The following is a 140535-nucleotide window of genomic DNA, read 5'->3' on the forward strand; positions in this document are numbered from 1 at the left end:
AACCACACCTCGGAAGTGTGGTATTGTGCCTGATCAGCACAGCGTGATTGGGTCCAAAGTTCTTTTGAACTTTTACGCGACTTGTGGGTAAAGTGTACAATCTCTGCAAAGTGTTTAAAACTGATATATCAGCCGTGCTCACGGTCATGAGCGACCTGGACCCTCACATGATAATTGAACTTGAAGAATAATTAACTTGTGATTCTTTGGTATGTGTTGGATCCTTTATGATCTTTATGCTTAAGTGGGTTGGTATAAACTTATACCTAGTTAATAGGTGCTTGCTAATAAAATATGACCAATTAAAAATGATAACTGCTATAAATCCTAGCCTCTCTTGATGGCCATGCATTCTTCCCCCACTTGCTGATTACCAACCATAAGAGTACTCACTCTTGCCTACTTGCAGCTCAGAAGAGAACACAGAAGTGGAGAACTACAACAACTTCAAGGAGTTCTAGGCGTGCGTTCACCAGTCGACTGCCTGTGGAAGAAGACGCTGCTGCAGTACTTGTTTAGGTTATCGGTGGAACGCTTATAATTTATCAGAGTGTAATAAAGTTATTTACTCTCTCTTATCTACGTTTTGGACACTGTTTTTTATATATTCACTTATGACGTCTATCATATGTGTGTAAACTTGATCCTGTAGCATATATGAGATGCATTCGGTTTTGTTCTTGAAACTGGGTGTGACAGCGTGTCTAGGTTGCTGTCGAAAGAAGCTAAGCCTTGCGTGCGAGGAACAGATTGTCTAGGTTGCTGCGGTTAACGAGCGGAGTGCAAAGAGCATTGCCCTGAGCTTGTGCAAAATGTTGAAGCTTTTTCATTCTCCAGTCGATCTAAACATGGCTGATCGGCAACAGATTGCATACTCTTGCATTGTCCAAGCTTATGTACTTGTATCTGTTTTCATAATATATCAGAAAGGCAGTGGGTTTGACGCATGAGTCAGAGAAAAGGGTACGCACAGTGCTGAAGCAAAGGACGCGGTAGTTTGATGGAGGAGAGAAGCAAAATGCTACACCGAGTTGCAAGTTTTTTTTTATCGAATACGCCGAAGATTTGTGCATCTTTGTGATTAAGGTAGAAAGTTTTGTTACAAACAACGTGCTCCTGCTCCTGGCGAGCGATCTAGGAGGTTTACAGGATTACAGCCGTGGGCTGGACTTGCAAGTTGTTTGCTGAGTCTGCTGGGCAGTTAAGAAGCGCTGCAGCTAGCGCTAGCTGCTGCCACAAGCTCATGGCCGGGTACACCATCACCTACTTCTCTTATCTAGTTCCTTCATTCACACATCTGCTTCAGATCATATATATAGAAACTTACAAAACGTCGTTTGCAGCACAGGAAACAAACCAGATAACGCACGATTGGGGAAAAGCTCTAGCTGACTAAAAAGAGAGCACACGCATGTTTACAGGTACGGCTTGCCTGCGGCCTTCCAGTTCTAGCCGTCGTCGTTTCTCGAGTTCAGCTGTGCAGTAAGGATAGGAATAGGAGGCATTGGGAAAATAGTTCCCAGCGTATTCGGCAAATTTGGTCAGAAATCGACGAATGTATGTTCTGGGTCTATAGCCTACTTGGAGAGCTCAAGTAGGGAACGTCCGAGGATCTGTAGTAGCGTCTAGGTCTTGTGTTGCAGCTACGGCCTCATGTAGTATGATCTCGCCGGTGATTGAGCCGCTTCGTTCGCCAACCACACCGGAGCCGCTTCATCTACTTGGGCACTTGGCCATTTCGTTGACAATGACATGAGTTGATAGACTTCCTTGACGCTCATCCTCTTGAACTTCTGCCTGATTCTAACAAAAAACACCATTTTGTGGCCAAATACCGATCGAGATCACATTCTAGCGCAGGCATGCAGATCATTTTGCCTTTTTCTTGTTAATTTGGATTTCAAACACCATGATTTTTATTAGGCTTAGGTGTTACGGTGATGTAAACAAAATGTGGACCAGCTCCTTGATAATACTCTTTAGCTTCCTTCATGTGCATTAGGTATTTGAATTATTGGCGTGATCCGCATGCTTGTTTGCACGTGCCATGCAATAAGGTTAGCGTTACATCTGATTTTTTTTTGTGTAACTTGTGTGACACATGATATCTATGTTTTATACGCTGAGCAAACTAACATTCTGATTTGAAAACGACGATGAAACTGAATTGAACGCCTTACAAACAAAACAGAGAGCATGCCAAGGCATCCCTATCCATGTAGCCGTTTTCAGAACATTTGAAGACAAGGTGGATTGGACGCGTGATGAGTCGGACAAAATAAAAGGAATAATCCACAGATTGATTGGAGACGAAGCTAGCAAGGGTGGGTGCACTGTAGCAACTAGCAAGGACGCAATGTTTTGGTGACCAAAACCATGTTGCACGGGAACAAAACAACATGGGGATTCTCTGTTATGTTTATGCGTGCAACTTGATGACATCAGCATGGGCATCTCATTTCGGCACAGGTGGCCAAAGTTTTTTTTTGTCCAGGCATATGGGTGACGGTCTTGAGATTGATAGTCATTAGTGTGGAAGAATTTATGTCAAACTCTTTTAGGTTGTGTGTCGTTTAGGCAGATGTCGAAAAAATTTTGAGACGATGTATCACCTTGATGTAATATGCTTGAAATCAATAAAATTTCTCTTTTCAAAATAAAAATATCAGCATGATGTCGCTGGCACAACCAGGAAAAAAAATCCTTCCGTCACGTGGGCTCCCGGCCGGGGTCTCAAAAAGCCCAACCCAGTTGACACCGTGGAGACTAGCGTGGTGGTGGCCCGCGCCTCGCAATTTTCTAAATTATTAATTCCCATTTCACAGCCAATCCCGCGCTAATTAGGGGGTGTTTGGATCCTCCGACTAAACAAATTTAGTCTACATCTTTAGATTCCAATTAGGAAGACTGAATATAAATTAATTATAAAACTAACTCTATAAGACAGAGCTAATTCGCGAGACGAATCTAGTAAGCCTAGTAAACCATCATTAGCATATATATTTACTATAGCACAACATGACGAAATCATAGACTAATTAAGCTTAATGAATTCGTCTGCGGATTAACCTCCATTTATGTAATTAATTTTGTAATTGGCCTATATTTAATACTCTTAATTGGTATCCAAACATTTGATGTGCACAAAACTAAAACTTTAGTTCTAGGGATCCAAACGGCCCCGCTCTCCTACTCTCACATACAAACTCCCGAAATTCTTTTAATTTTTAAACCACTAGTCCCCTTCCCCGTTCACCTCCGCGTCTTCGCGTTTTAGATCGGAAAGGGCACTGCTCGTGCCAGAGAGGAGAGCCCAACGAATCGTCGCTCCCACCCTCTCTCCCTTCCCTCCATTTTGCCGGCCTCCCCCGCTCGCCTCCCCTTCGCCATTCAAGTCCTCCTCCACTACATTACATAACATAACTGCCTCACTCTATTCCTCATCCCACCCCCTCTGAACCCAAAGCCGCCAAACCCTTGGATCCCAAGCCGCCGCCGCCGCCCGCCGACGAGTAGGATGGCGAGAATGCGTCGGCGGTGGCCGCGGGACCCGCTTCACCCTATCCTCCGCCAAGCCCGTGGCCGAGGCCGCCGGCGGTGGCCGCGGTGAGGCGACCGACAAATCCAAGAGGGTGGCGCTGAGGGAGCTCCCAGCTCTTGCCGCCAATGCCCCGCCTGATCAAACCGGCAAGGGACGGCGCCAAGGCCACCAGGGCTGGCAAGCCGGTCCCAGACCCAAAGCGCCCCCCCCCCCCTCATTTTTTCTTTGTTTATTCCTTATTTTAGTTTTGTTAAGTTTACATACTTCTCTTGCTATATTAATTTTTCAACGCATATACTAACTTGCAAATATTCATTAATTGAGTTCATTCACATTTAGGAGCGAGTCATGCTTAATGTATACTAATTTATTTGCAATATATAGAGATTCACAAATTGGTGTGTGAAATGATTTGTTTCCTTTATATACTAACTTGTTTAACATGTGTATATGTGTTTATAATAATAATAATTTTTTTAATGTAGCTGCTTGTATCATTCATGTAATATTGTGTATAACTAATTTATTCACAATACTAAATTATTTATTCATTATGTAGATTAAATTGTTTGGTGATATTGACTCATATGTTCATGATATTTATTTTTCATGATTTATCCTATATAATCAAATGTTCACGATTTTTTTCATCATATTTAATTTTTTTTGTTCGGAAAAAGTAATTATTTGTTTGTTTAAATATTTATTCCTAGTGGCTGAAATTAATTATTTAGTATAAAAATATTTTAAAAATATCATAAAAATATAGATAAGTTTGGTCTTATTTTGTAGATTTTATGATAGGAAAGATAATGATGCAATTCAAATTTAATTTGGATGGCCTGTTTAATAGTTATAGTTGTTTTAGCTTTGGATTTACATGCATATGGCTGACATAATTATTATTTTTTTTTGAAAAGATGCTGACATAATTATTGTTGTCTTTTTTTACATGCAATAGAATCTCTCCTCTTCAGGTGGTGCTACACACCGAAACAGTCCTGCAGTTGGGCTGACAATAGCCCATGTAATATTTCCTTCGTGATGGATGTCGCAATTATCACCTTAAGCGATATATAGATGCACCCAGCAGTTACTTACTTGCCATTAGTATTTATTAAATGCAATTAAGCTAAAAAAATCCTATAGCAAGAACACCGTACGTACCACTCAGTTTATTCTACACTGAACAGTGTAAGCGTGTAAACAAGGACCCGAGTTCGAGCCCAGGTGAACAGAGTCTTTAAATCAGGGACAAACGCCTACCGCCGAATTACCCAGCCCAGGACAAAGTACTCCTAATATATAATGACCATGGATTGCTCGCAGCGTGCACATGTTGTAAATAAAACAGTTTATTTTCTTTTTTTCACTTTAATTTATTTTATGTCCTGCCCTCGACGATGTAAACTCGACTCCATTGCTGGGCAGGTAAGAAGCACTGCAGCTGCTGCCACAAGCATCTGAATCCTCATAGGTACACCATCACCTTCTCTCTTTTTTCTTCACGGTCGTGTCTGAGCACGTTTTTCATTAAGAGGAAAAGAGAAAAAGTTTACATGAAAGTTGGTTTCGGAGACTTGAAACCAACCATAAGCCACCGAACTGGACTATTACATATATAGATTCATTTTGCGCGACATGATAGTCTACCTAAAGCTATAACTAGTGGCCCAAGGTGTTTCAGACCCGCTTGGAACCAAGCTACTAATTCATCAGCTACTTGGCAGAGTAAGGCCTCAATCCCAGAAGCATGTCGATCAAAAGTTCGTGCCAGTTCCTTATTCACATCTTCTTCCTATATATATAGAAACGCACCAAACGTCGCAGAGCACACGAAGCAGCAAACCAGACAACTAACGTACTATAACAGGGGAGCAAAGAGTAGTTCAGCTTCTTGGAACAGCAACTTATAAAGAGAGCATATGAGCGTTCACAGATAGATCACTGGCCTTCTACAGATGGAATGTCTAGTTCAGCTGTGCATTAAGGATAGGAGGCATCATCAGGGAAAATGGTTCCCAGCCCATTCAGTACAGACAATTGTCGAACCTTAGAAGGGGTGGTAGTGGAGCTCTTCTCCGAGTTGGGATGGAATTTCAGAAACAAGATTGACCTGTAGCCTTTCTGCGCTTGTGACTGGTTTAGACCAGAGTGAAGACAAGAGTTTTGCGCGCGCTCCCGCTTGCCTCCCGAACTCGCCGTCGATCTCCGCTACGCCGCCGCCGCGCACGAGCCCGTCCAGCTCGTCCTGGCCGCCGCGACCGAACTCGTCGTCGAGCTCCGCTCCGCCATCCGCGATGGAGAAGTTTGCCATCGCTGGTGGTCTGCGGCCATAAGCAAATCAATTCGTATATGTACTATCTCCTGCTCTGCATGCCGATTGAATTGACTGCGGGATCGAGGCGTCCGCACAATTGCACCGATTGATTTCTCTGCGGAATCGAGGAGGTAGACATATATACGACATGTATTCCTGTTGTAAATTTAGAGAAATAATAAGCGACATGCTTCTACTATAAAAAAAATTAAATAAAACGATTCCATATACAACAAGCATATCCTACTCAGATTACAGCCATGTTTAAAAAACATATACTAAGAACATAGCAAGTAGATGAAGTAGGCAGATTAAAGACAAAAATATGATTGTTTTTTCTATATTTGCTCTCAAATTAGCGGGTTACCCACTAGGCAGCCTTCCAGCGCCCAAAAATAATCACAGATCCTTGACTAACGTGACAGACCTACTTAAACAGGGTTCAGAACAATTCTTTCTTTTCAACTCAGAAATAAGCTATATTACCAACGACAAGATGATTCAGCTCTGAACAGTAAAAGACCAGAAGTAGTATAGGAAATATGCTCACATAAATAACACTGGAGTTCTAGGCAAAAGAATCAGCAAAGCTGCAACAGATGAAATAAAGAGTACTAAATCCTGAGATTGTCACGTTCTTGTTTCATTACACCGCTTATCATCACAGAGCAATTTAATCCGCCAAAAACGTGCAATCACACCCAAGTAACAAACTAGCATATTGCATAAACGTATACCGTAAATTGAAAAGGGGCAATGGGTAACTCACAGCATGTAGATTGTCTACGTGGGAAGACAAGCTCAGCGAACACAAGGTTCTATCCCAGAAAACCAATTTCGCCGCTCACATCCGAGCCTGAATCAGCAGAAGGTTGACGGAGATAGTGGAGCCTGAACACGGAGATACTGGATTGTGCCCATCACCAGCCTAATTGAGCTCTTAATTATTTTTAACTGAAAGTTTATGAGTTTTGTCTTTTTAATCCTTGTCTCATAAAATCTGTAGAATAAGTTTCAAGATCCTTTTATATATTTATATCACCCCTCTAGGTGGTACCAGCACCAGCAATTATGTATACCTGTCATTATTTCTAAAATGCAACTAGGCTCGAATCCTGTAGCAAGACACTTGTGTAATTTAATTTATTTACTTTAAATCCTGTAGCAAGAAGCGTTTGTCTATACTTAAATTTACTTTCTGTCATGTCTCCTGTATGAACTAATTTCATTGCTGGGCAGTTAAGACGCACTGCAGGTAGGACGCGGGTTCAGTGACATACGGTACGTGACTTAAAGTTACTGACGTGTGGGCCCAAAATTGGTGGGGCCCACATGTCAGTGATTTGTATGTCCCGTACCGTACGTCATTGAATCTCAATCCTTGCAGGTAGGTGCTGCCACAAGTAAATAAGCTCATGGCCGGGTACACCATCATCTCCTCCTCTTGTTCCTTCCTTTCTTCACATCTTCTTCATATATATACAGGAACGCACCAAACATCGTTGCAGCACAGGAAACAAACCAGACAATGAACTAACGTACCATACGATAGGGAAGCAAACAGAAAGAGTTGAGCTTGGAATAGCAAATAATCACAAAGAAGAGCATTCACGTTTAGAGACCGACTTTGCTTTCTACACGTCATATGTCGAGTTCAACTTTGCATGTTGAGTCCAACAGTGAGGATAGGAGGCATCGGAAAAATGTTCCCAGCTCACCGTGGTTAGAAATCGGCAATGCTCCGGGGGAATTGGAGTAGTGTCAACGTCCAGGCGGGCCTGTCTGCTGACGCTTGCAGGCCAACCGGCGTCACCTGCGCGGATAAAGATTATCAAATCTCCCTCTCTCTAGCTCATGTTCCGTCACGAGTCCAGGTGAAGAGTCTTTCAATTATATTGGGAACGAACTCGTACGTACGGTTGCTGAATTACCCTGTCCAGGGCAAAGTGTGACCTACCATGGATTGTTCGCAGTGGTGTGCACAAGACGTATATTCAGAAGACTTTAGCTCCTTTTGTTTTCACTTTAGTTTACCTTGTGTGTCCTGTCTCCGGTGTACACTCGCCTTCATTGCTGGGCAGCTAATAAGAAGCACTGGAGCTAGCTAGCTGCTGCTGCCACGTGCACAAGCTCATGGCCGGGTACACCATCGCACCTACTTCGTTCTCTTGTCCAGTTCCTTCATCATTCACATCTTCTTCAGACCATCTATAGAAACGCACCAAACGTCGTTGCAGCATACGAAACAAACAAACCAGAGACCACGTACGCTTGGGAAGCAAACAGTTGAGCTTGGAAAGCCGCTCGCTGACTAAAAAGAGAGCACGCGTTGCTTGTAGCCCGTCGTTGAGCTTGGAAAACCGCTCGCTGACTAAAAAGAGAGCACGCGTTGAGCTGTGAGTAAGGATAGGAGACGTTGGGAAAATAGTTCCGGTCATGTTTAGTAGGATGTGGTCAGAAACCGACGCATGTTCTGCGTCTATAGCCTAGTTGGAGGGCTGAAGCAGGGATTACCGTCCGAGAAATCGGGTAGCTTCTGGGTCTTGTGTTCGGGTTCGTTCGGCGACCACACTAGGAACCCATTTGTTTCCGATTATAATCGGTTTATCAGTAGAAATAAGCGATAATCCCACCAAACGTCTCGCTTATTTTCGCTTCTATGGTAATTCGCTTCAAAATTTTAAACTACAAGAAACGAGAATTGAGAAGCAAGAAAATCTTCACTTCCGAATTGAAAACAAACAAGACCTAGAGTTATTGAGCGGAGGTCCAAGGTTGCGGTTCAGTCTCCTTCAACTAGTATTTGGACTGCCGACGAACAGGTCGACCCACCAGAAAAGAAGAGCCATACAGAACGACGGCACTGATAATCCGAGCACGTTGCCTTTTGTTGTTAGTTTGGATTTCAAGCACCATCTTTTATATTTAGAAGTAGCTACTTTTTGAGATATTATTGATCAAAGATGAAAATGTTTAACTTTAAAAAGTCAAAAAGTTATTATATTTTGAGACGGAGGTAGTAGTAAACCGGAGAAAATGTGGATTAGGTCCTTGCCAGTAGTGTTTATCAGTCTTCCGATCTTTTCATGCATGTGCATTAGGTATTTCAGTGTCACTACTATATAGTAGTATTTGCCTATTGGCGTGATCCATGGGCTTGCACGTGCCACATGCAACAAGGCTAATAATGTACACCTGAGTTTGTTGCGTGACTCATAATTATATCTACGTTTTATATATATACATGCTGAGTACACTAATAATATTCTGATTTGAATCCTCGCAAAAAAAAAATTCTGATTTGAAAGCGACGACGAAACTGAAGTGAACGCCAACACGAAAAAAAGCAGAGAGCATGCAAAAGGCATCTACTACATGTATGTAGCTGTTTTCAGAACATTTAATTTGAAGACACGGTGGATTGGACTGGACGCATGGTGTCGGACAAAACAATGCAAAAGGAATCCAGAATAATTCGAGAGCTAACAAGGGCGGCTGAACTGTAGCAACTAGCAAGTGATTCCCTGTTCCTGCTCTGCAGATCTTGCAAATGGTTAACAATGCAGCTACAGGTATGCTGGCCCAAATGCAGCTTTCATCTTGGGATCAGGCGATCTTAATTAACAAAGTCAAGGCATTCATTTTCTCTGGCTGTTCTTCAGTGAAAGAAAGGTTAAACACCGTGCAGACCTGGCCTGCTTCCTGCCGGCAAGACGATCCTTGGCAACATCCATGGCGCGGGGATGCCTCGCCGGACCCCTTCTCCTCTCCTCTCCTCTCCTCTCCTCGTCGTCGGTGCGGCCAAGCCAGCAGGAGATGCGAGTGTCCAAGGCAACGTGGTGAGCCACCACGCAGGGTGGGCCAGGTCGCCACGGTGGAGCAAGGCTGCCGGGCAGGCTGCTGCTGATGCGCGAGTGATCGGGCCAGAGGCGGGCTCTTGCTGGGTTGCATGGGCTGGCCCAGGGTCTCCGGAAGCCCTACTCGAATAACACCGTGGGCTGTGCATTGTGGTGGTCCGCGCCTCGCAATTTTTGTAATTATTAATTAACTCCCAGCAATCCCATCTCATCACTCTCACTAGTACAATAACTAGGAACGAGGCGGGCAAAAACGATTAATCTAAAAAAATTTCGCAACCGCCTTGGATCCAAAGTCGCAGTAAATGACCTATTTACCGAGGCATTTTGATGTCGGCCTCGGTTAATTAAATAAAAAAATAAAAAATAGAAACCCGTGGATAAGCTATTGGAGCTATTGAGGCGGAGGTCGAGGTTCGCAGTTGGGGCTCCTTTATTTTGTCCAGTGTGTGGACTGCCGGCGAGCTGCTTGGAAACAGGCCAGTTCATCGAGGATAGAATTGTGGTATGATGACAATCCGAGCACGTATGGAGTAGCTTGTCATTAATTCGTTGACAGTGACGACATGAGTTGCAAAGCATCGGCGCATTTGTGGTCAGATGCCGATCGATCACATTCGACCGCAGGCAAGCAGCGACCTTAGCTTGCTTGTTGCCTTTTTGTTGTTAATTTGGATTTCAAGCGCATCATTTTTTTTTAGGCTCAGGCACGGTAGTGACTTGCGACACCGGCTTTAGTGGTGTGCATGAAGTGATGTAGTAAACATTTAAACAAGAACTCGGATGTGGATTAGCTCCTTGCTAGTACTAGTGTTTATCAGTTTCCTACTTTTCCTTCATTATACGCTGAGTACCCTCACAAATAATATTCTGATTTTTAAAACGACGACGGAACTGAATCGAACGCCACGCACACGCAAAAAAAACAAAAACCGAGAGCATGCCAAGGCATCTACATGTGTGCATGGAGCCGTTTTCAGAACATCTGAAGACACGGTGGATTGGGATGGACGCTCGGACAAAACAAAAGGAATCCAAACTAATTGGAGAGCTAACGTGGGTGGGTGCCGGTGCACTGCAGAAACTACCAAGTGACCAAATAATAAATCCTCTGTCAAAGATGTCTCCAGGTAGGTCAAGCTTTCGTCAAGGCATTCGCTTTCTTTGGCTGTTCTTCAGTGAAAGGTTAGTTGAACACCCCTGCAGACCTGGCCCTGCTTCCTGCCGGCAAGACGACCCTTCTTCCTCGGCCATACCCATAGCTGTGGCCGGCGACTGGGCCAGAGGCGGGCTCCTGCTGGGCCGCGTGGGCTCCCAGCCCGGATGACACCGTGGAGAGACTCTGGCGTGGTGGTGGCCCACGCCTCGCAATTTCCGGAATTATTAATTAACTCTCAGCGCCAATCCCGCCTAATCACTCTCACGCACAAGCTCCCCGAATTCTTTTTAATTTTTAGACCCCCGCCGCGGGAGAGGAAGGAGAAAAAAAAAAAGGCAAGCAAGCGCAAAACCCCTGGTCCCCCCCCTTCTCCGGCCACCACCGCGTTTCAGATCGGGAAGGGCGCCGCTCCCGCCGGAGAGGAGGAACCGCCGCTCCCTCCCCTCCATTTCGAAATCCCGTTTTGGCGGCCTCCGCCATTCCAGCCAGCCCTCCTCCTCCGCTACATAACTGCCTCGATCTGTTCCCCATTTCTCTCCCCTACCCCCGGACCCCACCCGCCGAGCCAAACCCTAGGGGCCCGCGCCGCCGACGAGGAGGATGGCGGACAAGGAGAACGCGCCGGCGCCGGCGCCGGCCGCGGGGCCCCGGCTCACCCGATCCGCCGCCAAGCGCGCGGCCGAGGCCGCCGCCGGCGCCGGCAGCGGCGGCCCCCCCGCCAAGCGGAAGCGGGTGGCGCTCGGGGAGCTCCCGGCGCTCGCCGCGAACGCCGCCGCCGTCAAGCGCGCCCCGCCGCCCCGCCCGGTCAAGCCCGCGAGGGGCGCCGCCAAGGCCGCCCGGCCCGGCAAGCCGGTCCCCAGACCCGCACACGCCCCCGCGGCTGCGGCCGACGCCGGAGCCGAGCGCTGCGGATCCTCCTCCCCGCCGCGCGCCGCCGCGGGGGCCGCCGATCCCGACCGCGACTCCTCCGCGTCCACCTCCCCTCCGCGCGCCACGGCCGCCGCGGACCCCGACCGCGACTCCGCCTCCTCCTCCCCCCCGCCGCGCGCCGCCGGGGCGGGGGCCGTGGCGCCCCCCGACGCGCAGCTCTGCGGGTCCTACGCCTCCGACATCTACACCTACCTCCGCGCCCTGGAGGTACGCTCCGCTCCGCTCCCCCTCCCCTCCTCGCATCTCCGCCGGCATTTGGGTTCCCGCGATGTGACGGCTTTCTCCTCCGGATCTGTGGGGGTTGCTGCAGGTGGAGCCGCGGCGGCGGCCGAGATCCGACTACATCGAGGCCGTGCAGTCGGACGTCACGGCCAACATGCGGACCATCCTCGTCGACTGGCTCGTCGAGGTCGCCGAGGAGTACAAGCTCGTCGCCGACACGCTCTACCTCGCCATCTCCTACGTCGACCGTTTCCTCTCCGCCAACTTGCTCAGCCGCGACAAGCTGCAGCTCCTTGGCGTCGCCGCCATGCTCATCGCCGCGTAAGCGCCCCGCCCCCACATTGCGTCCTTTTGCTGCTCTGCTGTTTGGAGATTGGGGATTTCAGGATTGAGTTTGGTCGGGGTGCTTGCAGGAAGTACGAAGAGATCAGCCCGCCGCATGCGGAGGACTTCTGCTACATCACTGACAACACCTACACCAAACAGGAGCTTCTTAAGATGGAGAGTGACATACTCAAGCTGCTCCAGTTCGAGTTGGGCAATCCAACAATCAAGACCTTCTTGAGGTTGTACGCTGACTGGATCAAAAGTTCATATTTTCTGTTGTACCTCGCTATCCATCTGAACATATCAGCTAGTGGAATGCCTGACACTCTGCCTCTCATTTGTCTCGCTGATTCCAGGCGGTTCACGAGATCAGCCCATGAAGACAAAAAGGTTTATGACCTTTCTAATTTATTGTATTCCAACTGTTTTCCCATTTCAATGTGCATTGATGTCTGATGTTACTCTTCTTGGCATACTTGTTGCAGCGCTCCATCTTATTAATGGAGTTCTTGGGGAGTTACCTTGCTGAGCTGAGTCTGCTGGACTATGGTTGTCTCCGGTTCCTGCCATCAATAGTTGCTGCTTCAGTGATGTTTGTTGCTAGGCTGACCATTAATCCTGATGTCAATCCTTGGGTAAGCAACAAGATAGATCTTCTTGATGTCTGAAATATTACACAATGGATCTTTCTGTTTCTCAAGGCTCATTACCCAGCATTTTTTTTGTGTATTCTAGAACAAGAAGTTACAGAAGGTGACGGGCTACAAGGTTTCTGAACTCAAGGATTGCATCGTATCCATACATGACTTGCAGCTCAACAGGAAGTGTTCATCATTGATGGCAATTCGTGACAAGTACAAGCAACACAAGGTATGCACATCTTTTAAAGTCGTAATCTTCCTCTTCTCAATGTGTGTGTCATAATGGAAGTCCAAGTCTAATTCTGCAACTGTCTGGAACAGTTCAAATTTGTGTCGACCCTGCTTCCTCCTGTCGTGATCCCTACTTCTTACTTTGAAGACTTAGCGGAGTAGCTTGGTCATGGACCCACACCACTGTAAGGCTAACAATCTGAGCTTTCCTTGAGCTCTTAGGGATAGGGGAGAACTACTGTTGGTGAGCTGCTTGTCAGTGAAGTAGGTGCTGAAAGCTATTTATGTGCTCCTGGTTCTTTAGGAGTTGCTAGTTAGTGAGACCAGGCATTCTTCTGTTTTGTGAATTGTATTTTTTGTATCATATCTTAGGACATGTTGCCTTGGTCTGTTGGCCACAAATTTGTAATGTTTGATATGTTGGCTCGTTTCATCTGAATCTGATTGATTTCAGTAACAAATTCTGTTATGTCACGTGTGAAATTCCTGCTTTTATATGCTGGAAGCAGAAAATTAACTTGGCCTAAGTAGTAGTAAGCAATAAGGTTATTCTGTACAATGCGGCAATACTATTGCTGTTGAATAAAGACCCTAGAGGTCTGGTCATTTATATTTGGTCAGTCATTTATATTTGGTCAATCATCAGCACATGTACATAACTATTTGGTCAGAGATTCTGCTGGACCATGGTTAGAAATTTAATGGCAGTCTGCATCTCATTGTATGGAGTTATGGAAAATGAATACTGGCAAATTGTAGATTAGCAGTGCTTGATATGTAGACAGGATGCTGTTGTGGTCTCAGATTGATCATGGATATTTGTTTGCTGGCCTGCTGCACGACTATATGCATATTCAATGTCCATATGCACTGTTGTGATAATATTGTGTATACTGGTTTGCCCAAATGAACAAATGGCCAATTTGGACAAACATCTCTAACAGCGTGTTGGCTGGACTGGATGACTGAAATGTGAAATGTGTTCCCTGGGAACATAACAAGGTTGGCTCGGCTCAGCTGGCTCCAGAACTGTAGCAGGAAAGGTGCTGCCATAGTGCCATGAGATTTCAGTGATCTGTGATCTTGTACTGTTCACTTATTCTGTGTGTATGAAGCTCCGGAACACGCTTTCCATTTACCCACAATAACCAGTGTGCAGCTCTTGCAAGATGCTTTGATTGGTCTTTTCTGGCAATGAATTCTGCTTAGTTGCTTCCTTCTTTTGTCCTTGGGCTGTAAATGGCGACATGGATTCAGAAGCCATATTTGTTCTGATGCTCTTTGACCTTGTACTGTCACGTGTTCTGTTGTAATGTTTTCCTGCTTATTTTGCAGTTTTTGCCCCAAGAGCTGTCCTATATGTGTGTTATTCTGTTCTTGAATTTTTTTTCATGATACAATTTACAGGTTCTGCACAATTATTATACTCAGCCTTTTTTCTTTTTCTTTTTTTGAGAGGATTGTAACTAAAATTGACAGAACATGGAAGTAAAACGACGAGCATGCGAAATGATAGATATATGCTGTCAGCATGAAGTGCAGAATCCATGAGTTCTCACTGGTGTCAATAGAACTAAATACAGTTTCCAGCTACAGAAATGCTTCATAGCAGCACCACATCAAATAATTCTAACAATTGAAACACCAATAGTATCTCCAAAACTCAGCATCACCATATGGTTTCTCCTCTGATCAGATCTCCAAACTAGTTTATTCAGAAGATGAACTCGGATCGGATGAACTGGGTGCGCTGGTCAGAGTAGTTACACCAATCAGTCTATCAGAGCCTGAGATTCAAGTCTATCTTACTCTGTTCTGACGCTTGCTCATGCTCTGAGTGTTGTGTTCTCAGTCTGAAGCTCCCCGGCCACGCCGAGCTCGGCGCATCCTCGCAGGCGATCGTCCCCCAGGCCACGCCGCCCTCGAGGAACCTCGCCGCCGTCCTGATCGGCGCCGCCTTCTGGATCGCTGCCGAGGCCGGGTTGACCCTGAGGGAGTGCATGAGCGCGGCGTGCGCCTGCAGCGGCAGCCCCACGATCATCCGCTGCGCGTGGTAGGAGCGCTTGGCGGCGCTGCGCTCCCGCTTGTGCGCGTTCTGGTGGCCGCCCAGCGCCTGCGAGCTGAAGAACTTGCGCAGGCAGAAGTTGCAGGAGAACACCTTGTGCGGCGGGGTCGCCGACGGCTTGGCGGCGGCGGCGGGCTCGGACCCGGGTGAGCTCGCCGGCGGCGTTGCCGGTTCCGGCGACTCGCTCGCGCCCAGCGTGAGGTTCAGCCACGTCGCGCCGTCGTCGTCCTGCTCGCTGGTAAGCTGCTGCTCTGGGCTCTCCTTGTTCACTGACGAAGCCTCGTCTCCTTGCTCCATCTGCTGCTGTCTTGCAAGCGTTCTCTTGGGCTTGGGCTGCTGCTCTAGGTCTGCAAGACTGCAACTTTGTTCTTGCTTTAGGTTGCAGCTCATGGATGGTGCATCAGTGGCAGTTCGCAGTTTGCTTTATAAAGGAGGACGAGGTAGGAGGAGCATGGAATTTTTTGGGAGGGTAATAATTGAGGCTTGTGGAAGGCCTTTGTGAGGAATCTGGGGGTAAAGAACTTTGTCTGGAGTTAGTGGACATCTATCAAGTTGCTTATCTCCTCTTTCTTCCCTGTCTGGCCCATGCATATATACACCATTTTCTCCACTTGCCATGGCGATTTTATTTCCTGATTCACACCATCTCACTTGTTGGTGTGTGAAACCCTACTCCTTTTCCAAAAGAAAACGGGATGACAGTACAATTCATGGCAAAGTTTCTCCCATTGGCAAGTATGCCTCACACAGGTGCCATTTGGCTCCTCTGCAGGGGGTCTATGAAAGCGATTTGCCATTAAGAAAGTCATTGAATCTTGCCATGGGGTTTTGGGGTAGGGTCTTATCAGGAATGACGACAGTTTCAGACTCTAGAATGGCTATTAGGTTAGGCCAGAACAGGCAATCCTGCAACTGCAACCTTTGTCTTATGCGTACTGTTGAGCATCGCGTGATGTACACTGTTGGAACAGTTTTACATAATCTCTTTCCTACCTTTTGAATTCCGATGACATAAAGCTCAGCTTTTCTGGAAACTAATTGCTTGCACTAAAAGCATGATGGTTAGGTCAGAACTCACAATAGTCACAGTTCAAAAAAGAACTCACAATAGTCCAGATCAACAGGCAGTGACAGCAGCAAGACTACTGATCATTATTCTGAGATTGTGTTCTAAAAACAGGCATGCTTTCTGGATCTCCCCTATCAATATTATAACCTTGTGATTAGAATAAAGTGAGGGAACTTAACAAATAAAGCTGGAGCGGTGAGGGCAATGGTGTTGTTTTATGCCTGGTGTTATCCCTTTGGGATCCAATAATTGAGTTGTATACTGTAGATGCATTGTGGCCACATGCTGTTCTCTTTCTCCTAACTCTCATCAGGCATCAATTTCCCTTTTGCTTTAGTGGGAGACTGTTGCTGTCACAAGTGCATTGGAAGCTGACCACCTGTACTTTTTAGGTACTCTTTCATGGAGAGAGGAGATGGAAGCCGAGTTCTTGCCATCTTGCTCTCCTTTGTTCGCCGCAAGTGCGACGACGATGACGTCAGCTCCCGGATGCTTTGTTGGGACGGGATAGGGCTTGCATTTGATACTGAGTCAACTTGATCAAGATAGAAAAGGAGAGGCACCTAGGGTAGGGTTCCTCTTCCTCCCACATACTTAACCATATCTGCAGGGGGCAGTACCAACATGTGTCGTTTTCGGACAGATATGCAGATCTAGGTGCATATTTTCAAGCACAATTTCTCGGGAGATTTGCAAAAATGGGACTACAAACATTGGCCTTTGCAGTTTTGCCATTGACCCCACATTTCATAGGCACAGATGGTCCCACCGTGTCATTCACTGGGAGTGGCAAATTCACGAGTGGTCAGTGTTTGCAGTCCTAATATTACAATTTTTTCCAATTTCTCAGGGACCCAGTGGTATCTTGTTCTTTTGTTTGTCCACTCTCCTTAGCTTCTTTATTTATTTCATCATTACTTGGCTGAGGTGAGGTCCTTGTCTTTGCTCCCGATCATTGCTTTTTTTCTCTGGCCTGAACAGGAAACACATCGTTTGTTTTGTTTACCCTGTTGCAAGTGCTGCCCTGATGTCAGTTCAGGTACCAAGTTGCCCTCAATCACGTAACTTGCAGCATGATCTTAACTCCAGATGTTGTGTTCATTACTTCATTTGGCTTATCGTCTAGGACACTGTGACCTGAAAGTGATAATGACTGCTAATTGTGAAAAACCCCGATCTCTTCTGATATTCCTGTCTTCAAAGAAAGGGCAACTGCCAAAAATTTCCAAACTGATTGGACACATGCTGGAAGCCAGTTCATGTGATAAATGAGCGCAACTATTCCTAAAGGGAGCAAACGAGGAGGATTAGTCAAATCTCCTGTGCCGAAAGGCAGATAAAGAAACTTCTTTTCTCTGGGAGTTTCTTCGAATACTGTTTGTCTGCCATTCCATGTGCTGGATTGCTGACTCATCAGACACTGCACCGGTGATTGCAGATGCATGTGGTCATATAAAAGTCTCCTCTTTCTCTGGATCATGTTTGGCCACAACAGCCCCCCCTACGATGGATGGATCCTGAAGGAGGCCTCGTACATGTCTAGAAACAGAACAAAGGTGAGAAAGAGATGTCCTTCTGGCGACGTGGTGCATGAGTAGTTCCGCCGGGAGAGTGGTTGTGACATCGGTGGAAGAAAATCTGGGCTTGATCATGCCTACCTCCATGGCTGTGACACGATCTCGTGTCAGTATTAGCCACCTTTCTGGTACGGCATTGACCTGAAGGTGAAACTTGCTGAGAAGTGAGAAGAGATACAGAAGCTTCTGAAGACGTTGGGCAGTAACTTTCAGCAGCAGTTACACTTACACCTGTTAAAAGGGAACTAAGACAGAGTCCTGGGTCATGATTTAGCTTTTCCGTTTGTTTATGCTCATGCTCTTCATATGCGTATCTCTTTGGCTGTTCTCAACACGGGAGACTAATTGTCGTATGCGGCTTGCCAGGTTGCTTGCCGAATCTGAAACTTGGAGATTGCTTTCGTATGCAGATCGCATGACCTGGCCTGACTACTTCAGACAAAGTGTTATTGCAGGCGTATTTTTCTTTTTGACCACTTTGGAGCTAGAGTTGTAGTTTTTTTTTCTTTCTATGTGTCCGTGTCCAGTTTTCCCTGTCCGGCTGCTGAGTACAGTAATTTGTTTACTCTTGTATTTTCTCTGAGACAGTATTTCATAACTGAGTGTAGTTAGTATGTTTTCTGGTGACATTAGCATACATTCCAAAGTTCTGCAACCTAATACCGAAAAAGTTCAGTTCAGTTCATCACATGCTCTCCCTTCAGGCTTTGACAGGAGTACAGCTATTGACAAGCTAGTTGATAATGGATCCTTGAATCTCAGTGCAGATGTGGGGACAGATCCTTCTGGTTGTTTGCTTCATTGCGTTCCAGTAATGAAAAGAAAAGAGGTAAAAGTGTGGAACTGATGGCAGGTACACAGGTACGACCGTACGAATGGTTCCCCGGTAAATTATTTGTGGTATATGCTGTACCAAGCTCAACTTACTGCTGCTTGCCTGCTTCCAGCAATGTCATTTGGAACTGGCAGACTGAGGTTTTAACTTTGCTTATATGGAGAAATAGGAAACTACCGAAACATTTGCTGAATCAGAAATCAACAGGATAATATGAATCTCCCGAATCGCTCAGGTAATGATCTTCTATGCTAGCTATCCGATTGTCCCTGAAATCTTTAGAATTTCAGAAGTCACAAGGGTAAATGGGTAATGTTAACCATCAGGTCGGTCGCTGAATCAGAAAGCCTATTTGAACCATAAGAAATTCAGAAGCATTCCTCAATAGCTAGCTCAATCTCTGAATCAGAGGGCACTTCTGGTTTTAGATCTGAAATCAGAGGCCCCCTGAAGTTTTAGATCTGGAATACTCTAGCACTCATTCACACCCTAGAGTATTTCTTACATTTTTGCGAACAGGCATTTACATGAAATTAGATGACTTAGTTGTCTGTGGTAGCTGTGAGGAATTCGAAAAATAGGCTGTAAAATCTGATTGCTAATGGCAACTGGCATTTTTTGGACTGTCAACTCTGTGATTCGTTGGTGTTTTCTCTATTTTAACTTCATGACACAAATGCAGAGTGCAGAGCTGGAATAAGCGACAACATTGATCACGCATTGTAGCATCTACAGGAACCTATATGGAAGTACTTTTCCTGTTCGCTTGGCTGCTTCTCCAGCCAGCCAACAGTATTTTTCTCTCACACCAGTCCAACACCAGCATCCAGCCACCAGCTAGCCAACAGTATTTTCCTCTCACACCACTCCAACACCAGCCACCAGCACCAGCGCAGCGAACAAGGTGATAGGCAGTAGCAGTACTATTGAACAGCTTGAAGTTCAGGATTACCCAATTCTGTTTATTCTTCAGAAGACTATTCAGTTCCTCATGCCGATGCAGAGAGCATGCGCTTGACGAACTCCCGGGGCCGGCAGATTGCAGCCAACGGCTTCGCCATCGGCATGGACAGCCCGCCACCTTCAGACATGTCAATGACACCGCCTTCACCGACATCCCACTCGAAGCACTGAAGAAATACTGCCACCGTCAAGCTAACAAGACGCATCGCCAGCCCTTCTCCAGGACAGCGCCTCCGTCCAAGCCCGAACGGCAGCATGGGCGTGGTGACCGCGGTCACCATGCCAGCGTCCATGAACCGCTCCGGCCTGAACTCTTCAGGCGCCTCCCATAATCTAGGGTCCCGGTGGATCAACCAAGCGTTGACAAGGATCATCGTGCCACGCCGGACATGATACCCACCGACGGTGCAGTCCTCCATTGCTTCGTGTGCCGGGATGACCGGACCAATAGGGCAGAGCCTGAGGTGTTAATAACAGTTAGTGTTCTAGGATCGACTAGACACGGATCAAGAGGGGTATCTTCAACCTTTTCTTTTCACAAGTGCAAAAGAGATCCTAGATCTAGAACACAGAGAACATATTAGAGTACAGAGAGAGACCATCACCACCGGAGGAGCTTGAGGCAGCCATCACGGGTTCGCTGATGAAGATCTGCTCTAGGGCAGCGGCGAGCGATGCAGCAGCTGCACGGTCGTAGTGGCGTTGTCGTGGACGGCGCCGACGACGACGAACCAGGGTTGATGGTGGCGGCGGTGGGACTTCCCACTGCTCCAGCGCCTCTCTCTAGATCGGCTAGGGTTAGGGAATGTGAGTGAGGGTGCTGGCGGCGCGACGAACCTCGTGTCGTGTGCCCCGGCCCCTCACCCCCTTTTATTTTGGCGCTGTGCAGCGGGGGCCCACCAACCATTAAGGGTTGGGCGCCCCCGATCAGGGCGCGGATTAAGGCCCCTAATAGACCGTTGGGTCTATTAGGAAGGAGATCAATCCAACATGAGGGTCTCCTTGACCACGCATTGCAAATATGGGAGGTTTGCGATGTCCGACTCCTCCACCATCCGTGCGGTGCCGACATTGGCATCTATCTCAGCTCTCACCTTCAGCATCGCTTCCGGGTGTGTCAGCAGCTGCGCCATTGCCCATTCGGTGGTTAGCGCCGACGTGTCGGTCCCGGCAGTGAGCAGTATCTGCAGGTGCATCACCATGGACATTGCAACTATGTTCCAATGGACCAAACACCATGTTGGTGTGCCACAACTTAGACTGATTGACAGGAGAGAGACTGCTCACCATGACGATGCCTTTGACGACAGTGTCGGTGTAGTACTCGGGATCAATTTCTTGCAGCGACAGGAGCTCGTCAATGATGCTTTTCTTCTCCGTGGCTCGGCCACTACCGGCGTCGCGCCTTCGCCGTTGGTCGTCGACGAGGCCGCCGACGAACGCGTCGCGTCTCGCCTGCAGACGGATTAGAGCCGCATCGACGCCGCGCAGGCGGTCGACCCACCGCAGCGCCGGGTAGAAGTCCCCGACGCTGGGCGCGCCGATCACCGCGAAGCTCTCCTCGACGATCTCCTGGAACCTGCGCACGTCGCCGCCGTGCGCGGGTGCGCCGGTGAGCGCGCGCATCATCACGTTGAGCACGAGCTCGAAGAGCCTGGGCCGGAGCGTCGCCGCGGCGCCGGGGGCGGTGTCGGCGTGGCGGAGCAGCCTCCCGACGAGCGCGCCGGTCGGCGGCGCGCGCGGCGAGGCGGGACGCCGAGAAGAGCTCATAGTCCGCTTGAACACCCGCCAGCCATTCAGCCCGAGTACAATCGTGGCCCACTAGCCCGCTTGAACGCCACCCCACAGCCCATAGTCCTTTTAACGGCCCGCGCGGCCCATCACTCTGCGCGCCGCTCATATAAAAGGCGCCCCCGTCGCTGGTAGGGTTTTCTTCTCGCGCCGCCGGAACGGAAGCCGAATCGCCCCCGCGCGGAGCAGAGCGGAGGAGAGGAGATGGCGGAGAAGAAGGGAGCGGCGGCGAGGAAGGAGGAGGTGGTCACCAGGGAGTACACCATCAACCTCCACAAGCGCCTCCACGGCTGGTACCCCTCTCGCCACCTTGCTGGTGTTTGCTGCGCGCTGCGCTCTGTTCTCACTAGGAGATCCGGCTCGATCGCGCGGTTCGCGTCGTAGTATTTAGGCATCATGAGATGCTTGGTAGCAGGTGATGTTGTGTGTTGGGTTTTGCTTGACAAGGATCTCCCTATTCTGTTCTCGTTGCGATCTGGAGGCCCTGAATTGCTGAACATTTAGTATGTTCTACTTGATTAGTTATTCTCTTCGTAGTTTGCATGAGCACGAGGAGAAGAAACAATTCGATGACCCTGCTATCGTATGCTTTGTAAATTTTCGGCGGCATTTGTTTGATATCTTCTTAATTTCATTTAATAGTCATGGAAGGTAAAAGCAACAGGCCCCTGGTATCGCCCTTTATTTCCATTTAGAATTGCAAAATATGCTATCAGAGAACTTATGGGTAGCAATGAAGGGTCCGTTTTACCTGTCTTAGAAAGATGTAGCAGTATATGCTCAACACGCTTCTAATGAGGTATGTTTTTACCAAACATATAAACCATGCAAGGCATAGAATCCTCATTTGACATCGTAATTCATTGTTTTTGACACTAGAATGATGAGTATGAACTCAAAAACAAGCAGGAGAGGAAAAGCTGGTTGTTTTGATTGCTCACTTGAGCTCACTTGTTTTAATGTTTCATCCCGATCCAACGGTCTCATAGATTGTTCCATTTCAGTTACTGAATGCTTATCCAAGTGTCTTCAGTTCTCTGCATGACGTGTTTGCACTTAATCTTGTACTGTTATTGGAATTGAAGGTTACTGAATGTGACCATTCTCCCTTTCTTTTTACTCAACATTTTCTGATGCTTGGCAGCACATTCAAGAAGAAGGCACCCAATGCCATCAAGGAGATCAGGAAGTTCGCACAGAAGGCTATGGGCACCACCGATGTCCGGGTTGATGTGAAGCTCAACAAGCACATCTGGAGCAGCGGGATCAGAAGTGTTCCGCGGAGGGTGCGTGTGAGAATTGCCCGTAGGAGGAACGATGAGGAGGATGCCAAGGAGGAACTCTACTCCCTCGTCACCGTCGCTGAGATCCCAGCTGAGGGTTTGAAAGGGCTGGGAACCAAGGTCATCGACGAAGCGGATTAAGCTCTCACATCCTTTACATCTTTAGAACGAGTGTAGCTTGTATTGGCAACAGCAAACCTTTTGTGCCCCAAAGAAGTTTTGAACTCTTGTACTGTGATGCGACATCACAAAGTTCTCTATTTCCTTAAATCGAATTCAATGGTTAGTTATGTGTTCATTTCTTTATTAGTGCCCTTATGATTTACTGTCAAGCTGCTCCTAACTGGGTTCTTAGGAAATGCTATTTGTGGTATTTACAGCCTCAGTAGTGTTCCGTGGGTAATTGTTTTTTGCGAGTGTGATTTTGCCTGAACTTGTGTCGTGTGATGGTGTGGAATCTTTGCATTGAAATACAGGGTGAATTGTTTATAAAAAAATTACAGGGTGAAATGGTTTTATTAGCTGAACTTGTGTCGCACTTGCTCAAATGAATTGTTATATGCTTTGCCTGTTCATTTTTGTCTGTCAGACCATGCTTCCTGGCAACTGACAAATATAATGCCCGGTCCTGGGTATCAAGCTGTCAGCCATTGCTAACCCTGTGTGGTGGTTGTGGAATGCTGTAACACCCCGGCCGCCCCCAAACACCGTACAGCCCAGCCCTTTCGAGGGGCGAGCCCGCTTACACATAGCACCTCACTTATGTTTTTGTTTTCGCTTCGCGTAAAAGTATTAACCCGAAGGTGTTATGGCTGGAGGATAAAGACTTATAAGTTGGCTCCACCCTTGTTCAACTAGCAAGTTGGTACTAAATATGTGCACGCAGCACTCATGGGCCACAACCGGGCCACATCCAAATTGAGCCGGATGTCACAAATGCCAATCGATCAGCCACTCTCTCGGTGGCGGCTGCAAAGGATTGTTGGAGGCTTAGTGAGCTTGATGAGGACCCTATGCTTTTTGTGTATACGTTATAATCAAACGCCAAGCCCCACCACATCAGGTTGCAATGAACTTGGTGATCGGCGCAATCCAGAGAAGCATCTGCAGATGAAGGGCCGCCATCGTCGGCGGCCGTCCGACGATGATTTGTTTCCGTTGGGCCGTCACCATTCTCTGACTTGTTAAGAATAGTGGAGACAGCTCAAATGTAAGCGTCTCATGTCCCTGTCAAATTGTTCCATGAGGAGAATTGCCATATCAATATAGAAATGCAGTTGAAATACTGCATCAGCATCCATGCCGACACCCTACACAACGGTAGCTAGCTCGGCAAACGAGCTTTCATAGCTGCATTCCACAAACTTGCACCATAGATAGTGTTATTCAACTTCAAGGTGCAATAGTCTTACTATCCGTATCTAGATTCTAGAGTTGTGCTATACTACAAAAGGGCTACATATGTAGGATTGCGGTAATGTGATTTACAACAAGTGTTTCACATTTTGTTACTGTGAAAAGACTGTTGAAGGGCATACGCAACGATGCCTTCTTGTGATCTTATACGGCAGCTGTCGAAGAGATTTTAGGTTTTACAGATGCGTTGATCACCGCCGCTCCGACCATACTTCTCTTAGGAGCGTGTATCTTACGTCCTCCATGGAAGCTCCTCTCTGAGCACTGAAATGCGCAATACCATTTGATGGTGAAGGTGGAGCACTCCTGTCAATTAGGGATGCAAGGGGGGAGTCCAGGTCATCCAGGTCGTCGTCGCTGGTGTACCCTCTCCTCTGCACCATTGAGGCTTTCCTATCAAGCTTTGTGCCGCCTCCTATGTCTGCCACTCTCTCTGCCGCATCTGATGTCGAAGGTGCCCGGTACACAACAGGAGCAGCAATGCATGGAAATGTGCTGAGCACATCTTTGTTGGTGCATCGCTCCAGCAAGCTCTGCACAGCACCAAGTATTTCTTAACCACTACATTTCTGTGTATAAATGTGTGTGAGGCTAGAAGCCTACAGCATTTCGTGAGAATGAAACAAACCTCTGAATTCAGCTCCTCTAAGACTGTGCTTGGAACAGGATCAGGACAGAACTCATCAGGTGTGAAGTTGCACAGGATTCTTGTCACTAACTGAAGGCCAATTGAGGGGCAGACCTGAGGAAGACATCAAAGGCATAACCACTGGTCACTTGATTGTCACATAAAAGAGGAAACAGTATAATAATTTGCCAGTTGCTATGCGTGAACACTGACCTCTTTCCTGATAGATTTTTCAAGAAGCATGTCCTTTGGTAGCATCAGGAGATCACTCAATTCATTAAGCAGTTGAAATGATTTTGATTTTGCTGCACCTCTTCTTTCATCATCGTCATCGTTTCCTATGTAAAAATGATACATATTTGCATACAATAGAGACATGACCATAATTATATTTGAAAATAGATGTGTTTAAAGAATATATTTACAAATTATTGGGTTGCATCAAGACTACTAAAAATTCGAGGTCTCTGTTGAGACTGGATCATGATTCGAGGATCATAAAGAGATGATCAAGGTAGAAAGAAGGAAGCCGACAGCATGAGACTGGAACAATGTCGTCAAGAGGGGAGGGCGACGAGCAGACTTAACACCGTTCTCAATCAAAACTTCACAGGAGGGAGCAGGGCGGTCGATGGCACCATGACAGAAGCCGGCCATGCAAAAATGACGGTGAGAAGGCCAGGGCAAATCGCACAAGCACCAACACAGAAGGAAAGAACATGGACAAACTTTTGGAAGTCTAATCAACGCATGGCACTGGAAAACTAATGTAGGCCAACATCTTGGAAAGTTAATCAACACATGGCACAAGAAAAATAATGTTGATAAAAAAATCATGGAAGCAATTTGTTGTCTACAAACAATGGATTTATTTATCAATAATTAAAAGGATTTCACAAACAAATGTCACGTATCTGAATGTACATAGCCCCTGTTGTAGTCCATGTTATAAGGATTTCACCGATCATCTCCATTGAAAAAGAATAAGAAATATATGTTAAATACATGCGTGGAGGATTTACAAGTTGATTCTATACTTGATCAGAGCAATCAAGTCCAATCAGCAACCATAGGAAAGCAACATTGTTGGAACGAAAACCATAGTGTTGACGCAAATCTCGGTCAACACACGAACGCACTAGATCGTGCGGCGCGAAAAAGAGCTCGATGCAGCTCTTCCTGCGTGGAGCGGTCAGACCGGTTTAAGGGACCGGTCGCCGGTAAGAATCGGCAACGGCCAATGAACGCAAACCCGGGAGGGACCCGTCAGGGTAGACGCACGTAGGGTTGTTCTAGGATCGGCAGGCCACCTAGAACGCCTTCAAACGTCGCGGAGACGAAGGAAGAACAGCAGAGGGGGTTGGAAAAGCTAGGGTTTGGAGAAGAGGATAAAAAATAGAGTTTGTATTGATTTTGTTTGATTGGATTCCCTAATCGGGCGTATCGGGCGTGACCCTTTATATTTATAGGGTGGGGTGGACTTATCCCGCAAGAAATCCTGTTTACAGATCTAAATCTATGAAAAACCCTAGTTGTACTCGGACTCTGCCTGAACTGGTCAGACCGGTCGGTCCCTGCCGGACAGGCCACAGTGCCTCGACCGGTCAGACCTGTCAACACATAGGAAGGCCCATAAAACTAAAAAAACAAAACGAAATTTATCTCGCTGTTTGAAAATCCTTGCTAGCAAGGTAATGTCAGCCTCCTGCTGCACGATGTCGGAAAATAACATGTATGTATGCTTCCAAACAGATTTGATATACTGGTAGTCACTAACAATCAATTTATTAATTTCCATCGGATATCACAAGAAATAATTGTTATCGCCATAACTTCTCAAATTAAGAAAGAGCAAAGTCAATAAATGGCTTCCTTAAAGCAACACATATACAGGACAAATCATCATATCAAATAAAGTGATAATCAGGCATATAGTTACCTAGAATCACGCCTACCGCTACTTAGATTAAGTATTGGGATCACACTACAGCAACAGGATCGCAGAAATCAGCCCCGTACCCTGGACCACTTGTTACATTCCAAATACTTAATTAAACATAACCACCATCATTTGAACGCATCAGGCGCATTAACTTAATTAAGTGTAACTTGACATGCTGTTTCCAACCCACAGGCCGATCGAAACACATCAGAAGTCTCGCACGAAGGCGAGCGCAGAAGGTACCAGCACGATAAAAACTTACAAAAATAGAAAATAATAGCGAGGCTTTTACAAAACCGTTTTAAATTTAAACTTTACGAAAGAAAAGATAGCAGCGGAGAAGAATCTAACTTACAGAGCATTTTTACTAGAGAATAAATAATACAAACTAAATAAGTCGAGAACTACCGAGACGTAAAGACAAGGCGCCATATCGAGCCCACCGATGTGAAACCTAGCTAGCTTCTATACCTGAAATAGAGTAAACAACAAACCCTGAGCAACTAATACTCAGCAAGACTTACCCGACCAGTGAGTATAACTTAGCCCACATACCTAGACATGCAAGGCTTTTGGCTGGTGGTTATTTTGCAGAAAAAGCCTCTAAAGTAAATCCTTATTTTTCGACTTTTAGCCCCAAATTCTATATGCTTAATTCATGAACTAGTATTTGCATCTTCTAAGCAGCCCTAGCAAACATTGAATATTAAATCAAGATAATTATTTTCCAAACATCACTTAAATTCCATAAGCCTTACTACGATGCGGTGCTGCGATCAAGGTGCTCATATCCGAGAGCGACTGATGACTAATCGATCCGATTTAACCTTGCAAGGTGGACTTAACCAACACGACACGCAAAAGCCCCGTCGGACCCCACGCACCAACCCTTCCCCTCCCCGCCTCGAACAACAGAACCGCCCCACCTACATATAGTCAGTCGAGCTCAACGTGAGACTACTAAAAGTAAACATATGCATCTCGTTTCTCCGCGACTACTCAACTCGCCCTAAGGGGTGGTGATGAAGTTCTGTACTTTCGAAGCGAGGCAGTACTAGGCTTACCGGTTTCGACTACCTCCTACTCCCGGCATGCGGTTAGTACAATTCAAACTCGATCAAAGGGCCAGACAACGGACGGTCCTTAACCGGTACAGACGGGGCTAACCTCTCCCCCGCCCGGTCTCCAAATTCTCTTTCTTTCCTGCATAATCCAATATTCCATATATCCAAAATATAGAGGCATCCTATATCTCGCGAGTGACCATAATCACTCGACTTCTACCGAGATCTAGTAAGCATAGTATTTCTATCATCTTATACATACTAGTATACTCAAGGGAACCTAGGGATCATGCAACTAGGGTTCCAATCAATTCCTAAACCTAATGCACAAGTAATAGCAACATATATAGGTGTCATAATTTGAAATAATAGTATGTGCACCGGGGCTTGCCTGAGGGTAACACTAAATTAGTGTTAATTCTAGTAAGGCCTTGGGCCCTTCCGACCATTGGGCCGGGTCTTCACGGGTTCCTTCCCAACCCTGCTTTCGATCCTGGGCTTCACGATCCATTCGTAGATGATGTTCTCACCACGGTTCTATATGAATGCATATGACATGACAATTAAATGCACATGAAATAAGTAATGAAATTATAATTTTACAATCACAAAATAACTATCGACCGAGTATAAATACTATGATTTACATACAACTACGCCTGCCAGCACTACTACTACCGGTCAGACCGGTCTACAAAACCGGTCAGACCGGTCGTGACTAGGTGAGACTCTGAACCCTAAATCTGGGTTATCAGGACGTATTCTCATAGTATCCGGACTCCCAAGCCCGGAGAATCCGAACTTAAACCCGGAGCGTATAGACCACTACAAACCCGAAGTATCCGGACAAATGGCCGGACTGTCCGGACCCCTACCGGTCAGACTAGTCCAAGCACCGGTCAGACCGGCTGGCCGAAAATAAACCCTAGCTAAATCATAAAACACTGGTTTAGCTCTCTAATTTAATTTAACCAGATTCTTTTTAATTGTAAACTATTATTTAATTTCCAAATATACCAACACAGGAAGAATTCACTAACACCTCACTATGTTTTCTAGGACGGAAACTTGTAGAGTGAACTACACATGCCAAAACTAAACCACTACCCGAGACAACCCGACGTCCACAATTCTGCAAAACCCGGAATATCCGGATTTTATATCCGGAATATCCGGATTTTCCAGAGTATCTGGGTTAATACCCGGAGTTTTCGGGTTTCCTACCATTTTCGCCCCCAAGAACTGAAATCTTGATTTTGGCAAAACTAACCCACAAAATTTGAAACCCTTTCAGACCCTAATAGAATGGTTCATAAGGAGATGATTGACCCAAAAGAAATCACTTTAAACACCCTAGATCGATCAATCCCTTTTTGCCCTAACTCTTAGTACCTTGAGCAAGCTCTCCTTGTAAGAAAACTCAAAAACGAAGCCACCTCATGGTGGAATACCTGGAGAAGATGATCCCCCACACTGATTGGAGCTTCCTTGGTCTTGGGAATGGATTTGGAAGGAAGGATTTGAAGTTTAGGGCTAAGGGGGAAAGGGAGAGCTCTTGAGAGAGAGAAAGAGGAAAAGTGAATGGTGTTTTAACGTGTCAAAACACGTGATAAAGCACTCCAGGTCCGGACTATCCGGAAGAATATCCGGAGTATCCGGGTAAATCCGGAATTTCCGGATTCAAACCCGGAGTATCCGGGTTCCTCTGGCTCCAGAATTTGAAATCGAGTTTTGAGTCGATTTGTGACTCGACTTGTAACCGAGAGAATTGGATCACTAGTTAGCTAGTTAAACCCAAATTTAACACTCGGGTGTTACAGGCTTCGACGGGACGAAGATGTTCTTGCAGACGGAGTGCAGCAGATGATGTAGTAGATGACGTGCCGCAACACTTGACTTGGATGAAGGACAACCCATGATGAAGATCGTTGAGCAGTCGCGTCGGGCGCTTCCCAAAAAACCTTATTCACCCTCTCTCAGTGCAGGATCCCAAAGGTGAAAGGTTCCGGAGACATGCTTTTCCATTCGCCGGTGCTCGGGATGGATTAAGCTACGGTGGCAGCACAACAGTGAAAAAGACAAAAACCCTACCTTAAGTTGATATATTCTCTGGTGTAGTGGCGGAGCGTGAAGCTAATTGGGGGGGGGGGGCGATTTCACTTGCTTACAAAGGTACAGAAGGAGCATCAAATAGATCTTGCCCCTCCCCATCAGTCTATTCATCTCATTTTTTTGAAAATGAATGGAGAGTTTTCATACGAACCAATTCAGAAATTACATCTAGTCAACTAACTGCGATTTTGCTACTTTCATGTCGAAGAAATTAGGGCAAAAGATTGGAGAATGGGGATTGGAGAAAACCTGTAGGCTGTAGCAGTGTTTACAAACTAATCCTATATTAATACTTATATATATGCAATGGATTTATAAATAAAGCTAATGTAAATATACCATGGTGATATAATAAATATTATTATATATACACTATTTATAATATATTAACTATAAATATATATTAATATTATATATATATGTATATTTTTCACATAAGTTTACTGGTGCTGTCAAGTAGTCTGACCGGCCTGTGCCCTGTAGCCGGTACAGCAAAGTCCGACCGGTCTGACCGGTAGGCATGAGCGGTCATACCGGTCCATGGAGTCCGAGTGTAATTGAATTATTTCATAAGTTTCTATCTGTAAAAAAAATTCCTTGTGGGCGGCAAGACATCCCCATCTTATAAATATAAATGGCCACGGCCGATTGAGGGTACAAATCGATCAAAAATACAACTTTTATCTTTTTATCTTTTCTGTTTGTCCTAACTTTTCCAATCTACTATTTGTTGTTCCTCCTTCGTTCTATATCGATTGAGGGTGTCCTAGGTGGTCTGTCAACCCTAGAACAACCCTGCGCTTCTGTCCCAATGGGTCCTTCTCAGGCGACGATCGTTCTTTCATCACCGGTCTGCCCGGCGATCAGCGGTCTGACCGGTCTGAGTATCGGCACTGTAACGTGTGCCGTTGCTCGCTGCACGTTGGAGTGCATCTGATGTGTTGGCCCTAGATTTGCGGCAACACCTTAACGGACTCGTTCAAAATAATCCCCTTCAATCTATATTGATTGGGAGGGATTTTTTTAGAGAAAAATTTGTTCGATTATTATTTCTACACACAGACCAACCCCGCAAACCCCACTTAAGAGCACGTTTGGTTGCCTGTATCTCCATTGGACGGGCTCAGTAGAAAGCAGATACATGTTCAAGTTGTTTGGTTTCTTGGATAACCGCTCCGACCATGCTCTGCTCATGCAACCATATGCCTCGGGCCACGCCAGCTTGAAACACAGGAATTGAGCGTTTATGTCACGGTCCTGCTCGGGCAGTCGGAACAGCAAGAGGGGAACAAGGAAGAATAGAAGAGGAACGGGGAAGAAGCAGAGCAAGAAGAACAGGGGAACGAACAGGAATGGGGAACATGTTTCAGTATTGGACTGCGATAATGCGCGACCTGTCGCGCGTACGGACAACGCGCGACCCCTCCTTCCCGGTCTGCATTAGCATGGGTCGCTTTCAAGATGACATCAGCGATGATGCGAGCACATTTATTTAAAACTGCATATTTAGAATGGCTATTGCTCTCTCGTCCGGCATCAATTTTCAAATTCGCTTTCACCATTATATTCGTCATGACGAGCTCTACGAAACAAGATCAATATTGCATATGTTTTGTGGTTGTTTTATCTATACTAACAACTTATGTTGTATACCTAGTAGCAACTTGTGTACAGATGGGTGACAACTTATTTAAGTTAGGTTTCATAGAACTTATGTACACAGATGGCTTGCAACTTATTCAACTATATGTTCCGATCTTTGCATATTATATATTTCAACTGCTTTGAGTAATCATTATTTCTCATCTTGTATCTATTTTTGATTCCTTGTGCATTATTGCTTTCATTGTAACGAGATCCTATAAATAAGTCCTATAGTAAATAAGAGTGCTCTGTGTTGAAACATGTACGTTTAGTAGTAACTTATGTTCTAAAAAACAATATAAGAGTTTTATTCTATATATCCAGCATTAATTTAGGTGGAGACCATGTAGCAATTATATATAGGTAGCTGTTAACTTATGTAGAAACTTTGCACTAATAATCATGTAGAGAAGATTTGTGAACTTGTGTTATATGTCTGGTATCAAATCCAAGACCATGTAGCAACTTATATGTAGACACAATCTATCAACTTATATTATATATCTGGGGATCAAACTTAACTAGAGATTGTACTAACTAATATGTTAAGTACAAGTTGCTACTTCTACGTGTATAACTTGCAGTATGGGATTATGTACAAGATTGTCTACACCAACCGAATCAAGTTATAATATCCACAGTAAAAAGAAGAGATGAGTTGCATAGAATGATTCAATACTTAAAAGAGAAAAAAATCAAATAAGTATAAAACCATGGTCATTGCACAAGTGATTAATGTAGATAAAGTGTTACAACCTGATCTATTTGTTACCACTTATGAAATATAATGTACCAACTTATGTAAAGACAGTGTATCAACTTATGAAGTAAATATTAGCAAGTTATCTAGAGTAACATGTTATGTTTATTACAATTTCATCCTTGTTTCAGCTCTGTCTACTTGGTCTTTCCGTTAATTCTCATGTACAACTTCAGGAGCTCCTTCTCCAGCCTTTGAATTCTAAAATATGCACTAGTACTTCTACTTGGGGTGGATAAGTTCGAGTGACTTTTACAAAAACTGAAGATACTTTACACAAGTTGTTGTTCTTCTACTGGGGGAGGAAGCGGTTCACCAAGTTGTTGAAAATTATCATCCTAAAAAAGGGAAAAGTTGCATAGAAAGTAAGTTAAAAATGAAATAGTTTTTTTTCTGGTGGGAAGAAAAGGACTATGAGTTACCACATAATTTGGTACATATATAAATTGCTAGGTACAAACTATATCATGCTACATAGGTTCTTGCATAAGTTGCCTGTAGAAAAAAGATAATAAAGTTACCACATCTGTTGATTCTGTATTCAAGTCAAACCCCTCTTCAGACAGCATCTTGAGCTGCAATAACGTGTTTGTAAAAGAAACTCTATCATCCACACATGATAACACAGAAGTTGACACAATGATAACACAGAAGTTGACACAATGATAACATAAAAGCTGATGTAGGTGGTGACTGAACACACACAAGATGACATACACATATAATCAAGTTGTCATTTTAATTAATGGATAAAAAATTATAACACATTTTTTCAACATTTTTGGATATCCATACAACTTTTTAATGTTTACAATGATGCAAAAGTTATATCTAAAAGAACTTTTTTTACATCCACACCCAATATGTACAAGTTGCCACACATGATCATACACAGACAACACAACATCAACACAAATAATTTGATGCACGGCAGATCCAAGATGCTAGATTAGCATAAAAAAACACATGTAAAATCATACATTCATTTGCATACGTAGCAATTACGTAGGGGAAGGTTCATCATCTTTTTGAGTTTCCGTTTTGCTTACCATGATGGGAAAATATGCATATATGAAAGTACTGATGATAATTATGCACATAATATGAACAATGAAACAAATAATTTGAAAATAATTAAATAAACATAGAGAAACATAAAAAAAAGAGGTAGCATATAACTTGTCACTTTATATTGCTGAAGTTGACACATCTATTAAAAAGTAAGATGACACAGGGTATACCAAAAGTTGAGATTTTTTTTGTCATCATTCAAATGTCCTTGCAAGTTAGGTGCCAAGCCATGGAGTTCCTTCAAAAACAGTAACCTGAATGTAAGCTATATATTGCCATTTATGCTACATCTCAGCAACCAAATAAAAGAAATTCATGAACCTTTTACCATGTTACTTGTTAGCCAAAGTATGAAGTGTATTTTGGTAGTTATACAAAGTATCAAATGTATTTTGGTAGTTATAAATAAATACTAGGCACATGTATCTCTAAGTGCTGCAAAATATCTCTAATAATAGTATATCCCTAGCCTTATTACTAATAGTATTGATATGAAAAAAACTAGGTGCACAAATCGTAGCAGTATTTCCTTCAAAAAAAAATCATAGCAATATATATCTCTAAAGAGTTGTTTCTGGCTAGCCTTTTGATATAATTCACTCCAACTTCTGTAGTGTCAATAAGATATGATATAATTTTTGCATTTACAGTTACAGAGTTTATCTAGCCCCATGCAAAAGCAATTTCCCCCAAATTAATTCCTATTAATCCCATCCTCCTAAGCCTAACGCTAGCTACAATGACATGCATGGCATTCAATCCCATCGAACAGGAAGCACAGGGGATGTAGAACCACATGGAGCACTGGGGGATTGGGGGCACCTCGATTTGTCTTTTCCAGCGCTGGGTGTCAGAAGTCACATGTCCTGCGGCAAAAATCGCATGTTCCACACCTCTAGTGCTTGTGGGTGCTGCTCGTCTTTGGAAATCACCGCTCCCCCTCCCCTAGTGATCCAGTATTGTGCTACCCCCTCCATCTCCCTCCTTCCCTCTTGGGGATTAGGACACCAAATCATGAGGGGATGATGCTCGAAATCGTCCCAACCCTGGCACCCCACCACTCGAGCTCACCCTGCACCCTCCCTCCCTCCCTTCCTCCCAAGGATTAGCACTCCAAATCGGACCAAATCCCGGGAGGGGAATGCTCCAAATTAAATCCTCCCCAACTCCGGACGACCAACCGCTCGAGCTTAACCCCTACGCAGTTCGCACAGGCACACACACCTCGTCCCTATTGCCACACGCAGCACTGCTGCTCGCCGCACGCCAAATCCGTAAGCACGCAACACCATGGTGGGGGAGAGTAGGTGTGCGGGATTGGGACTCACATTAGGCTGCGAGGGAGACGAAGTTGCCCTGCCGATCGCCGCACACGCTTCTCAGTCCCCGGCTGCCACTCCTCGCCATTCCCCCCGAGTCGCCTCCGTCCACCTCCCAGGAGAAAAAGGAGTCTGCGGTTATGGTTTCGAAAATGGAAAAAGAGGAGTCCCGTTAGCGATCCCTCGCAGGCCAGCGGTTACCTAGGCCCGCGTTGGCCTGCTGGGCCGCGGGGTCGCACGATCAGTTACTAGCGTGGCGTCTTTTTTATTTTTTTATTTTTCAAAAAAAAAATTTACTGAAATATATTTTTGATTTTAGATTTTACAGTTCTATACCCCTACCGCCCGGCAGGGGGGCGGTAAGGACCTATATGTAAATAAAAATGATTTTTTTGTGTAGAGTTCCATGGCGGGTGCGTGCCGCCCCCCTGCCGGGCGGCAGGCCCCCTGCCACCCCACCACTTGGCGGCAGGGGGGCGGCAGGCTCCCGCCCCAAATATAAAATCCGCCCCATCCCTCGCGCCCTCATTTTTTGCCCACGAGATCCAAAGAGGGGAGAGGGAGAGAGGGAGGAGGGGTGAGGGAGGTAATTCCACCGGCGAAGCCCTGCCAGATTTTGGATCCGAACCGCGGGTAACCAATATTTCTCAACTTTGTCATTCCAGAATTTTTGTATGTTTAATTTTATGATTAGTATTTTTATTATTGTAAGCACTTAGGGTTCGGATTAGTGGTTATAATTGAAGCCATAGCATATTTCTAGATATTAGATTAATTAAAATGAAGTCTTTGGATGGCCAGATATGTCGAGCAAAGTGGCGTTTCAAGTTCATTACGGTGACTTCTATAGAATTACTCATGATTCCTATGGAGTAAATCTATCAGCATTGGAAAGAAGACAGTGCAGTCTAGATAAACCCCTAGAGAGGAGTTTTGAGTCCATATGGAAATGTCTTCATAGGATGTTCAATGTGAATCCAAAGACCCATTTGCTTACGGTTCATACCTTGACTTTCTGGGAAACTAATGGGGATTTCTGGGAGTTGACACATATAAGTAGTACGGAAGAATGGCAACATTACATGCAAGCAGCTCTTGAAAGTGGGTGGCCTCTCGCAATGGTAATTCAGATTCACCAGAAGACCGGTGATTTAGGTGAAGGGTCAACTCACACAACATCTGACTGCAATGAAGAGATGGAAGAGGATAAAGAAGAAGAGAACATGCAAGCTCCAGAACTAGAACCAGAACCACAAGGTTTGGCAGATGAAGGCGAGCGGATACCTGGAATTGTGGAGGAAATGGAGAAAGAAGACCAGGATGCGCGAATAATGGAGCAATGTGGGGACTCATCGGATGATGAGGACGATGAGCGCTTCCCAGTGCTAGGTGAATGGCGTGAAGAGGGTTTTGGGAATCCAGTGGTACAAGATATTAAGAGTTCGGAGTTTGAATACAGAGTGAATGAGGTTGTACAAGGGGCAAAGTATCGTACCATTGAGGATGTGAAGGATGCTGTGAAGCTCTGGGCTGTATCTCTGAGGAAGGAATTCAAAGTACTGAAGTCTAGCAGCAAAGAATACGAGGTGAGGTGTGCAGATTGAGACTGTACATGGTGAGTGCATGCATACAAGGGAAAGTTCAAGACACACTGGGAATGTTCAATTGTTACACCACATACTTGTAGATTGACAGGTGTTGTGGGACATCATCGTAATATCACATCAACTTTCGTGGCTAAGAAGATGTGCCTGCTTTGATAATTAGGGACATTGAACAGAATTTCCAGTATGTGATCAGCTATGCAAAGGCTTGGCGGGCTAAACAAAAAGTATTTGAGATGAGGTTTGGCACTTATGAAGCATCATATGACAACCTACCTCGTATGCTTGAAGCAATTGTGCACAAAAATCCTGGAAGTGCTTTTGATACGTACAGTGTACCAAGCTTGTCAGGGGGGCCAAGCATTCTGCTGCGAGCTTTCTTCTACATTGGAGCATGTGTGAGGGCATTCATTTATTGTCTTCCTATTCTATGTATTGATGGCACTTTCCTGACAGAGAAATATAAGGGAACAATATTGACAGCAATCGGAATTGATTGAAACAAGCAGATAGTTCCCATTGCCTTTGCCTTTGTTGAGAATGAGAACACAGAAAGCTGGTACTGGTTTTTTGAACGTCTGAAGATTCACATTGTTGCTGGAAGGTCTAATGTTTGCCTTATCAGTGATAGGCATGCAGGTCTACTTGCAGCTATAAGGCAGCTCCAAGAAGGTAGTCAATTTTCACCTCCTATATGGCCAGATGTTGTCAATAGGTGGTGTGTGAGGCATATGACTGCTAACTTTTATGAGCGGTTCAAGAATAAGGATCTGATGAATTTGTTCAAGCGATTGTGCACTCAGAATCAGCAGAGGAAGTTCGATGCTTTGTGTGGTATAATTGATGACATGAGCGCTGAATTGCTTAAGAGCCAGGCCTCATCATCCAGCAGGAGACGTTCTACAGATTTATTAGTTGGACATGCTAAGCCATTTTCACAGTGGATTGATGGTGCGCCTAAAGAGAAGTGGTCACTTCTGTATGACACAGATGGGAGACGTTATGGGATCGAGACGACCAACCATGCTGAATGTTACAATATGGTAATGCGTCGTGTTCGTGGATTTTCTCTTGTTGGCATTGTTGAGTTCATCATGTACGGATGTATAAGATATTTTAGGGAGCGATACGCATCAGCCACTTCCTTACTTAATGATCCAGGAGTGCATTTTTACAGAAGGGTCAATGAGTACATGGAGAAAAAAATTGAAAAGGCTCGATTTCATTCAGTCATATCGATGGGCACAAAGGAGCAAAGATTTGAGGTATCATGCAGGGACAGGACCGGACAGGGTATCCGCAGACAAAGGGTAATTCAAGAAGTTTTGATAACCATTGACGGGAGGGTGTTCTCCCGATGTCAGAAGCCAAAGGTGCATCACTTATCATGCTCCCATGTCATCGCAGCTTGTTCTGTATCTGGGTTAGATGCCGCGTCATATGTTTCTCAATATTTCACGAACGAAGCCGCAGCACAGACTTGGTGTCATGAGATATACGGCATCGGTATTCTAGGCCCATTCACTCAAAAAATCCACATCCAATGCTCATCCCTGATGCAGCTACGAAGCGGGGCATAGGCCGACGGCAGACATGTCGTATCCGGAACGGAATGGACGAGTCCGAGGCTGGAAAGAAGAAAAAACGTTGCAACTTGTGTGGAGCGGACGGTCACACTTACAAGAAGTGCCCACAGCTTTCAGTACCCACTGCTGCTGCCGAGGCTGGACCTTCCGGGAATCCGACGGATGGATCGGCTCCACCTATAAGAATTCACTGCATCTAGTTGTGCACGTAACAGCTTGCAATGTATTTGTGTGTACGAAACTAAGTATATTATGTATTTGTCTCGAATTTGGTTGTAACGAATGAAACCTTCAATGTAATATGTTATGTGGTATTTTGTTTAACGTTCTATTTATATTTCGTTCATTGTATCTTATATGGTATTGTATCATAAATATAATCATTACAATCAAACATAGCAAACATATAAGTATTGCAATTAAAGGTACAGGCGTCCCGTCACAATTTACATCACAATCTAAAACCGATGTCCATCATATGTTACAGATCATGTCATGAAATCATCTAAGTCGTCATCCCAGTTGACAGATGGTGGTGCAGCATTACTTGACGAACCTCTCGACTTTCCTTTTCTCTCTTTTCTGGTTCTAGGTTCATGTACAGGGGGAGGAACATCAGGTGTTCGAGGCCATGATTTGGGGGGCATGAAGTCATCCATATCGTCATCCCAGTTAACACAACTTGGTGCTCGAGGTGGTGCAGCATGACTTGACAAACCTCCGGTCATCTGTTCTTGCGGAGGCCAAGAACTATCACCTGAAGATCTTTTCCACCTCCTTCGTCTAGTTTGCGGCATAACTCCACCGAAGATACATACCAATTTACGGAAATTTGGTATCAAATTGTTAATCAACTCCGTGTCCTTGGGGTAATCCTAGCATATAATTACACAATAATTTTACTATTTCGTAAATATGGATTACAAATGACGGACGAGATTAGAACTGAATAAGAGTTACCTTAATGTGCATCTCATACATCTCTGGCCGCATCCATATCTTACAAGTAGTTTGTAAGAATCCAATAACATAAGGATGATTCGCTAGTTCACATATCCTCATGTATATCTTCCGACGTTCTATCAGGTGTTCCTTTAAATCTTGCATTGTAATACCTCGAAACAATGTGAAATCTTTAAACTCAACTAATTTGGACAACACCATCTCTATCGTACCATCCGCTAATGGATCCAATTTTTTACTGATTACAAGATGTGTCATGATCTCAAGAAATATACTAGATTTTTCTTCGGTCCATGAAAATCCAACAGAATTGGAGGCAGTTATTGCCTTATGCTGCAATAACAATAAGGTACTGTCATTCTAAGTTTACTATTCTATATTTCACTATCCAAAAACTAAATCTATTCTAATTCATAATTATTTTAGAAACAAGTCTATAATAGTTGAGAAATATTGGTTACCTACGGTTCGTATCCAAAATCCGGCAGGGCTTCGCCGGTGGAATTACCTCCCTCACCCCTCCTCTCTCCCTCTCCCCTCTCTGGATCTCGTGGGCAGAAAATGAGGGCGCGAGGGAAGTGGCGGAGTTTTATATTTGGGGCGGGAGACTGCTGCCCCCCTGCCGGGCGGCAGGCCCCCTGCCGCCAAGTGGTGGGGCGACAGGGGGCCTGCCGCCCGGCAAGGGGGCGGCAAGCACCCGTCAAGGACCTCTGCGCAAAAAAAAATTATTTTTTATTTACATATAGGTCCCTACCGCTCTCCTGTCGGGCGCTAGGCCCCCTGCCGCCCCCTGCCGGGCGGTAGGAGTATAGAACTATAAAATTTAAAATCAAAAATATATTTCTGTAATTTTTTTTTGAAAAATATAAAAATGAAAAAGACGCTACTAGCGCGACCGGTCGTCTAATAGACTTAACCTTCAGTACTCGATTCCCATCCTCAAGGCTGTCAGCCAACAACAGCCTTTATAGTCCAGGCTTCACGGGTTACGCGGGCTCCGGCCCAGATAACAAGCATGGCACAACGGCCCAATGCGCTTTACATCCTGATGAAAGGTCCACAAGGGACATGAGTCCAGCTTGAGGACCTCTAGCTGGAGCAATAGAGTATCGCCGATGGAAATCACAACTAGACAAAGATGCCGGCATACCGAACCATTGCACCAATAGTTGGATACACGACGGTGCTGTGGGCGCCCCAAGGCGACCATTGGCGCGCCCTCCGTAGATTCCTCGCCGTCGATCTAAGGCTGAGGCTGCCGCGCGCGCCGCTGGCCAACACGGCGCGCTTGTTGGCGGCCTCCTTCGTCACGCCGCCGCCTCCCCTGCCGTGGTGACGCTCCGGCGCAGGCTCTTCGAGCTCGTGCTCAACGTGATGCCGCGCGCTCACCGGCGCGCAGGGCCACCGCGCCGACGTGCGCGGGTTCCAAGAGGCCTTCGAGGAGAGCTTCACGGCGAGCGGCGCGCCCGGGATCGGGGACTTCTACCCGGCGCTGCGGTGGGTCGACCGGCTGTTGGAGGGTAGAAAACCCCGATCCAGGGAACGGCACGCGGCCGGCCTGCGGAGAGGACGCACGGGCGGCCTACTGCACGGGCGCGGGCTGCCTACGGCATTGGCGAGGGCACGCGGCGGCCAGGCTTGGGGTATATCATAAATATAATAATATATATATTTATACTCTTTATAGGCATGTGTTTATTATATATATAAATATTAATGGATCATTAATAAATATGTGGTTGTGATTAAATAAATATATTATGTATAATGTTTACAATATTTTATATATTTAATATATATATATATGTAAATGAACTAATAATATTATATATATATATATATTATGCAATCGTATACAATTAATAATATTGTTAGAATTTATTAATAATATATATAAATATATAAATAATAATTATTTAAATATTTAACAATTTATATGTATACATATATATATATATTTAAATAATATACATGTAAATATTTAAATAGTTTGATAGTTTGATCTCACTATGTTTATGTTGAAGCACAGAGCATGCACTCGACGAACTTTCGGGGTTGGCAGACAGCTGACAATGGCGTCTCCACCACCTTCGGACATGTCGATCACACCACCTTCACCGATATCCCACTCAAAGCACTGCACGAGTGCTGCCAGTGTCAAGCTAACGAGACGCATTGCTAGCCCCTCGCCGGGGCACCGCCTCCGTCCAAGCCCAAATGGCATCAAGGGCGTGGTGACCGCGGTCACCGCACCGGCGTCCAAGAATCTCTCGGGCCTGAACTCCTCGGGTGTGTCCCAGAGATTGGGATCCCGCTGGATCGCCCAAGCGTTCGCGAGGACCATCGTGCCGCGGCGAACGTCAAACCCACTGACGGTGCAGTCCTCCATGGCCTCATGTGCTGGGATGATCGGTGCGACGGGGTATAGCCGGAGGGTCTCCTTGACCACGCATTGCAAATATGGGAGGTTGGCAATGTCCGACTCCTCCACCATCCGTGCAGTGCCGACATTGGCATCTACCTCAGACCTCACCTTCCGCATCACTTCCGGGTGTGTTAGCAGCAGCACCATTGCCCATTCGGTAGTTAGCGCCGACGTGTCGGTCCCGGCAGAGAGTAGTACCTGTTGATGTGTCACCATGGAGATTGCAATCATGCATGTAACAATGGGCCAAACACCATGTTGGCGCGGCGCAACGAAGACTGATTGGAGAGAGAGAGAGAGAGAGAGAGAGAGAGAGAGAGAGAGAGAGAGACTGCTCACCAAGACGATGCCTTTGATGACAGTGTCAGTGTAGTACTCGGGATCAGTTTCTTGCAGCGACAGGAGCTCGTCAATGATGCTTTTCTTCTCCGTGTCTCTCCGCCACTACCGGCGTCGCGCCTTCGCCGTTGATCGTCGACGAGACCGCCGACGAACGCGTCGCGTCTCGCCTGAAGATGCACCAGCGCTGCGTCGACGCCGCGCAGGCGGTCCACCCACCGCAGCGCCGGGAAGAAATCCCCGACGCTGGTCGCGCCGCTCGCCGCGAACGTCTCCTCGACGATCTCCTGGAACCTGCGCGAGTCGGCGCGGCTAGCGCGCTCCCCGTGACCGCGCGCAGCATGACGTTGAGCACCAGCTCGAAGAGCCGGGGCCGGAGCGCCGCCGACGCCGCGGAGCAGGCTCCCGACAAGCGCGGCGAGGCGGGACGCCGAAAAGATCTCCACGGCGAGGAACCGGCGGACGGCGCGCCAGTGGCCGCCGTGGGGCGTCTACACCACCGTCGTGTACCCGTACCCGAGCCGCTCGCCCGCCAGCAGCCGCGGCCGGCCTGCCAGCGCGGCGTCGCGCGCGGTGAAGAACTCCTCGGCCGCGCCGTGCGCGGACACCAGCAGCGCCCGCCGCGCGCCCAGGCGCAGCGACAGGACCGGCGCCGCGGCCCCGCCGGCCCCGGAGCCCTGCGCGGCGGCGAGCGCGGCCAGAGAGCGGTGCAGCGGCTTGCCGAGCAGGTGGAGGTGCCCGAGCAGCGGGCGCGACGGCGGCCTCGGCGCGACGTTGCCGCACCGCCGACCTCGCCTGGACAGAACAGCAGAAACGACGATCAGGGAGACGGTGATGGCAAGGAGTAGAAGGAGACTGTCGCCGCTCGCCACCGCGTCCATGGCTGGCGACCGTGAAGGCCTCACAACTGCCACGTGTAGAGCGGACTCACTCCACCGGGGTCGCAGCGGCGTAGCTGGAGAGGAGATAGGAGTGGTGGGGAAGAAATAGAGGGGGAAGAAGAGATCTTATCTAGAAGTCTTCCTCAACATCAAGAAATCCCCCGTCTTCCTCCAACGGCAAATACGTGTCAGCCAAGAAGATGGCCATGGACCATGGGAGAGTTTTTCTCTCGCGGTGAAGTCAGAGTGCGAGAAAGGCCAGCTACCTGAGCTCAGCCAAGCATCGAAGCAGCGCAAGGTTGACGATGATTCCGTGAGGGAGGGAGCGTCTGCACGCGTACGGACCTATAGCTCCAACGGTGCCCCCATCCGATATCGGGGGGGGGGGGGGGGGGAGTTATAGGGGAAATCCGATCCAACGGTTCCCCTATAGCTCCCCTTATATACGGGGGAGTTGAAACTCTCCCCATATGGGGTGAGTTTTAACTCCTCATACATCTCTAATCACATTGTTTCTTCACGATATTAATTTTGTTTGAGCCCCGTAACATGATGATAATATGTATTATGACAGTACAAATACTGTATGATTTTTTTAAAATTCAAAAATGTTAAATAAATAGTTAGTTAATGAGTGATAGTATATAGGGGGAATAGATATGGGGGAATGGTTGGAGAGGAGTTATAGGGGGAGGAATTTTTTGGAGGGAGGTAGTAAAATATAGTAAATAGTACGTTTGGGGGGAGTTGGATGGAGGGAATGGTTGGAGATAGCTAGGTTGCGGCGCAGATACCTCCATTATTTTCTTTTTCATCGTCGTCATCGAGCTCTAGTTTTCTTACACGTGCCGTCGATCTATTCCATTATGACTGACGGCTAATCTTCTCCATTGTGACAAGCTAGCTGTTTTTTCTTTTCCTCGAGAGGATCGCGATGCCATCAGTGATCATTAGTTCAACTAATTTATCAACCCATACTCACGGGCTAGTTAGAGATATATAATAATTATCTATCTCACACTCTCTTTAATCAATTAAATATTCTAATTCAATACTGCAAAGATAAATATTTATCATTATATAATTACAATAAATGTGACAGGTTTAGTTACTAACAATTTTTTCTCACTTTGCATTGCACATCCATATATGTTTGATATGTGTTTAACTGAACACTTTGTTTGAACTATGTGAACAACATGAAAATTATATTCTTATCTCTTCTCTTATACACGAATATATGGTGACAAACACATTATGGTTAGTATGTTTATATAAATAATAACATAAATCTTACTGTTACTATAATAGGAATAGTAATTTAGACTTTTATATTGATGCGCTTTAAGATTTTATTATAATAACATAATTTTGATTAATATTTGGGGTTTATTTTAATTTTTTATTATGTTATCATTGGATAATATATATAAAAATTTAGGTGGTCATTTGATATTATTTTATAATGCCATAAGTGGATAATTTATATGAAGATTATGGGGTTACTTAGATTATTTTTTATAATGGCAGAGGTGAATAATTTAGATACATCTTTAGGGGGTTACTTTAGATTATTTTTTATAATGGCAGGGGAGGGTAATTTAGATACATGTCTAGGGGGTTACTTTAGTCTAGGGGGTTACTTTAATCTATTTTCATAATGGCAAAGGTGGGTAATTTATTAAAAAAGATAATAAATCCAATGTCTATTATGATTAGAGTTGCCGAATTGATTGCCGGATGTTTCTGATTTTTGTGAGAATTTATAGGATTTCTCTATTTTTTAGACTGTCCACCTAGTATCCTAGGCGGCTTCACCTAGAGGCTTCAAAAAAAGCCTCCAATTAGTAATAGTAAGATGATGGGCCGGGCCCCGGGAAAGCGATTATGTAGCCGCTGGCTCTCTGTTTTTTTTTAAAAAAACTTCTAGATTTGTGTTTATTTTTAACTTTTTTTAAGGGATGGACGTTTGGACATCATACCTTATATTTAAACAAATCATATTCTAAATCTTTTATGTGATTATTACTTATATGCATTTACATATCTTTGGAGTTAAATTAGTATAAGATCCTCTAAACTATACTAACATTTAATCGGCACAAATTATGAAACATTTTATTTTTAGGTATATTCTAAAATATTTAGTTAACAAAAAATACAATGACCTTAATCATTCTGTAAATGGTTGAAAACCCAGAAGCACAACTTGTAAAAGGGTGAGTGTGCGTGCGTTGTGACTTGTGAGTGTCTGAGTTGTACTGTATAATTTATAAAAAAAAAGAGGAGAGAAAAAGTCTTAACATTTCATTAGAGAGCGTGGTTACTAAATTATAACAATTTAAATATTTGAGCATGAAAGCAGAAACATGTACAAGAAGTAAAAAAATCTATTAGAGGCTGTGCTTAACTAGTTGTAATAATTCGATTTTTTAATGTTGAAAGCACAACCCATTCCTGATATGCATGGCCTGACCGATCGCTGAGTAGTATTCTTACAGGGCTATTGGGTTCTTACACCTACTTTAATCATGAATTGTGATTTTATCCTGATTTTTTGCAACTTTGTGATTTTACCCCTAGTTTTTAAAAATAAAGGTAGAGTTTACTCCTAACTAGACTTAACAACGTAAAATCGGCTGGTAAAAGACGAGTTTACCTTTGCGCTTTTGCCCCTATTATGAACACTTTATGATTTTACTCCATTTTGACATTAAACCATATGACTCTAAATAATTTTTCACGTGCTTGCTTCTTCCTCGTGGTCTTCTTCTTCCTCGGTCTCACACCCCCTTCGCTCCCCTTGACGCTGCCACCAATTCACATGCCATGGCTCGCCGGGCACCGCACTAGCTCCGGCCAGCTTCGTGAACAGCGTGGCGGCGAGCTCCCCCGACGGCCCCAGCTTGGACAGCTTCCCCACGGGACCCACAAGAGGAGCAATCCATCTGAAACCCCAAATTCAAACAAAATTACGGAAGGGGGCTGACCCAGGGCCTTGGACGGTGAACTCGCTGGACGCAATGCGCGCCGCCAGCTCGGCCGGACACCACCTCTGCTCTGCTCCTCAAGGGCCGGGCACGGGGAAAAGCTAGACCTGCTGCCTGCACGCGCGCTCTTGCTGCAAGCTCGCCGTGCGCCCCCAAGCCTGGCCGCCGCGTGACCTCGCCGATGCCGTAGGCAGCCCGCGCCCTCGCCCGTGCCACAGGCCGCCCGTGCGTCCTCTCCGCAGGCCGGCCGCGTGCCGTTCCCTGGATCGGGGTTTTCTACCCTCCAACAGCCGGTCGACCCACCGCAGCGCCGGGTAGAAGTCCCCGATCCCGGGCGCGCCGCTCGCCGTGAAGCTCTCCTCGAAGGCCTCTTGGAACCCGCGCACGTCGGCGCGGTGGCCCTGCGCGCCGGTGAGCGCGCGGCATCACGTTGAGCACGAGCTCGAAGAGCCTGCGCCGGAGCGTCACCACGGCAGGGGAGGCGGCGGCGTGACGAAGGAGGCCGCCAACAAGCGCGCCGTGTTGGCCAGCGGCGCGCGCGGCAGCCTTAGATCGACGGCGAGGAATCTACGGAGGGCGCGCCAATGGTCGCCTTGGGGCGCCCACAGCACCGTCGTGTATCCAACTATTGGTGCAATGGTTCGGTATGCCGGCATCTTTGTCTAGTTGTGATTTCCATCGGCGATACTCTATTGCTCCAGCTAGAGGTCCTCAAGCTGGACTCATGTCCCTTGTGGACCTTTCATCAGGATGTAAAGCGCATTGGGCCGTTGTGCCATGCTTGTTATCTGGGCCGGAGCCCGCGTAACCCGTGAAGCCTGGATTATAAAGGCTGTTGTTGGCTGACCGCCTTGAGGATGGAATCGAATACTGAAACCTGTTCCCTTCGTTCCCCTGTTCTTCTTGCTCTACTTCTTCCCCGTTCCTCTTCGATTCTTCCTTGTTCCCCTCTTGCTGTTCCGACTGCCCGAGCAGGACCGTGACAGAAACGCTCGATTCCTGTGTTTCAAGCTGGCGTGGCCCGAGGTGTACGGTTGCATGAGCAGAGCATGGTCGGAGCGGTTATCCAAGAAACCAAACAACTTGAACATGTATCTGCTTTCTGCTGAGCCTGTCCAATGGAGATGCAGGCAACCAAACGTGCTCTTAGGTGGGGCTTGCGGGGTTGGTCTGTGTGTATAAATAATCGAACAAATTTTTCTCTAAAAAATCCCTCCCAATCAATATAGATTGAAGGGGATTATTTTGAATGAGTCCGTTAAGGTGTTGGCGCAAATCTAGGGCTAACACACCATGCACTCGAACGTGCAGCGAGCAACGGCACACGTTGTAGTGCCGATACTCAGACCGGTCAGACCGGTGGTCGCGGGACAGACCGGCAATGAAACAACGATCGTCGTCCGAGAAGGACCCATCGGGACAGACGTATGCAGGGTTGTTCTAGGGTTGGCAGACCACCTAGGACGCCCTCAATCGACGCAGAACGAAGGAGGAAGAACAAATAGTAGATTGGAAAAGTTAGGGCAAACAGAAAAGATAAAAAGATAAAAGTTGTATTTTCAATCGATTGGTACCCTCAATCGGCCGTGGCCCTTTATATTTATAAGATGGGGATGTCTTGTCCCCCACAAGAAATCCTTTTTACAGACAGAAACTTATGAAATAATTCAATTATACTAGGACTCCGTGGACCGGTCTGACCGCTCTTGCCTACCGATCAGACCGATCGGACTTTGCTGGACCGGCTACAGGGCACAGACCGGTCAGACCGGCGATGAAAGAACAATCGTCGCCCGAGAAGGACCCATTGGGACAGAAGCGCAGGGTTGTTCTAGGGTTGGCAGACAACCTAGGACACCCTCAATCGATATAGAACGAAGGAGGAACAACAAATAGTAGATTGAAAAAGTTAGGACAAACAGAAAAGACAAAAAGATAAAAGTTGTATTTTTGATCGATTGGTATCTTTAATCGGCCGTGGCCCTTTATATTTATAAGGTGGGGAGGTCTTGCCCTGCAATAAATCTTCTTTACAGATAGAAACCTATGAAACAATTTAATTACACTCGACCGGTCGGACTCTGCCGGACCGGCTACAGGGCACAGGCCGGTCAGACCACTTGACAGCACCGGTCTCTAGCCCAGCCTGATCGGTTTAGTGCCAATTTTAGTTGCCAACATAAGATAAGGCCGAGGAATCTTGGGGAAGCCACAGATCATTGAACGTTAATATTCGCTCCCTTGTCCCTCTATGTGGACTTTTCATTTGCTAGCAGACAATGCAAATAAACTAAATAAAAAGAAGACAAGGATGATGACCTGCTGTTTATGTGGCCGGTCAGTACTGCTGGCATCACATAATGCATGCACATATGGTTGGTGATCGGCTGACGGCTGATCGCCCAACTAACTTGCGACGCATAACATATACTACTACTGCCGATCCGATCATCTTCCCTCCCTCAGACGTCTCCGTTTAGATCGAGCCCCTCCTCCTCCCTGCCAGTCTACCAGGCATGCATGAATTCACTTGGAGAGAGAGCGTCGCCCTAGCTCGGCCCTCTCCCGGCCGGCCTCTTGTTGCAGTTGCAGCTAGCCATGAGCGCACCTTCTCGCCTCCCTCCTTGCGTTGCTGCGCGCTAGCTGCCGCGCCGGCTTGGCTTCGGGGTTGCTGGGGGATATATCCTCCGGTGAGCCACCGGCCGCCGAGGCGGCGGCCTGAGGCCTGAGCGGTGCTGGGGAAGACGACCGGCGGGTCAGAGACCCGGCTAGGGCGTGCGAAGCTGCCGAAGTAGCACGGCGGTGACTCCAGGAGTCGCCGGATACGGAGAAGACGGCGACGGCGTGTGATGCTGCTGCTTGACCCCAGCTCCGGTATTGTGCCACTCAACCACCCAATGCATATAGGTGTTGAACCATACAGAATGCTGTATACATGGGCCGGCAGCCCATAAAAGCAATGCAGGATGGGCCTGCCATCATTTGTTGTTTTGGGCTGTTGCATTGGGTGATACTTTTCTTTTCGTTGGCGCGGGATCTGGTTTGGGTGGGAGAAGTTCGACGACCGGTAGTTTCAAATGTTCGGAGTTACATGTGTGATTGGTAGTCAAGTTATTACACAAGGCTTATCTGCGACGTGACTGCACCCAATCACACGCGCTGCCCCGAGTAGCGCCCCCGGTGGTCACCCTCCGGTCACCTTGCGAGGGAGACGACGTAGGGGAGGGGCGCGCAAATATTAGGAGTCGCCTGGTTGACTGGCAGTCAAACCATCACGCAAGATCCAATAACTATTTTTTGTTTTAGAACAATTTTTTTTTGTTCCCAAACAAATTTTTTGTATTGCTGGATCAAGTAAAAAATTATTCTGAAACAAAAAATTATTTTGGAACAAATTTGACTGGATTACACATGTAGACCGATTTGTTAGACTAGTTTAGGCTCAAATATAAAATCTGGGATAAAAGGGGCTAGTTTGACAAGTTTGCTGGGGTCACACGGTGACCCAGCAGGGCCCGAGGGGCGGGGGAGCATCCAGATTTGCCCGCCTATGCCTAAATGAAAAATCTTATTATTGGTGCACAAATGGAAGGATCACTCCAAAGAGCAGATGGCTCAAAGTCGTCAGGGGCTAGGCTGGATCATCGCATCAAAATCCCCCCATCACCCCCTGAGAAGGATTGAGTGATTGACTGCATACGGAAGATAAAAATTGAACTGACCTTCTTTGATATCTGAATCATACTGGCTCCGGTGTTAAGTAGTCCAGGTTGGATTTCTAGGTCAAGCATTCATAGAAAACAGTTTATCATACTTCCATGGAATCTTTTTAGCGATGATTGAATTTGAAACATAAATTTTACTTGTATGACAATGAGAGAATAGGAAGCTACAATAATGTATAACTTGCATGATAGAGCCGACTCAGTTTTCATATAATATGTACCTGATTATTTTCACTATTGATATCGAGAAATGCATTATAGCATAGATACATATGGAAGAGAAGAACGGAACTGACCTCTGTTGATATTTGATGCAGTAACCATTATTGGATTCATTTTGACTCAGTGTCAAGTCCATGTTGGAATAATGCTTGGTTCACCACAACTGGAAACCGAAATTTCCTTATATGCCAGAAATCGTTAGGGATATAGGGAAAACCGTCAAGAAAATTAATTCTAACGGAAAACTGACAGGAAAATCCCAACAGGGATAAAGTGTCAGAAATTACAATTGCTTGTCGGTTTAACGATGAAATAATTTCCCTAATGGGACTTTTATGTGTGGAGACTCACAAGAAAATCTGGATCTGTCATATTAAAAATTTGTCTAGAATCATTTCACCTTACCGGCAGGGAAATTCTATCGGTTCCTCATTAGTGTTATTAATTTATCCTTGACGGAAGTCTACTGATAGAAAAATTGACAAATCGTCGGACAAAAAATTGAGTTATTTCCTCTCGGGCACAACCGACAAGGTTTTCTAGTTATTCTGTTGACTATAGCATTTCAGGCACTCATATAACATTTTGTAGTATTAGTATTGCAACAAATATTCAGGCTCAAAATAACATTATATGGTTCATAATTTCACATCACTAGCATCTAGATTACAAAGCTAGAGTCCAACCAAATACGATGACAATGCAACTAGATACACAAATGTCTTAACCATCACTACATAGAATTGACAAGTACAAATATCACTACAAATATCATGTATTATTGAACAGCTTGAAGTTCACCATCACCCAATTCTCTGTTTATTCTTCAGAAGTCTATGTTCAGCTCCTCATGTCGATGCCGAGAGCATGCGCTCGACGGACTTTCGGGGCTGGTAGACAGCTGACAATGGTGTCACCATTGGCATGGACAGCCCACCACCTTCGGACATGTCAATCACACCACCTTCACCGACATCCCACTCAAAGCACTGCACGAGTAACGCTAGTGTCAAGTTAATGAGACGCATTGCTAGCCCCTCGCCGGGACACCGCCTCCGTCCAAGCCCGAATGGCAGCAGGGGCGCGGTGATTGCGGTCACTACACCGGCGTCCAAGAACCTCTCGGGCCTGAACTCCTCGGGTGCGTCCCAGAGCTTGGGATCCCGGTGGATCACCCAAGCATTCACGAGGACCATTGTGCCGCAACGAACATCGAACCCACCGACAGTGCAGTCCTCCATGGCCTCATGTGCAGGGATGACCGGTGCGACAGGGTATAGCCGAAAGGTTTCCTTGACCACACATTGCAAATATGGGAGGTTTGTGATGTCTGACTCCTCCATCCGTGCGGTGCCGACATTGGTGTCTATCTCAGCCCTCACCTTCTGCATCACTTCCGGGTGTGTCAGCAACAGTGCCATTGCCCATTCCATGGTTAGCACCGACGGGTCAGTCCCGGCAGTCAGTAGTATCTGCAGATGCATCACCACCAAAGACATTGCAACTATGTTAGCATCTCCAAGAGCCTAGCTATCCTAGGTTGGCCAGTTTAAAAAAAAAAAGAGAAACACCTCAAGAAAACAGGATCCAAAAGGCTTTGCAAAGATCCCCTCGTAATTCCTCTAGCCATCCCCGCTATCTCGCTCGGCAAAGATCCCGAGCCGAGGGGCTTAATATCTTCTCCTCCCGCACGATGGAGGTCGGAGGTGTCCATGGCCGGCAAGCCCGACCCCGATGCAGGAATGCTGTCTTGGGGTTGCGCCAGCATGCGGCCGACATGAGGCGGAGGCACAGCCATGGCGCAATCATTGTAGGGTGGGTTGGGGTGCAGCCGAGGCTCAGATGGAGGGGCCTCCACGTGGGGCAAAGGCGTGGCCGGAGCACAGCTGGATGGGTGCCGGCGCATGGTGTGGCAGGCAGGTCGGCGGCCGGCGGAGCGGAGCAGTGGGTGCAAACTGAGATGGGAGAGAGAGAGAGAGGAGGGGGAAGTGGATGATGTTGTGGGACCCACATGTTAGTGAGTTGGAGAGAGGAGAGTTGGATATGAAGAGTGCGATTTGACTAGTATGTTGTAGCTAAATATAGAGAGAATCTTAGCTTAATGGATTTCTAAATGGGAATATAGTGAGTGAGATTTCGTTAGGCTTTTTGGAGACGCTCTTACAATGGGTCAAACATTGTGTGCCATAACTTAGACTGATTAACAGGAGAGAGACTGCTCACCAAGGCAACACTTTTGACGGTAGTGTCAGTGTAGAACTCGGGATCAATTTCTTGCAGCGACAGGAGCTCGTCAATGGCGCTTTTCTTCTCCGTGTCCCGGCCGCCGGATCTGCGACTTCGGCGTTTGCCATCGACGAGGCCGGCGACGAACGCGTCGCGTCTCGCGTGCAGACGGATTAGAGCCGCATCGACGCCGCGCAGGCGGTCGACCCACCGCAGCGCCGGGTAGAAGTCCCCGACGCTGGGCGCGCCGATCGCCACGAAGCTCTCCTCGACGATGTCCTGGAACCTGCGCACGTCGCCGTCGTGGTCGGGCGCGCCGGTGAGCGCGCGCATCATCACTTTGATCACCAGCTCGAAGAGCCTGGGCCGGAGCGTCACCGCGGCACGGGGGGCTGCGTCGGCGTGGCGGAGCAGGCTCTGGACGAACGCGGCGGCCTCGGCGCGCCGGTCGTCGGCGCGCGCGGCGAGGCGGGACGCCGAGAAGAGCTCAACGGCGAGGAACCGGCGCAGGGCGCGCCAGTAGTCGCCGTGGGGCGCCCAGCTGATCGTTTTGTACTCGTACCCGAGCCGCTTCCCGGCCAGCAGCCGCGGCTTGCCCGCCAGCGCGGCGTCCTGCGCCGTGAAGCATTCCTGGGCCGCGGCGTGGTCCGACACCAGCAGCGCGCGCCGGGTGCCCAGGCGCAGGGACAGGAGCGGCGCCGGGCCACCTGCGCCGCCGTGCGCGGCGGCGAGCGCGGCGAGCGAGCGGTGCACCGGCTTGCCGAGCAGGTGGAGGTGGCCGAGCAGCGGGTGCGACGGCGGGCTGGGCGCGGCATGACCGTGCCCCCGGCCACGCCTGGACCAGACGGCAGCGCCGATGAGCAGGGACACTGCGACGGCAACGAGAAGCAGGGTAGCGTCGCCGCTCGCCACCACGTCCATGGATGGCGACCGCGAGCCCTCCCCGTCGATATGGAGAGGAGGAATTGGAAAGGGGTGGGCGAAAGAAGAGATCTTAACTAAAAGTCGTCTCTGCCAACATCAAGAGATGTCTTCCTCTCATTTGCAGTTGCAGAGTTGTCATTCCTTGTGTGATGAGAGGAGCCTCTAGCCAGCCCGTTTTATGCAGGAGATTTAGTTCGCAATTCAAATATTTCCAACAGCTAGTCGCATATTAGTTGATAATAATCAAATACTTACAAATAATATACTATCGACACATTAGGTTGGCTAACTGTCTAGAGTTTCTATTTGTTTGTAGGTGCTAATTACCTATATATATAGCCACATGTCTAAAAAGTCAGCTGCACACACATTCTAAACTAGGTCAAATAAAACTGCACACACATTCTAGAATCTATACTAGGTCGATTCAAAAAAAAGAATCTATACTAGAGTTTTTACTTTGACTGGAGCAGAATAGACTGAACTTGTGCTGTGCTGAGTTCATGCAAAGAAAATACATATTGGAGTAAGATTGGTACAATCTACGACCTAATCAACTGTATATATATATGTGTGTGTGTGTGTGTGTGGTGTTCTAAAATATGTCTGGTTAAACTTTTCTGACTTTGACATACAGTTGATTTTGAGTAAATTTATCCCATTAGATTTGTTGTGAAACGTAATTTCATATTTCATAATAAAAATAAATAATTTTATTACTATCGTATCTACGTATGAAATTATGATAGGTAAGTACTGGTGTACGCCAAAGTCAGTTTCAAACTTTCCACGGTAAAAAAAGTCCACTTTCAAACATTCCTTGCAAAAAGAAGTCTATGCAATCTTTTCTCGCAAAAAAGAACAGATGTCAGTTTCAAACTTTTCTTTCGAGACAACTGAGTCTTGAAAATGCAAATGACACTGAATTATTGCTACGAATTTATAAGTTGGCCTGTTTAGTTTCCAAAAATTTTCCTACAGTACCTATCACATCGAATCTTCGGACATATGCATGAAACATTAAATATAGTTAAAAAAATAACTCGTTACACAGTTTAACTGTAAATGACGAGACGAATCTTTTAAACCTAATAAGTGTATAATTAAATATTAATTGCTAAATAACAACTAAAGTATTACAGTACCAAAATCCAAAAAAAATCGCGAAATAAACAGGCGGGAATGGGAATGACTAGGCTAATGGCCAGTGCGGCCGGTACACATTGTCCATAGTTTTTTTTTAGATCAGGGATTTCATTCATTGATCAAGAGCATTATTACAATCCAAGTATCTCTGCACGCATGACGGGGTCTGGTGCCACATTGTCCATAGGTTGATAGGCATACTGCATACGGCTTTAATTTGCAGGTTTGTTGGCGTGTGCAACGAGAACAAGACAGTTGACTCTACTCACTAGGCACATGAGCTCATGAATCATGACCACGTCGTCGAGCGCCTCCGGCGACCGGAGAAAGGTCGCCGATCACCGTCCTTGAAGCAGGCGCTGCGGGGGTGACTAGATTAGATTGGCTAACTAGCTAGAGTTTCTCTATTGTTTGTAGATGCTGATTACCTTACCTCTGATCTGAATAATTATTGGAGTGTTGAGATAGCCATGCCTGAAAAGTCAACTGCACACACATTCTAAACTAGGAGTTAGTTTGACTGGAGCAGAATAGACTAAACCGGAGTGATTGTGCTGAGTTATGCAAAGAAAATACACATTGGAGTACCATTGGCACAATCTATCACCTAATCTTTTTTTCCCTGCGCGGGGAGGAAGCAGACTGAGCCCACAAAAATGTTGAAGTGGCCCAAAATTGATTTTTTTTTTTCAGAAAAAAAAACGAGAGCTCTTCCTATTTCGCAAAATAAATTTAAAAATTGAATAAAACTGAATTTAAGATTGAACAAAAAAATTATGTAGCAACTTGGATGCATATGTGAACTAGGTATCTTAGAATAATAGGTGGGTCAATGGAACTATGATGATATTTTATGCCACTATATTAACTATGTGATAATTTTTCTATTCACTCTATGGCGATATCGAGGTCTGTCACAGAATCTAGGCCCAAAGTCAAGACCGGATGGGCCATTAGCATATTCCGTCCTTGTTAGTGATCGATGTGTGGTTTCTAAAGTATGTGGTTAAACTTTTCTAACTTTGACTTACAATGGATTTTGAGTAAATTTATATCATTAGGTTTATTGTGAAATGTAATTTCATATTTCATAATAAAATAATTTTATTACTATCATCTTTACATATCAAATTATGATTAAAGTTGCTTTGTGACCATGACAAATGTCTAAAACATCATGCATTTACAATTGAATGGAGTGCTGTTCTAATTAATTAACAAAGATCTAGTGCAAGCATATGAACTCTCTACGGAAAAGGAAGTTGGTTTCAAACTTCTTTTTTTTTGCAAAAAGAAGTTTTAGTTGCAATCTTTTCTCGCAATAAAGAACAGAAGTCAGTTTCATACCTTTTCTTTTGAGACAAGTGAGTTTTGAAAATGCAAACGAAACTGAATAATTGCAACGAATTAATAAGCTAACGGGAATGGAAATAACTAGGCTAATACAATGTGCGCTACACATTGTCCATAGGCATACCGCATAGGCTTATGCCGACGGTGACGCTTGCAGGTTGTTGGCGTGTGCAACGAGAGCGAGCAAGTTGACTCTACTCACTAGGCACACGGAGCTCATGACCACGTCGTCGAGCGCCTCCGGCAACCGGAGGAGATCACCGATCATTGTCCTTGAAGCAGTTTCCTTGGCGTCGGCGCAGCCGGGATGATGCCACCTGCACTATACCACAACCCTAATTTAGCGTCGGAAAAAATTAGTTATCGCCAATACACTATCGATACGTAAAAATGCACATCGCACCATCAGTCGGTGATGTAAGTTTCTACATCTAACAATCAATCGCTACTTCTATTTACATTAATCATCCGATGATTTGTCGGTAAAAAAGTAATATAGAACCTAACCAGTAGTCAGCAAATGTATCTTTAATTTTAGGCCGCACGAAGTCTACCCGAGCTGCATAAAATTTTGAAGGCCCACCAGCCTAATTTCCTCTCTCCTGTAGAAGGCCCGAGCTAAACCCTAGCTAACCATTTTCTCCCCCAAATCCGGCGGCTACCGCAAGCTGAGCTCGCATGTGCCCCGCTGATGCCTCCCTCGCAGTTCCACCCCGCGCTCTCCCGCGCCGCCGTCCGTCGACGCATCCCGCCAGAGCTCCATCTAGGGATGAAAACGGATCGAATACGGACGGATATCAGTAATATCGTATTTGTTTTCACATTTGTATTCGAATACGGAGTCGGATACGGATAGTGTTAGTTTCTGTCGGATAAAATTGTAATGTATATCGACATCATAAAAATGTAACTTTTGAGCATTCGGATACGGATCGGTTACGGATATTGGATACTCGGAATCGGATACGGACAGATAAAAAACCTTCCAGATCGGATCGAATTCGAATACGGTCGGGAAATATTCGTACCATTTACATCCCTAGCTCCATCAGTGTGCCGCCCATCCCTCCGCAAGGATATGATCAGGTGTCCCTCGTGGATCGATTCTGGATGATGTGTACAATGATTTACAGAAGCGTGCACCTATTGACCCAGTTCAGATGTTGACACAAAATGATCCGATCATACATCGTCTAGCTTCTAATACACAAGCTTCTACAAGTAGAAACTATATGAGGCCTATTGCCATGCTCAGGCCGGAGGCAGACTTGGATCAATCCAACGTCGAATCCATGCGTTGTCGGGTGGTTCCTCCAAGCCGGATGTCAGAGGATGTATTGAATGCCGAGCATTCGACGTGAAGGAGGTCTACACTGGTGAGTTGCTAGATTTCACCCTCTACAATACTTGCTGAATTGTGAAACTGTTGAACTGTGGAATTGATCAATTGTTAAGAAACGTGTGTGGTTTACTTTACTCACAGGTACGGTCGAAGCACTGCACGAGCCCTGCCAGTGTCAAGCTAACCAGACGCATCGTCAGCCCCTCACCGGGGAACCGCCTCCGTCCAAGCTCTTGGAATATATAGGAAAAAGTTCTTTTTACATCCCTGGATAATGGACCGAGTTCATGTTTTCACCTTGGGCTCGAAAACAGAACATTTGGACTTCTCGGACTCGCGATACCGGTCACCTCCCCGGTTGGTTTCGCTTAGTGATTTTCCTCTTTTTTTTTCTTTTATGCTTATTTTGGATGAATCTATTTTGTTGGACTCCACTATGTAGTGAAATATGATATGATATAATTTAGTTCTTGGAGATGAACCTATGAGGTTGATGTGTGTAATTACATGGTAAAAATGGTGGAGGTGAGATAGGATTATTCACCATTCACAAACAATGTGTACCAAAAATAACATAAACATGCCAGATCAAACCAAATGATTTTGGTAAAGCACAAACTATTTTCTACAGAGCCTGGAGCAGCGTCGCCATCTCTGCACGTGGACGGCACATAGCAACAAGAGGCACGGCCATGGGCATGGTGAGGCCCGAGCCCTCGCTCATGTCCACCTCCTTCCCTCCTACCCGCTCCCACTCAAAGCACTGCACCATGACCCCCAACGCAATCCCCACCGTCCTCAAAGCAAGGCCCTCGCCGGGGCACCTCCGCCGCCCCATCCCAAACGGCATCATCCACCTGCTCTCTCCGGCGCCCACCTCGCCGCCGTCCATGAACCTCTCCGGCATGAACCTCTCCGGCTCCTCCCACACATCAGGGTCCCGCTGCATCGAGTAGACGTCGACGAGCACCATCGTCCCGCGCGCGACGGCGTAGCCGGCGACGACGCAGTCCCGTGACGCCTCGTGGGGGATGTGGTTCGGGGCGAGCGGTTTCAGCCGGAGTGTCTCGGTGATGACGCACCGGAGGTAGGGGAGTCCGGCGAGGTCGGACTCCTGGAGCAGACGGGATGCGCCGACGACGGAGCGGATCTCGGATGCTGCTTTCCTGAGCACGTCTGGGTTGTTGAGCAGGAGAGCCATCGCCCACTCGATCGTGCTGGAGGAGGTGTCCGTGCCTGCTTGCAGTAAGCTCTGAAGCACATGCATATACATGATGCAGGAGACTTAAATCACATTTCATATCTCACAGCTAGAAAAAATAGCTTTAATAATAGTCGTATGGCGTGGTTAGTACCGGCTACAGCAGCTGGTACCGCCTGACCAGTACTAAATGGAGAACCATACGGTCGTAAAGATTCGAACACACGACCTCCGGCTTTCTGTGTAGCTTTCTTACTATATCCCACTTATGCATCACATATGACTAGATGGAAGATGCATTCATTTAGAAGTAACCTGTGAAGAATCATTTAGTACCGGGCCAAGATACCGACCGGTACTAAAATGCGATATTTAGTACGACCGTTGTCTTGACCTTGTACTAATATAAATTGGATTTGGGGCTTTCAAATTTGGATCCAACACTAAAATAGCTTCCGGGCAACTTTGTACCGGATCAAAAGTTAACCGGTACTAAAGAGAGGGACAAAAGCTCATTTTCTACCAGTGTATGTTCCAACAGCTAGTTGCATCAGTTGAAATACTTGCAAATAAGATACTGTCGAGTGTCGACACATTGGATTGGCTAACTACTAGAGTTTTTATTGTTTGTAGATGCTGATTACCTTACCTCTAATCTGAATAATTATTGTTGTGCTGAGATAGCCATGTCTAAAAAGCCAACGGCACACACATTCTAAACTAGGAGTTAGTTTGACTGGAGCAGAATAGACTAAACCGGAGTGGTTGTCCTGAGTTCATGCAAATGCAAAGAAAAGGAGTACCATTGGTACCATCTATAGGAGATTGTAGTCCACCTAAGCATACTACCACCATTTGTATGTGTGGCATTTAAAATATATGTGGTTAAACTTTTTCTATCTTTATTTAACAGCTGATTTTGAGTAAATCTATCTCATCTTAACATCATGCCTTTACAATTAAATGGAGTGCTGTTCTAATCAATTAATAAACAGCTAGTGCGAACATATGAACTTTCTACCGAAGAAGAAGTCAGTTTATTTCAAACTTTTATCGCAAAAAGAAGTCTCGGTTGCAGTCTTTTTCCGTAAAAAAAGAACAGAAGTCAGTTTCAAACCTTTTCTTTTGGGACAAGTGACGAGTTTTGAAAATGCAAACCACACTGAATTATTGCAACAAATCAACAAAAAGCTAATGGGAATGAGAGTGACTTGGCTAATGGCCGCCAGTGTGGTACACATATTGTCCATAGACATGCATACCGCATACGTGTGCCGACGGCGACGCTTGCAGGTTGTTGGCGTGTGCAACGAGAGCGAGCGAGTTGACTCTACTCACCAGGCACACGGAGCTCATGACCACGTCGTCGAGCACCTCCGGCGACCGGAGTAGGTCGCCGATCATCGTCCTTGAAGCGGTTTCCTTGGCGTCGGCGCCGCGGGGGTGGCGCCGCCTGTAGTCGTCAAGGATGCTCTGGCCGAACTGCCTGCGCGCCCTGGCGAGGCCGGCGAGCCTCCTCCTCGTCCTCCCGAAGTCCAGCAGCCGGAGGAGCGGCAGGGAGTCGTGCCGGTTCGCCGCCCCGGCCGCCGCCAGCCCCGCCTCCGTCATCGCCTTGAACCGGAGGACCTGCACGCACGCCGAGACGAACGGCCATGGACATCACATAGCATTCTAGCTAGATAGCTATGTGATCTCTGTGGTGGTACCTGTTCCTCCGGCATGCGCTGCCCGGCGACCATGGCCATGATGGCGTTGGCCACGAACTGGTAGGCCGTCGCCTTCACGGCGACCGCGCCGCCGGGCCCGGCGCGCCAGAGCCTGGCCGCCATAGCGCGCGCCTCGGCGTCGCGCGCGGCGGCGGCGGCGGCCAGGCGGTGCGCACAGAGCGCGTGCACGGTGGCGAGGCGGCGGAGCTGGCGCCAGAGCGGGCCGTAGTTGCACATGCCGATGGCGGGGCAGTCGTCGGTGAGGAGCCGCCGCGACGCGAGCCCCGGGCGGCCCGCCAGCGCGACGTCGTGGGCGGTGAAGCACTCGTCGGCGACGGCCGGGGAGGTGACGAGGACAACCGGCTTGGCGCCGAACCGGAGGTGGAGGAGGCCGGCGCCGGCGCCGTAGCGGGCGGCCAGCGCGGCGAGGCTGCGGTGCAGCGGCTTCTTGAGGAGGTAGAGGTGGCCGGAGACGGGGAGCGCCGGCGGGCTCGGGATGCGCCGGCCATGGCCACCACTGCGCTCGCGAGGTGAAACCGAGAGCAGGCGCAAGAGTAGCCATGTGAAGGGCAGAAGAAGAGAGGCTAAGAGCAAGGGGTGTGAGATCTCCATCTCCATGGTTTCGTCAGGTGAATGCTCTGCTAATGCATGGGATTCTTCAACCAGCCACTTTGTCGTCTTTATGTAGGAAACCATTGGGACTTTATGAATTGTGATCTATGTGGAACTGAAATTGTTAAAGTTACATGTTGCGTGTATAATTATACACGATTAGCCCTCCCGAAGTACGTATCTTTTGAATTTCTGGCGTTGAATTTCTTTTTGAGCTACCTTTTGAATTTCAGTGGTTTGGAAAACATGGCTGTTGTTGTTCATGGTATCACTGACAGTCACCGTCAGGTATAGGGAAAAATGAACCTTGGGCGATGGTTAACCCTTAACCATCAGGAGAAGATTTTTAATAATGCATAATATCATGGCGTATTAGTCTAGAAAGAAATTGATTATTGGCTTAATCATCAATGACTTTTAAGAGCATATTAATGATCTTCCAGAAGAACACAACTGCTCTACAGTCTACACTTGAAGTTATTTCTAGAGAGTGAGAGTCTCAAGCAACGACTCCATCTCTGGGTGTGGCCGGCACGAAGCAACAAGAGGCACGGCCATGGGCATGGTGAGACCTGACCCCTCGCTCATGTCCACCTCCCCCTCTCGCCCCCACTCGAAGCACTGCAGCATGACCCCCAGCGCCATCCCCACCGTCCTCACGGCGAGCCCCTCGCCGGGGCACCTCCGTCTTCCCATCCCGAACGGCATCATCCACCCCCGACCTCCATCCGGCCGATCCCCATCGTCCTCCATGAACCTCTCCGGCATGAACTTCTCCGGGTCCCTCCACATGGCCGGGTCCCGCTGCATCGAGTAGACGTCGACGAGCACCATCGTGCCCCGGGCGACGGCATGGCCGCCGGCGATGGCGCAGTCGCGCGAGGCCTCGTGGGGGACGTGGTTGGGGGTGAGAGGGCACAGCCGGAGCGTCTCGGCGATGACGCTCCGGAGGTAGGGGAGGCCGGCGAGGTCGGATTCATGGAGCAGCCGGGATGTGCCGACGACGGAGTGGATTTCGTCGGCTGCTTTCTTGAGCGCGTCGGGGTTGCTGAGCAGGAGCGCCATTGCCCACTCGATGGTGCTGGTGGAGGTGTCGGTCCCTGCTTGTAGCAAGCTCTGCATGGGGGTGGGCATATACATGTTGCAGAAAACAGAAAAGATGATTTACAGATAACTTATGTAACAAAAAAATCAAGATATATACATTTTATTAGATTATTCCCGTTGATCAAACTTCTATTACTTTGAGCATCCATCAATAAATTGAAAAACTATTTAATCGTCATGAAAACAATTGGACAATGCGTGAAATAGCATATATTTCATAGAAAAAACTAGTCAAAGTGTCAACCGGTAAACCGTGTCTATATGCTAAAATATTGGCAACACAGTAGCAGTGGCCGCAAGTTTAGATAGGTACAGTATTCGCCACTCTCGCCAGTAGTGCCTGTGTGCAGACATCTCTAATCTGAATATTGATAAAAGTATTGATAAAAAGTAAAATTCAAACACTCTGAATTTACAAGTTTGATTGGAGCAGAACAAATATTAAACCAGAGTGGTTGTGCTGAACCCTTGTGTTTCAAATCAAGTACTGGAGTACCATTAATTGGCACTATCGCATGACAAGTGCAGTCCAAATCATACTGCTCAACAACTAAACAAAATAGCTAGTGCAAACATCTGCAGTGTCCAATGTCAAAAGCTGATATAATACTAGCAATTAGCAAAGTAGTACCTAATACCACCCAAGTCAGTTTTAAACATAGCAAACTTAACCAAACACTGAATTATTGCCACTAATAAAGAATCAGTTAATGGAAGCAAGGCCAGTGCGGGACACGTCGGCCACATTTCTCGCCGGCGGCGGCGCCGTCCCTGCATGCATGTGCAGGCGATACCGCATCAACGGCCAGAACGATGCTTGCAGGTCGTTGGCGTGTCTACGACTCACCAGGCAGACGGTGCGGATGACCACGTCGTCGAGCGGCTCCGGCGAGCCCTCCTGCTGCTGCCGGAGCAGGTCGCCGATCACCGTCCTCGGCGTCTCCTGCGCTGGGGCGCCGCGAGGGTGGCGCCGCCTGTACTCGTCGATGAGGCTCTGGCCGAAGCGGTGGCGCGCCTTGGCGAGCGCGGCGAGCCTCTTGGCCGTCCTCCCGAAGTCCAGCAGCCGCAGCACCGGCAGGAAGTCGTGCCGGTTGGCCGCCCCCGCCGCCGCGAACCCCGCCTCCGTCATCTCCTTGAACCGGAGCACCTGCTCCCCGGTCATGCGCTCTCCGGCGACCGTGGTCATGATGGCGTTGACCACGAACTCGTAGGCCGTCTCCTTCACGGCGACCGAGGCGCCGGGCCCCGCGCTGCGGAGCCGGAGCCGGAGCCTCGCCGCCATGGCGCGCGCGGCGGCGTCGCGAGCGGCGGCGGTGGCGGCCAGGCGGTGCGCGCAGAGCGCGTGCACGGTGGCGAGGCGCCGGAGCTGGCGCCACAGCGGGCCGTAGCTGGCGGTGGAGATGGAGGGGCAGTCGTCGGTGAGGAGCCGCCGCGACGCGAGCCCCGGGCGGTCCGCGAGCGCGACGTCGTGGACGGTGAAGCACTCGTCGGCGACGGACGGGGAGGTGACGAAGAGGACCGGCTTGGAGCCGAACCGGAGCAGGAGGAGGCCGGCGCCGTCGCCGTAGCGGTCGGCCAGCGAGGCGAGGCACCGGTGCAGCGGCTTCTTGAGGAGGTGGAGGTGGCCGACGACGGGAAGCGCCGGCGGGCTTGGGATCCTCCGGCCCTGGCCGATAGCGTTCTTATTACGATGTGAAGCCGAGAGCAAGCGCGAGAGTAGCCATGTGATGAGGAGCAGAAGAAGAGATGCGAAGAGCAAGGGTTTCGAGATCATCTCCATGGTTTGAATTGAATTGATGCTCGGAGTTCACACTTGACAGCCCTCCTGCAGGCTGCAGGTCTATTTGTAGATGAACATTGACTTTATGAGATGGGATCTTATATGTACCCAAACAACTAATGTTTCGGATTTATTATTATATATATAATTACATAGCAGTCATGGCTTTAAATAGTGGGCTATGACAAATAGCGGCGTATTTTTTCTCGAGCTCAAGAGGCTATAGCGGAGGCTATAACAGGCTATGGCAAATAGCAGTTTACTACTAAACTATGAAAAATACGAGTAATAGGTGCACAAAAATATGGTAATTAGTGAATTTCATAAACATAAATATGTTTCTAGGACTACGGGTACATTACTTAAGTTGACAATAAAACAAAATTCATACAATCAAATATTCAGTTGTCCCCAAAAGACCAAAACAACAGCACCGAGCTAAGGATAAGACTATAGCAGCACTAAAGCTACGCCATTTAGCGTAGTTATAGCTCAGGATGCAGATTAGACTGGGTTGACCCAGTGACCCATTACCCAACTTCGAAATTTCAGTGTAAAAACTCTATAGGGCCAACCCACTAGGGTCATGCTAATTTACGGTCAACCGTACGGGAGGCTCCCGTACAATTGATTTTCCGATAGTTTTTTTTGTTTTTAGAAATTTTTTTGTCGTTTTCTGAGAAAAATAAATTCAGACATTTTTTTATGAGTCAAATAATTTTTCGAGTGAAATTTTGGTGGGTAGAAAAAAATTCAAGATACAAATTGGTGAGATAAAAAAAATTTACAAGAAAAATTTATCAAATGGAAGAAACAAAAAAAAGTACATCCAAAAAAATTTTGTATGCAAAAGAACAAAAAAAAAACTAGATCTGGGGGCTGCTCGAACCCGGGCGCCGCCGCCACCCCGAGCGGCACCCCGTGGTACTTGACGTCGAAGGCCGTGGCGCCGTACCGGATGCCCACCTTGTTGGGGTTCACGGCGGTGAAGAGCAGCGTGATGTTGAGGGAGAGGTAGGCGGCGCCGGGCACGCCGGCCGGGGCCGCCGCGGGGGATGTCGGCGAGGCCACGAGGAGGTACTGCACGGACACCTGGTTGAGGTCGAACTGCGGCTTGCGGGGCTTCACCACGAGCACGACGACGAGCGCGACCGCGAGGGCGAGGAGCGCCAGAGGAGAGTAAGGTTGGGGGGCAGAGAAAAAAGAGATAAGAGAAGAGGAAAATTTCTCTGGAGAAGTAAGGGGGGCAGTGGGCGATGTGGGGGTCGACCGTATGTTTCGAAACTTACGGTCACCCGTAGACTCAGCATTGGGAACCCACTAATACTTGCATTGGTGCCAAATTGGGTATGACACTATGGGCCGTTGGGTTACCCACTGGCGGGTCGCACAAGATCATCTGGAAGAATGCAATGCAAGTCCTGGACGCGACATGAGAGGCTGCAGACGAGGCCAATCATAGCGAGCTTGATGCCTTAACCCTGCTGCTGCGACGGCGGCGGCGTGCGGGGCGGCGGCCGCCGCCGCCGGCAGCAGCATGCTGGGACAGCGACGATGCCGGAGCTCGCAGTCGTTGAGTTCCTCCTCGTCGTCAATGATGATGACCTCGCGGTCCTTGTGTGTGGCCATGGCGTCGCCTTGGAAGATGAGATGACAGCGGCCCTCCTCGGCTCCTTGTGAGTTGTGACGCCGTCGAATGAGCTCCGGCTGGGACCCTGTGGAGGAGCCAAAGCGAGCCGCTCGCGCTGCTGCGGGCTGTGGCGGCCGCCGCCCGCCGCTGGTTATGCAGTAGCTAGGCTGGTCGATGAGGATGAATCCGTGGTGGAGCTGCTCGTCGTCAGCGCCATGGAATCCTTCTCGTCGGCGCGCTCGGCCTGCAGCACCATCCTCCTCTGCTGAGCGGCGGGGTCGCAGCACGCCCTGTTGGAATCCCTGATGTAGAGCACCCAGCCGGATTGGCACCCGCTGCTCTTTGCCTGCAGTTTACTCCTTTTGCTTCCCTATGAGCATCTCGGGCAGACCGGCAGTGAAGCATGACCATCATATATAAATTTGGTGTTTTCTAGTTGACCCATGCGCAAATGTTGTTATGGGTCAGGGTAACCCAAAACACCAAAAAGTTATTAATGGGTAGTTTGTGTCAATCACTGGTTGACCCACTTGCATCCTGAGTTATAGCCCAATTTAGCGTCTATAGCTGTCATAGCGGCACAAATACAAATAGCGTAGCGGGGATCTTCTAAAAAGGTTATAGCGGAGCTATATATAGCGGGGCTATAACCATGATAGCAGCAGGTGGTTACGCTTAGGCATTCTGAGATATGTCGAGATCCAGATAGATTATAATAGAGCTAGCACTTCATCTGTGAATTGTTATGAGTTGAGAATAATTCTAGAACATTTAGGACATTAAATATGCATGTATCGAGCAGGAAAAAATTATGACATCGGTAGAAATTTGCATCGTAAATAAATTAGTTGTATTTTTAAATTCAAGTTCTGTGATGTACTTGAATTCCGAATCCACTCTTTTTGATTGGGAAAGAAGGCTCCATTTCAAGTTTTCAGAAATGTGACATTTCAAGTTTTCAGAAATTTTCAGAACAACGAACACCCGAGGGTGGTGGACCCAGCGAAGACGCACTACCACAGACCACCTCATCTACGCCCAAACTAGACGTATAGCCCGCGCATTTGCGTGGCTAGTATTAAAAATTCAAAAATTTGCATGTCGTTGTATCCTTACTAAAAGGTTATACTATTTTTTTTACCATACATCATCCGGTTCATTATCGTAAATTATATCTTATTATTGATTAAAATAATTCAACTATGATCTACCTATAATAACAATTTGATTTGTTGAGCTTTAATAATATTATGCAGATAATTATTCTTATTTTTATTTTATTTTGATTGGTTGTTGTTATCTTTAGTTTTTATTAATAGTATATATTTGTAACTGATACATAACTAAATGATATTTTATATTTAATTTTTCATAATGGCATTGATGGGTGATTTTTAATTAGGCACAGGGGTATTTTAGGCTAATTTTTATCGTAATGGCAGTGATGTGTAATTTTTATTTTTCTATTTTTCTCCGATTAATGTGGGAATTTCTAAGCCTTGAGAGCGAACGTGGAGGCTCCGTTTGTTGGCCAAATAATAAGATAACTAGGGTGGTGCCCCGCGCAAATAGCGCGGCAGCTAGTTCTCCGATGCTAATATTTATATTGTTTATTTAAAAATAATTTTATTTATATATTCCCTCTGTTCTAGAAAAATAAATCATTATAGTTATAGGGTTCAGAATTTGTCCAAAAAATAAATCATTCTATTCTATTTGGAAAGTGTATGTGCATGTAAAAATCAGTTATTGCTAAATATGGATAATAAATAAGGGCAAATATGCTCATTTTTCATTCTTGTTAATCTGTTCTAAAATTTCTAGGATGACTTTTTTTTGAGATAGAGGGAGTAGGTTGGTCTGTTGATTTATTGCTATTATTTTGTCTAATTTGTCCAGACTGAGGTGTCGTTTTTTCCTAATCATCACATCATGTGATGCGGAATATAAATTCACGTTAAAAGAGAAAACAAATAAACATCTTGTGATTTAATTTTAGTTAGAGAGTTTTAGCCGCGGCGTTAAATTATGCTGTTAAGAAGAAGATTTGGCTGACTTAATTGTTTTTAATTACATGTTCTATTACTGAGAGGGGTTAGAAAATCAAAACGTTTAGTGAAAATGATTAAATTATTTATAAAGGGAAGACACAATAGCTGCAATTTAAATTACAAACTGAAATTTTAGAATGTCATTAGGGAAAGATAGACCTGAAACTTCTGGCTACAAAAATTCGAAGTCTATAAGCTAGTAGCTTCCATTGTAATAACCACCACATGTCTAAAATCTTGCTTCTTTCGGATCCTATACTTGCAACATCTTTAATTTTATCCTACGACCGCAACAGGAAACCATCGCCAATGCACTGTTTCTCTATGGTGCACGGAGGACAACAGTCAACAATTGTGCCCCCAATCTTATACCCCCTATCTTATGCCCCCTATTGCCACGCCTTCCTGCATATTTTCTACACGATATTTCCCCTTAGATGGCTGGTGGCATGAATTAACATGGGGTCTATGCAAACTCCGCTTCCATGCCAACTACCACGGTTCCCAAACCACATAATTTGTTTGTTATCACCGGTCGGCCGATGTCCCAATAAGCGTAGGTTTGTGAATTGTGTCGGTTCATATGAACCCACCAAACCACCTGCCAGGGTTTGATGTGGGATCATAAACATGAGATGAAAACAAATCAAAGTTATAATGAAGGCTTTTTTCTGGTCAAATAATGAGATTTGAGGCAAAACTCACCTCATCACTAATCTATTCTTGCCCTTACTCCTTTGACCAAAAGTTTGCCACGCCAACAACGCCGATTCCTTTGACCAAAAGTTTGCCACGCCAACAATGCCGATTCACCTTACTGTTCTTGACCTCCCAAGTCTACTTTGATCTACCAGGAATGCCAAATGAATCGTTCGTATTGCTTGCTCTCGCTCTGGCCACAAACACGTCAGTAAACTACATGTGGACATTCCTATATTTAGGATGACAAAGGCTATAGTATGACGATAGCCACAAAGATGCCGAATTTTATGTCCTGGCCTCCCAAAGCACCAAGCAAGCAACCATCCAAGTTTACCGTTGCGAGCTTGACGATGGTGAGAACAAAAAGCATATCACCAGTATCTGTGCGTTAGTGTCATCACCACCTATCGAGCACCAAGCCACCAACACGTTGCAGCAGTCATGTGCATCTCTTGTTCTAGCATGTCATTTTGGTATTGGCATTGTATATTTGTCACACAATCGACCGGAGCAGATGACCAACTCGGACGTGTTGAACTCCACCAGGTCAATCTCGCTCCCTCTCCTCATATCTTATCCCGTGTTCTTTCCCCTATCAGGTTTAACCCCTATCTTATCTCGGTTGCCAGAAAGGGATGTTACATACAACTTCATGATGCACAAGCTAGCACGCAAGGTTGACCATCACTTAATATTTTGTCACCTCCTCGTATCGTCACCAAACCATGGTGTGGTGGTGATTGGTTTTGGCTCGATTTGCATCTAAAGTACAGTGGGCAAAGTCTTCACTCGCTCTTTTATGCTTGCACATAATTTTAAATTTATATATATGTATATTAGTCATATTCAATATAAATTATTTGGATAAAAAATTATATACATATTATTAGTCGTATCTGATATGGATTCTTTGGATAAGTTTAGACCGTTAGGACTTTTTGGTCACTATTAATTTTCTTATTTTTATAATTCCGAATTTAACTATTTAGTAATCGTATTCAACACATACTCATTGGTTATATTCTATTTTCCATATTTTTCAATTCTGAAATTAGCTATTTATTAATTATATTTGATATGTACTCTTGATTTTTTTAGACCGTTAGATCTTCATAAAATCCAATGGTGTAAATCCTTCTCTTTTTTAGATTAACGTGGGAATTTCTAGGTACTCTTGACGAACGTGGTGACTTTTTTTTAACACTATTGTATTAAGATAATAATAGATAATAGATTGACCGTGTCTGAATTGTATGGGACTGTGGGTTCAAGGCAATTTCAGTAACGCAGATGGCAAAAGGAAGCCGGTCGGCTAGACCAACGACCAATCCGTCGTACTAGCTTTTATGTGTCATTTCTAAACGTGGATCATGGCGTCTACAAAAGCGTTGGATGCAGAATCGCAGATCTCACGTTTTGTGGTGAGAGAAACGTGTGACAGTCTGACAGAGGATATGGAAAGAGGATCAGAAGACTGAAGACAGGTTGGTCTCTCAGGTACGTCGTCTGGCAGATGATGCAGAATTGCATTCAGAAGAATCGCCGGACAGGGACATGCAGGCTAATAACCAGAGACCTAGGTGGGGTTCGTTCTAGCTTAGTGGGCACATACGACCATGCTGTGGTAACTGCGGCCAAGTAGGCATCATGTGCGTCCATGTATAACCCCCACACAGTGACTCCATGTATAAGACCATGTGGTAGAGATCGGCTTAGTGCAATCTCTATGCGACAAAAGATACTCGGAAGAAGCAGGTGCCATCAAGCAGGATAATCCTAACATCTAAAGTTTTTAAGAAGACAACAGATGTGGAGATTAGTTGCTGCATAAGGCTCAAGGCAAGATTGAAGCAAGAGCATGGAATAAGTTTGAAATTAATTTAGTGTTTCTAGTTTTTTTTCTTTAGTCTCTTTCTTTCTTGTTCTCTTTGTTCCTTGTATTGAGACGTAGAGTCTAAGTGCTTTTGTACCTTCTGGCTATGTGGCCGGATTAGTTTTTTTGTGGTCATAGACATTCGCATGTGAATGCTCTTTTACCTTCTGGCTACGTGGCCGGATTAGTTCCTTTATGGTCGTAGACATTCGCATGTGAATGTTCAAAATCGCAACCGGATTTAATATAAGAATCAAGAAACTTTGTGTGAGAGAGACAAGTGAATTATATATTAATGGTGAAAAGCTAACTGTACGAGTGCGCTGAGAGATGAGGCATAAAGATCCTTGTAGCCAGTAGCAGACCGTTGGAAGAAGACGAACCAAGCATTTGATATACATTCTGTTTAAATATATTGTAAAATCCCTATATCTAGAAAGATAAAACGATCCATAAGTTGGAACGGAGGAAGTATATATCTTATATTTTATTTCGGTACCTAAGATTTTTTCTTAGACACAAACATTGCAAATCTACAATAGTGTATGCATGGATCGTAGTATATATCATTGAAGTCAATCAGTGGCCATCCACAATGAATTGATTATATGCATGATCCACGAAATTGGAGTACCCTGCATATACATAAAGACCAAGAGACACTGAATTCCATGCGTCAACTAAGCCATGGAGATCTCACAAACCTTGCTTTTATCCTTCCTCCTCCTCTTCATCACATGGCTACTCCTGCAATCTTCAACTGGCAAGAACACGTGCGGCGGGAACGGCCATGGCCGGCACGGCATCCCTAGCCCGCCGGCGCGCCCCGTCGTCGGCCACCTCCACCTTCTGAAGAAGCCGCTGCACCGCTCCCTCGCCGCGCTCGCCACCCGCTACGGCGACGGCGCCGGCCTCCTCCTCCTCCGCTTCGGCGCGCGGCCGGTCCTCCTCGTCTCCTCCCCGGCCGTCGCGCGCGAGTGCTTCACCGCCCACGACGTCGCGCTCGCGGGCCGCCCGGCGGGGCTCGCGTCGCGGCGGCTGCTCCCGGACGACTGCCCCACCATCGCCACCGCCAGCTACGGCCCGCTCTGGCGCCAGCTCCGCCGCCTCGCCACCGTGCACGCGCTCTGCGCGCACCGCCTGGACGCCACCGCCGCCGCGCGCGACGCCGGGGCGCGCGCCATGGCGGCGAAGCTCTGGCGCGCTGGGCCAGGTAGTGCGGTCGCCGTAAAGGCGACGGCGTACGAGTTCGTCATCAACCTCATCATGGCCATGGTCGCCGGCAAGCGCATGCGGCCGGAAGAGGTACGGCCGCTGTTCTCGATCGCCTCATGCCAAGGCCGTTCGATTTACTGCTCAGCTTGCGTGCAGGTGCTTCGGTTCAAGGCGATGACGGAGGCGGCGCACGCGGCGACGGGGGCCGCAAACCGGCACGACTTCATTCCGGCGCTGCGGCTGCTGGACTTGGGGCGGACGGCGAGGAAGCTCGCCGCCCTCGCCAAGGAGCGCCACCAGTTCGGCCAGAGCCTCATCGACGACTACAAGCGCCGTCGTCGTCATCCTACTAGCAGCGCCTCCGAGCCCGAGACGCCGAGGACGGTGGTCGGCGACCTGCTCCGGGAGCAGGAGCGGTCGCCGGAGTCGCTCGACGACGTGGTCATCCGCACCGTCTGCCTGGTGGGTCACACTCGCTCGTGGCGCCGCCATACGTTACCTCACGGCGACGACTTGCAAAGCGCGCGTCGTGCTGGCCGTCGATGGAAAATCCAACGGTCGTTGTGAATTGTGGCCGATATGTACTGCACTAGCTAAGGCTCCTAGCTAATTGATGATTAGTGAAAATAATTCATGTAGTTTAATTTAAGCGTTACTTGTTGCAAAGGTTAAGGCTCACTTGGAGTAGTTTACTACTAGCACAAGGGTTTGACATTAGCTCTCTGTGTATATATGTTCGCACTAATAATTTGTTATGCCTGCCTTTAATTTTGAAATTTTAATTACACATTTATGACATATTCAGGGTCGAGATATGACGGCATGTATTGAATTTTCTAAGAGAGGTTTTTTTTTCAATGTCACAATTTTGTTAAGTTTTACAAGGACATTATAATATAGGACAGTGACATTAATGGTTAAAAGTAATCTATTATATTATTAAAGGAGTGTTAAAAGAAGCCACCACGTTCGCCGAGAGGGTCTAGAAATTCCCACATTAATCTAAAAAAGAGAAGAATTTGCACCGTTGGATTTTATGAAGATCTAACGATTCAAACTAACTCAAGAGTTCATATCAAATACGATTAATAAATAGCTAATTTTGAATTTAAAAAATTAAAGAAAATTAAGACATGGCAAAGAGTCCATGCTGAATACTATTAGTAAATAGTTTAATTCGGAATTAAAAAATAAGGAAATTAGGGCTTAATCAAAGAGTCCATGTTGAATACAATTACTAAATAGGAAAATTCTGAATTATCAAATTAAAAAATAGCATTACCACTAGATAAAAATTAATATTAGCTGAATAGCTAAATTTAAAATTAAAAGTATAAATTATATTATATTATTAAGGGAGTGTTAAAACAAACCACCACATTCGTCGAGAGGGTCTAGAAATTCCTACGTTATTCTATGACTGTCCAACTGTTGTCAGTTGACTAATTTTTTAGTATGTCATATTGTTGGTACATGTTAAAAGTTTTGCAAACGGATTATGCGTTCTGGACGATTGAAGAAGAGGGGGGCATGGGTAATATGTGAGCTTGATGGAAAAACATATGTTTTAGAATTAATCTGGACTGTTAATACCTCTTTGCAAAGAGATAATGTTGACTTGAATTCCTAGCAACTACTGGTAGCTAGCAGCACGGTGGTCGCAGGCAACAGGCTGGCAGAGGGAGCCTCCGACGCGATGTGCTCCCGGTGTCGTGGCACTGCCCGACGTGAAGGGATGTCGAAGATGGATGGAGTAAAGAAACGCGATGAGATGTCAAATACGATTAATAAATAGCTAATTTCGAATTTAAAAATTTTAAAAAAAACATGACAAAAAGTCCATACCAAATACGATTAGTAAATATAGCTTAATTTGGAATTAAAAAAATAAGGAAATTAGGACTTAACCAAAGAGTCCATGTTGAATACAATTACTAAATAAGCAAATTCGGAATTATAAAATTAAAAAAATTAGCATTGGCACACGACAAAAAAATTATTATTAGCCAAATAGCTAAATTAAAAATTTAAAGTATAAAAAAATTGGCATCAAATATGATTAATAAATAGATAAATGCAAGAACTAGAATAAAAAAATTATTGTTGATATGTGTAGTGATTATGAATCATATTAAGAAGAAAAATAGCTAAATAAATAGTATCAAATGCAATAATAAAAATCCAAGTTTGAGTTTCATGGCAAATAAAGTTAATAAATACTCCAAATTAACGAAGATCTAAATAATATTTGTGTATAGGATTTACACCATTCGATTTAATGAAGATCTGACGATCTAAATTGGACAAAAGAGTCCATGTCCAATTTAAACTACCAAAAAATATCTGTATCCAATTAAAGTTAAATACAGGGTCCGCATGACATAAAAACTCATGTTACCATCTATGTCTCGCATTAACCTTCCTTAAAGATGCAAAAAAATGGCAGCAGCATAAGGGTGACAACACGACCATAGTTGTATTGTATTGGTACTATTGAAGGAGATAATTCCTTTGAAAAATCTTTGGAACGTCCTGCACTACGACGCGACCAAAGTCTTTGCCTGAGATTCCGAATCACAACTTTTTGAGTCTCAAGAACATCATGCAGTACATGCAGCTGCATGAAGCACACTGAATTCTACTCAAAATCATTGCCGAACTCAATCAATCCATTTCTTCTGGAGCAACCAAACATCAAGATAGGGACGAAAAAATAATGATGATGCGCAGAGTTTCACATATTGCAATCTATTGCAAGACCATTGTCACCTTATGATTGTAAGTGTGGGCCAATGAATACGCAGACGAATTAATGTGAGAGAAATATCCGCTAAAGAACCAATGCTTTCTCCAAACAAGAATTGTCATCATAAATATTGCATATTCTTGAATAACTTTAGTTATACAAACTAATCTGATGGTGGTCAACAAATAATTATGATTCTATGGGCATATAATAGTTCCATACAAGTAATAATCACTGGGATAAAAGGGTAAAGCACCGAAACCTACAAATAAATGTGACTATTATTAGCTCAATCTAAATAGATGCATGGGAAAAATCAGGGAGTTAGTCATGTGAGGAATCAAATAGCATAGATAATTATTAACATTATTATCCCCATCTAATCTTCTATAAGTACACACTAGGCATGGAACACAAATGTGATCGATACCTCTAAAGAAGTATAGAGAAAGAGAAGAGAAATAGATAAAGAAGCACCAAGATTGAATGGGTAAGGAAAGTAGAAAAAGGAGAATAGAAAAAGAAGGCAGTAAAAATGAGAAAATGAGGGCAAAAGAAAAGGACAAAAGTGAATTTATTGGTTTAGTCTATAAATAATATCATTAGAATGAGAAAATATTAAATTATAGCCATGTCCTGTTGGACATTTGACATCTTTCATATATTCATGAAAAAATAGAAGAAGCAGTTCTACCGAACGGTTTTCAAAACAGCTCTATATCCATAAAAAAAGCTGCTCCATCAAAGAAGCCACAACTGAAATTATTTTAGCCACAGATACAGACCTGAAGCCCTGCTAATCTATATCAAAGTCGATTGCCTACAATACAAAATCAAATGATTCAAACAAATGTATGTTGTCGATGCTCCTCTTCGCTCAGAAAAAAAACCCTGAGGCACAATACTAAACAGGAAACTTCTCCATTAGATGCATCGGATGCGATACACACTAATCGATTTCAAATATACCGAGGAACAAAATAGAAGACAAATAAATCAATAAAAATTGCTAGAGAAAATGAAAAATAAAGAAAAGAGTTAGAAACAACAACAAATATATATATGGAACTATCTATCACCGAGATGACAAAACTCTAAAGTAGACCAATATATGCAGTCATATGGGCTAAAAACAAATAAATTGTGCAGTAACCAAAGTGGGAAAAATAATAATAGGTTCGGTTAAATAAAAAATTTAAAACATATATGCATTAACATAGCACGCATATATAGAAGTTTTGTATAACATTTATTTATCAAAGCCAGCAGGAGGCCTCAACTTATTTTTTAACATAACTTTTTTTTGTCTAATCCATGATCATTTTTATTTCGCTCCGATATTGAGTCAGGTCTAGATCTGCTAGATGCTACTTAAGTGCTCTAACAACTACACTAGATATATTTTCGCTAAATATTAATCAAAATATTGCAAGATACAAATCGAACTCCAGCATCTAAGTTACAGATTGTTGGCAAACATAACTATCAAATACATATAAATATATTTCATAATTATAAAAAACTTTATATGAATACAATTATGTACAATTTGCTCCGTATTCAAGGTGATCCAAAATTGAATTCAATCATCAAATTTAGATTTTGCAGGTTTAAGTACTAAAATATGCAACTATAATATAGAATAAAGCAACATAAAAAGTGATGATTGATATGAACTCCTATGCATAGAAAGCTGCAAGTATTATAATATTCAACAAGAGCAAATGAGAGGTAAATAAATTATAAAATACATCTCTTCTGTCAATGTAAATATTTTTAAAGAATTAAATAAAAAACTAGCTACCCGCGCTATTAGCGTGGGCCACCTTGCTAGTTATAGTATAGGTTACAGACATTGTTAAAACCAAGGTACCCATTGTTAAAACTAAGGTACCGGTAATGTCATGAATACAGCCAAAAGGTTCACTTTGCAATTGAAGGAAATAGGGTGCCATAAAGTCTGAATAGTTGTTCAAATCGAGCCATTTTGTAATCTCTACAGGCAATTTTTCTAAATTTCTCCTAAAAAACTTACACGACCTACCAAAAAAACAAGGATTGTAATTAACGTGTTTCTTTTGCCCCATGTATACATATGCACAGAGCTTGTTGCCAGCAGGAACAGATACATCATCCAGCACGATCGAGAGGGCGATGGCTCTCCTGCTCAACAACCCGGCCGCGCTCAAGGCAGCAGCGCCACAGATCATCTCCACTGTGGGCACTACTCGGCTGCTCCAGGAACCCGACCTTGCCAACCTGCCCTACCTCCGGGGCATCGTCGCCGAGACCAGAGGGGGTGAATGAGAGCCGATCAAAATTTCTTCCGAAATCGATCCGTCGGCTTATATCTCAAAATCACCACAAGCCCTCAAGAGTTCTAGGTGAAGTTTGGAATAGCTATGGAAGAGCTAAACCAACACAAACAAACCCTAAAACGAACGAGCGAAAACTCGGAAGCAAACGAGAAAATCAGCAGACATGTCTGCCTGGACCGGTCTGACCGGCGCAACGGACCGGTCTGACCGGTCGTGGCCTGAACACGTCTTGACAGGTCTGACCGGTCTGACCGGTGCCACCCAGAAAAAACCCGTGAACAAGACTTCAAAGGAAGAATCTCGAGCAAACGAAGTCCAAATCCAGCGAAACTTGGAGGATACCTCCGCAACTAACCTGCGAACATATCCCCAAGAGATCTTTCCCAAAAAATTAAATAAACTTGAGAATTTAAGGGAAAATCAAGAAGGATTGGGGTTTTATCAAGAACTCGAAAAACTTCAATTCGTAGGAACTCGTGATTCCAGAGGGTTTGGCACGAGGCTAGGGGTACAAGAATCACTACAAAGAGCTCTACGAACCGTCGCGATCATGTGCACCAAAAACGAACCGAAAATCCATCACAAAAGAGAACAAGAGGGACGGGATTGGATTGATTCAAAAGCCCAGAGGGCACAAGGAGGATAGGGCCCCCTTTCCCAACCAAATCCAATACAAAGTCTCACAAATTCATAAGCAAATCCTATTCTAAAGTGAAGAACGGGGGAGAGAGAACCAGGGGCGGCGGCCTGGAGGAACAAGCAATTCACGGATGAGATACAAAAGCCACCCAGACCTAATACAAGTGCCAGGGACCGGTCAGACCGGTTGGTCTGCAGTATCCCCCTGTACACGATCCCATCTGACGGCTGAGGTTCTTTCTTCGAAACGAAGTCTTCTCCACGATGCCGCCATCTTGATGAAGATCTGGTCCACGGTTTTGGAAGGTCCGTGAAACCCGGGTAGATGGCCGGTTCTGAGAAAACCGCCAAAACTCCTCGCGCGGGAAGATTCCTGCCCCCACGCCGTGGCCCTAGACGCCGTTCCCGCCTCGGCCTTCTGACGGCCCTAGACGCCGCCCGACACCCGTCACCTCCTCGCCCGCAGCGAGGCCCTAGACGCCGTCGACGCCCGTTGCCTCCGCCAGTCCTGAGACCGACGCCCGTGCCTTCACGACTTGGCGTCTTCAACCGCCGTCCGCCTCCTTGGTTTTGTGGCGCAAACCAAGAAACCCGCCTTCCGTCGCCGCATGCACCCTCGATCCAGAAGTGAACGCCACAGCTGCCGCCCGGCCTGAGCTCCTCCACGGCAGCTCTCCGTCGACACTTGACGCCCGTGTACCTGCAATCCAAAGACCAAGCGCACGATCACACCGCACGGTTGACAATTCACTCATCACAAGCAGGATAGAGTACTCAACATTCCTCAATGAAGTAGCTATTATACTCTGTCAACTTCTAAAACTGTGTAATGGTTATGACAATCATTTGGGAGACTCCGAAATGCTATCCATCATAAATAGTTGATGTGATTTGTGCTTGAAATTCTTGGCTCCCTCTACTAGTAATTTTCGTTTAATTTTTTTTATGTTCTATTTTAAAGGGTCAGTTGGATCCATGCCACTACAATTTCACGATTTTTGATTTCATGTTGAAATCGATGCCATTGAGTGGCATGATTTTCAACGTGAAACCCAATTTCACGGAGTTGTGGTGGCATGAATCGAATTTTCCCTATTTTAAAAGTCATTAGTTGGAACTTGGAAGTATTTTGCATTGTAGGTAATAAATATAATAAGAATGATCGATGTTTAATGCTTAGGTTTTTACAGTCGAGAAAAGGCCAGCTAAACAACCAACGTCAGTTTCTGTGATGCAAATTTTTCAATGTAAGCCGTCCCAAAACCTTCGGGTCAAACCGTTGACATCTAGGAAGTTCCAGAGGCTGGGTTACAACTGGTTTTGGATTTCTGGTTTGGACTTACACTAGCATAATTAATGGAGGTGCTTGGATGTGATGCTTATATATAAGAAAAAAAAACATTTCTTGAAAAGCCAAAAAGAGAAATTTCTGGCCGCATCACAAAACAATTAATGTGCTTATAACCAACATACTCCACTCGCAAATTTGTTTTGAAAAGACATGGAGAAACCAAAATGAAAACCGGTGAAGTCAACTGCAGTTTTACTACCACCTTGTACTACTACTGATATTGACAGTCAACGCCGCCACCTCCACGTATACTCAACACGTCACGAGAAGCGGGGCCACGCGTCGCCGCTTCCGGATAGGCCCACGCCGACCAGAACGCCACGCCCGCGCGCCACGTGTTTCGCTGACACGGTGGGCCCACCTCACACCCTCCTCGCGGTGGGCCCACTTCCGATCGCGATCTTTTGTCTTGCCCTCGTAGCGTGCGCGCGCCGCGGCAGATGCAAAGCGGAAGCGACAGCCGAGTGGCCTTTACCCGCTCGCTCCCGCTGCCACTGACCACCCGGCCCCACCTCGCCGGAGGAGTTCGGCCTCCCTGCGGGCCCAGGAACCTTCGGGGCGCCTCCGCCGCCGCCGCCGGAGCCGGGGCGGGATGATCCTCTCGGCGCTCGCGACGTCGGTGGGGCTCAACCTGGCCCTCACCGTGCTCCTCGCCGCGGCCTACACGCTGCTCCGCCGCAGGCCGGCGTACGTCGAGGTCTACGCCCCGCGCCGCCCCTACGCACCGCTCGAGCCCTGGCTCCCCGCGGCGTGGCGCCGCTCCGAGGAGGACGTCCACGCCGCCGCGGGCCTCGACGGCGTCGTCTTCGTCCGCATCTTCGTCTTCAGGTCTGGTCGGCCACGCCCCCCCAAAACCCCCGCCCTCCTCCTCCTCCTTCGATGCTCGCTTAATGGAGTGCGCGCGTGCTGCTGGTATTGGGCTCTGCAGCATCAGGGTCTTCGCGGCGGCGGCGGTGCTCGGGGTCGGGGTGCTGCTGCCGGTCAACTTCCTGGGGGATCAGCTCCGGGAGATCGACATCGCCGACCTGCCCAACAAGTCCATCGAGCTCTTCAGCGTCTCCAATGTCCAGGACGGCTCCAAAAAGTGAGCAATTAGGACTTCCCCTTTGTTTAATTCGTTTTTTTTGGCTCTGGTTGGTGTTAGGAGTCGCGAGTTCCACTTGGTTCTGTGACTTTTTAGCTTCTGGAATGCTTCCCTGTGCTTGTTTTAAGTTCATGTGCTCAATTCTAGTAATAAAAAAAGTTCATGTGCTCAATTCTAGTCAAGAAAAAAAGTTCATGTGCTCAATTTGATTGTAAGTTTACTTTATCCCCACTGCTTGTCTAGTGTCAATAGGAACAGTGCAAAATGGTTTTGAATCGACTCGTCTGATGATAAATTATGCTAAGTTTCTAGTTTAATAAAAACAATCTGGAGTCAATGCCAACATCTGCTAGCTTATCATAGGCAAATGATGTGGATCTAAAGACCAGGGGAAAAGTTTTACGGTTCCATTTAGTCCATAGTGTCTTCTTAGTATTTAGTGCTCCATGCTGATGCATTTGTTTGACCAAGTATATATGTATTACAAATCATCTTTACCCTTCAGCCAATGCCTGCAAGTGTACTCATTACCTGTGGTAATGTGGTTGGCAGATTATGGCTACACTTCTCAGCTGTTTATATCATAACAGGAATTACATGCTACCTACTGTATCATGTGAGTAATTCAACCTTTTTTTTTGTTTTTCTTTGGTTACCAACTTTCTCTATATTTGCTATACATTTTTTGCATGCATCCTTTTCCTTACAAGGATACATACCTTCTACTCTGTTTTTACGAGTATCAGTACAGTTCATCAGATCTCATTGACCTCTGTTCAATTAATGCCTACTTGTTGTTGGGTCTGGCATTTGATCCTGCAACTATTGTTCCGTGAAAATTCTTATTCTTACTAGTTTCATGTGTTTTTATAAACATTTTCTATATTGTTTTCCAGGAGTACAAATATATCTCATGCAAGAGGCTAGAGTATTTTATGACTTCAAAGCCATTACCTCAGCATTTCACAGTTCTTGTCCGTGCCATTCCAGTATCTGATGGTGTTTCAGTGAGTGATGCAGTTGATAAGTTTTTCAGAGAGTATCATTCATCCACCTACTTGTCACACACAGTTGTTCATCAAACTGGCAAACTTCGTCGTCTTCTTGTAAGATTCAATTCATTTTGCTGTTTTTTATTGTTTTATTATGAATATTATTTCACTGTTGTATCTAAATAGTTGTATGGGGTGTCTGTTGATTGATGTCTTTCGTATTTTTCATGGGTTGTTCAGTCATATATTGCATCTAGACTTGCATTTTGTTTTGGTTTTATTCAGTCTCTAACTTTTTTATTTCATTTTACTAGTTCGATTTTTTAATTTTTATTACGATAGCAATGCAGTGTGGTTAAAGTTGCTATTTTGTTTTCATGTTGTTATTTTCTCAGTGCTCAATATATGTTTTATTCAAATTATTGTCATAAATCAGAAGCTTACTGTATAGTATTCCTATGACCAATATCCTGGATAAAATATATGCACTGAGTGGTCCAACGTATACTGACGTCTTCCCCTCCAAATAATATCATTGGGCGTTGTTATAGGTTGGAGAAATGTTCTCTAGAGTGTAGATCTATGTTCTCACTGATATGTAACGTAAATACCACATTTTTCCAGCGGAATCCCAAGATGGTGGATGGAAGATATAGTTCATTCCATGACCTTTTTGTCTATTACTATCATCCTTATTTGGTGCACTCACACGGGTAACGGCGCCCCCGTGTAAGGGTGGGGCAGGGGTTCGGGGGTTTTCTCAGCCTGTGTGAGAGGTCTTCTCTTATATAATGCTCGGGGGTTTCTTCCCCCCGCAGGCCGAGTTTTTTTTTTAGCATTTTCATTTTTCTTGTATGCTTATGTAATTGCTCCTTGTTTGCTTTACTACATGGTAGACACTAAATCATTTCCATTTTCTACTGAGATCATCTTCACAATTTATTTTCTGATGAATAGTATATGGTTTCACGTACTCTACGGCTGGTTGTATTTCTGTCCAGAATGATGCTGAGAATATTTGTACAAAGCTTACAAACTTAAAGTATGTCCATCGGTCTTCTCAAGACGCTCCAAGAAAATTTCTTGGATTATTTGGCAGAAATGATCTTCTTGGAAAATACCAGAAAAGGCTGGAGGACGTAGAAGAGAATGTTAGACTGGAACAGTCAGATGCTACTAGAAGACAGGTGCTGATCTTATATTTATTTTGAATTGTTCAAATTACTAACACCTACTTTTATCCTGAATTTATATTTGTTTCTGAGGCTTATGGTATTCAAGCACACGGATTCTGCTCTTCTCTGATCTGTAGATATTGTTTTATACCTCTTCAGGAAATTCCTGCCGCCTTTGTTTCGTTCAGGTCTCGATATGGTGCTGCAAATGCAATTTACATTAGGCAGTCAGATAATCCAACTGAGTGGCAAACTGAGCATGCTCCCGATCCTCATGATGTTTATTGGCCTTTCTTTTCAACATCCTTCATGGAAAGATGGATTGCCAAGTTTGTAGTTTTTGTAGCTTCAGTTCTCCTGATATTTGTCTTTCTCCTAGTTGTGGCATTTGTTCAAGGACTCACCTATTTGGAACAAGTAGAGAAATGGCTGCCTTTCCTGAGGAAGATACTGGAAATGTTAGTTCCTTCATAAATTCTGTGTCCTCTTGTTGAAAATGCTTTCGTGCATTACAGGTAGCCTCACTAAATGTATATGATTTCATTTTGTTTTGTCCTTGCAGAGCTGTTGTGAGTCAACTGGTTACAGGATACCTTCCCAGTGTCATTCTTCACGTTCTTTCATCTTATGTTCCCTCAATAATGAAGCTATTTTCAACTATGCAAGGATTTATTTCTGTTAGTGGGATCGAGCGAAGTGCTTGCAATAAGATGCTTCGGTTTACAATATGGACTGTGTTCTTTGTCAATGTTCTCACTGGTTCAGTCTTAGCTCAATTTCAGATTTTCCTTAATCCAAAGGAAATACCCTCAAAACTTGCAGTTCTTGTACCTGCACAGGTAGCTCATGCTTTTCTTGTAATGAACGAACCTAATATGGCACTCATTTGATTCATGATTTGGAATGTATTTGAGAAAGTTATAGTTATCATAAATAGTTCCGGAACATGTTCTTCCTTGTATGCTTCATCATTGGCATTTTCTTTCCTATGGATATAAGAGCCTTAATAACCGGCATTGTATCTGTGTAGACATATTTGTACTGTGAGTCCTTCATTGTGAAACACACTTAAATAATTATCAGTTCTTTAGTATGGTAAGCGTCTATATTAATAATTGTGCACTGCTAAACTGTCTTTGGTTTTGTGTTTGCTGTGTAGGCCTCTTTCTTTATTGCATATGTGGTGACATCGTGGACAAGCATAACATCTGAACTCACTCAAACTGCTGCCCTTTTCTGTCATCTATGGGGAAAGTGTGCAAAGTGTTGCAGGAGGGACGCCTCCGAAGCTCCATCAATGCCCTATCATAGTGAAATTCCGCGGATCCTCTTGTTTGGACTTCTTGGGCTCACTTATTTTATTGTAGCCCCCCTTATCCTCCCATTTGTATTGGTCTACTTCTGCCTTGGCTACTTCATATTTCGTAATCAGGTGAGAAAATTGCAGTTTATTTTTCTCAGTTTCTTAATAAGTTTTTTTTTGTAATCCTAAATATATCGTCATGCCACCAGCATGAAGTTTGAAATGTCGTTATATCTAGTTGTGTATTTTGAAAGGCAGACAGTTACCAAAGAAAAAGATATGTGTTCATACTATTGAAAAATGACTTGGAGTCTGCTTGAGTATACATAGGAGTTTACTGAATTTGAGTCTGCTGGATTAATATGATTAGTTAACTAACTCTAGCATGATGAGCTTATGAAATCCTGATGATGTGAATATAAGGCATATGATTACTAGCTTTGCCAACACTCTTGTAGTGTTGTGGTAAGCTCCCCAGTTGAAGGAGACACTAGCCAGGGTTCAAATCCTGTTGGCACCAAAAAAAATTGCCTCCCTAATCACACGCAAACCAACACCCTCGGAACACACTCATGCATCTAGCTTCACTAACTCACAGGATCACCTCTAATACTCGCTGCATACACGCTGTCGCTGACCCCTTTCACATCACTGGCTCCAATCAGCACACAACAACGCTGGCTTTCACCTTTTATTTATATCTCATACAGACCCGTGATATCTTCCTAATTGATGCAGTCAATGCCTCCTATGATTTGCCTATCTCAACAAACTAAAATCTAACAAGCACTAATAGCAATGAAACTAGACACTAGCTGAAACTGGACACAATTTTCTAGTAACATTATTACTGTTGACAGCTTGTAATCCCAAAAAATAGTGGCAGGATGCCGGCCTGTGGCACCTTTGGGCCCTCCTACCAGGGGTTAGTTGCAGTAGTTGCAACCTCAGTAGGTCATGGTCGGCATCAGACCAGGTTACGGTGCAGCTCTGTAGGGTGAAGCTGGGGTTCGGGGGTTTTATCGGCTTGCTTGGTGGAGGTTCCTTCTCAGTTGTAGTACCGTGGGGGCAGTCTTTCCCCTGCCGGCTGTTTTTAATTCTAATGACTAGCTTCTCAGGATGTGTAGGTGTAGGACATAACAGTGTTATTTCCGCTTTCCTGAAAGTAAAAGGGTGACATGGGCCATTTAGTATTTGGACTTATATAACACGTTTCGCATGAGTGACATGTTAAGAAGCTTTTAGGCGTGAAGCTTAAGGTATCTTTTTGGTTGACTTGATGATAGTAAGTTTTGAATGCCAATGCTTGCTTGGATGATAAAAACAGGGGATTTGTGTATCTTTTTAAGTATTTTTTTTTATCTCAGGTTGGTTATTTTAGTTATGAGATTGCAAATGACTATACTTGGTTATTTGAAAATGTTAAATGAAAGACATGCATTCGAGATCATTAGGAATGGAACACTCTTACTGGATAAATTAGTCTTCACTTTATAATTTCAATTGCTCTTTTCATGGTCTGGTTGATCAAGTAATGCTAGCAGAGTGTGTTTTAGAAACACTTCAGCTCTGTGTTGCCGAGCTATTTAGACTAGAAAAAAAAAATCTGCACATATTTTACTTCATATGATTAACTTCAAATGGTACAAGTGCAGCTTTTTAATGTATATGCGCCCAAGTATGATACTGGAGGAAAATTTTGGCCCATCGTGCACAACACAACAATATTTTCTCTGGTGGTTCTGCATATAATTGCCATCGGAGTATTTGGGTTAAAGAAGCTTCCCCTTGCATCAAGTTTGCTGCTACCTCTTCCGGTGCTGACCCTTCTGTTCAATGAATTCTGCCGGAACAGATTTGTCCCCATCTTTGAAGCATACTCTACGGAGGTAACAGTTCCTATATGTTTACAGAGGCTTACATTTTATGCCTTTTCTGGATCTGTTTGCTCTTTACCAGCACTGATGGTTGCTGGATCTGTACATTATTTACCAACAGCTGATGAGTGATGACTATTGTCCTATCTTTTCCTTCCGTCATCACTTCTGTGGCTATGTCATGGCAATGTCTTCACATCTCACATTTTGTACATGCAGTCTTTGATAAAGAAAGATAGAGAAGAACAGAGCAAGCCAGAGATGCTTGAATTCTTCAGCAATCTTGTAACAGCATACCGTGACCCAGCATTGAAACCTATCCAACGTGCTTCGAACACGGATGAACGTACTGCACCGCTCTTGGCCTCCGTCTAGCCCCATACAAGTTGTAGATGACAGCTGACCCCTATGGTGTCAATTTTCAATTGGATTTCATTATCAAATACACAATGGTGGTGTGCTTGTTTGTTACACAAAGCAGAGCTTTTTACATGCATTGTTGTAACTTGTAATTTTTGTCTGTCGTGCAATATTTTCTTCCTTTCTGGTGAGGAGTATGTTGTACATATCTGTAGATAATATTTTATTCTTACTTCTCAGAGATGAATAATGCCTTGTTATGTTGTGCTGGCAATACAAACTTAACGTGTGATGGGTTCATGGATTGTACCCTCAAGTTTTCAATTACATTATGCAGCCTATGAGATTGTTTGCCACATGGAGGCTTGGAGCATCAATGATGAGGAGCAACTGCTTTACTCTATTTTTCTTCATGCCCTACTTGCCATTTATTTTTGCCACTCTGATTAGCTATCACCGTGTAGCTGTCTGTAACAAGGAGAGCTGTTTTCAAAATCTCAATTGGTGTGGAATGGATCATCGTGTGGAAGTCCGTGCTGTGTTACCTGGTTTACATATTCAGCTGAGATCATTTGACGCACTCGTTACACTGACTCTGAAAGTGTCTTCCCGTTGGTTTTGTTTATGCCCCTTGAATGTGATCCAGCAAAGATTTGCTTGTGTAGCTCTGAACCTGAGAATGGTAGCAGGTGATGTCAGAGTGACCTTATTCATCAGCAAGGAAACTACAGGTACATCAATTGTAGGATAACACGATGATACCAGTAAACATTACTAGAGCCAAAAGTATTTTCAAAGGTGTGTTCGTGTATGTGTGATTGCCAATTGGAACAAATACAGTGGTGATATCCTTGGAATCTATCAGGTGATGGGTAATGTATCTTAATGGAACATGTTCTGGTGGTGGTGTTCATCCTTTGCCAACATTCATGCGCCATTTGGCTTCCATGTTATTTGCAAGCATAGAAATAAAATAAGCTTGCTGAACCTAGTGTGGCAAGTGGAAATGCATCCTAATGTAAGACGTATCCCGTATCAACTCTGTTATGCCATTTGTCTTCCTTGTTGAAAGGAATAGTCTTTGAGTGTAGAAACTAGAAATCCTTGTGCACTATTTAATTTACACACTGAGGATTTTCTGCCAACTTGTCTATAGTATCATATCCGCTTGATATCTCTGTTAATTTATCACTACTTACTTTGTTCCAAGTCACTGTCATTTACTCGTTAAAACTTGTACACATTTGCTGACACGTTCTTGGTCCAGGTCATAAAGCCTGAAGGCGTCGTGAGGTAAACCTGAATGGAATGTTGGGTGTTGGAAGTCCTTTTCTCATTTGTATGTTCTTGGTCAACATCCAGGGGGCCTTCCTCATTGGAGCTGCAACCATGACCTTGTCACACCATATAGTCAGTAGCATGATGACTTGACTTGGACCCAAAAGATGGGGAGTTAGGAAGAGTGTTAACCTTTCTAGCTCGCATTAATCTTAAAGTAAGTGGATTCTCACAACATAAGATTAATGCGAGCCAGGCCAAGTGGTTTGGCAAATGTTGGTATCTTGAGGAATTTTGTGGTTCACTTTAAAACTGAACTGAATCTCAAGGATTTTGAATCACAGCTGCCTTTTTCTAAATAAATCCTTGTAATCAAAATCCAATTGTTCCAATGGATAGAAATAGCAGCTCAATCAGCCTATATGCAGTAACTCAAACAGGGCTGCTAAAATGAGTACATGATAGCATGAGGCCAACCACAAGGTGCACAAAATGGCAGATATAAATAAACACAACATGCATATGTGATAGAGACATCAAGGTATATACTACAGAGATACTTTAGTTTGCAGTATCTTTCCAATAGAATAGAAAGACTAATTGAGCAGCAATCTCTTTAGTCGAAAGGAGGATGTGTAAAGGAGCATTGGGCGCACCGTCATCGTCATGCATGACAAACACAATTGTAGGAGGAGAAAACGAGTTACAGCTAACAATCACTTAACGCCGGTTTAATCAGGGGATTAAGAAAGCAGTGTAGCCCATGGTTTTTCAACCTATATAGGTTGTCAATTTCGTCGCAGTTCATGTCCCTGAGCGCTGGTTACCATCATAGTAACCATTAGACATGCCTCGAGGACAGTGATTACAGTTTTGGCTTTGCTGCTCCGACCGTGTTAATGGTCATTTCTACTTTTCTTTGTTTTTTTTTTGCGAAAATGGCTATTTTTACTAACGCATGACTGCCGTCAATTCCAGAACCGGCGGTAAAAATGCCTTCAGAATCACCCTTATGTTAGTGTTAACAGAGTGATTAACATCGCCTGGAAAAAAAAGAGTAATATAATAGAGTGACACAAGTTGCGTCAAATTGACTAGTTGGTCTTTGATCAATTCAAGTCCACAATTCACAAATTATAATAAGCATAAACCATATTTCCATCAACCTAAAAGCTTTCATTAGCACGTAAGACATGAGGTAATCACCAAAAGGTGATATATGGACATCAAGGACTAGGTCAAATGCAGAAGCGTATGCAAGCTGCAGGAGTCCCTTTCAACGCCTCTTCCGTTCTTTGTCCCACATCTTGGCACTATAACAGAAAATAATGACATCAAATTCGTACATTGAAAATCATCACCTCAGCTTTGCTTGTGACCATAAGATGACTCCAACCAAGCACAGGTTTTGGGTGGTTACTTTTGAACTTCCCCCCTGGAATGATTAGTAACTGCTTGGGTATTGCATGGGTTTTGTGAACCTTACATGATTGCACAAGCTAATATAACGACCCTTGCCTTAGAAACTTGATGTGTGAATACATATAGCTAGAATCTGGCCTACATCTTTTTGCAATGCAATGCTGCTGCTACTTTGCAGTACACACATATTGATGAAAATATATTGTGAAACATCTGATTACAATAGGAAACAGAGGCTGAGGAAGAAAAGGTATTTTTGTTGCTTTGTTATTATCTCCTCCATGATGTTTTAAATGTAAGATGTATGGTGTCACTCTTGTTCTGATCTGATTAGCTATTGCTAGCGAAAGACCACAAAACAGTGATCCAAAAGTCATGACCTTTGTTTCATGTTTTGTCGATACAATCCTACTGGCAGTTTGGCGCCCAAGGATCACATCCCCCTTCTTATCATCAACATTTTTCTGAGACCTCCTTGTCTTCTAGATGAACATCTCAGTTTCCTACATCCGCAAGAACCGCAAATGTTACATAGTAATTATAAATAAATGCCTGATTTTTTACACTACTAGAGTCTTGTTCATGTCATATCCACCTGTCAATGACTAGGCCAACACAACCAATCCCTCCTCCTTACCTAAGCTAAAGATCACTCCCCTAGTAAAAGATGGAATAATTGAACAACAACAATAACAAATCATCAATGGATTAACAAATTACCCAATCTCTCTCACTAGATCTCCTTGTCTTCCTCCACAATCCATATGTTGAGCACCAAAACTGCACAATGCGAATCCATCATCAGCAACAAGGACAACAGCAATCAAACAACATAGATTACACACATACACACAACAAATAGTTAATGCACAAATCAATGAGCTGCCCACGAACAATCAACCCAAGCAACAAAAAGGTCTAATCCCTTCACTTGTCTCCACTCCCTCCTCTCCTCTTCTTCCCTTATAAATTATAGTGCTCTTGCTCGTCACCGATCGATCGATCTCCTCTCACTCCAAGCAAGCTGAGCTCGATCGACTGCTTCCATGGCGAGGAAACGCAAGGCCTCCGACCCCATCGACATCGAAGTGGTGGGCAACGACGACGTGCTCAACTCACCGCCACCGTTACCGTCGACGGACGCGTGTGCATGGGCGTCGGTAGTGGCGGCGGCGCAGCAGCAGCAGCGGGGGAGGAAGCGGTTCGTCGGCGTGCGGCAGCGGCCGTCGGGGCGGTGGGTGGCGGAGATCAAGGACACCATCCAGAAGATCCGCGTGTGGCTCGGCACCTTCGATACCGCCGAGGAGGCCGCCCGCGCCTACGACGAGGCGGCGTGCCTCCTCCGCGGCTCCAACACGCGCACCAACTTCTGGCCGCGCCCTTCGCCGGCCACCGCCGCCGCGCATCCCGTGCAACCTCCTCCGCCGCCGGCGGTAGCAGTGGCGTCGTCTCCGGCGCCGGCTCTGCCGCCCAAGGTCACCAACCTCCTGCTGCTGCGGCTCAGGGCGCGCAACCAGCAGCTCTACAGCGTCAGCGCTACCGCGGCGCAGCAGGAGGCCGCTCTGCTGCAGGGTCCGCTGTGCGAGGGGACATACGGCGGCGGCGGCGACGGCGACGGCGAGGAGTGCGCCTTCCAGGTCGACGACTTCTTGAGCTACGACTGCGGCAGCAGCGACGGCACCAGCTCGCAGGAGATGGACGACGACGAGGAGGAGGAAGAAGAGCTGGACTTCCAGTTCATGGACCAGCAGCACGCCGCGTCGCCCGCCGCTGGGTGCGAGGGCGGGCTCTGCTCGCCGTTCGACGTGGTGGCGGCGGAGCTCGGCGGCGAGGTGGAGGCCGACGGCGGCGAGCCCGAGTCGGCCGTGCAGGAGCTGATGAGGAGGCGGATGGACTACGAGAGGAAGATCTCGGCGTCGCTCTACGCGCTCAGCGGCGTCTCGGAGTGCCTCAGGATGCGCCACGGTGACGGCGCCGCCGCCGCCGCCGGCGTGCGAGATCAGCTCACCGGACTGAGGGAGGCGTGCCGGAAGAAGCAGCGAGATGAAGCCCAACAGCAGCATCAGGAGCAAGCACCATCGCCGGAACCGGAAGCAGCAGAGGATGGCAATGGCAAGGCGGCACAAGAGGAGTGTTCTGCCGGCAGCGGCTCCCCGGAGGCCACAAGCTCGTCGTCTGAGGCGAGCGACGGCGATGGCAACAGCGACGTGTTGCTGTGGAGCTCCCTGGACTTGGCTCCCATCTGCTGAGCTGAACTGCATGATTTTATCAGAGTAGAGATTGTGTGGTATTTTTAATTTGTTACATGCATGGCTGATCAGTGATCACTAAGATCAGAAGCCCTGGTGATAACTCGCTTACCAATTTGTTTTGTTCAACAAATAAGTTCATCAGTTGTGTAAGAAAGAAAAAACTATATGGGAGCATAGAAAGAACTATATTTATTTGAGATGTAAATTCTCAGTATTCATGGAACATCACAGTGAAGATTCACTGACAAATGGAACCACTGAAATTCGTAAGTGATCGAGAACCCACCAGAATCTGCTCAGTACAATGTTCATGTACAAGAATATTGCCACCATTTAGTATCACAAATGTGAACTTAACATTTGAAGGAACAAACTCAACAAGCAACTGAAGTGGTACAAGCAAGATTCAGAAGAGTGGCCATGGCCACTTGGCAACTGATATGTTGCTAATCGTACAAGTATAGCAACAAAAAAAGTTAACGATATCATTTCTGTGATCTGTTTTCTGTGCAGTAGTGGTACACAAAGCAATGTACAGTAGAAGTATAGTACTAAACAAAGCAACGAAGCACATATACCAGCAACCTGGAAAAAGCTCAAAACAAAATTCTGCCGGCGAAGCATGCAAGCAACATCCAGCTTTCCTCCACTCTTGTGAAACTTGTTAGTGCTTTCAGATTGTTAGAGTTAACAGCAGCTCATCAAGCTTCCCTCGGTAACAAAATTGGCTGGACAGCCTCAGTGAAATCTTCATGGAACCTCTGCCCTGAAAATCTTTGGGCACGCTTCCGTGATGCAGCTGCCATTTCTTGCCTCCCTTGTTCTGACATGCTCAAGACCTTGATAATTGCATCAGCAAATTCTTCTTTCTTGGAGGCTAGAAATCCTGTTTGATGGCCGTCCTCATCTAGCACAATGTCCATCATTGGTCCTGCAGATTTATGTGCTGCAGAAAGTACAGGGGTGTTATGTTTCCAAAGATGTGCTTATCAAAGATATGACTCATTCACTATTCCTCTAACTTGGTGACATCAGAAAACCTTCCTCTACCTTGGTGACATCAGAAAACCTTCCTCTACCTTGGTGACATTAGAAAACCTGTCTAATCACTCCTGCAGTGGTGTTTGGTTCATGACTTTAAAAATATATATTATCCTCAGTTTTTAGCCTAAAAAAACAATAACAAGTGTACTTGAATGTGGATACGATGTTCAGAGAAAAACTGCATTTTTTTTTCAAATAATTGCAACTTACAAAACCCTTTGAATTAGGAAGGCATCCTACCAACAATATTCTTGGGGAGAATGAAGTGGAGGACATCAATGAAGATCAATAGTATACTCAGACAGTTACTTACCAATTGGAATAGCTCCAGCTGCCATATACTCGACAACCACTATTCCAAAATGTTCATCTGTCATTGAATGAAGCCCAGCAATGGCACCTCCAAGAAGCTGTACCAATTCCCTGTAAGTACATAAACATGCATGTTAAATTACCATCTAGCAAAGAACATGCATAGTGCAAAACAATTTGTGCAAGATTGAACACATACATGTAAGAGATATCCTTGTGGAATTCCACAATCTCATCTATGTGTAGCTCAAAGGCTCTGTCCTTAAGCTTTTGTAGTCTTTCCAGATCCTCTTTATTCCGGCAACTACCGGCGAATTGAAGCTTTGGCTTAGGAAAGTGAGGATCTAGCCTTGTAAGAGCAAGTGCAAATGCCTCCAGCTGAAGACCATGGGCCTGGTGGAGCAGCAAAGTGCATGTTAGTCTGAACTGGGTGGATGGTAGATACGGCTGTATAAGAAACTTGACATAATAGTAAATTGACACACCTTTTCTGGGCGGAACTGTGCAACTGATATAAGAACAGGAGGTGTTGTTGACCTTTCCAGCGGAAGCATCTGTTTTATTCACCAAATGTTTCTAATGAGCAGAACTGTCTCCATTTAGTTACATAATAGGTTGGCATGGAAATAATACTATACACCAGAAAATAATTGATTAATTGATTGGGATTAATACGGAAAATATAGCAACATAGATGGCTGAATTCTAGACATGCCTGCAGAGCAGAAGTATCACATGGAGGGTACACCCTCTTAGTACGCTCTGGGATCTTCCAGATGTTAACAATATGGGATTTCGTCCACGAGGAATTAACCATGACAAGATGTGCACATGAACCCACCAGACCATATAACCAACTGAATATGGTATAGTAGAGGACTTTGCATCGTGACAGCCAAATGCTACAGTCAAAAGAGTATACAGTTAGCTTTCATGGTTGATATCACTGAAGATCTGATATGCAGCTCTGGCAGGCAACTGCAAAACATATTTTGATTGCCGAAATTAAACTAAGTTGCTCCATTTTAGTTAACTAGTACACAATGAGTGGCCAAAAATTTCTTAATCATTTATTGCACCATTGCATTAATCTATATAACTAACATATCTCAAGAAGGAAGAAACATAAAGTATATCAGTAAAGAGAACGGGACAGGTGACAAGATTCAGGAGAACAGGCATGGATAGCTAGCACATATTTGACCACTAAAACATGTACTATAAAATTTTGATTTCCCAGATACAACAATGCGCCATGGTTTACTGAGTAACATATATTGGTACACCAATAAGAAGAACTGAAGTAATGCATACCTTCCGGCTATACGAGAATTGTTGTTGTACATAGAACTGTGCTGCTTAACACGCCCAACCATATCAGAACTGATTGTAGGGTAATGAGTGTAAGAGATGACTTTGCAGCCAAATAGTTGAGCCAATGGGTATGTAAAAGCATAGCCACTTGTATCAAAGTAGAATTGGGGGGTAAAGTTGGTTAGGGCCTCCCATGCTAGATAAACTGAACCAAGACTTTGTCCAATCATTGTAAAATGGGGATATGTGCTTGCTTCAATCCACTTTCTTTTATTCAAGTGAACAACCTGGAAATGCAATTGAAACTATTTAGTGATAGTACCAGTATGACATATCTGCCAGAAAATATTCACTAATTTTGAAAATGAAATAGGAAGGCGCCAGTATACACTCATATGAAAAACAAAAGGTAACACATGTTTCCCTCATTCTAGGAGTTAATAAAGCTGTATACCACATTCTATTTATGCTAAAGTGTCATTTGAAGATGTTTAAATAAATAAATCTCTGCATGCTGTAAGGAATGCAACCAATGTGAAACTCAAGTTATAATCCAAAATTCAAGACACAGTAGCCTTCTTTTGACTAGATTTGGCATCATTGTCATTTCATCTCACTATGATTCTAGTTTTATCAACAGTGTGTCCAGACAAGGGACATAACCACATTTTTTCCATGAGCAGCCTCCACCAAAACCAATGACTACCGAGGTCTAATTTTATGTTTGACATAGATGTATTTGACCAACAAGGCAACAACAACCAAATATACAAGAAGCAATCAGATCAAATTCTGCAGTATAATCCATGCTACCAAAGTTAGCAGCAGAGGCAAGACAGGGAGCAGCATAATCAACTCCCACGACCCAAGACTGTGTTCATACCACATAGTTTTCGCAAGCAATGTTACCAACTCAAAGTACAGAAGTCTATTTAAGGTTGTGCAGCAGCAAAACGTGAGATTCATGCAGAGCTCTCATGCAAGAAAAAATTCATACAAGACAATCCAATATCATTCAGGTTCAGTAACTAAGCAGGTCCTACTCAACCAACTTCTAATGCAGCGCAACGCACAACTGAAACAGACGCTTTTGTAACCCAGATCATATTTAACAAGAAATGACCAATCAGCCGCACCAACATCAGTCATTTATTTAAACTAAGAAACTAATTAGTTCTTATTTAAACTAAACCAAAGTAAATCTTCAGGACAACAAGCAGCTCGGACCGCCAAGATCCAATCTTTTCACTGCGAAGGACAAACCCCGATCGGCCGAGCCGCAGTGCTGTTACCTGTGGCGGGGAGAGGAGGCGGACGCCGAACCGTTCTAGCGCGCGCGCGGCGAGGCCCTCGGGCGAGGCGTCCGCGTCGCCGGTGAAGACGGCGCAGGGGAGGCCCGGGCGGAGCTCCTGCACGGCGCGCACCGCGCACCAGAGCACGCGCTCCCCGCCGCCGCCGTCGTTGGTGTACGGGTGGAAGAACCCCGCGGCCGGCGTGGGCCGGCGGCGGATGCGGAGGAGGCGCCGGAGCGCGGCGGCGAGGAGGGCGGAGAGGACGGCGACGAGGCCGGCCAGGATCGCCATGGACGCCGCCGCACGAGGCGAGTCTCGGTGGGCTCAACCGCTCCAGGAGGCTTCTGGCCTTCTGGGTTTTGGGTTGGGCGGTTTTTTTAATTTTTAATTTTTTATTTTCGTTTTTTTACAAAAATATATTTTCAATTTGGAAATCTACAGGAATATACCCCGGGCGCCCGGCAGCGAGGTGACAGAGGCTTTTGTGAAAAACCTTTTACTCAAATAATTGCGCGGAGGTCGGCCGGCCGCCCAGCAGCAGGGCGGCCGGCCCCCCCGGGCCGCCCGGCAGCTGGGCGGCCGGCCCTGGCCGCCCGGCTGCTGGGCGACCGGCTCTCCCACCCATATATAAGAGTTGGCTGGTCCCCCCACCCCTCATTTGCATCACTAAAATTCCAGAAACCAAGAAAAAAAGAGGGAGGGAGAGAGGGAGAGCAGCGAAGCCCTGCCGGATTTTCGAGCCGTCGACTGCAGGTAATCAAAATTCTTCTACGCTTTACAAATAGATTATGTTGTAATTATTTTTGTTGAAATAGTAGATTAGCAATCAATTTAATTATTGTTAGAAGTGATTACTGGTACATTTAGTTGCAGTTACTTGTAATGATTAACGTTGATACAATACATTTAGTAATGAGTAGTGTTACATTAAGTATTAGAAAGTATTACTAAATGTACTGTATCAACGGTAATCATTACAAGTAACTGCACCTAAATGTACCAGTAATCACTCCTAACAATAATTAAATTGATTGCTAATCTACTGTTTCAATAAAAATAATTACCACATAATCTATTAGTAAAGCGTAGAAGAATTTTGGTTACCTGCAGTCGCCGGCTCGAAAATCCGGCAGGGCTTCGCCTCTGTCCCTCCCTCCCTCTTTTTTCTTGGTTTCTGGAATTTTAGTGATACAAATGAGGGGTGGGAGACCAGCCAACCCTTATATAAGGGTGGGAGATCCGGTCGCCCTACAGCCGGGCGGCCAGGGCTGGTCGCCCCGCTGCCAGGCGGCCTAGGGGGGCGGCTGCCCCGCTGCCGGGCGACCGGCCCCCAGGGACCTCTGCACAATTTTCACTGTGAATTTTTTTCACAAAAACCCTTGCCGCCCCGCTGCCGGGGGGCCAGGTCCCGGCCGCCCGGCAACCGGGCGGCCGGGGTATATTCCTGTAAATTTCCAAATCGAAAATATATTTTTGTAAAAAACAAAAATAAAAAAATAAAAATAAAAAAACCGCTTTGGGTTGGCTTCTGTTGGGCTAACAGCCCATGGGCTCAATGAAACCAACCTCATTTGGGAAATTCCAATCCTAGAAAATCAATGATGAAATTGTTGAAGTCAGTTATGACCTTGATGTAGTTTCACTTCTGATTGATTTTGAATTATGTCATATTAAAAAAGATACCCTTAGAGTATTTGTTTGTGTATCATTCATTTTGTGTTCAAAATTTGCGCGGGTATTAAAATGCTACTCCATGCGTAAAAAATTATAAGATGTTTTTGAGGAATGTTGAGTACTCTATCCTGCCTGTGATGAGTGAATTGTCAACCGTGCGGTGTGATCGTGCGCTAGGTCTTTGGATTGCAGGTACACGGGCGTCGAGTGTCGACAGAGAGTTGACGTGGAGGAGCTCGGGCCGAGCGGCAGCTGCGGCGTCCACTCGTGGATCGAGGATGCAAGCGGCGACGGAAGGCGGGTTTCTTGGTTTGGGCCACAAAACCAAAGAGGCGGACGGTGGTTGAAGACGCCAAGTCGTGGAGGCACGGGCGTCGGTCTCGGGACTGACAAAGGTGACGGGCGTCGACGACGTCTAGGGCCTCGCTGCGGGCGAGGAGGTGACGGGCGTCGGGCGGCGTCTAGGGCCGTCAGAAGGCCGAGACGGGAACGGCGTCTAGGGCCACGGCGTGGAGGCGGGAATCTTCCCGCGTGTGGAGTTTTGGCGATTTTCTCAAAACCGGCCACCTACCCGGGTTTCGCGGACCCCACAAAACCGCGAACCGGATCTTCATCGAGATGGCGGCATCGCGGAGAAGGCTTCGAGTCGAAGAAAGAAACTCCGCCGTCGGATGAGATTGTGTAAATATTTCCGGTTTAGCCCCTACGGGCGTTTTAGTCTCTAGTTTGAGTCTAGGGGTATTTTGGACCTCTGCGTGGACACCTCAAATACCCCTCACCCCCCTTCCTTCTCCTGGGCGCCAGCCAAAAAGAACAGAAGCAGAACACTCCCTTGTGATCGTGCCTGAAAAATTTAATGAGATTTGGACTTGATTTGGCCACTCGATCATCGAGTTCTTGGAAAAACGCGGGCTGAAAAACGTTTCTGGACAGAGTTCTTCTAAGCACCGGTTAAACCGACGCTTGTGCTCGTTGGCATCGGTTCAACCGGTAAGTAGATTTTTTGTGCGTTAGGGTTTTCTGCGGTTTCGTCAGTTGCACCGGTGTTTAGCTACTCACAGGCATCGGTTCAACTGGCGTGTTGTTTTTCTACTGCTGTTGTGCCCGTTTAACCGGCGTATTGAACTTTGTTGACGTCGGTTTAACCGGTGCACCGTTGGATTCGTTTTGCTGCTCCTCTGGACAAGTGCACCGGCGCTTTTGAGTTTAATTTGTCGGATCAACCGGTGCTCTTTAGTTCAGTTCGAGCTCTCTCTGGACAACTGCACCGGCGTTTAAATTTGAATTTATCGGTTCATCCGGTGTGTATCACCGGTTGAACCGACGGTGTTCAAACCTGAACGTCGGATCAACCGGCGAACGTTTTTCTCTGCGGACGGCTCTGCTCGTCGGTTGAACCGACGCCTTTCAAACTCAAGCGTTGGATCAACCGGTGAGTTATACCGTGCTGTTTCTCGAGCTGTTCTTCGTGTTTGCTTCCGTGATTGTTTTCGTGTGTTCCTAGGGTTGTTTTGTGTTAGTGAAGCTCCGTTATAGCTACTCTACACTTCACCTAGGACACTAGGGTTGGGTGAGCACTCGGGATCAAAGGCCGAACTTTCGTTTGCGAGAAATTTCCGATCGGCTCCCATTCACCCCCCATCTGGTCGCCTTTTTGGTCCCTCAATTGGTATCAGAGCTTGGTTGAGGTTTTCAGTACCTTAACCGATTTGAAAACCACTTGGCGACCATGGTGAGTCTTGGTAAGATCCCAGTGTTTTCTGGCGATGACTATGCTTATTGGAAGGTTTGCATGCGTGCCTTCTTGCAAAGCATGGGAGCCGATGTCTGGGATATTACCAAGAACCAGGCGTACGAGGTGCTTGCCGTTCGGACCTCTCCTCTTCAGGTGTCCGAGCACAAGGCTAATGCCAAGGCCATCAATGCCTTGTTTGCTGGCGTTTCTTGTGCGGAGTTCTCACGCGTCCAGGGTTTTCAGGAAGTCCACAAAGTTTGGACGTGCCTTGAGAACTACCACGAGGGCACACCTCAGGTGAAGGCCAGACTGTTCGAGACTCACCGGCGTGAATATGAGAATTTCACACAGGGGTCGGGTGAGAGCATTGGCGACATGTTCAATCGGTTTCAATCGATTGTGAACAAAGTCAATGCGAACAGATCTGCTGATGCCCTTGAGTACACAGAGCATGAGAAGGCCCTCAAGTTGCTCTACGCACTTGACCGCTCTGTGTGGGATCTCAAGGTGAACACGATCATCGAGTCTGCAGGCTATGAGACTCTGACCGTGAATGAGCTGTTCAGCAAGCTCAAGGCCACGTAGGTGGATAACCAGACACGAGCCAACCTCAATGGTGCCCCTCCTTCCAAGAGCGTCGCTCTTGTGACTGGCCCAGGTGGATCGAGCTCTAACGCTAACTCTGTTTTTGGCTTTTCTCTTGCCTCTTTGCCTTCTGTTATAGATGAGTAGCTGGAGACATTGGGCGACGACGACTTGTGCCTCCTCATCAGCAAGTTCCAGCGCGTCTACCACAACAGGCAGAGGAAGAAGAACCCCGGGTGCTACAACTGCGGCGATTTGAACCACTTCATCGCCGATTGCCCCAAGAAGTCCGGCGGTGGCCAGAACAACCACTTCGACTACTACCGCCACTGCGACCGCGACGAGGGAGGCTCCAACAAGGAGCGACGGCACCACAAGCACCGCAGTCGTGACCGGGGAGGACGCTTCAACAAGGAGTCACTCAAGAAGCGCTTCCAGTACAAGGCTAAGAAGCGGGAGAAGGCCTTCCTGTCGCAGCTCAGCGACCTCGACAAGAGCTCCGACACCGACCACTCTTCTTCACCGACCTCCGACGACGACGACAAGAAGAAGAAGAAGAAGCGGGACAAGGAAGCCACCGGCTTCATCGGCTTGTGCTTGGCGGCCGGTCGGCGCAAGGGTTTCTGCACCATGTCGGGCGAAGCCGGTGGTGCTCGTGCGTCTTCGGGTGGACTTGCTACACCGACGCACGTCGACTCTTCTCCTGGATCCGAGAGCGATTCAGAGGTAAACTCCACAATCGACCTGCTTGATACGGAGGTTAGAGAGTTGTACGCCGCTCTCGACAACCAGAAAAGGCTGCTTAAGGAAGCAGCTAGAGAGCGTAGAAAGCTTAGGGCTGAGCTGGCTTGTGCTAGGGAGAAATCTGGTGAGGATGAGTGCGCTGGCTGCATATCTCACATGAATGATCTTGTTGCTCTCCGTGCCAAGCATGATGAGAACGTTGCGGACTTAGATGTTGCTAAGACTTCGCTGGCTGACGTGTCTCATGAGCTCGCTATGGCTAAGCATGAACTTGAACTGGTTAAGGACGCTCCCATTGTTAGTGATGTGCTTGAATGTGATGAGTGTCCTATCTTTAAGGCTGATCTAGCTTCTTTACAGTCAAAGTTTGCTACTGTTGTGTGTGAACTAGAGGAGCTTAGGTCTAGGCCTGTTCTGCTTGGTGCTTGTAAGCTTTGTCCCACGCTAAGGTCGGAGCTAGATGAGAAGAACGCCTTGGTTAAGTCTTTAGGGAAGACTAAGGTCGTGGAGTCTAGCCCACCTATTGACTGCTCTGTTTGCCCTGGTTTGATCTCTGATTTGGATAATCTTGCGGTAGAGAAAGCCAACTTGGAGAATGAGAATACCTATCTTAGGGCGATTCTTAGTTGGGTTTCTGCTAGTGAGCTGCAGTTGGGCATGATGATTAAGCAATTCAAGCGTGGTGATGGTTTTGGGGTCAGTTACACATACATGAAGTCAGACTTTGACAAGTTGTATGGTAAGATCGGCAAGGCTGCTGGAGCTCCAAGCGCTCTGAACACTGCTAGCACGAGCACACAGCATTCGTTTGTTGACCCCGTGGATGGTGTGCTTAAAGAACCATCGAAAGCACCTCCACAGAAGCAGGTTTGGGTTCCAAAGCCCAATGAGCTGAGGAATCCCCTCGACATGCTCCCTGCTGCCGCAGCTCAGGTTGCCCAGAAGAAGAGGGCTGCTCCTCCCCGTCCGCAGGCTAGGCCTCCACCTCCCAAGAGAGTGGTGAGGTACCACAGCGAGTTCTGTGACAGAGATGGTCACTTGGAGGAGTTTTGCTTCAGGAGGAAGCGGGCTATGAGGCGTGAGCAGGAGAGACGGAACGCGGACATGTACTCTGCTCGGGTGCATGGTCCTCCTCGGTGTGGTGTTAGGCAAGATGCTAGGGCGCGCCGTGTAGGTGGAGGTCAGGGAGACGGTGGTGCTTACCGTGCTCCTGCGGGTGGTCGCTTTGCCGGTTGTGCTCCTGGTCGTTCTCAGTACGGCTATGGACCACGGGACCAAGGCTTTGGAGGAGGTTACGATGCACCACGCTTTCCTCGCGGTGGTGGTCGTCAGCCTCGCGGTAGACGGGACAGGGGACACGTTTTGCCTGACTTTGCTAACCCCTCTGTAGAGCAAATGGTTCGACACTGGTTTGCTTCACACTTTGCTAACCCCAGTGTTGAGACATTTGCTCATCATTTATCTCACTACTGATGTGCAGGTTGGAGGCTTGGAGAACAGGTGGATCATGGACTCCGGTTGTTCGCGCCACATGACCGGAAGTGACAAATGGTTCTCCAGCCTCACCCCGATGCGCTCAAAAGAGTACATTGTGTTCGGGGATAATGGAAGAGGAAAGGTACGTGGACTTGGCGCTGTTCGAGTTTCTGATCATTTTATCTTGAGAGAAGTTGCTTTGGTTTCGAATCTTGGCTTTAATTTGCTTTCTGTTTCGCAACTTCTTGATGAGGGGTTTGAGGTTCGCTTCAAGGAGGGCTGTTCGCGTGTTTTGGATTCCAGAGGAGATTTGGTTTGCCGGATTACTCCTCGCGATCGGATTTTCTTGGTTGACTTTTTTGGAACTCCTCTTGGCCCTTGTCGTTGCTTGTTGGCTGGTCCTTCTTCTGATTTGTGGAAGTGGCATAGGAGACTTGGACATTTGAGCTTTGATCTGTTGTCGAGACTGAGCTCATTTGGCCTGATCCGAGGATTGCCCAAATTGAAGTATGAAAAGGACCTTGTTTGCCATCCATGTCGCCACGGGAAGATGATTGCTTCTTCTCATCCGCCTGTTAATCAGGTGATGACCGCTCACCCTGGAGAGTTGCTACACATGGACACAGTAGGTCCTTCTCGGGTGATGTCAGTTGGTGGGAAGTGGTACGTTCTTGTGATCGTGGACGACTTTTCTCGCTATTCTTGGGTCTTTTTCATGAGAACCAAGGATGAGGCTTTCGAGTTTGTTCGAGACTTGATCTTGAGGTTGAAAAATGAGCTACCCCAGGCCATGCGAGCGATTCGCAGTGATAATGGCACAGAATTCAAAAACGCTCGTTTTGACACCTTTTGCAGTGATCAAGGGCTTGAACACCAGTATTCTTCTCCCTACACTCCACAGCAGAATGGAGTTGTAGAGCGGAAGAATCGGACGCTGGTTGAGATGGCGAGGATGATGCTCGATGAGCATAGGACTCCTCGCAAATACTGGGCTGAGGCGGTTAACCCCGCTTGTTATGTGTCCAACCGTATTTTCTTGCGTGCTTTCATGCACAGGACCTCTTATGAGTTGCGATTTGGACGCCAGCCCCGTGTTGACCATCTCAGAGTTTTCGGTTGCCGGTGCTTTGTGCTGAAAGAAGGAAATCTTGATAAATTTGAGTCTCGCTCGTCTGACGGCATTTTTCTCGGTTATGCTTCTCACTCCAGAGCTTACTGTGTGCTGATTATTGATACTAACATCGTCAGAGAGACTTGTGAAGTCACTTTCGACGAGACTGCACCGTGCAATTCTTCTGTCTTTGAAGTTGCAGGAGATGATGAGCTCGGCACCTCCATCTTTGAAGATGAGGAGGAAGAAGCTGCGGAGGGCGACGCTGAGGCTACCACGCGTGCTGTGGACCCAGCTGTCTCTGCCACGAGCTCGGACGATGACGACGGCCCCGACCCGACTACGTCTACTTCCCGGGGGCCGATCGAGCAGGTGACTCAGGCTTCACCAGTTGCACCTGAGGAGACACCAGACTTGGTTGAGGAGGAGGCGACTTCGACGCGGGAAGCACCTCGACACATTCAGCTTCGTCATCCACCTCAACAGATGCTAGGTGATCTCAACGAGCGAGTCACCTGGTCCAAGGTAACAAGTATCGCTGGTTTTGTTCATTCGGCATTTGTTGCCTCTTTTGAGCCCAAGGATATTGGACACGCTCTTTCTGATTCTAATTGGGTCAATGCCATGCATGAGGAACTTGAAAATTTTGAAAGAAACCAAGTTTGGGTTTTAGTCGAGCCTCCACCTGCTTGTAATCCCATCGGAACGAAGTGGGTTTTCAAAAACAAGCAGGGTGAGGATGGGTTGGTTGTTCGAAACAAGGCTCGTCTTGTTGCCCAGGGGTTTTGCCAAAAAGAGGGTATTGATTTTGAGGAGACTTTTTCCCCTTTTGCTCGTTTGGAAGCTATTCGAATCTTTCTTGGATTTGCTGCTTCCAAGGGTTTTAAAGTTTTCCAAATGGATGTGAAATCTGCCTTCTTAAATGGTTTTATCGAAGAAGAGGTTTATGTGAAACAACCCCCTGGTTTCGAAAATCCCAAGTTTCCAAACCGTGTTTATAAACTTCAGAAAGCTCTTTACGGTCTGAAACAGGCGCCTAGAGCTTGGTATGATAGACTGAAAATATTTTTGCTGGCTCAGGGTTTTAAAATGGGATGTGTGGATAAAACTTTGTTCCTCATGCAATCTGGCACTGATTTTCTATTAGTTCATATATACGTGGATGATATTATCTTTGGTGGCTCTTCTCACGCTCTTTGTCTCCAAGTTTTCTAAGCAGATGTCCAGGGAGTTCGAGATGAGCATGATGGGTGAGCTGCAGTTCTTCCTCGGGCTGCAGATCAAGCAAACTTCCCAGGGCACGTTCGTCCATCAAGCCAAGTACACCAGAGACTTGCTGCGGAAGTTCAACATTAGTGACTTGTCTCCTCAGCCGACTCCGATCAGCACATCGACGGCGCTTGATGAGGACTTGGACGGCGAGGCGGTGGACCAGAAGGAGTACAGGAGCATGATCAGCTCCCTCCTGTACCTGACGGCGACGCGACCGGACATTCAGTTCGGCGTCTGCCTCTGTGCGCGGTATCAGGCTTCTCCGCGCACCTCCCACAGGCAGGTGGTGAAACACATCTTCAGATATCTGAAATTCACCCCTGAATTTGGTCTTTGGTACTCTGCGGATTTTTCTCTGGTTTTGGTGGGCTTTTCTGATGCTGATTTCGGTGGGTGTCGGTTGGATCGCAAGTCGACATCCGGCACTTGTCAATTTCACGGTACATCTTTGGTGTCTTGGTCCTCTCGCAAGCAGGCTAGCATAGCGCTTTCTTCCACAGAAGCTGAGTATGTTGCCGCTGCTAGCTGCTGCTCCCAGATACTTTGGATGAAACAAACCTTGCAGGATTATGGATTGAGTTTTTGTAGGGTTCCCATCTTTGTAGACAACATGTCCGCTATTAGCATTGCAAAGAACCCTGTCCTACACTCCAGAACCAAACACATAGATATCCGATTCCATTTCCTGCGAGACAATCATGAGAGAGGTCACATAGACTTGATCCATGTCCCTTCAGAGAGGCAAACCGCAGATATTCTAACCAAACCACTTGAGCAGGACACCTTTGCTCGCTTGCGAGGGGAGCTTGGGGTTTGTTACCCTTTTTGATCGCTGACTTTTCTTCGGTTAGCTTTGTAGGTTTTATTTGCTTCTCCTCGTTTTCTAGGTTTGGTAGTTGCATTGTGCATATGCATTGTATATGTTTGTATTTTGCATTGTCTCACTTGCACTAGCATTCTTGTATACATTGCTATGATCTTCTAGTGCTTGCTAGTGTGAGTTGATAAATTTGATCATGTATAGCTTGCTCCACTGTGTATATGACATCATCTGAGTTAAGCTATTTTGATTTGAAAATCCGAAAACATGATCACCCTGTCTTGGCTACTAGCATGTTAGGGCGTGTTGATATGCTTTGCTATCTTATTCATGATAGTGTAGCCTTTTGTTCAGCAATTCATACTTGAAATGATCTAAATTTTATAAAATTGCTTGAACTGTTCTTGAAATGGATTGAAAAGATCTAGGTGGGATTGCTTGTCGCACTGATCGAGTTTTCGGGACGGCTCACTTTGCACTTGTGAGAACCCTGATTGTCTTTGGCATAGGCTTGGCCTCGTTGCTAAGTAAAGCATGATAAGTTTTCAATCCCTGGCATTAAGAATTGCTTGATATAATTAGAGTGAAAAATGAATGTTTGCAACATGCTTTGGCTGGTTTGGCTCACCTGTATGAGTATGATTAGCACTGCTTTCCTTTCCCTACTTGTTAGTGCTAGATCTTGGGTGATGCTTTTATTTTTCCTAAACTAAACTTGCCTAGCTCTGGATTGATTTGATATACTCTGTTGAGCTAGATGCAGGTCTTGTTTATGGATGCACATGTGCTTGTGACTAGATGTTGCTCATATCCTTGTATTCCTGAATGCTGTCACTTACACCTCCTGCATTACATTCATTGCATACATCTGTTCAGGGGGAGTCTCAGCTTCAGGGGGAGCTTGATGTGTGCATGTGCCAACAAGGGGGAGAAACTTTTGGGGAGAGAAGTGATCGAACAAGGGGTGTTTGATCTTTGAGGGGCTTTGAGAGTTGCACTTGTGAGAGGGAAAAGCCTTGCTTGGGGAGTGACTGCTTTGTTTCTGGCTCCTGTTTTTCCTCGTTTTTCCTCCACTTCCAGCATGACTGCGTTGAGCGTTACCTCTGTCTTTGAGGAGTCATGTTTTGGCTTTTGATCGATTGCGTCGAGCCATTGCCCTTGTCTTAGGGAATCGATCTGTGCTTGAGTAAGTGACTATTCTTGACTTTCTGAGCTTTTTGTCACTTGCTTGAGCTCTTCACTTTCTTGCTTCTATTTTATCACTTCTCTGGTTTCAGGTGGTGTGTTGACAATGCACTCATCAAGGGGGAGATTTAGGAATGTTGAGTACTCTATCCTGCCTGTGATGAGTGAATTGTCAACCGTGCGGTGTGATCGTGCGCTTGGTCTTTGGATTGCAGGTACACGGGCGTCGAGTGTCGATGGAGAGTTGCCGTGGAGGAGCTTGGGCCGGGCGGCAGCTGTGGCATCCACTCTTGGATCGAGGATGCAATCAGCGACGGAAGGCGGGTTTCTTGGTTTGGGCCACAAAACCAAGGAGGCGGACGGCGGTTGAAGACGCCAAGTCGTGGAGGCACGGGCGTTGGTCTCGGGACTGACAGAGGCGACGTGCGTCGATGGCGTCTAGGGCCTCGCTGCGGGCGAGGAGGTGACGGGCGTCGGGCGGCGTCTAGGGCTGTCAGAAGGCCGAGACGGGAACGACGTCTAGGGCCACGGTATGGAGGCGGGAATCTTCCCACGCGTGGAGTTTTTGCGGTTTTCTCAAAACCGGCCACCTACCCGGGTTTCGCGGACCCCACAAAACCGCGAACCGGATCTTCATCGAGATGGCGGCATCGCGGAGAAGACTTCGAGTCGAAGAAAGAAACTCCGCCGTCGGATGAGATTGTGTAAATAATTCCGGTTTAGCCCCTACGGGCGTTTTAGTCTCTAGTTTGAGTCTAGGGGTATTTTGGACCTCTGCGTGGGCACCTCAAATACCCCCCACCACCCTTCCTTCTCCTGGGCGCCAGCCAAAAAGAACAGAAGCAGAACTCTCCCTCTTCCTGGCGCCCCTCTCTCCTTCTCTTCTTCCTCCCTCTCCTCTCTAGGATTAGAGGCATGGATTCTTGAGACTTTTGTACTGAGATTGTGTGGGAAAGAAGGCCCAATCCTCCTTGTGCCCTCCGGGGTTTTGAATTCGTGTCAATATTGTACGTTTGGTGCTTTGATTTGGATGAATTTGATTTTCCCTTGTCGATTCTTGTATACGACATGAGGAGTTGTTTCTTGACGATTTTGTGATTCCTTGAGGTGTTCCTAATACATCTTGCCTAGCCCTAAAACCCTCAGATTCACGAGCTCCTTCGAATTGAAGTTTTGGCGATCTTGAGAAAACCCCAATCTTGCTTAGGATTTCGTTGATTTCTCCCAAAACATGGAGTAATTCATCGATTCCTTCCGTGGATGTGTTCACAAGTCCCTTGTGATCGTGCCTGCAAAATTTAGTGAGATTTGGACTTGATTTGGCCACTCGATCATCGAGTTCTTGGAAAAACGCGGGCTGAAAAACGTTTCTGGATAGAGTTCTTCTAAGCACCGGTTAAACCGACGCTTGTGCTCGTTGGTGTCGGTTCAACCGGTAAGTAGATTTTTTGGGCGTTAGGGTTTTCTGCGGTTTCGTCAGTTGCACCGGTGTTTAGCTGTTCACAGGCATCGGTTCAACCGGCGTGTTGTTTTTCTACTGCTGTTGTGCCCGTTTAACCGGCGTATTGAACTTTGTTGACGTCGGTTTAACCGGTGCACCGTTGTATTCGTTTTGCTGCTCCTCTGGACAAGTGCACCAGTGCTTTTGAGTTTAATTCGTCGGATCAACCGGTGCTCTTTAGTTCAGTTCGAGCTCTCTCTGGACAACTGCACCGGCGTTTAAATTTGAATTTATCGGTTCATCCGGTGCGTATCGCCGGTTGAACCGACGGTGTTCAAACCTGAACGTCGGATCAACCGGCGAACATTTTTCTCTGCGGACGGCTCTGCTCGTCGGTTGAACCGACGCCTTTCAAACTCAAGCGTCGGATCAACCGGTGATTTATACCGTGCTGTTTCTCGAGCTGTTCTTCGTGTTTGCTTCCGTGATTGTTTTCGTGTGTTCCTAGGGTTGTTTTGTGTTAGTGAAACTCCGTTATAGCTACTCTACACTTCACCTAGGACACTAGGGTTAGGTGAGCACTCGGGATCAAAGGCCGAACTTTCGTTTGCGAGAAATTTTCGATCGGCTCTCATTCACCCCCCTCTGATCGCATTTTCAGTCCCTCAGTTTTATCGTAAGTCAAAATTCAATCATACAGTATATATAATCAAATTAGTTTCATTAAATACTTTATAAATATATATTGACAGTATATTAATTCTTTACTATACAATATAATAATATATTTACATCCAAACTAGAGAAGTTTAACTTTACACAAAACTAAAAGATTTTAGAATAGAGGGAGAATGGTCGAACTCATTCCACGTATTGCTATTCATATAACCACAAAACCATTTGAGGATTGATTCAACGGTTAAAATCACATGGATAGTAAAGAAAACTTATACACACTAATGTTCTAATAGATATATCTGGTTTTACTCAAAGCATTTCTCTTTTATATGTTTTGTGTTTTTTTTTGTTACACACCTCCCTACTGCCTAAAATTGGACGATACTATTTTCAAGACGATTCTTGGAAAAAACGTAGGCAATGTCGAACCCTAGCTGGGAGGGAATTGGGCCTATTGGGGAAACCATTTTCATGATCAATTTTGCAACAAAGAGGGCTTAGTCCCAGGTCTGTCCAAGAGGGTGTGCCAGCTGCCAGGTGGGCGCTCGCACAGGGCCCCAAATAGTGGGGGGGGGGGGTATAGATATAGGTCTATACGTCTGTCCGTCATTATGGTCAGGTACTCCCTCCATACCTATAAAACTTGATTTTTGGACAAGGTTTGGGTTAAATATTGGGAATATAAATCATCAATAATTTTTAAGTTGTTGAGTTTGCAAATACGAAAATTATATGAATAGATTTGTCTTTAAAAATACTTTCATAAAAGTATACATATACCACTTTTTCATAAATATTTTTATAATAACAAGTGGTCAAAGTTGTGTTTTGGAGACTGTGTCGTTGTCCTAAACGTCAAGTTTTATAGGTACGGAGGGAGTACTCACTATTTTGAAGATAAGTCATCCAATTGATTGGGGCTTTGATAAAAATCGATTGGTAAGTCAATAATGAAATACTCGAACCAAGGTGTAAGGGCATGGCTAATAACTCAGCCTGCTAGCTATACGCCCGCTTTTGTGCCTGCGGAAGACTGCATGCGAGCGACTGAGCCTACCCGGGCCCATCAACAGAGTTTGGAGCGCCCCTCTCAGCCGGCGGTAAGTAGAACGTCAGCTTTCTTCTTTCTCTTCTCTCTTATCCACGTAGGATTTAGTCAGCTTGCAGTCATTTATAATACTTGCTCTAAATAGTCACTTGTCATTGCTCCTTTTCAAAGCTTAAAAAACTAAAAATATCTCAAAAGATGTAAGCAACAATGGCCTGAATGTTTTATTTGTTCTATAATCAAATAATTATCCATGTATTTTTCTTTAGTTTATAAAATAGGAAGAAGTTTGTTTCCTCGATCGGTCAACCCTCGTAAAAGACTCGACCAGGGGAAGCGACATCTCCCTGATTTTTATCTTAAGATTGAGCCACGGCTCAGAACCTGAGCTAGCTTAGTGAACCGCTTCTCGGGCAGTTCGGCTGACCAGTTGCACCACGAGAGTGTTGCGTCGTTTTTTATTCTCATCATTTCTACTAAAAATAGAAAGTTATTCTAAAATGTGTAAGACGAGACAAATACTATAAGCACCCGCTCAATCTTAATTAGTTATATATTATATAAAAATATTTTTTAAAAAAAATTAGGGCCCCAATTTGCATTTCGCACGGGGCCCCAAATTTCTGGAGACGCCCTTCTTAGTCCCAATAAGCCATTAAAGTTGAAATGTTAAGGGGAACCCACTGTAATCTTCTTACCACAGTTGTGTAAAGACCATCGTGCCCCTGGGATATTCTTAGCATACAGACTGTTCATCTCCCTATATGTAGACCAATTTTTGAGGAATAAAGATAGTGATCGCCTGATCTTATTTGCCAGACGACGCGTTTTTGTATCTAGAAATATCATCGTCACTTGATGTTGATTGTTGATGATCATCATCAGAGCGTGCTGCAGTCGGCGGTCTGGAAGGAGAACCGCCCCCCGCCGACGTCGAAGAGGAGGTGCATGTTCTGCTGCTGGAAGTTGCCGATGATGCTGATGTCGTAATCTTGGAGGATCGCCATGCACGCCGTCGACTTGTCCACCGGCGCCCAGTAGTTCCCCGGCGGCAGGGCCATGTCCGCGCCGCCGCCGAAGTGGAGCACCAGCGCCGGCACCACCCTGTCGACATCGCCCCGCGCCCCGCGCCACGCACAGCTCCAGGTCGGTGTCCGCCGGCGGCTCCACGAGGCTGCCGTTCAGCCGGCCCGCCAGCTCGTCGCGCAGCGGCTGGTACGCGGCCCTGGCGAGCGACGTGAAGGGGCTGCCGGAGTCGATGATGACGCCGCCCTCCCAGTACCCCTTGTCGACCTGCCGGAGCTCGAACGCCGAACTCGGGATCGGCAGCTTGGTGCCGCCGACGGTGATTCCCTCCAGAGGGAGGTAGTAGAACGTGCTGAAGGGGAAGTCCTTGGGGCTCTCCACGAACGGCATGGACGTCACGGCGCCGCCGCCGCCCAGGCTCGCCGCGGCGCCGACGAGCAGGTTGCTGGACGCGCCGTTGTTGTGGAAGTAGGGCGTGAGGCAGTAGGAGAACCTGGTGGCGCCCGTCTGGGAGACGAGCGAGAGGCGGCCGCGGCCGAGGCCGATGAGCCCCGACGCGCCGTGGAGCGCCCCCGGCGTGACGCGCGTGAAGCTCACGCACCCGAAGGCGAGCGTGGCGCCGCCGGACTGGAAGGCGAAGGCGTCGGTGCCGAGGAACCCGATGACGCTGCCGGCGCCGTAGCTGGCGACGAAGGTGCAGCCGCCGTCGAGGGCGCAGAAGTGCCGGTAGTTGGCCGCGCAGGCGCGGTCCCGGCACGGCACGGGCGCGAAGGTGCCGGAGGCCGACGCGTTGAAGTAGGGCAGGTCCTGCCGCGCGCAGACCTTGCGGAGGCACGCCGTGGACTGCGTCCAGATGAGGTCGCTGCCGGTGTCGATGAGCGCCTCCGCGCGCTGCGGCGGGTCGCCGACGAGGTACTCGGCGATGTACTGCCTGGTCGACCAGTGCACCGGCGCGCTCACGCCGCCGCCGCCGCTGGTGGCGCGCATGGAGGCCAGGCTCTGCCGGCTGGCGGCGACGGCTCGCCGCACGCGCTCCTCCAAGGTGTAGCTCCCCTTGGCGTCGACGTAGGTGAGCTTCATGCGCGCCGCCGCCGCCGCTGCAGGTTACTATTAGGACATTGCTGAGGCACAAGAGCAAGAGGGATGCCAATGTGGTTGGCGCCATTTTCGTTTTGAGCTTTGTTCTTGGAGACCCCATTGTTGTAGCTGCTGCAGCTTATTATCTGCGCCGCCGTGTGTGCATGCATGCAGAGCTTATCTCCAGCTTGTGGGTGAGCAACGGGTGGCCTTGCAGACACGGTTGACTCGCAAGTCACTATTAAAACATAAACTGCCAGAGCTTGAAGACTACTGGATGCTGATGCCAATTGCCAAGGCACAAGTGCACGAGGAACACGTCAAAATCTTTCCCTTTCTTGATTGATTCTATTTTCTTGTCCCGGAGAATTTGGAGCAAGAGAGCTAATTTGCAGTCTGTTTCTCTTCTTTCTCCTCTCTCTCTCCTCTAACTCAGCATATAAATCCAACATGACACTTGTTGTATTCCGCCGATATTTTGTTCTTATCTATTGGATGGACATGGAAACAATTGATATTTGTCGCCTTCATTTAAAATTTGGACTACCAATTACTAATAAATATACAATATGGACATTTCTAGTTTTCTACAGGATAACGCTCCGTCACTACACCTGGTGGTGGACAACACAAGTTAAAACCAAGGACAGTGTATTGCTTGCTTTGCCTTAGCATATATAACGACAAATTTGTTGACGCGAGTCAATATAGTCGTACGTTATTATATATTATGTCTGTTCTAAAGTTTATGGTATTTTAATTTTGTTTTAAGCCATACTTTATCTTTAACTGAGTTTTTTTTACAAGCTTGGTTTAAAAACAAACCGAACACCTTCTGTTTTGGAACGGGTAGAGCATAGATTTGCACAAAAATCTGTTGTGTCTGCAAGGCTAGTTAGACAGTACTGTCATGATCGAGAGTTACAGTGACGTCGAAAGTCTATTGGACGAGTCAACCAGTGTCGTCGCAGGTAGTACTCCAACAAGGTTTTTTTTTGGGTCCTCACCACTGACCACTATGTAAAAAAAAGATGGTTCCAACAAGCGTGACAAGTCAATAGTGACGGGATTGTCGGCTTTCCTTACAAGAAGGATTGTCAGCCACATGGCTTCGATAATATGAAACACGATAATTTTATGGACAAACTTCAGTAATGGAACCCCACGCATGCTGGACAGGAAACAGAGTCAGGCCTAGCTACAAACATAACACAACTTAGATGAGGTGCCAAAGTCCAGGAATAAAATTAAAGGACTAAGATCTTGTTCAAAATTAAGTTAAGTGCACCGTGGGTCGCTAAACATCTTCGAAGGGTGTCGCTTAGGTTCATAAACTATTAAGTTTCACATATGAGTCCCTAAACATAGTAAATAGTTTATTTGAGGAAGCTCTAAATAGCGGGCTATGCCCAGCTATAGCGGCGCTATAGCGTTTGGAGAGGGTCGCTGCAACAGGCTATAGCGGGGGTTTAGCAGGCTAAAGCGCGCTATAGCGGGGATTTAGTGTTATTTGGACTGCTAGCGCTAAATCCTATAATCCGCTATTTAGAACCTTGGACCAATCCCTCTGATTATTAGTGTTGATCCGCTAACCTAATTGGCATTTAGGTGGCATCCATGTCATCCAATTTTTCAGTGTCATCAATCTTAACTACTCTTCTTAGTCTTCTAGTGATATTCAAATGCCATCCCATAATTTTCCGGTCTTAACTCTATATATTTCTCTCACGACAAGAGGTCCAAGTCATCCATGGAGGGCAGAGAGTAGCAACTGGATGGCACAGCTAAAGGTACATCTGTGTGACACCATATGGTTAAGAATATGATGATATTTCAACATTGAGCGGCATAATTGACTGCGCCGCAGACCTTAATATTTAGTACAAAGTAAATCAAATGCACCTTGCCATCAATGGATACATCATCGCTTACAACTAAAAGAATAACATCATTAATCTTCAAAATACATAAAAAAAAATTGTGAATGTCCGTGCTGAGTCAAGAACTCCAATCCGAATGCACAAATTTTACCGCAAGAAATCTAATCAACTAGAGTTTCAGCGTATAATATGAAAGAGACTTTCCCAACAAAATGTTTTTTTTAAAATTGAAATCATATTCCAACCTTTCGTACTGCTACTAAATCTTACACGATGTACATCTGTATAAATCCCAGTATTACACCAAAACCATCACTCCAGAACAAAACCAAAAAAATATATACAGACAGCCACTACGACACAGAGTGCCTCGTGATCCGTGACGGCATTGACTTGGTCTCCTCCTGGTTGAGGGAGCCGGCGGGGCTCTCCGACGTGTCGTCCGACCCGCTGTTCTCCCCGCTGCTGGCCTTGCCGGACCACAGCTTCCCCAGCACCCTCTTTGCCGGCGCCGGCACAACTGCGCCGCCCTTCGCTTTCTTCTTGCTGCAGTCGGTGCTGTCGCCTTTCTTGCTCGCCGCCAGGCTCACTGACCAGAGAGAGCTGGCGTCGCCGCCGGACGTGGACGTCGGCGCGCCCGCAACGCCGGCCCAGTGCTCGTCCTCGGTCGCCGTTGTGGTCGCGGATCGTGAGCTGCCGCACGAGACGCCGTCCTCCCTGGGCAGGAGGAGCGACCGCGCGGCGGATGGAACAGAAGCGGAGGCGGCCGACGACTGCCGGAGCTGCTCGAAGAAGAGGACCTGCACCACCATGCGCAGCGGGAGGCGCTCGTTCTGCACGGCGTGCGCGTTCGCATCGGCGGACAGCCTCTTGCAGTCCATCAGCGCACATAGCCGCTTCTTCTCGCTCTTCGACAGCCCTGGATGCTCCTGCATTTGCAGACCATGCAGCATCTGAACATTTTTCCCTTACTGAAAAATGCAGTAAGATATCTTCTTGAAATCAATAAAATTTCCCTTTTCAAAAAGAAAATCTGAACTTTTTTTCCCTACTGAAAATGCAGTAAGATATGATGCATAATGCAGAGCAGCATTGTGCATACCTTGAGGTAAACATCGGTGGCGCGGTAGAGCGCGTCGTGCACCGGTCGAGATGCAGGAGGCAATGATTCAGCAAGCGCAATGAACTTCTCCAGAGGAAGGCCGGGGTCCTTGGCGATCTCAGATAGATATGCATCGATCAGCTTTGTGACAGCGCCCAGCTTTGAAGAGATGGAGATAGAATTGATCAGGTTGTCAGCTACATCCATGGTGTCATCATCTTCCTGCAACTTTGGCTCACTCCCATCTTTGTGATGCAGCATGAACTCCTTCAGTATGGATGTGACCATGTCAACATTGTACATTGCATCATCGCTTGAGTCTGCGGGTATTAAAAGATCTGAGACTGAAGCTCTGTCCATCTGCGTGCCAATTCTCTTGATCAAGTCTTCGTGGTAGGTCTCATTGGACCCGAGCAGGCATGAAGCTCTCAGCAGCTTCAGAAGGAGACCACAAGAGACTGAACCTTTCTCAGCTGGCAACAGGGAGATGATGGTCTCAAGAGCTGCACAATGCTTTGTGCAGTCAAGCCCATTGTTGACGGCATTGTCCAGGGAACTGAACAGCCGGCGGCAGGCGTAGGCTCTCAGAGCTTCACCGATCACATCACTGCTTGTCCTCCCCTTGGCCTTGATAGCCAAGATGACTTTCTTGTACAGGCACATCTCAAGGTCACAGAGGTCCTCCACCCACCAGTCTCTAGGCACTGTCTGTTGCTTCCTAACGCCGTTCCAGTGCGAATCGAGACCGCTTTCTGATGGAAGCTTCATTCTGTTGTAGGTGTATGACCAATCAACCTCTAATGGATCCATGGAAGCCTTGGAGGCGATGGAATCGACACAATGGTTGATCACCTTCAGGTTCTCTGTCCATTGCTGAAGTGACTTTGTTGACTGCAGCACGATGATCGAGTCCTTCCAGGTCCGGAATATGCTTGCAGACAAGAACACATCAATCTTGTAGATGAGGTTTCCCTTGTCAATTGTCTCAAACATCTCAAGGTACTCAGCTGCACAACGCGCTGCGAGGACATTGTAGGCGTTCAACGTGACTATCAATCCATAGCAGAACTTGGCGCAAATTTCAAATGCCGCAGGTCCACCGGGGATATCAGAGATATCTACTTCATCATTGCTTTCATCATTTGTTGAGGCTACCAATGTTTGTAAGCGGGGACTCTTCGACAAAAGAGGGAACTGCATATTTAAAACAAGACATCTTATCAATCACAAGTTCACAGATATGAAGCTGAGTTGTTTTGATTTAATTAATGGCATACAGAATATCGGATATAGATCAACCATCACTGATACTAATAAAGCATGTGTCAAGAGTACCTATATCTAAATATATTTTTTTCAACAGAATGCAAAGAAAAGACATCAGAGACTGCAGGTTTGAATCTTAGTTTTGTTGTGTTAAGACTTAAGAGACTACAAGTAGAAGAGTGAGCCTGTACCTTGTGAAGATAGAACTTGACATCCCCAACAGTGATAACAATATCCGTTGCCAGCTCAGTTGTAACAAACCTGAAAAGCATTAGGATCACGTCAAATTAGTAAATTGAGGAAATTTAGAATATAGAGTTAAAAAAGCATTCATGATTAATGCACAAGGTAAAGATAGCAGATGAAAAGAAATTCCAGCTACTAAATTGGCTACGTGTAAGAAAAGAAGCGGTCATTTTAGCCTGAACAAAGTATCAAGACACAGCAATAAAGTGAGGAAAGCAATTCCTGAAAGCATCCCCAGGCACGACAGGTATAACATACCGAATCAAAACGCTAAGTGGACCAAGGAAAATGATTTGACAACAAATCAGTAACGCATAAGGTTAGGGAAATTATAGAATATCGTTTTCCAAATGGACCACACGGCCATCAATCAACAACCCCGTGATCTGATAGATGTAACACTGAGCAGCCTACGAGAAAAGGTGAACCAGGAGATTGGCACATGCTCGTGAATATATAGAAAGCTGAAGAACAGGTGCCATTGCCAAACAATCAGAGATGATGCCTCCTGTAAAGGAGATCAGTGTAGATGGAGCCTTTTAAGTGCCATCATGAGGCCTACTGCTTGACAGCACAAGTACTCACTTTCAGAGAGATACTCTTTCCCATGCCAATCATAGCCGGGCGGAAAAATAATGCAAAAGTTCAGTGCAAATGTTTTAGACCCAACTCAATTATTGTAATAGTTATATCATCTCTAGGATAGAGAAGTAAAATTGTTCAAACAGCTTTATTAACTGACATTGCAGTACTCCCAGACTGCAAACATGAGCCTCATATACTTGCATGAACAGCTTTAGTAATGGACAATCATACTGAGATAACTCGCAAACTATCATTTCTCTCACAAAAACAAGAATTCAGGTGAATCAAGCTAACGATTGGAGGGGTTAAAAATTCAGAACTAAAGCCATTTGCGTCTTTATAAAATGGAAACTGTAAACAAGAGCAGAGAAGGACCACTTCACCTGATGCTGTTCCCATCTGACTGAAAGACATCCGGCTTCGATCCAAGCTTCATGTACTTCATCTTGATTCTTGACACACCAAGAGTAACCTGAATCGCCTCTCTATTTACGAGATTCCACCCTTCTCCTCCACTTTCTCCTCACCAGACACCACCAAATCAGAACCAAGAATCACCAATGGCCCATCAGCTTCAGAGATCCATCCAGGCGTCGGTGTCTCCTTGCTCTATGCCCGAGAAACCCAAGTAGCCTCTCTCCAGATCGGCGAAGTATTCAGCAAATCTCGTCAGGCTCCGGGTCCAAGAAAGCACGCGATGCCCGCCCGAGGAATCCAAGGGCTCCTGCAAGTTGGATTGGATCGGGGAGGCGGAGTCAGAGCAACCGGCACCGGCAAAGCACAAGGGCGGCGGCATCCTGGGGTGAGGGGACAGCGGGAATGGAATAATCGCCGAGGCAATGGGGGATGGGCTGCAGGGCGCACGACGGCGTGGGAACAGGCGCTAGTGAGGCTGGAATTGGAATCTTATTCAGGTTGCAGTGGAGAAAATAAAAACCGGCTGGGAAGTAAAGGACTGGAAAAAAACAGTTCTTTTTTAGGAAGAAAATTTGCAAACAGTTAAGTTGCTTCTTTTGAACCGAGAAGCAATTGAGAAGAAAAATTTGTATTCTGAGCTTTTATGCAGAGGGAAACGAACAGGGCTAACTCAAATTTGTTGAGAAAAGGAACAGAAGTATGAATTTTTTATTTTTGTAAAAACAAAATGCACGAGAAACGAGATCAGGCTGACAACAACGTTTGGATTCAAGAAAAAAGGTAATGGCTGTAAAAACCTGTGAATCCAAGAAAACTTTGGCTTAAAAATACACACTGCTACTCCAGAGTCCAGACAAGTTAGGAAAGAGTGGCTGGACAGAGAAAGCACTCCAGGAGAAGAGCAGCTCCATGCCATTACCAGGTTGATCGCTTCAAGAAGACCGCGCAGGCTTCCTGGGGAGAAATGAGAGGAGCGCAGGTAGGATAGGAATGCTTACCAGCTCCTCGGCCTCTAAGTTGAGGAAGGATCGCTGTGGAAGGAGGAAGCAATAGAGCAGAGAACTGACTGACTGACTGTGTTTGAGTTGCTTTGCTGCTACTCCAAATGCAAAGGAGTGATCATGGAGTTAGTTTAGTTCAAAAGCTGCTGGGGTGGGGGTGGGGGTCCCTAGGGGCCAGTCCATGGACTCTTTGGCCCTCTCTTTCTCCAATATTATTCTTTTTCTATGCTTTTCTCTAATTTTTTTCTCTTCATTTTGCAATGACTTGTTCATTATTTTTGGATTTGTTTGGAGGCACAATAAATAAAGCAACCAATTTTTGTGTCCAGGCTCCAGAAACGTTGAAAAAATTGCACACGGATTGCATCAATAATTTTGGGAGACAAGCCCATGCTGCGACAGATGAATGCAAATTTGGTGTCGGGTATGTTCATGATATCTCACATTCGAGTGACAGGGAAGGTTAGGATTAGGAACTGTTACCCGTCACTCGTCACTGTACAGTAATGTACTGAACCAATAATGGAATCAAATTACATGATGAGCAGTGTACTAATAAATCAAAGTGATCGGCCGTGATGGCCATTGTTCATCAAGGTTAGCCAGTTTATTTGGTGCCTTCGTTGCTGACCACCAGCCCACCATGCAGTGTTGCAGATAAGCAGAGAAATTGGGTCGACAGCTTTCCCCTTGATGCCTGGCGTTGCTATGCTATCAGTGCAGAATAGTTAAAAGAAGGAAACATCCAGTTTCAGAAAAGAAATAAAAACTAGAGTGACGTTGAAGGATAGAATCAGTCAGTCAAACCACCTGATGTGGTGCTAAAGAAACCTCTGCTGCAAGATCATGTTGGATCACCTCATTACTCCTCTCTCCTTTTGACCAAAGCTACTATTTACTTGTTTGTTTACATCTTCAGTAGCTGATTCAAGTCTTCACCAAGACCGTTTGACAATCAACCTGTCTCTAAAGGTTTTTTTTCCCACTTATCCGTTCAATGTCGGCATCTAGGTTTGACTAGGAAAATAAATTTCTTTTTTCCCCCTGTAACTGATAAGCTCTTGCAAAATCATACCGTTTCCCTAGCTTTTTCTTTGGAGAAGCAGTAGCAGAAGTTGTGCAAAGCAAGGTCACCCTCTTCTTATAAATAATAGGAAGCTCCTCTACCCGTCCTTTTAAAAAAAGAACAAGCGCCATGGCGCTTAGTTAGTAAGATGTCATCATATCCATCGCCTCCTTACGTTTTCCAATCAAGGTTTAGAAACCTTTTCTTAAGCATGTTATTACTGCACTTTGTGATCTAATACTCAGGCTATCTCACTTCACCTTTCTTGGTCCCCTCCCCAAAATCTACTCTGCTTTGCTTGGTCCCCCTTCCAAACAATGCATAGTAGCAAATAAACCATGACTACTCTAGAAAAGTACTGTACGGTTTTCTTTTCAAAAAAGAAAGAAAGAAAAAGGACAAAGCATATACTCCCTCCTTCCTCGTTTATAAGGCACGGTGGAACATGGCACAGTCTTCGAAACAATACTTTGACTATTTATTTGTCATATATTATATCACTTATGATTATAAATTTATAATCATTGTAAACTATATTTGATGACGAATCCAATCATATAAAATTTACATTATAAAAATTAAAAATTAATAGTTAAATTATTGGTCAAATATATAAATGTTTGAATCTTGATATGCGTGTGCGCCTTATAAACGAGGAAGGAGGGAGTAATAGACAGTTGAGGTGGCAGCAGTGAAATTAAACAAACACCAAGTACGAGGCTTTCCTCCAATGCAGCAACTTTCAATCTGTCACACCATGAACCTCGAGTTCTTTAGACCTTGACACATGGTGCTGACTCCCCCACCTTGTGATGAGGAATCTCTCCATTGTTTTTGTGGGCACGCCGCGTACTACTAGCCCTGCCCATATGATAGATGATGCATCCCTCTGCATTTCTTTACACTTGTTCTGTGTCGCAAGATTTGGAGATCACTAGTTCAGTTCATCATCAGCATCGACCGCCCCAGGTGCATGTAGCCATGTAGGTGTAGCCGTGTAGGTGGTCTAGGATTCTTGCACCTCCGTCTTGATAGGCTCACAAGTCCCAATGACCAATTTTTTGTCTGCGTAGATGACAGATCTGTTTCTTCAAAAAAAAAAGAAGAAGATGATGATAGATCTATAGATCCATCAGCAATATTTTGCAGAATTGGCCGGCCGGATGGCATCGGCGCCAATCGCCCCGGGCCGTATATGTACTAGGAGGTAGCTGTAGCCTGTAGCCGTCCAACCGACCAAAGCCATGGATTCGCAATCTCGCATCCTCTGACAGAATCGATGCAAGTTCAACAAACCCTATCGAGATTTCCTGAATCCTGCAGAAATCTGAACTCACTATGGCATGGCCCGGTGCTGCTGCACGCATACAGGAGGTTATTGGGCACTGATCTGAATTCTGAACTCACTGATGGAACAGTGCTGCTGCACAGAGGAGGTGAGGTATGGTGTGCGTGTCCCATGTTGAGCACGACAGGCATCCCCCACACCCACTTCCCCGTGTGTCCGATCCAACCATATGGCTCGGCGTTCAGCAGCTCAGTGCCTCAATCAGTCAGGCCTGTCCTCAAAAAGAAAGACTGGTCTGACTCGTGATCGATCTGGAAAGACTGATCCGGCTCGTGATCGATCTGTATAGCCTAACCATGCATTCCACACAGTCATGTCAAGCGACAGCGTCGAGTCAAGTGAGACTTGGATCCCTCTGTTGGTGATATGCCCAAGAGCCCATCATCACAATACGGTTTAAAGGCCCAAGTGGATATTGATCCAAGAGGAATTAGGGTTACTAATGAGCCTATGAGATAGAAGCCCATTAGTATGCCCTATATATATATATATGAGGGAGGGGCTAGGGGGGCGATGACCTGAGCCGCGCCACCTCCCTAGCCGCCGCCCCTCCCTCTCTCTCGGCCGCCGCCCTTGCCGTGCGTGCGGTGCTAGCACACCGACGCCCGGCGTTTCATCCCCGTACGTGTGGACTCCGTGGAGGCGCTGCTGCGACTGCTGCGCTGATCGGCTGCTGGGATCAAGTACGAGGAGCTCGGTTCGTGGGACGTGATCGACTACTTCCTCTACATCGACGCGCGACTTCTTCCGCTGCGCTGCGCGTCTAGTGGTAACGATCTATGATCTTCTACTCGCAAGTATCTTGGGTTTATGCGGTAGTGATGCTAGCGTAGCCTACCCGTTTACCTTCAGTGGTACCAGAGCCATCTTGCGTAGTTTTTGGTCTGGATCTTTTGCATATAGGTGATATGTTGTTGTAGTAGATTGGATCTATTACTTTTGCACGGTTTGATTAGATCAATTGGTCATAAGGGGTTAAAACTGGAGCGAGTTGATTGCGCGGCATGTGACAAAAGATTAGTTTGTGTTCTTTCTCTGTTATGCATACGACATGTCCCTACCGGCTGGAATCACCATCGGGACTAACTGTGTGCATAGTCAGCAGATTGAACCAACAGATCAAGGTCATGTGTAGATGCAGTCTTCTCAAGTGCAAAGTTTGCACGGTCAAGGTGATTGACCTAGTGAAAATTGAGGCATTATGAATGGCTCGGATTTGAGGTGATGCGATCACTCTGATGAGATTTTCATAGGGATTCCATAGATGCGATCACTCCGCCGTTGCTTTCTCGCTGTAGCAGCTTCCCAAGCGCTACTTTGGTAGAACACGTCGTACGCCTAACTTGTTTTTGCAGGGTGTGATGTGAATGGTATGGCCTCAATGTCATGTGATGATGTATGTGATGATTTGTGCGGCCTGCGTGTCGCAAGTTAACACAACCGGGTTGAGGTTGCACCATTATTGTATAACGACCTGCGTGTCGACTTGTGATGTTTGAATCCTCATGTAATTATTTCACTAGCTATTAGATGTAGTAGCTTAGTATCTTTTCATGGAGGTTTCAATCATGATGGCGATGATGATCACCACAAGACAGGACGGATGGCAATGGAGGTCACCTTGGAGCCATGGCGATGGAGCCCATTGTGATGCAAGAGGCCATACTATTCACAATATAATATGATTATATGCCTGTGATGTTTATTTTCCTGTCATACTATTCTTTCATGCTTTTACATATGGTGGATGCTTTAATCATGATAGAATAGCTTCCCTCAGAAAAGTTTGAGTTTTTGATGCCTTTTACCAATAGCTGCACCTATAAATTTTGATCGTTGTGTGGTAGGTTTACCAAAGTAGAGTACCATCAGCTATCACTTTTGTATAGGGTGGATGTCGGACATTCACAAGCATAGTATTGGTTTACTCAGCAAAGCTATCAAAACAGTTTTGGGCTTTAAGGCATAGGGTTGGGGCCGGGGCATTGGATGCCACCCAACAAACAAGAGTCGCATAGAGATGTGATTAGTAATTTGTTACTTACCTGTATCACTACTTTTCTAGCCGTGATGCTAAAGCTCACTAGAATTTTAGTGATTATGGATCTTGAACCACTATATGTCATTAGAGGGAAGATGACTTTGATATAGTAGGTTGTCTTTTGTTAAATCGGTTAATGAAAGTCTTTACATAAACTTAGTGCTGAAATCTTACTTTACTTTAATGTTGTAGATCATGTCTGCCAGTAACAATTCCGCTTTCAATTTGCGTTCTGTTCTTGAGAAAGAAAAGTTGAATGGAACAAACTTTATTAATTGGTACCGCAATCTGAGAATTGTTCTCAGACAAGAGAAAAAGGAGTATGTTCTTGAGCAGCCATATCCTGATGATCTCCCTGACAATGCAACTGCTGCTGATCGCAGAGCTTATGAGAAGCACTGCAATGACTCACTTGATGTCAGCTGTCTGATGCTCGCCACCATGTCCCCTGATCTGCAGAAGCAGTATGAGCATGCAGATGCTCATACCATGATCGAGGGGCTACGTGGGATGTTTCAGAACCAAGCCAGGACTGAGAGGTTCAATATCTCAAAGTCCTTGTTTGCGTGCAAGCTGGCAGAAGGTAGCCCAGTCAGTCCTCATGTGATCAAAATGATTAGTTACATTGAGACTTTGGATAGACTTGGTTCTGAACTTCACCAAGACTTGGCTACTGATGTTATTCTCCAGTCGCTCCCGGCGAGCTATGAGCCTTTTATCATGAATTTTCAGATGAATGGCTTGGATAAAACATTGAGTGAGTTGCATGGGATGCTAAAAACAGCAGAGGAGAGCATTAAGAAGAATGCGAATCATGTGATGATGATTCAGAAGGGGAACAAAAAGAGGAAGCGTTGGACGCCTCCTAATCCCAAAGGTAAAGGCAAGGAAAAGAGTTCCGGTGGTGAGTCTTCGGGCTCTAAGCTAAAGCCAGCACCTAAGGCCAAATCTGGCCCTACTTCTGAAGATGAATGCTTCCACTGTCATGAAAAGGGGCATTGGTCTAGGAACTGCAAGAAGTACTTGGAAGAAAAGAAGAAGAAGAAGGGAAGTGAGACTTCCACTTCAGGTATAAATGTTATAGAAATAAATATTGCATTATCTTCTAGTGAATCATGGGTATTTGATACTGGATCGATGATTCACACTTGCAAATCGTTGCAGGGTCTAAGTGAGACTAGAAGATTTGCAAGAGGCGAGTTGGACGTTCGGGTCGGCAATGGCGCAAAGGTTGCGGTGTTGGCGGTCGGCACCTACCACTTGTCTCTACCCTCCGGATTAGTTTTGGAATTAAATAATTGTTATTGCATTCCTGCTTTGAGCAAGAACATTATTTCTTCTTCATGTTTGGAAGAAGTTGGTGATTTTAAGATTGTAATTGAGAACAAACGTTGTTCTATCTTTTGCAATGGTATTTTTTATGCTCATTGTCCATTGGTGAATGGATTATATGTTCTTGATCTTGAGGATAAATCTGTCTGTAACATTAATACTAAGAGGCTTAGACCAAATGATTTGAATCCCACTTTTATTTGGCATTGTCGCTTAGGTCATATAAATGAGAAGCGCATTGAACAACTCCATAAAGATGGATTGTTAATCTCATTTGATTTTGAATCATTTGACACATGTGAGTCTTGTTTGTTTGGAAAGATGACCAAAGCGCCTTTCACTGGTCAGAGTGAGAGGGCGAGTGACTTGTTGGGACTTGTACATACCGATGTATGTGGACCAATGAGCTCAATAGCCAGAGGTGGTTTTCAGTACTTCATTACTTTCACTGATGACTTTAGTAGATATGGCTATATCTACTTAATGAGGCACAAGTCTGAATCGTTTGAAAAGTTCAAAGAATTTCAGAATGAAGTACAAAATCAATTAGGCAAGACAATTAAATTTATGCGATCTGATCATGGAGGAGAATATTTGAGCCTTGAATTTGGTGATCATTTGAAGCAATGTGGAATTATTCCGCAGCTAACTCCGCCCGGAATGCCTCAATGGAATGGGGTATCCGAACGGAGGAACCGAACCTTGTTGGACATGGTTAGGTCCATGATGAGCCAAGCTGATCTTCCATTGTCATTTTGGGGTTATGCTCTTGAAACTGCTGCGTTCACACTGAATAGGGTTCCAAGTAAGTCTGTTGAGAAGACACCATATGAGATATGGACTGGGAAGCGTCCCGGATTATCTTTTCTCAAAGTTTGGGGATGTGAGGCTTATGTCAAACGTTTGATGTCAGATAAGCTCACTCCAAAGTCAGACAAATGTTTCTTTGTGGGGTATCCTAGGGAAACCAAAGGATATTATTTTTACAATAAGGCGGAAGGCAAAGTGTTTGTCGCTCGCAATGGTGTTTTCTTAGAAAAGGAGTTTCTCTCAAAAGGATTTAGTGGGAGCAAGGTGCAACTTGAAGAAATTCAGGAAACACCCGAAACTGTTTCAGCACCCACTGAAGATCCACGGGATGTGCAAGATGTTGCACAACCCGTAGTTGAGGCACCAACCCCACGAAGGTCTATAAGGGCACGTCGCGCTACTGACAAGCTCAACCTCCTTATTACGGAGGAGCGCCATGTATTATTGATGGAAAATGATGAGCCCTTGACCTACAAAGAAGCAATGATGGGACCCGACTCCGACAAATGGCTTGAAGCCATGGAATCCGAGTTAAAATCCATGCATGATAATCAAGTTTGGAACTTGGTCGATCAGATTGACAGTGTAAGACCTGTCGACTGTAAGTGGATTTTTAAGAAAAAATTAGACATGGATGGAAATGTTCACATCTATAAGGCACGATTGGTGGCGAAAGGTTTCCGACAAATTCAAGGTGTTGATTATGAGGAAACCTTTTCGCCCGTCGCAATGCTAAAGTCTGTTCGGATTCTCCTAGCAATTGCCGCATATTATGACTATGAGATATGGCAAATGGATGTCAAAACCGCTTTCCTTAATGGACATCTAAGTGAGGATGTGTATATGACACAGCCTGAAGGTTTTGTCGATCCTAAAAATGCTGGGAAAATATGTAAGCTTCAGAGGTCCATCTATGGATTGAAGCAAGCATCTCGGAGTTGGAATATTCGTTTTGATGAAGTAGTCAAAGGGTTTGGCTTCATCAAGAATGAAGATGAGCCTTGTGTTTACAAAAAGGCTAGTGGGAGCGCACTTGTGTTTCTGGTCCTATATGTGGATGACATATTACTGATCGGCAATGATATTCCAATGCTTGAAGCCGTTAAAACCTCATTGAAAAAGAGTTTTTCGATGAAGGATTTAGGAGAGGCGGCTTATATTCTGGGTATTAGGATCTATAGAGATAGATCAAAAAGGCTAATTGGATTGAGCCAAGACACGTACATTGACAAGATACTGAATCGGTTCAATATGCAAGATTCCAAGAAAGGTTTCTTGCCAATGTCACATGGCATTACTCTAAGCAAGAGACAGTGTGCTACGACACCTGATGAGCAAAAGAGGATGAGTACGATTCCTTATGCTTCAGCCATAGGGTCGATCATGTATGCTATGTTTTGCACGCGCCCAGATGTTTCCTTTGCTCTAAGTGTTACGAGCAGGTATCAGTCAGATTTCGGTGAACCTCACTGGACAATTGTAAAGAGTATCCTTAAGTACTTGAGAAGAACTAAGGATATGTTCCTAATATTTGGAGGCGAAGATGAGCTCCTTGTAAAGGGTTACACCGATGCTAGTTTTCAAACAGACAAAGATGACTCCAAATCGCATTCCGGTTTTGTTTTCTGCCTCAATGGTGGGGCAGTGAGCTGGAAGAGTTCCAAGCAAGATACGGTGGCTGATTCGACGACAGAGGCCGAGTATATTGCAGCTTCCGAAGCTGCAAAAGAAGCTGTTTGGATCAGAAAGTTTGTTTCTGATTTGGGTGTTGTTCCTAGTGCGTCCAGTCCAGTGGACCTCTATTGTGATAATAGTGGTGCCGTTGCACTAGCAAAGGAGCCTAGAACAACTAAGAAGTCCAGACATATACTGCGAAAGTATCACCTCATCCGTAACTTTGTTGAGAGAGGTGATGTGAAGGTTTGCAAGGTGCACACGGATTCAAACGTTGCTGATCCGTTGACGAAGCCTCTCCCACAATCAAAGCATGAGGCGCACATGAGATCTATGGGTATTAGATACTTACATCAGTGATTCTAGTGTGCGTGGGAGATTTTGTGTCATGAGTATGTTTATGTAATGATAAATAATTGTTATTTGTTCCATGGATGATTATTTTACATTGATTATCAAGTATGTGACTTGTTCGTGAAACTCTTTGTTGAAAATGATATGATTCTAAATTATCCCTAGTTTATGTCGTTGTGTGGGACAACAACGACGTTGAGACTAGCACATGCATTAATTGATGATCATGTTTCACGGATCATGGATATGGAGATATCGGATTAATGATGTGGACACATGTTGGTGAACATGGTGTTGGATTGACCCACTCCAAGACAATGTTGGGATTGTTATTTTGTATGTGCCATCAGTTGTTCTTGAGTGTTATACCTACTGAATCCTTAGACCTGAGATCGCCATTGTTTCTCACTGTGTGTAGTGGTGCATCTTGGGGCTGCTAAACGCTACTCCGTGACTGGGTAGTTACAAAAGCAGCTTACAGGTATGTCATGAAACATGGAATGGGATGTGAGCGGATCAAGATGGAATTTGCCCCTCCTAGATAACGGGAGAGATATCTCTGGGCCCCTCGAGATAGTTGGATTTGAAAGTGCATGGCCATGCCAAAGTGATTAAAGAGTTAATCATGATGACTAAAGGTTAGTTATGAATAGAATCCACTATTAGATTGAGAGAATGGTCGAGCTATCACAAAGGTGGCACGCATCTCGCTTTGAGCTTGACTGGTATCGTGTGGCAAAGGGATCGGTGTATGAGTATATATATGGTTCGGCCGATATGATCTTTATGTGTATTTGTGAGTCACTATGCCCTGCTAGGTGCCGCTATTGACTTGTGATTCGGAAATGATTTCCGATCACGACCACCTACACATGAACCTAACGGGTCACACACTTAAGGGGTTTGGAATGTTGGAAAGCTTGCATGTATGATTGTCTCTAGTGCAAGTGGGAGATTGTTGGTGATATGCCCAAGAGCCCATCATCACAATACGGTTTAAAGGCCCAAGTGGATATTGATCCAAGAGGGATTAGTGTTACTAATGAGCCTATGAGATAGAAGCCCATTAGTACGCCCTATATATATATGAATGAGGGGCTAGGGGGGCGATGACCTGAGCCGCGCCACCTCCCTAGCCGCCGCCCCTCCCTCTCTCTCGGCCGCCGCCCTTGCCGTGCGTGCGGTGCTAGCACACCGACGCCCGGCGTTTCATCCCCGTACGTGTGGACTCCGTGGAGGCGCTGCTGCGACTGCTGCGCTGATCGGCTGCTGGGATCAAGTACGAGGAGCTCGGTTCGTGGGACGTGATCGACTACTTCCTCTACATCGACGCGCGACTTCTTCCGCTGCGCTGCGCGTCTAGTGGTAACGATCTATGATCTTCTACTCGCAAGTATCTTGGGTTTATGCGGTAGTGATGCTAGCGTAGGCTACCCGTTTACCTTCACCCTCTCCCTGTCGTCTCTCGTGTGATCAGGGACGACGAGCGAGACTCTGGGCTGGGCAACTCCTAGCAATGTAAACCCCTAGCGTTTGTCGTCGTGGACGGAATGGAATTGCGTGATCGGTCTCTGCAACTTCACCACCAATTGTCACACGGAACAATCATTGGCCTACGCTGAGATCGATCGATCTACACGACCAAAGTACTTGTTGGTAGGTACATGTCTGTCTCTGTCGTCGCGAGAATGATTGAGGTGTGTCTGAAGATGCTGGATGTATATCATCCACATGGGCTCGATCTCATCGAGAGAGATTCAGACAATCAGACACCAGGGATGATAGATCTTCGTCGTCCATCAGATCCTCCTAATCTCCATCCCAAGATTACATGTGTGAATTGTGATCGAATGGTGCTTCGTTAGATCTCGTTTCGAGTGTGGACAAGTCAACAACCACGAGCCCAGGACTGTGCATGCATGTTCATGGATGGATCATTGGATGGTTGGACAGGTTTAGATGGAACAGTGCCAGGACTGGATTCTGCTGCAGCTAGTAGGAAATATGCATGGACTATTGGTCGCAGTCTACAACTCTAGATGCATGAATGTGTGGCGCCTGCATGCAGCTGCATTGGTCCTGATGCTACCCCTGCAGAGATGGAGGTTTGTGTGAATGAGCGTCCAACACATCACACATGCATCCAGCACCTTTTTGCTGCTGATTGTAGGTTCTGCAGGACACTGACCACATCTCAACTCAAGTTGATTGGGTGATCACTACTGCAGGATACCAATAATCTTTCTCTTCATGTAATCGGAAATGCGCTGAGTTTAGCATGCCACGCACGGCACATCACACTTTGGATAAACTGATGATGTTAAACTAAAGGGAACATATCAGGTTTAAACTAACTCCTTCGTGCAAACCGTGCAAACTCGATCTGGATCACCGGATAACATCACGATTGGTTTGCACTTGATATGTTCCATAAACTAAAGGACATTAGGCCTTGTACCTACCTGTCATCACAATTAAAAGATTGATTATTTATTTATTACATAAAACCAATTATTTTAATTTACAATAGGAACGTGCATTCCATTATAATAAGATGAACACAAAGCTAATGCGGTCCTAATGTACTAGTATTATTAAATAAGATGCCACCAATGACTACCGATGTGACTTTGGTAATGTCCAAATTCATACAAAACTGTTAGGCCCTCCATAGTGTGTGCCTAGAGTGATGCCCAAAAAGGAGAGAGAGAATTTGGGCATCACTGCACACACTGTGGTTAGTGATGCTAACTCAGAGTGATGCCAGAAAACTAACTGGTACATCTACATTCACCGATGCCTGGATTATAAACAACAATAAAATCACTGTAGCAACAAGAGGTTGTCTCAATAAATTTTTACTTTACGTGGGCCCCAGCTGGTAGATGGCATCACTCCTGCTTTTGCCCACGCTGAGCTCCGGATAGCAATGCCTGGTTTTCCCTATGTAGGTCCCACTATTTTGTGGGCATCGCTCTCCCATTGTGGCCGGCCTTAGCATGCAGAAAGAGAGTTTCTTTTTTTAAGGTAGGAGATCCAATGTTTTAAATTTTTGAAGCTAATTAGTTATGATTTAGCTTAATCAATACTTATTCGTTTCTAGGTAAAAAAGACTAATTAAGCACTGAGGTTGTATTCCCTTTAGTGAAAATTGCGGCGGCCACGGCTGATGCCCAAGGGAGGAAATTCGATGTGCTGCTTCGACGTGGTGTCGTATGGGCCGTAGATGGTGATAGGTTGCAACATTGAGCCCAACACGACAGCATGGGCCGGTTTGCTCACCCTCAGATTACTTTTGTAAACCTGTGGAATTAGCGCAGGATTAGTGCCCTACTGCTGCGCCAAGGGAGCTGAGGCGGTGGAGATCAATACAAAACAATAGGCACCACAATGGAGCAATTCATACCTTTCTCGGCCTTTTGACTAAGATCAAGTGTAGTATCTGTTCTTATCAGTTTAACTAGTAGGATGCACGTGCGGCACGCATGTATTTAAAGAATAATGTTGCGAAAAAATAACCACACTAAATTTTAGTTGCAACAAGGTCAAACTTTGTATGTATTTCTCTGGGTTAGCCAACTCTATCCGAGATATGAGGCCAGAGGTCATAAACAAATGACATACTTGTAGAAGAGAAGTAGCTCACGAGAGTGTCGGTGTCCCGACCTGGGGGGCGGATCCCAATTAGTAAATACTGCGTGATTCCTCGTCCCAGATGATGATGCAAGAGGCAACACAGTAACGCACGGTTTATCCTGGTTCCGGCCGCGGGCCTGTACGTCCAGCAAAGGGGATGTGCGAGGGCACTGTATTATCTTGCACCCGACGTGCTTGTAGTAGGGGATACAAGCGAGGCGAGAGAGGGGGCCTGTACGTCCAGCAAAGGGGATGTGCGAGGGCACTGTATTATCTTGCACCCGACGTGCTTGTAGTAGGGGATACAAGCGAGGCGAGAGAGGGGGAGAAGCTCCCAGGTCTCTGCTAGAAGAGGGTTTGAACGGGGCGAATAGGGATGCCGGAGCGTGGGTGATGATGGATCTCGTCTAGGAGCCTCTGAGCGTCCTCCGAGAGAGAGAGCGTCTGTGTCTGAGCGTGAGCGGCCTTAGAGCGAGAGAAAAACCAGAGACCCCGCTAAAGGAAGCCCGCCTCCTCCTTTTATAGTTACAAGGAGGGGCAGTGCATATGAGTGGGGGCGTGGAAGTCGTCGTTTTCCCCTGAATCGCGGGGGTACAGTGGTCGGATACTTGTAGGAAGTACACTGTGGGAAGGCGGCGTGCGTCGCAATCGTCCTGGATATCGTCCTTGGTCCTGCGAAGATCGCGCCGGTCGTCCTGCAGTGTCCCTGCAGGCGGCGTGGTCGTCGCTGATGTATGGTCTTGTATATACGGCGCGGTGGCATTTGGTGGGCCCTGCAGACTAGGGTCCTGCATGCACCAGTGGCAGTAGGGCGCGCGGCGTCCCCGGACCCCCTGGTCGGAGTGCGGGCGTGCACACTAGGAGGTCCGGGGGACGCGTGGAGGTCCCGGACTCCTCAAGGGGGGAGGTCCGGGGCTCCGCCCGTGCGTGCTGAGCGTCCCTCTCGGAGGGACACGTGACGTCGCCGGACCCCTTCCCCAGTGGGAGGCGAGTTCGGATGGTCGGTGTCGGCAGAACAGTAACGGGAGCAGTGCCGAGCCTGTCTTGTCCCGCGTCGCATGTCCTACAGTGCTGCTACAGCCTCCGGGATGGTGGAGCGGTGACCGAAGTCGGCGGATGGGACCCCGGTCACATCTACTGTGGGAGTGGTGGCCTGACGCCGCCTGTCCTGGGCGCCGTGGCGGAGTGGCTGGCCTTTAATGCCTTCGTACGGCGAGTGGTTGGGCGGCAGGGCTGTTTGTCCCTTGTGCCGAGGGGTGGCCTCGAGCGAGGCAGAGATGGCTTACCCGCTCGCGGGTAGATCCGCTACCCTCGAGCGAGGCGGAGATGGCTTACCCGCTCGAGGGTAGATCCGCTACCCTCGAGCGAGGCGGAGATTGTCCAGCGGGCCCGAGAGGGACCCTCGAGCGAGGCGGAGATCGTTCCGCGGGTTCGAGGGGGATGTGAATGGGCCGCACGCTGGGCTTCTTCGAGCCCTTTCCTTTCTTCCGGATGGGAAGCAGGCCGTGGGCCTTTGTGGGCTTAGTTGCTTAACATGTGTTTGCGTTTCAAGGCGATCTTAGTATCCCTGTTAGGGTGTCTCTAATCGTGGTAGCCGACAGAGAGTGAAGATGAAAGCCTGAAACAGAACAGGATTCCACATAGGCACCCCAAATTGCTCATCAGCCACTACCGGAGGATGCCAGTGAGGCAGTGACCACCCTAAAATTGTAAGATGTTTAGTAAAAACAGATCTTCTAGGTAAAAACAACAAACATAAAAAAAAACTAAGTATACTGGATGAATTAAAGCCACACTATATCTCTGCAACCAAATTTTGACGTCCGAAGCACCTTCCATGGATCCACAAAAATATGCCACCAAAAAATTGCCTTCATCAATATGATGAGGCAAAATTCATGTGTGAGTGATTCTCATATCTTCTTTAAAATGCTTTTACAACCAGAAGCCATGTACCTGTACAATAGTGGAAGCATGACAGCTATTGAAAGGGGCACTCCTAGCAGGAAATGTGAATTCTTCCTTCAAAATTTGTGTTGCTTCTTAGGGAATTCATTAATTCAAATATTTCCATCCTAGTTACAATCATAAATATTTTCATAACTTGTTTATATGAGTTTTGAATGTATATAGTTACACGCAGTTAAGTATGGGGAGCTAAAATAGTTTCTATTTTTGTTACATCTCCAGACGGGCAAGGAAGGAAGATATTGTTGCTGCAAAAGAAAATGCTTAAAAGATTGTAAAAAAAAAAGTTGACTATGGAGTGGTAAGAGCCCTCATCAGGCTCAAGTGCTCAACCCACGAGGAACCTAGTAACGGACACCTTTACAGCTCAGTTTGCTTGTTCGGACGCCTAGCCTTTGGTCATGAACAGAAGGGGATTGCTTGACCGCGCGCCTCCATCTGGTTGCTCCTCCCCTCCAGCCCTCGTGTCCTTGTTGCTACCGATCCCATTTCTCAAGCGTCTTGTTCTGGTATATTGCGTTGCCTTCAGCTTCACCCTTTAGCTTGAACTCCACATAGCCCATCGTCTGTACATCAAAAATATAATTCTATAGCAACAGCAGAAACAACAGGCATGTACATTGCCTGCACATGCATTCTCAGGTAAAGTAATAAGCACAAACAAAAGGAAATGGTAATGTCAGTAAAAAGTAACAACAGAGAGTATATACATGGTGACTGGAACGACTATCGCTGGGGAGGCGAGCAGACTGATATAAGACTCACCCTTACAGGCTTTTAGGATTATCCATACGAATTTACTGTGTTTTAAGGAGAAAAGAAAAAGGGCTCACCAGCAGTATGAGAACCAGGAGGCATTTCTCCAACCCTCTAGAATCTTTTAGTTTAACAGAGCTTCTGCAGGACAACCATTTACAGGCACCTATGCGCAAATGAGCAATCACAAATTCTTTAATTTTGTTTTTCATTGTATTGCATTTACAACAGATTTCACCTTCAAGGGGAATGTGATCCAAAATTGAGAAATGTGAACATAGTTTTTCTCTGCTATATGGATAATCATAACTATAATTAAGCTATGAAATGTCAATTAAGCTTCACATAAATAGCAATGAGGCAAATGAAAAAGGGACAAAGAAGCATACTTAAAAATGTCAATCTGTATCCAAGCCTCACATACCTAGCAGCAACATAGCTGATCTGCAAACCAAGGTGCACTTTTTTTTTTCTACAGAGGTCAGGACTATATACATCAAGCACCAGATATAGTTTAAGTCAAACAAAAATATCAAGAACTTCAGCTATGTGGTTAGTGGCATGGGGAAAATAAAAAACTCATCTATCACTTTGAACAGGAGGCACAAAAAAATTCCTAACAAAATTTATTCAAACGGACAACCGATCAGGTGCATCTACAAATTTCACTGATCAGTGTGTTACAAAGACTTGCATCCATAATTGATTGAGAAAAATAAAAAATACTTCAAGTGCCTAAAGAGGAAAAGGAGATAAATGATTTTATTATGAAGCAGTTTCATGAACAACTAACAATGCTAAAAGAAATATTTTGCAAAGCTGAGTTTATTCTTGCATCAAACAAGAGGCATATAAGTATCTGTATGCATATGCAAGTCAAGATCCTCGTTAATTCATTTTTGGTCTCATCAATGATTAGCAAATACTCACCAGAGAGAAGCATCAAGAGCATTTATGCATGAGAGGTGCCATGAGTGATGCTAATGGCTCGTTAACCACTCAGAAAATCAATTCTCATCCTCTCTGATCTGCAGGCAGCGGGCAAATTTTGATTAGGATTTGGAATCAATTCGATCACTAATCGATCACTCACCATAAATTCAAGAAAACCATTGGATTCTCTGAAACCATGCCTGTAAATTCACAAATCAACACTGCTGCTAATCTGAGTAGCAACCTTCTCTAGGAAAGAACTAACCTATAGCAACCTCACCCACCACGAACACGGAGAATCAATCATCCCAACCAAAAAAAATCCTTGATGCAAACGAAAGCATAAATTGCTAAACCATGCAAACCTGATCAAGAGCAGATGCGAAAACATCTAACATGTGGCCTTGACTGACCAACTGCTTGGCAAGACCATCGTAAAATTTGACAGCTTTCTGCAAGTGAGGAGCCGCATCCTTGTCAAGATCCTTTTGCGATCTAACTGGCTCTGACAAATCCTTGGAAATAATCTGCATTATCAAATACAGTATTAAAAAGATTTCAAGGCAGCTTTAACACAAGAGCAGACAAGAAATATGTGATGAGCAAACAGCAGGTATAACCAGATGTGAAGTTCTGCAAATACGTATAAAGTAGACCATGTATGTCAGTATGTGTAAGAGACTGCTGACTAACAGCATCAGTACAAAAATATAATATATATACTCAGAAAAAGCTGGCAGGGGTTTAACAGAAGTTGCCTCTTTGCCTACAAAAGTTAAGCAAAATGCATTTCACAACCATTCTTATGACACACCACAGAACAGTACAGTTTTCTATTTTTTAACACAATTGCAACAGGCTAACACTCAACTACTTAAAGATTCAGAGGTCACCAAATTGTATCACATTCTTGTCACAAAATACGTTCAGATCATAAATAAAACAGGGATCTTTACCATTCCAGGTCCTTCAGTACATGGCCCACCGATTGCAAAGATCCTTGCACCTATCTCAGGCATGCAAGCACCAAGCAACCCAGCGGCCACGCTCAGGGCAACACCCATGCATCGGAGATTGCAGTGTTCCCAACCTCCACTGGCCATTGATCAGGCTACAACTCGTCCAGCAACTTGCCCCCGGTGTCGTGAAGCCAACAAACAGACCAACAACAACAGCGAAGCCAACGAAGCTAATGAACAGACCCACGTCTGTAGCTAATCACACAAGAAGTATTTATAAACGGGCTAATCATGTGACATCTGTTTGATCCGATCAACAGCAGTTGGAAGAACTTGTGTCGGTACCCTGCAACTGGGGTACCCACTCCTACTGTGCCAAGACTCGCGTAGTTATCCATAACTATGTCCTAAGGAGCTGAGCAGCCGGACCCCTGGGGTCCGGCTCCATCTCACCGGACCAACGGTCCCGGACCCGCTTCCCGCTCGGGGACGGGTCCGGTGTCACCACGTGTCCCAGAGGTGGAAATGCTCAGCACCTGTGGCCGCGGACCCGGACCCCCGCAGGTGGGTCCGGGACCTCCACGTACCATCCGAACTCCCTTCAGATGGGTCCGGGACCTCCACGTGCCTATCCGGACCCCCGTGAGCTCTCGGCTCAGCTAGCTGCTCGGGAGGGGTCCGGAGCCGCCACATGTCACACAGACGCGGGCGCGGGCGCAAACCTTCCGCTGGAAGCTCCCTCACCCACCAGCATTAAGTGCGAGTGGTTGAGGCGGGCTCTGCTGCCTCTGGGCACGGGGCAGCTTTTGTCGGTCCACACTGTGGATCGCCAGTTACCGAGGCGGCTCGTCAGTTACCAAGGCAAGCGTTAAAGACTCAGCGCCGCGCGCATGGGCGACGAGTCATGATGACCAGCTACTGACTGGAGCAACAGTGCACGCTGCTACAGTGGACTGAGTCAGTAGTTCGGCGCTTCATCATGACCTCGATGCGCGGCTGCAGAGGCTAGACTCTACTATGACAGGACAGCTCAAGACCATCCCTGATCAGAAGCTACACACGGAAGCCGACGACAAGATCTCCGGATCTGAGGCATTGAAGGCCAAAGTGTAGTTTATAATACATCGCCGGGTCCACATGTCGGGGCCCCGCTCAGTGTACGTGCTCCCCTTGGACATATAAAAGGGAGAGCACGCCCGCTAGGACTCGGTGAACGCCAGAGGCTCTCAAGCTCTCAAGCACACTCAGACGCACGCTGGACTCAGCTCCAAGCTCACCCAGACTCAAGCAATACAGCACACAGTGGACGTAGGGTATTACGCTCCGGCGGCCCGAACCACTCTAAACTGGCTGTGTTCATCGTGTTCTTCCAAGAGATCGAACTAGTCCTAGCTAACCCCCGAGTACTCACCCTCTGGGCTTATGCGGGTGCATTCCGCCACCCGGCTGTGATTAGCCACACCACGACATTTGGCGCGCCAGGTAGGGGGGAAGATTTATCTAGTCTTAGTTCATCTCTTGCTTGTCTCAATGGTTCGGGTGGTTGAGCACTCCCACCACGACGACGATATGGAGATGACAGAGGGTGTGGCGTCATCCGCGCCACACGCCTCTCGCCTTCCTGCGCTAGGGGCAACCGTGCCCGTGGAGCAGCCACCGTCGGCAGCGGCGCGCGCTGCACGTCGGCAGGAGTCAGGGCGCCCGTCAAGGGCCCCCTCACAAGCTGCGAGCTGCGGAGCGACAAATCCCAGCTCGCAGCATACCTCACTCATGTGAGGAAACCCGCTCGACTCCGGTCGCACCAAGCCCGCTCCGGCGGAAAGTCGACTCCGGTCGCACCAAGCCCGCTCCGGCGGAAAGCCAACTCCGGCCGCACCAAGTCCGCTCCGGCGGAAAGCCGACTCCGGTCGCACCAAGCCCGCTCCGGCGGAAAGCCCACTCCGGTCGCACTAAGCCGACTCTGGTGGCTCTCTCCGGCAGAAAGCCGACTCCGGTCGCACCCCCAACTCTACATCTCTGAAAGTCCTACCCTTAGAGGCCCAGCAGGGAATAAAACCTTTTCCTTTTTAACTAGGTAGTACTTCCGTGTGGTCCAGTCCGGTGAGCCTCCCCCGTGGAGGGGTCCGGACCTCTGCGAACCAGGTTCAGGGAAGCGTACTCACCTGTGACAGAACCGCCCAAATTAAACCGGCTTAAGTGCGCTAACTATCATCTTAAGTGTTAATCAAGTAAACACGCACTTAAAACGGTGTAATCCGGCAGCCTATTGTTTTAAGGATCGAAAACACTGGAAGTCTCGCACTAAGACGAGCACAGATGATTACAAGCAGAAAAAAAGCTCTCAAATTTAATTTACAAGCGGAGTTTTACCAACAAGTTTACGCAAAATATCAGAGTTCAAAATGCAGCAAAATTAAATAAAAGTTTAGTTTAGAAAAACAACGATTACTACGATGACGTGAGGACGTCACATCGAGCCCACCGATGTGAATCCTGGTTAGCTCCAGCCAGCAGTAGTTATCTGAAAACAGGGTGACAACAAACCCTGAGTATACTAATACTCAGCAAGACTTAACCAACATGGGTATACTTAGCCCACTATCTAGACATGCAAAGCTTTTTGGCTCGGGAGTTTCTTTTGCCGAAAGGCTACTAATACTAGATCCTTACTTTCAATATTTTAGCTCAATTTAAGTTTATCAAGTACCAACTAGATTTGCCTGACATCTAAAGCAAGCATGGTTGATCACATTGAACCTCTATTAAAACCATTCAAATGTCTTCAACTCATTCTCATTTCATCCTTTACTACGATGTGACAAAGTGACCAAGGTTCTCTTAACCGAGAGAGATGGCGAATCGATCCGATTTAACCTTGCAAGGTGGACCTAACTCACACGACACGTGCAGCCACGCCGACCACATATGTCAACCGTTCCCATCATTACCCCGACGTCTGAATCACGCCTGCCAAAACCCGGGTGAAGGGTCCCTCACAGCGAACTCCCAGAGAACTAGGAGGCGACATACACTCCAACACCCGCCATCATCCCACTCCCAGAGTAGCAGGTCGCGATTCAAAGTATCGTTGCAAATCAGGTATTTAGCTTACCGGTTTCGACTACCTCCTACTTCCGGCATGTGGTTAATACTGTTCAAACTCGGTCAGCACTGCCAACAACGGTACGGTCCTCAATCGACACAGGCGGAGGCTTTCTTTCCATCAATTTCATATCCAGAACCAATTCATCTCCGCTCGGTCTTTCATTTCTCTTTCCTCATTGAATCATTCTCAAACCACATTGCCACAAGTAACAAGATCTTAAATCTCGCGAGTGACAGGAATCACTCGACTTCTACCAAGATCTTGCTTAGCAGAGCATTTCTAACGACACATGCATACTAGTATAGACCCTCAGGTACCTAGGAGAACATGCATACTAAAGTTCCATACAACTCCTAGAACGTAAATGCACGAAATACTTAAATAAACAATGAATACTTAAAATTAGGGTTATGCTCCGGGGCTTGCCTGGGATCAACACTGAATTAGTTAGTGTTGGTTAGATGATATTCGCTTGGCGGACATTTTCCTTTGGGTAAAGCACATCGGGTCCATCCATCCAGCTTCTGGGTGCGTCCACCATTACACCATCTTCCGGCTCGGCTGCTGCTTCAGCTTGCGGTTCCCCTGCTTGCGGCTCCGAGATCGGCTCAGCGACCAACTCGTAGACGGCTTCGCTCGTGGTGTCTACACATATGAAAGGATGCCATGCTAGAGTCAGAACCATAGCAGTGCATGGATGCTCATGATGCGACGCAATTCGATATAAAGCAATTGAAAGAACCGACAGAGCTGACATGCATCGACTGAGTAACCACTACAAGGAAAGTAACAACTATCGATTTGAGTGCTTAGGTGCGGTTCCGAAGTTCAACTCATTTTAGCGTGAAGTGTTTCCTTCAAAACAACACTATTAAACTTGCTTAGGGTAGCAAGGATTAAAACATGGGTTTGTTTTGTTGAGGTTACACATGCATGATAGTAATTAACTAACAACAAGGATAAAGGATAAAATTGAAGCTAGGAACTAATTAAAGATCAAAACTTAACACGCCACAAAGATCTATTAGCACAACTTTGATATCATGAAAAACTGCTGATAAAGAGTGCATAAAATAAATTACCAACAATTGTTGAAATTGAAAAGTATTTCTTTTAGCCCTAGAAAGGAAAAAAAACAACAACAGATCCACAAACATGCACAAGGGCTATACAACTGAAAATTTTCCAGTGGACTACACATACAAAGAGTAATTTATTGGATAAATTTCATAATTTTTAGAGTAGCGAAACAACCGGTACAAAATAAACTAGCTCAAGCACAAATGAAAATATTAATAGGGGTAACAGTGACATAAATCATGCTTGAGAATTTTTGCTTTGAAGATCTCAATTTTAGAAACCTAACAAAATTGGGTTTGCATTTTTAGGAATTTCCTGTGATTTTCTATGCAATTAAGAAGTTTCAACCGAGATAAAGAAATAAAATGGAAAAACATTAAAGGGGGGGTGTTGATAGCCGGGCCCCCCTCGCCAGGGAGCCCAGCCCGCCCCCCTCCTCTGCTTCGCTTGCATGGGCGGCGCGCGCGGGCTGGCGCAGCGGCGCTACGCCCGCCGGCCCGCGGCTTCCCGGCGGCGGGTCTTGCCCGGCCGCAGCCAGGGCTGCCCGGCGGCGCCGGCGCAGGGCGGTCGGGGGGGGGGGGGTCAGGGGCGCGCACGTGGCGGGGCACAGGGGCGCGCGTGGGTAGGGCGGCGGCGGCGTTCCGGCCGCTGCGAAGCTCGGAGGCGGCAGGAGTGGGCGGCGCGGGCTTCAGGGAGGCCAAGCGGCCTCGGGGCTCGCGACGGCGGCACGCGGGCTGGAGCAGGAAGGCCCGGCGGCGCGGCGGCGATTCGGCGGCGGCGGCCATGGATTCGGGTGGGGAAGAGGTCGGGGAGTAGGAGTAGGTCGCGATTGAGCTCACCGTGGGTCGATTTGGGGCAGAGGACGGCCGGGGAAAGGTCGTCGGCGGAGAGGGGCGGAGCTCGGCGATGACGGCGATGGCGGACGGCGTCTGGGGCTTGATTTCGACCGGGTTTGGGCACGGCCGCGCTCGTGGATGGTCGGAGTGGGTGGACGGCGAGTCTGCGCGGCTCCGGGCGCGACGAATCGAGGCGGGGTGGTGAGGGTTGGCCGGCGGGATGACGAACGACGGCCGGCGCGACGAGCTCTGCTCGCTTTGGCTCGCCGTGCACTGAGAAAGGAGGAGGGAGGAACTGGACGGGACAGGAAGCTTCTAGGCGTCCGCGAGAGGAGAAGAGCAGCGTCAGGACGCGATGGCCGACGCGTGGAGGCTCGCCGCCGGCCACAGTCGCCGGTATGGCGTCGCACGAGCACAGTAGAAGAACAGGAGAAGAACTATTTACTGGTTTGAATGATTTTGGCTCGTGTTTGACCAGTTGAAACTCCAAATTTCATATAGGAACTTGAAATTTGGTCAAATTAAAAGTTGTAGAGCAAAAGAAGAGCTACAACTTTCGTTTTGGGCGAAAATTGATTTGGAGCTCGGATCAAGGAGAAAAACGAGATCGAACATCGCTAAGCAAAGTTTAATGCGCGGACTCGGTTAACGCTAATGACGGTGATTAGCCTCGATTAGCAATTAAGCACAATGTTAGCGTCAAAATTAACACCGGGGTGTTACATCACCCTCCGGGGAGTTCCGGAGCCGTGTAGCCGCTTAGCCTGGTTCCGTACCCTAAGCCTGCATGATCTACCTCCCTAGGGCGAGTACCGTAGTACCTAAGACTGGGGGCCCGGAGGTCCGGATAGCTCTAGCCTCGTAAACCCGTGTTCTGGTTTACATCGCACATCTCATGTACATCTAGTTATAAAGGAAAAGTTTATTCTCAGTTCGCCTCTAAGGATGTTATATTCCAATTTCAATCTACGCATTCTGTTTGCGCTAACCCCCACGTGGCTTCTTACTCTTGTGCGGTGATTGTGGTCCGAATTGAGTTGGCTAGTTAGTGACTTAGCTCGAGACCCCTCATGGGAGAGTGGGGTTCGGACCCCTGGGAACCTACAGGTTCAGGGAAGCGCACTCATTCTCCGGGGAGGTCTGGAGCCGTGTAGCCGCTTAGCCTGGTTCCGTACCCTAAGCCTGCACGCACCACCTCCTATGAATGAGTGCCATAGTACCTAGGACTGGGAACCTGGAGGTCCGAACTTTCTCTTAACCTAAAGGCCGGCCCCTTGAGCTCCATTCACTGAACCTAGCTGTCTATCTCAAAGGATTACATCCAACAGGATTTGGGACCCGTGGGTACGCTTAGGGGTGGAATCGAGCCGAGCCTCGACTTTTTTCGAGCTTTCTTCGAAATCAATATATTCGTATTTATTATAGTCTCCCGCGTTGTTTTATATGCAACTTTAAATCGAGCATAACGAGCCGTACGCTACTAAGCATCTACCTTGAGTCATGTGCAGGTCCAAACGTGATGATGCAGCAGGTGACCCAAAGGATGGACGATGCAGGACAAGACCCTTGCGGCGCGCACCGCTGGGTGCTAGAAGCAGCCAAGTTGCTCATAGTAGTGGCCCCACCTGCGGGTTCGTTGCCTCTCCCGAGGCAGGCCCGGGGGCCTCTGTCGGTACCCTGCAACTGGGGTACCCACTCCTACTGTGCCAAGACTCGCGTAGTTATCCATAACTACGCCCTAAGGAGCTGAGCAGCCGGACCCCTGGGGTCCGACTCCATCTCACCGGACCAATGGTCCTGGACCCGCTTCCCGCTCGGGGACGGGTCCGGTGTCACCACGTGTCCCAGAGGTGAAAATGCTCAGCACCTGTGGCCGCGGACCCGGACCCCCGCAGGTGGGTCCGGGACCTCCACGTGCCATCCGAACTCCCTTCAGATGGGTCCGGGACCTCCATGTGCCTATCCGGACCCCCGTGAGCTTTCGGCTCAGCTAGCTGCTCGGGAGGGGTCCGGAGCCACCACGTGTCACACAGACACGGGCGCCGGCGCAAGCCTTCCGCTGGAAGCTCCCTCACCCACCCGCATTAAGTGCGAGTGGTTGAGGCGGGCTCTGCTGTCTCTGGGCACGGGGCAGCTTTTGTCGGTCCACACTGTGGATCGCCAGTTACCGAGGCGGCTCGTCAGTTACCAAGGCAAGCGTTAAAGACTCAGCGCCGCGCGCATGGGCGACGAGTCATGATGACCAGCTACTGACTGGAGCAACAGTGGCCGCTGCTACAGTGGACTGAGGCAGTAGTTCGGCGCTTCATCATGACCTCGACGCGCGGCTGCAGAGGCTAGACTCTACTATGACAGGACAGCTCAAGACCATCCCTGATCAGAAGCTACGCACGGAAGCCGACGACAAGATCTCCGGATCTGAGGCATTGAAGGCCAAAGTGTAGTTTATAATACATCGCCGGGTCCACATGTCGGGGCCCCGCTCAGTGTACGTGCTCCCCTTGGACATATAAAAGGGAGAGCACGCCCGCTAGGACTCGGCGAACGCCAGAGGCTCTCAAGCTCTCAAGCACACTCAGACGCACGCTGGACTCAGCTCCAAGCTCACCCAGACTCAAGCAATACAGCACACAGTGGACGTAGGGTATTACGCTCCGGCGGCCCGAACCACTCTAAACTGGCTGTGTTCATCGTGTTCTTCCAAGAGATCGAACTAGTCCTAGCTAACCCCCGAGTATTCACCTCTGGGCTTAGGCGGGTGCATTCTGCCACCCGGCTGTGGTTAGCCACACCACGACAACTTGCGACTTACAGAAACAAAAAACAGTTGTGGGAGGCAATGACTCTGAAGAAATTGAGATCGATGAGATTGTGTTGAACGTAGATGTACTGGCGGCCGCCGATGTTGATGGGCAACGAGCGATACGATGGGCAACGAGGGAGGGCGCCGGGCATCGGAGCTCCGTGAGGGCCCTGTCGGCACGGCGGAGGCGAGTGGCCGTGGATCTCGCAACAGAGGAGTCGGAGAGGAGGGCGAGGGTGTGGAGTTGTGTGTACCTCATTGAAGGGACGGACGCCATTGCGGCTGCGGCTGCGGGCGGCGGAAGCTGTAAGGAGAATTCGTGGTCAGGTTCGGAG

The 140535-nt window shown here is 46.4% G+C and overlaps 11 protein-coding genes, 2 long non-coding RNA genes and 4 pseudogenes across 18 annotated transcripts; 6 read left to right on the top strand and 11 right to left on the bottom strand.

Annotated features, from left to right (window-relative positions):
• The first annotated feature begins 11189 nt into the window (after nt 1–11189).
• Nucleotides 11190–13711, top strand: LOC120699920 (cyclin-A3-2-like). Its single transcript, XM_039984033.1, has 7 exons — nt 11190–12014; nt 12118–12350; nt 12443–12595; nt 12713–12746; nt 12842–12991; nt 13092–13226; nt 13319–13711. The coding sequence occupies exons 1-7, from the start codon at nt 11478–11480 to the stop codon at nt 13388–13390; spliced, it is 1314 nt and encodes a 437-aa protein (XP_039839967.1). The 5' UTR covers nt 11190–11477; the 3' UTR covers nt 13391–13711.
• Nucleotides 13712–14738: 1027 nt separating this feature from the next.
• Nucleotides 14739–21637, bottom strand: LOC120701111 (annotated as a pseudogene).
• Nucleotides 21638–21650: 13 nt separating this feature from the next.
• On the top strand, nt 21651–23113 carry LOC120699921 (60S ribosomal protein L31). Its single transcript, XM_039984034.1, has 2 exons — nt 21651–21821; nt 22673–23113. Exons 1-2 carry the CDS (start codon nt 21733–21735, stop codon nt 22950–22952), a joined length of 369 nt encoding a protein of 122 aa, XP_039839968.1. The 5' UTR covers nt 21651–21732; the 3' UTR covers nt 22953–23113.
• Nucleotides 23114–24373: 1260 nt separating this feature from the next.
• Nucleotides 24374–25248, bottom strand: LOC120699922. The gene is made up of 3 exons (XM_039984035.1): nt 25069–25248; nt 24856–24969; nt 24374–24760 (listed from the first exon to the last, which is right to left on the bottom strand). The coding sequence occupies exons 1-3, from the start codon at nt 25237–25239 to the stop codon at nt 24419–24421; spliced, it is 627 nt and encodes a 208-aa protein (XP_039839969.1). The 5' UTR covers nt 25240–25248; the 3' UTR covers nt 24374–24418.
• A 7089-nt stretch (nt 25249–32337) lies between these two features.
• LOC120699923 lies at nt 32338–34446 on the bottom strand. Its single transcript, XR_005685732.1, has 3 exons — nt 33619–34446; nt 32899–32952; nt 32338–32715 (listed from the first exon to the last, which is right to left on the bottom strand). It is a non-coding gene; the product is annotated as an uncharacterized LOC120699923 (long non-coding RNA).
• A 6386-nt stretch (nt 34447–40832) lies between these two features.
• On the bottom strand, nt 40833–42933 carry LOC120699925 (annotated as a pseudogene).
• A 7157-nt stretch (nt 42934–50090) lies between these two features.
• Nucleotides 50091–52649, bottom strand: LOC120699924 (cytochrome P450 81Q32-like). The gene is made up of 2 exons (XM_039984036.1): nt 51726–52649; nt 50091–50974 (listed from the first exon to the last, which is right to left on the bottom strand). The coding sequence occupies exons 1-2, from the start codon at nt 52647–52649 to the stop codon at nt 50351–50353; spliced, it is 1548 nt and encodes a 515-aa protein (XP_039839970.1). The 3' UTR covers nt 50091–50350.
• Nucleotides 52650–56932: 4283 nt separating this feature from the next.
• LOC120699927 (cytochrome P450 81Q32-like) lies at nt 56933–60051 on the bottom strand. Its single transcript, XM_039984038.1, has 3 exons — nt 59401–60051; nt 59033–59320; nt 56933–57745 (listed from the first exon to the last, which is right to left on the bottom strand). Exons 1-3 carry the CDS (start codon nt 60016–60018, stop codon nt 57119–57121), a joined length of 1533 nt encoding a protein of 510 aa, XP_039839972.1. The 5' UTR covers nt 60019–60051; the 3' UTR covers nt 56933–57118.
• A 339-nt stretch (nt 60052–60390) lies between these two features.
• On the bottom strand, nt 60391–62919 carry LOC120699926 (cytochrome P450 81Q32-like). Its single transcript, XM_039984037.1, has 2 exons — nt 61967–62919; nt 60391–61128 (listed from the first exon to the last, which is right to left on the bottom strand). The coding sequence occupies exons 1-2, from the start codon at nt 62897–62899 to the stop codon at nt 60496–60498; spliced, it is 1566 nt and encodes a 521-aa protein (XP_039839971.1). The 5' UTR covers nt 62900–62919; the 3' UTR covers nt 60391–60495.
• A 6923-nt stretch (nt 62920–69842) lies between these two features.
• On the top strand, nt 69843–75423 carry LOC120701112 (isoflavone 3'-hydroxylase-like). Its single transcript, XM_039985270.1, has 3 exons — nt 69843–70460; nt 70527–70832; nt 75220–75423. Exons 1-3 carry the CDS (start codon nt 69843–69845, stop codon nt 75421–75423), a joined length of 1128 nt encoding a protein of 375 aa, XP_039841204.1.
• A 2419-nt stretch (nt 75424–77842) lies between these two features.
• On the top strand, nt 77843–84556 carry LOC120699928 (CSC1-like protein HYP1). Its single transcript, XM_039984039.1, has 10 exons — nt 77843–78252; nt 78353–78508; nt 79061–79124; nt 79405–79614; nt 80502–80687; nt 80835–81133; nt 81238–81514; nt 81835–82107; nt 83634–83867; nt 84075–84556. The coding sequence occupies exons 1-10, from the start codon at nt 78017–78019 to the stop codon at nt 84228–84230; spliced, it is 2091 nt and encodes a 696-aa protein (XP_039839973.1). The 5' UTR covers nt 77843–78016; the 3' UTR covers nt 84231–84556.
• A 3180-nt stretch (nt 84557–87736) lies between these two features.
• Nucleotides 87737–89385, top strand: LOC120699930 (ethylene-responsive transcription factor ERN1-like). The gene has a single exon (XM_039984041.1). The coding sequence runs from the start codon at nt 87962–87964 to the stop codon at nt 89162–89164; it is 1203 nt and encodes a 400-aa protein (XP_039839975.1). The 5' UTR covers nt 87737–87961; the 3' UTR covers nt 89165–89385.
• Nucleotides 89386–89520: 135 nt separating this feature from the next.
• LOC120699929 (GDP-Man:Man(3)GlcNAc(2)-PP-Dol alpha-1,2-mannosyltransferase-like) lies at nt 89521–93475 on the bottom strand. The gene is made up of 7 exons (XM_039984040.1): nt 93130–93475; nt 91838–92124; nt 91239–91425; nt 91009–91077; nt 90723–90916; nt 90525–90634; nt 89521–90113 (listed from the first exon to the last, which is right to left on the bottom strand). Exons 1-7 carry the CDS (start codon nt 93418–93420, stop codon nt 89869–89871), a joined length of 1383 nt encoding a protein of 460 aa, XP_039839974.1. The 5' UTR covers nt 93421–93475; the 3' UTR covers nt 89521–89868.
• A 14071-nt stretch (nt 93476–107546) lies between these two features.
• On the bottom strand, nt 107547–109168 carry LOC120699931 (annotated as a pseudogene).
• A 1937-nt stretch (nt 109169–111105) lies between these two features.
• Nucleotides 111106–115649, bottom strand: LOC120699932 (BTB/POZ domain-containing protein NPY4-like). 3 transcript variants are annotated; one of them, XM_039984042.1, is made up of 5 exons: nt 115496–115649; nt 114464–114804; nt 113441–113510; nt 111984–113177; nt 111106–111810 (listed from the first exon to the last, which is right to left on the bottom strand). In XM_039984042.1, the coding sequence occupies exons 2-5, from the start codon at nt 114523–114525 to the stop codon at nt 111235–111237; spliced, it is 1902 nt and encodes a 633-aa protein (XP_039839976.1). In that variant the 5' UTR covers nt 114526–114804; nt 115496–115649; the 3' UTR covers nt 111106–111234. The 3 variants fall into 3 exon arrangements, with proteins under 3 accessions (XP_039839976.1, XP_039839978.1, XP_039839977.1); XM_039984044.1 differs by having other exon boundaries at nt 115417–115601; XM_039984043.1 differs by lacking the exon at nt 115496–115649 and having other exon boundaries at nt 114464–115406.
• An 11876-nt stretch (nt 115650–127525) lies between these two features.
• LOC120701687 lies at nt 127526–127707 on the top strand (annotated as a pseudogene).
• Nucleotides 127708–129814: 2107 nt separating this feature from the next.
• LOC120699934 lies at nt 129815–140308 on the bottom strand. 4 transcript variants are annotated; one of them, XR_005685734.1, is made up of 5 exons: nt 140210–140308; nt 132373–132630; nt 131782–131943; nt 130561–131511; nt 129815–130293 (listed from the first exon to the last, which is right to left on the bottom strand). It is a non-coding gene; the product is annotated as an uncharacterized LOC120699934 (long non-coding RNA). The 4 variants fall into 4 exon arrangements; XR_005685737.1 differs by having other exon boundaries at nt 130561–130649; nt 130873–131943; XR_005685733.1 differs by having other exon boundaries at nt 130561–131943.
• Nucleotides 140309–140535: the final 227 nt, after the last annotated feature.

This window comes from Panicum virgatum, chromosome 3K (assembly GCF_016808335.1).
Source record: "Panicum virgatum strain AP13 chromosome 3K, P.virgatum_v5, whole genome shotgun sequence".
NCBI classification, from domain to species: Eukaryota; Viridiplantae; Streptophyta; class Magnoliopsida; order Poales; family Poaceae; genus Panicum; species Panicum virgatum.

Coding starts and splice junctions, on each gene's coding strand:
- LOC120699926 (XM_039984037.1), bottom strand. CDS start 62,899: ATGGAGATGATCTCGAAACCCTTGCTCTTCGCATCTCTTCTTCTGCTC. Junction 61,129..61,966: donor TCATCCGCACCGTCTGCCTG/GTGAGTCGTAGA, acceptor ACCCCCATGCAG/AGCTTGCTACAAGCAGGGAC.
- LOC120699927 (XM_039984038.1), bottom strand. CDS start 60,018: ATGGAGATGGAGATCTCACACCCCTTGCTCTTAGCCTCTCTTCTTCTG. Junction 59,321..59,400: donor AGCGCATGCCGGAGGAACAG/GTACCACCACAG, acceptor GCGTGCGTGCAG/GTCCTCCGGTTCAAGGCGAT. Junction 57,746..59,032: donor TCATGAGCTCCGTGTGCCTG/GTGAGTAGAGTC, acceptor CATGTGCTTCAG/AGCTTACTGCAAGCAGGCAC.
- LOC120699929 (XM_039984040.1), bottom strand. CDS start 93,420: ATGGCGATCCTGGCCGGCCTCGTCGCCGTCCTCTCCGCCCTCCTCGCC. Junction 90,917..91,008: donor CACAGTTCCGCCCAGAAAAG/GTGTGTCAATTT, acceptor CTGCTCCACCAG/GCCCATGGTCTTCAGCTGGA. Junction 90,635..90,722: donor CACAAGGATATCTCTTACAT/GTATGTGTTCAA, acceptor ATGTACTTACAG/GGAATTGGTACAGCTTCTTG.
- LOC120699921 (XM_039984034.1), top strand. CDS start 21,733: ATGGCGGAGAAGAAGGGAGCGGCGGCGAGGAAGGAGGAGGTGGTCACC. Junction 21,822..22,672: donor CACAAGCGCCTCCACGGCTG/GTACCCCTCTCG, acceptor GATGCTTGGCAG/CACATTCAAGAAGAAGGCAC.
- LOC120699924 (XM_039984036.1), bottom strand. CDS start 52,649: ATGGACGTGGTGGCGAGCGGCGACGCTACCCTGCTTCTCGTTGCCGTC. Junction 50,975..51,725: donor CCGTCAAAAGTGTTGCCTTG/GTGAGCAGTCTC, acceptor ATGCATCTGCAG/ATACTACTGACTGCCGGGAC.
- LOC120699932 (XM_039984042.1), bottom strand. CDS start 114,525: ATGAAGTACATGAAGCTTGGATCGAAGCCGGATGTCTTTCAGTCAGAT. Junction 113,511..114,463: donor TCAGATGGGAACAGCATCAG/GTGAAGTGGTCC, acceptor AATGCTTTTCAG/GTTTGTTACAACTGAGCTGG. Junction 113,178..113,440: donor TCAAGTTCTATCTTCACAAG/GTACAGGCTCAC, acceptor TTAAATATGCAG/TTCCCTCTTTTGTCGAAGAG.
- LOC120699930 (XM_039984041.1), top strand. CDS start 87,962: ATGGCGAGGAAACGCAAGGCCTCCGACCCCATCGACATCGAAGTGGTG.
- LOC120701112 (XM_039985270.1), top strand. CDS start 69,843: ATGGAGATCTCACAAACCTTGCTTTTATCCTTCCTCCTCCTCTTCATC. Junction 70,461..70,526: donor AGCGCATGCGGCCGGAAGAG/GTACGGCCGCTG, acceptor GCTTGCGTGCAG/GTGCTTCGGTTCAAGGCGAT. Junction 70,833..75,219: donor TCATCCGCACCGTCTGCCTG/GTGGGTCACACT, acceptor ACATATGCACAG/AGCTTGTTGCCAGCAGGAAC.
- LOC120699920 (XM_039984033.1), top strand. CDS start 11,478: ATGGCGGACAAGGAGAACGCGCCGGCGCCGGCGCCGGCCGCGGGGCCC. Junction 12,596..12,712: donor ACAATCAAGACCTTCTTGAG/GTTGTACGCTGA, acceptor CGCTGATTCCAG/GCGGTTCACGAGATCAGCCC. Junction 13,227..13,318: donor ACAAGTACAAGCAACACAAG/GTATGCACATCT, acceptor TGTCTGGAACAG/TTCAAATTTGTGTCGACCCT.
- LOC120699922 (XM_039984035.1), bottom strand. CDS start 25,239: ATGGTCATGTCTCTATTGTATGCAAATATGTATCATTTTTACATAGGA. Junction 24,970..25,068: donor AAAAATCTATCAGGAAAGAG/GTCAGTGTTCAC, acceptor TGTCTTCCTCAG/GTCTGCCCCTCAATTGGCCT. Junction 24,761..24,855: donor TAGAGGAGCTGAATTCAGAG/GTTTGTTTCATT, acceptor GGTGCTGTGCAG/AGCTTGCTGGAGCGATGCAC.
- LOC120699928 (XM_039984039.1), top strand. CDS start 78,017: ATGATCCTCTCGGCGCTCGCGACGTCGGTGGGGCTCAACCTGGCCCTC. Junction 78,509..79,060: donor GTCCAGGACGGCTCCAAAAA/GTGAGCAATTAG, acceptor TGTGGTTGGCAG/ATTATGGCTACACTTCTCAG. Junction 79,615..80,501: donor GCAAACTTCGTCGTCTTCTT/GTAAGATTCAAT, acceptor ATTTCTGTCCAG/AATGATGCTGAGAATATTTG.